The 144,179-nt window shown below is 30.2% G+C and overlaps 5 protein-coding genes across 6 annotated transcripts in view; 2 read left to right on the top strand and 3 right to left on the bottom strand.

Annotated features, from left to right (window-relative positions):
• Afg3l2 (AFG3 like matrix AAA peptidase subunit 2) overlaps window positions 1-57,353 on the bottom strand; it is a 58,803-nt gene extending 1,450 nt beyond the window's left edge. Inside the window, exons 1-14 of the mRNA XM_075372524.1 lie at window positions 57,128-57,353; window positions 55,544-55,842; window positions 53,212-53,376; window positions 43,582-43,675; window positions 41,428-41,593; window positions 32,329-32,464; window positions 28,415-28,533; window positions 21,235-21,356; window positions 18,102-18,255; window positions 17,593-17,820; window positions 15,065-15,291; window positions 10,437-10,637; window positions 4,809-5,003; window positions 1,322-1,559 (exon numbers count right to left, since the gene is read on the bottom strand). Of these exons, the coding sequence (XP_075228639.1) occupies window positions 1,344-1,559; window positions 4,809-5,003; window positions 10,437-10,637; window positions 15,065-15,291; window positions 17,593-17,820; window positions 18,102-18,255; window positions 21,235-21,356; window positions 28,415-28,533; window positions 32,329-32,464; window positions 41,428-41,593; window positions 43,582-43,675; window positions 53,212-53,376; window positions 55,544-55,842; window positions 57,128-57,214 (2,409 nt within the window). The 5' untranslated portion in view covers window positions 57,215-57,353 and the 3' untranslated portion in view covers window positions 1,322-1,343. The remainder of the gene's footprint in view (window positions 1-1,321; window positions 1,560-4,808; window positions 5,004-10,436; window positions 10,638-15,064; window positions 15,292-17,592; window positions 17,821-18,101; window positions 18,256-21,234; window positions 21,357-28,414; window positions 28,534-32,328; window positions 32,465-41,427; window positions 41,594-43,581; window positions 43,676-53,211; window positions 53,377-55,543; window positions 55,843-57,127) is intronic.
• Window positions 57,354-61,241: 3,888 nt separating this feature from the next.
• LOC142329294 (gamma-interferon-inducible lysosomal thiol reductase-like) lies at window positions 61,242-72,714 on the top strand. Its single transcript, XM_075373740.1, has 5 exons — window positions 61,242-61,807; window positions 63,223-63,384; window positions 66,092-66,265; window positions 70,024-70,170; window positions 72,404-72,714. Exons 1-5 carry the CDS (start codon window positions 61,709-61,711, stop codon window positions 72,512-72,514), a joined length of 693 nt encoding a protein of 230 aa, XP_075229855.1. The 5' UTR covers window positions 61,242-61,708; the 3' UTR covers window positions 72,515-72,714.
• Window positions 72,715-74,636: 1,922 nt separating this feature from the next.
• LOC142328719 (CXXC motif containing zinc binding protein) lies at window positions 74,637-92,461 on the bottom strand. Of its 2 annotated transcripts, none has more exons than XM_075372669.1 (5): window positions 92,293-92,461; window positions 87,363-87,446; window positions 85,005-85,143; window positions 78,624-78,733; window positions 74,637-74,882 (listed from the first exon to the last, which is right to left on the bottom strand). In XM_075372669.1, exons 1-5 carry the CDS (start codon window positions 92,296-92,298, stop codon window positions 74,736-74,738), a joined length of 486 nt encoding a protein of 161 aa, XP_075228784.1. In that variant the 5' UTR covers window positions 92,299-92,461; the 3' UTR covers window positions 74,637-74,735. The 2 variants fall into 2 exon arrangements, with proteins under 2 accessions (XP_075228784.1, XP_075228785.1); XM_075372670.1 differs by having other exon boundaries at window positions 85,035-85,143.
• A 5,465-nt stretch (window positions 92,462-97,926) lies between these two features.
• Su(P) (prostaglandin E synthase Su(P)) lies at window positions 97,927-120,291 on the bottom strand. Its single transcript, XM_075373915.1, has 6 exons — window positions 119,760-120,291; window positions 110,068-110,277; window positions 107,908-108,107; window positions 105,887-105,998; window positions 99,963-100,063; window positions 97,927-98,278 (listed from the first exon to the last, which is right to left on the bottom strand). The coding sequence occupies exons 1-6, from the start codon at window positions 120,078-120,080 to the stop codon at window positions 98,020-98,022; spliced, it is 1,203 nt and encodes a 400-aa protein (XP_075230030.1). The 5' UTR covers window positions 120,081-120,291; the 3' UTR covers window positions 97,927-98,019.
• Window positions 120,292-120,616: 325 nt separating this feature from the next.
• Window positions 120,617-141,765, top strand: UQCR-C1 (Ubiquinol-cytochrome c reductase core protein 1). The gene is made up of 8 exons (XM_075373914.1): window positions 120,617-120,771; window positions 123,965-124,186; window positions 128,624-128,795; window positions 132,783-132,939; window positions 133,897-134,078; window positions 135,006-135,289; window positions 140,005-140,208; window positions 141,146-141,765. The coding sequence occupies exons 1-8, from the start codon at window positions 120,697-120,699 to the stop codon at window positions 141,284-141,286; spliced, it is 1,437 nt and encodes a 478-aa protein (XP_075230029.1). The 5' UTR covers window positions 120,617-120,696; the 3' UTR covers window positions 141,287-141,765.
• The last annotated feature ends 2,414 nt before the right edge of the window (window positions 141,766-144,179 follow it).

The following is a 144,179-nucleotide window of genomic DNA, read 5'->3' as shown; positions in this document are numbered from 1 at the left end:
AACTAAAAAAATATATATAGTAACAAACATACCACCTAATACATAAATTACAAATGCAGTGATTGGAATTACTACAATGACAGGTACTATTCAGTACTTTTGCAAATCATCTCAGAAATAAGACATATAATGAATATTAAAAAAATAGTAATATAAAACCAGTATCCATAAGTCGAATAAATAGAACCAATATCTCAATACAGTTGAACAATATGAATTTTAGGAAAAAGTAAATTAGATAAAAAACAGTACATTAAACAAATACAACAGAGATCAAATTAGATTGCTTGATTACATGCTTAAGGAAATTTCCTATTTTTTTTAGTAAAGACACCATTAACACAAACTACTACTGGAAATTCCACTTGAAGAGTGCTAATAATTACTTTTGAAATTAATTTTGAAGTTAATTATGTGTAATAGGTACTCCTTCAATCCCGCCAGCTTTTTAATTCTGAGATGATGAAGAAAATAAACACATTGTTATAAAAACGTATGATGTATTGACAATGATTAATGACAAATATCTATTTAACTGCACTGAGTGGAGCCAGCAACCAGGATCATGGTTGTTAATATGCGACTGACCACTCACTCGTCTGAACGCCTCCCACCACCAATATACCACTAATACGACAGTGACGCTATCTCCAACAATTATTTTAAAAAAGCAATCAAATCTTTGTAGGGTCAATTTAGAACTAATCAAAGATCTTGCTTCCATTCAAACCACTCTCTCCATACTGCAGCTGCATTCAACAAAATTCTCTGCTGGTTAAACCCTTACTAAATTGAAAATATTATAATAATGGTTACATTTCTTCCTTGATGAAATTGGACAAACTGACTGATAGCAACTGACACTGAATTGAGCATGTCTGATAGCAGTTCATCATTAGAACATTTTCAGGAGTAGTTTTAATTGTTTTTATCTTTTATGTCTGTTATCTATTTTGATGAAAGAGAGAAATTTCTAAAGTTTACCAGTAACAAAAAATTGCCTTTTTTTTCTTTTTTTTTAAATGTTAGCAATTTGTTTTGAATGTTTGTGAACAAAAAGTATAAAGTACTTACTTTAAGTATTTGTTTTTGTTAAAGTATTTTATGTAATATTTTGTCCATAACTGGTAGTAATGGCTTGTACTATGTTTTGCAGTGATTGTTTATACTATAATCATTTAGGCAAGAGTGTATGCATCAATCTGTCCCATATGTGTATGAATTGCTTATAAATCTTTGGTGGTATCATCTATAAAACATGAAATTTCATTACTCAGTTCTATCCACCAGAAATTGTTTATTAATTAAGATTAAAACTTACCTGCAATTTTAATTCATTTATTTCAATTATTCTTCTTTTGAGCAGACTGTTCATCTTGTGAAGTTCGATCTTTGTTCCATTCTTTAAGGCCTTCTGGCAATTCAGTATCTTCTTCAAATGAACCAGTTCCTTCAACAAATTCTTCATAAGTTGATTTTTCAGGGAATGGTCGAGGCCCAAGTAACTCAATCATATCATCACGACTCAATATTTCTTTTTTCAATAACCGTTCAGCTACCTAGTTACCACAGAAGAGTTTGTTAATTTGATTTATGAAACAGTTAAATAAACAAAATTATCACCTTCAATTAACATGTGAATTACCCTTCCCGAAAATATTTCTGAAAATAGATAATTATTTTAGATAACTCCTTATAATAGCTAACTCCTTCAGTGGAGTTAACACTAATAATGCTGTTAATAGCATCCCTAAATAATTAGGAAATCTCTATAGTGTAGAGTGTAATATTTAATTTGCATTGTATTTGGTTAGTATATATAGTGTTTACACTAAAGTTAGCGCACCTATAAATTTATATTGCTCAAGTTTATTGAAGTTATGTTTTTATGCGCTATATATAAAATCTGAATGTTGTGATTAATAATGGTTGATTCTGTAGTTTTTAATACTTGCATAAGTGTTCTTTGTATCTGGGGAGTGTACATTTATCTGATGTAGTAATTAGTATGGTAACTGCAGTTTGATTTGTTACACTCATGGTTCAGTTCATGTGACAATGGCATTCTGGAAGTAACACAAAAACCTTCTTTCCTAAAAATGTAAAAAATTTTGAATGATTGTTGTTTAATGTTTTTTGTCCCTGTTTATGAGTTTTTAAGGTAACAATTGCTCATAAATTTGGGTGAGTAGCCATACATACGTGCATGCGTGCGTGTGTATGTGTTTGTGTGTGTGTAAGCCTGATTAGGGCTGGTCTAAGTGATATATCAGGCAATGTACATGTTTTTAAGTAGGTGCATGTTCGTGCTGTGTGGAATGAAAAACTGTGTTGTGGATAAGTGTGTTAATCAGTCTTTTAAGTTTTAAATTGAGCATGTCTCTATTTTCAGATATTTATATTAACTTACCTAAGTGTTGCTACATTATGTGTATTAGTTTATTTTTGTTGAGTTTACCGACTATTTTTATTTCATTTGGTTTATGAAATTTAGTAGCGAGTGGTGTGATGAAAGTTAATTTGGTAATTTTATATGGGATCATTGCTACTGGAATTGATTTTCAATGTCAAGGATTAAAAATATGTATGTAACTATTATTAGAATATTCTAGACTCTTGTTCAACAGGCTGACTTCTTGGGTTGTAAATGCTATCTTAATTAAATAATTGTAATTTGACTAATTACACAGATTATATTGCAGGTTATATTTTAGCCAGGAGGCTACAAATGCCTCATTAGGTCTGTTTGAATGTAGTATTTATTGCTGTGAACATTTGAACAATATGAAATTTACCATCACACTACATTTAACATAATACTCTAAATGAACAAACTAGAACATTTATCAAATATAATATTAATTACATATACAACCATCTTAAAACAGGTGCCACTAAAAAAATTTACCAATATTTCATGAAGGAGATGCATAAATAGTTTCAAAAAATTCTGGAAGAATAAATTCCAAGTAATTTGCAACCAGTTGTAAATCATTTTTCATAGCAAAAAAAAATGTTTTAAGATCAAAAGACAATCCTTTTTTATAAAACTCTAATATAATAAATATATTTTTGGTTTAATAAATTGATGACAGAAAATTTTAACAAAAGAATCCAGTAGGTAACAAAAGAAACATTATGTTTAAAGCATATATTGTCACTAAACTATTCCTAACAAATAAGAAACAAAAAATATATAGGCCTCACAAAATGACAAATGGAATATAAAAACAGAATCATTAAACTTTTCAAATTCTTGGCTACATATTTATTTGTTCTTGAATTCCCAAGCATTTTAACATGTTTACTAATACACAGTTATTTGAGGGACAGCTGACATGTAAATGCACACTGGAATGTTTTTTTTGTCTTCAGTCATTTGACTGGTTTGATGCAGTTCTCAAAGATTCACTATCTAGTGCATTGTAACAGAACAAAATGTTGAAAAAATTGATAGGTGCTCCCATCTTGTAGCTTCATCCTCCTACTACTAACATTCCAAAAATCACTGACCCATGCCCTCTCACTTTGTCACTGTTATAAAGCTGAATAAGCCTGCTATGCCAACACTTCTAAACAATCTACTGTGATTGAACTTTTAACAATGGAATAAGTGAATATAAGCAATATTCATTGTTGTCTAAAAGTTGTTTATGGTGATAAAACTGTTAATTGAAGTACTATAAGTAAACCCAACAGGTTGGTCTAGTGGTGAACTCGTCATCACAAATCAGCTGAATTTGAAGTAGAGAGTTCTAAGATTCAAATCCTAGTAAGGGCAGTTACTTTTATATGAATTTGAATACTAGATCATGGATACCGGTGTTCTTTGGTGGTTGGTGGTTGGTGGTTGGTGGTTGGTTAAACACACATCTCAGGAATGTTCACCTAAGACTGAACAAGACTACACTTCATTTACATTCATATATATCCTCATTAAACCTCTGAAGTAATACCTTATAATAGAGCTGAAGGCTAAACAGAAAAAAATAGAAGTACTATGAGTAGGTGTACAATAAGAAATTTTGTACATTAGAATTTGGTAAACGGACATTGAAGATGAACCTCATAATGGTACAATAGTTTTTTTGACTGATGAGAAGCACCAAAAAGAGCTTCTAAGCAACTTAGGAGATATACGTGTTGCATTCAACAGTCCTCAGAGCGATAATTCCATAACATTTATCTACGATAATTTCACAACACAATAATGTTCAGCCACAGCATTACATCCAACTGCTGAGGCTCTTCTGAAGTTGAAATTTGAACCTATTTCACACTCTTCATACTCACCAGATTTTGTCACCATATTCTTCATTTTTCTGCAAATAAATACGGATATTAAGGGTATTCATTTCATCACGGATGAGGTTCTGGATCAAGAAAAAATTGCCAGCATTCTTCAATGATGGAATGAGAAAACCGTTTCATCATTGGGATAAATGTGTAGCTGTAACAGGTCACTACATGAAAAAATAATAAGTTTTTATAGCATAAAATGTACTTTTATGCCAAATCTTTTACAGTTAACTATCTCTTTTCATTTCTGATTTATGACCAATTCTGGATTATGTTTCAGCCAACTTCATATATACCCCATGAATTGGTCTATGAATTGAAATATTTTGCATTTTCTTTTTCAGATATCCTGCAATACATGTATACACTAATTTTTGGGGTAAAATATCACAACAAATATATTAATACATATTTCCTGTGCAGGGTTACAAATACACATAAAAACAAGATATTCCTCTTTTTCATTATTTCATATGCTTACTAATTTAAGAAATAATCAAATTAGTTACCTTAATGACATCTTCTTTATGTTGTTGCAGTAGACTTATGGTATGCTTATGGGCACAATCAATTAAAGTTCTAACTTCAGTATCAATCATATGTGCGGTCTGTTCAGAATATGGTTTTTCCAAGACCATTTCACCTGGTTGTGGCATATCAAAACTAACATTACCTACCTTCTCATTCATACCATAATGTGCAACCTACATAACAAAAAAAACACAAAATAAACGCTTTAAAAATAAATACAGCAGTTATAAAATTATGATACACAAACGGAAATAATCTAGGCATAATTTTAATAAAAACAGAAATTTAATAAATTTTAAATAAAAATTGATAACTGAAAAAACAAATAAACTAACTGTTCGTTCCACGTCAAACCGTCTGGTCTTGCGATCTAGTGGGTGCTAGCACTCGCCGGAAAGTTAGCTCGTACTAGCATTCTACGTTAGAATCCGTTCCAGAGCGGTCTTATGCACTTTCAGTCCAGACGGACATGTTCGGATGAACGCTTAGTTTATTAGTATAAGTTATATATTATTAAGTTTAATTATATGTGTAAAGTTATGTATTAAATGTTCAATTACACGTTATCAAAATGTCAAAACGACAATTCATTAAACCAATATTCAACAAGCAACAAGGCGTTGTCTTCATTCATAACCTATGAAAATACTATAAAATCTACCACTAACAAATCAGATTTCCAGCTTTCACTGTTGAAACCTTGCTTGAATCTCTTTAAAACTGATGATACATGTAACTGAAGGATGTTACCATTTCAATGAACCACAATCGATTCAGGTTGATAATGACGCACTTATGATTCATCTGTAGTAATAATCCTGTTGGCCATGTCTTTTTCATGATAACACCTAGACAGATGTGGCAACGGCCCATTCAATTCATTCTGTTCCTCAGCCAGTTGTTAAGGCATGCATCATGAATAGAATTCTTTGAAATTCAGATGCATTACGCTGCTGATTAAACATAAGAACATCCTACAGAAATAGTGCTATGTTGTCTGTCATTATATGCCTGTCAGATCAACTACCTTCAACTATCTTGCACTGATATAGTTTGATTGATATAGCTATAATCTAAATAGGACAACCAGGTTTCAATAATTTTTAAGTAACCCTAACATTTTATTAACCTAATTAATTATAATTAATTTTGTTATACAACACTTCTCACAATAAACAAGAAATATTTACTTTAGAATATCCTTTTTGTTTTTATTATTTTATACATGCCTCTAACAGAAATACAGTTCTTAAACATTAACATCAAATTTTTTGACTGATTTGTACAATATTTATCAAGTCAAAAGGCCTGATAATCTTCTCTTCTCTCTATTAAATGTTACTAATAACTGTGTTAATAAAATTAATTAAAAATCAAGAAGACTTTTTACCTTCATTAAAAACCAAAACTGAAAATGGTTTAAAAACTAAAAAATGTCTCAATTAGTGAATTATGTTTTACAACTTTATTAGGAGTTTTAGTATTATAAAAATTTATAAATTTTTTAAGTATTTATTTATCTGACTATAATGTTAAGACTGTGACTGCTTTTAGAATAGGTAAGCGATTTAATTTATTATCCTGCGTGATAGTTTTAATTAAAATGTTCCATTATTTTTTGCCAAAAACCTATCTTGCAATAATGTTAAAATTTCATGCCTGAACTGCTATTAATTTTTACACAACAATGAATGTTTAATCCAACGGTAAAAAGCGATAACAGCTATTTTTCAATACTCCTAGAAGACGATGTTGAATTTTTTGTTTCTGAAAAGGTTTAAGAACTAATAGGAGAGAGTAACAAATCTTCTGCAACAGTACAGGTTATTTAATGTTCAATAAAAAGCTACTGAAGCAGCAGTACAGTGTGGCGTAATAGTATGGTTAGTAGATGTATGTGATGCATACATAGTAATCACAATCCTTTTCTTGTCTGTTTATTGTTATTCTATATTAACTATTATATTATATTATTAATATAAACTGTAGCAGTTAAAGATAAACTCTAATAATCATCATTGGCAAAGATGCTTGAAGCATAATAATTTTCAATGAAAATTTATTATTTGTAATAGAGGTATCACATGTATAGGTAACATTGTTGATCTTTTTGAAAAAAGGAAAACATGTATGAAAACCATTTTGGTGTGATATTATTTCATAATATACAAACTTGTAAATCTAACCTGTATGATAATCATGAGTGGGTGTTAGTGCTTAAAAACAAAAAAATATTCATAAAATTTCTTATAATGCCACATAAATGGAATGCAAATATGAAACTAATAATAATATACAAAGCTTTACAAGTTGTCCTTGTAAATGCACTTCTTATTTGTGCAATTTTATAATACAAGGCATCTTTTTAAAGTAAGGTCCACTTTAAATTTGCCACCTATACATGTGATGCAAACAGATCTCGCTAGCATAGCTCAGTTATTTCAATAGTAAGCTGTTAGCAACAACTTAATCATTTTGTTGTTTATATTCATGAATTTTTGACGGCAAATTGATTTCTGATAGAAAAAAGAATTTTGCAGCTGAAATTCACAGGCAAATGTGAACCAAATATTGTGAATGATGCTAAAGTAAGACAGTGGTGATGTTCATTTCAAGAAGGATGAACCATTCATGATGAAGAATGTAGCAGACGGCTGGCAATGATTTTTATTGAAAATGCCGACAAAAAAAATTTAGGAAAACTGGTGCTTCACCGCGTCACAATTGCCTTTGATGTTTCATGGTCTTTGATTTATGAAGTTTTGACTGAAAAATTGGATTATAAAAAATTGTGTGCCAAGTGGGTGCCATTCAAGAAAAAGTCTTGCTGCAGCACATGAACTTTTGCGGCACTAATTATGAAAATGAAGGTGATAAATCATTTGATTACATTGTTACCACAGATGAAACCTGGATTTCTTATTGTAATGTTGAAAAAGGCCGCATTTAATACAATGGCACCATTAATTCTCTCTGTTTACGCCATTGCGTAAAGTTGTTTTAGTCCAATGAATTCAAGGTTATGGTCGAGGAGTCTTGTAGTTTACAGGCTTGGTAATTTTATTTTGCATTTTTGTAAGGCTTATCTACATGTATTTTTAAATAGGTTGTTTGGGTTTGTTTTCGATATCATTTCTCTCAGGCTCCAGCTTGACTGACTGTTGCATCATCATATTGGTGTCAACTTATTTCTATCACGCATTATTTATTGCTGTTTAGTCTTAATATATATATTATTCTTAAGTGTTTTTTTTTATTCTCACAAATTTCAATATTGTCATAGTTCCTAGAAGTCTATTTCTCTTTGTCTGCCCTGATGTCATTTCTTCAACTTGCGTATTCAGAAATTATTTTATCAGTCTTACGTAATTCTTTAGTGGTCTGCTTGCTTGTAAATTATTTTTGTTTTGTCTTCGTTCCTGAATTCCACACGTTTTCTCTATTCGTTCTCATACTAACACTTAGACACTACTTTTGTTGTCAATACACACACACACTCTTCTGTCCATTGCTTTGTTCGCTTCCCCTACTTCTCACCACGCCAGCTTTGTTCATTCTAGTCCTGACTTTCACGTTGCGTGGATCCAGGTCCTCCAGCCTTGGAGGACCAGGTTTCGATGTTCTCTCATATACTGTTAATACTTTTGTCGTCTTCATACTCTTATAAACGTTGCGGTATTTCTTTGTCGAAATATTCTCTAGTTCTACTTGTCACTGTTTCGTGATTTCACCGATCTCTATGTTTTGTTTTGCCTCGTTTCTTTGTTAAGTTACTCTTCCAATTCAGTATATTACGTCTCCGTTAAATGTGTGCCAATCACTACAAACTGCCAATTCTATCGACGCCAAATCTTCTCCAGCTGCTTACTACAATTTCATCGATGCAGAATCTCTCCTAACTCGTTGCTACATATTTGAGATGCCACGTCCTGCTCAACCTCTAAACCACGTTTCACCCCTGTATTCCTGATACACCACTGCAGACTATGTCCATGATTACTGGATGTATTCATTTACCTTCATTCACGAGTTCGTCTCTTGCTAATATTTGTATGCTACAGGCAAGTTCAATTTTCATTATTTATTACGTTAAACGGTTATTTTATCAGTAAAATTTGTGTAACATTCAGTTAATCGTACATTATGCATTTCAATTTCAAGTTTGGTTTAAAAAACCATTTATTCACTTAAGTGCAGTCACGGCAGGTGGCTTAAATAAGGTTATGTCATTGTTCAGGTGCAACATATTTTACGTGCTTAATTATTACAATTTGTTGTTATTGTAATTTACTCTATCTTTTTATCTTGTAACTTGTTAATCGCCGAGACTAATCCTTTTCTACTCATGAACTGTATTCATAATACTGCTCTTAAATTAACCTAAAGCAAATTACTCCTGATGTGCAGTTATGTTTTAGGACTTCTTGTAATTTTATATTTTCAAGAATGCTTATTTACCAAAATGAACTCTATTTATATATTATTACTTATTTTAATGTGATTATATTGTAATTAACTCTTTTTTATACTGGAATTATTGTAATTTATTTTTCTAAGTTAATGACATCTGTTCATTGCTAATTTTCATTATTACAGAATATGTGGTTAATGCAATAGTTTTCCAGTCATACTACGTTTATTGATGTTTTGTTTTTCTAAGTATATAATTGTAAATAAGGTGCTGTATGTACTCTTGTTTTCAGGCCTTCTTTAAATTGTAGATTTTCAAAATGTGTATTTGAAAATTATATATTCATGTATTTTCTCATTTATTATCATTATTCATATGTTGATTCAGCTAATATTTCTTATATAGAATTAAGTTATGTTTATTTCTTAATTTCTTTTAATTTTTTTTACGGTTATGATTTAACATAAGTTCATTTGTTTTCTTTCAAATTAAAGTCCAATTTCTTTTGGCAAATACGAGCTGTGTGTTCCTTTTATTTTTTGTTAACTTTTCCCAACACTCTCCTAGACCGAATAAATTCAAACAAGAATGTTCAGTAAAGAAGCTTATAAAATTTTAAAATAAATTTTTTTAAACACCTTTAAAATTTTTACAAAAATAATTTTGTATATCTTGAGATTTGGAAGACAAAAATAGTAACTTTCTTTAAGTATTACATTATTATGAATATTTTTAGATATTTTCTCACTTTTTTTCATCCGCATAAGAAAGTTTAACAAAGTTTTATAGTAAAAATTAATCAGTAAAAGAGTAAAATTTTATAATAGATTAATTTTGATAAACCATGATACATTATGTCTCTTTTAAATAAAATTATTCTTATCTAGTTTTAACTATGAATGTGATGGATATTTCACAAATTGACCAAGGTTTAAAGGTAAATTTAATTCTGTTATTCTCAAAGTATAATAATGAGCATTATTTGGGGATTTGGTTCTGAATGAACAAAACTTGTTACATAAGAGTGTATTTGTGAGTGTAAAATTGTGTTGTGACAATGGACATTATTTATAACCAGAAAAATTATAACAAAATGTAATTCAAAAGATGAACCCAACACAAATAGAATTTTCTCTATTAAAGCCTAATATATTTACAAAAACATTCAAAGCAACATTCTAAAAATATTACTTACCTGAGCATACGCGCTTTGTGTAATTTTCTTCAAATCATCTTGTGCGCCGGTAGATATACGATTAAAAAATATTTCTTCTGAGACACGTCCACCAAGAGTCATGCACATCCTATCAAAAAGTTGTTCTTTTGTATATAAAAACTGCTCTTTTGGTAAGTACTGAGCATAACCCAGACCCTTGCCTCTTGGTATAATAGAAACCTACAAATAAAAATGTTAGAATCATGAAAATATTAATACAGAACATGGGTTTATAGTTAAAGTAGTAAAGCAAGAGAAACACAACAAAAAATAATTCATAAACAGATACTTACAAAGTTACACCAATCACCAATCACATTAATGTAGAACAAAAAAATGACAGAAATCACAACTATTTAAATATATGAGAGGATATCTCTAAAGTAAAGAAATGTAAAAAGATTTATTCTGAAAACTTTATAAATATTTTTTTATTTCTCTTAAACTACATACCTAATACTATTTCTCTATATAATTGCCACATGAATTAATACATTTATCATAGCAATACACCAGCTTCAATATACCCTGGTCGTATTCTTCTGCCGCCAGTCCATTTAGCCACTGATTAACAGCATTTTTAAGTTTACTGTCACCTGCGAATTGCTTACCACTTAAAAATTCTTTCAATTACCCAAACAAATAGTAATCAGAAGGAGCTAAGTACGGATTATATGGTGGAGTGACTCTAAATTTCCCATACAAATGTTCTCAGTAAATCACGTATCACACCCGCAACATGTGGATATGCATTATCGTGTAGCAGGATAACCGTCAGTCAGCCTCCCACATCACTGATTTTAAATGGTGCGCTGTAACTTACATAGAGTTTTACAGTACTCTTCTGCATTTATAGTCGTTCCACATGGCATGAAATCAATAAGCAGTATGCCAAACCAATCCCAAAAAAGTGAGGCCATCAGTTTACATCCAAATGGCTAAGCCCTGACGTTTGTTGGTTTGGTTGGTGATAGAAGATAACACATTCACTTGACTGCCGTTTACTCTCTGGCATGTAATACAAAATCCATGTTTCATCACCGGTATCAATTGAATTAAGGAACTCATCACATTTTACTGTGTAGTGCATCAAAAATTCCAAAGCAGAACTCATTCAGATTTTTTTGTGACTTTCCGTTAAGATGTGCGGCACCCAACATGCACAAACCTTTCTGAAGTCTAAATGATCATGAACAATGAGACCAATAACAGCTTTTGAAATAGCAGGAAAAAGAAAAGCCAGGTCGGAAATTGTTGAGCAATGATTTTTTCTGATTTCATCATTGACGCATTTCAGTAAGTTCTCGATGATTATAGAGGGCCTCCCTGAAAGTTCTTCGTCATGCACGTTAATTCTGTTATTTCTAAACCTTTCACACCATTTTCAGATGTTTCTGTCATTCATTACATTATCACCACATATAACAACCAATGGCTTATAATTTCAGCCGGCTTAATGTTTTGAAAGTTTAAGAAACATGACTCCACATATGTCACAGTCGGCAATAACATCGATTTTCTTATTAATATTATAAAATAATAACTCACACATAATCAAAGATACTACAACGCGACAACTTACAGACAAAAATGCAGTGTGTTTATTACTAGCCATGAACAACACAGGTTCGCCAACCTTAAGGAGAAAAATTTCCCAGCGGTCTTTACTGTAGAGATATCCCTCGTAAATAAAATACTTTCATGAAAGTATTTTATAGCGGGAAGGCAAAGAGAACAAAACAAGTTTTCTGTCAAAAGTTCCCTTTTTTACAAGTTATTAATCTAAACACAACTGAAAGGGCTATGGTGTTTGTACACTCTTTTAACAAATAGTATGTTAAATGAATATATATTTAAAGTAATATTAAATCACTAACAATAAGAAAGAGAACATAAAATGCGACAAAGTGAATTTTCTAAAATAATTACCAACAAATGTGTGGAAAACTATTTACACTATATACACCATAAATTAATTTTCTCTACCCTTACAAATGCTGAAGAAACTACTTGTTTACATCGGTTGACTAATACCTTTAAGATATAAAAATTCCTAAAAAAGCTCTGTACCAAATAAATATGCTAGTATCTTTTAAGTGCCCAGACTTATTTTCAGTTAGCAGGCAAAACCTCCTCCTATTTATTAACACTTTCCAGTCAACAGCCATATGTGATACATCACAAATTTTTAGTCCATTAGTTGACAACTGGATAAGATACGGTTTTAAATATGTTTTCCCATTTGCTACTCATTTGCCAACTTCAGTATCAACCAATACAGTTCATTTTCTTTCCATTGGTGTTCCTAGTTGCTACTTCTTTTTAACTTTTACAATTTTTTTTTTATTTTCTATAATCGATGTATTGAGCAGTTCTTTGCGGGGGGAAAGCCATCGATCTCCGCAACTAATCACTAGTTTTCAAGACACCTTATTTCAGTTTGTAGCACATACTAGCACTATAAAACTATAGCACTATAAAACCCTTTTTTGTATGTATTAATTTTGTTTTTATAATTTTATTTTTATTATATAAATGTTACACTAGGTTTATAAAATAAGTTTTATGATATAATTTTTTACTAGCTAGTTCATGTAAAAATGTTCAAAATAGGGCAAACATACATTACTCAAACATAATTTTGAAATACATAAAACCTAAGGTGATTTAAATATTATTTTATTACAAACACCAAGTTATGGACTTAATTTAATTTAAAAACATTACAAATAGATTAAAAAGTAAATTTGTTATGAATTTTTTAAAAGAAGTGAAAAACAAAATTTTTCTGAAGCAAAAAACACTAACTAATGTTAATAACTTTAGTATAGTACAATACATATATTTATTTTGTTTTGTTTTATGTATTTAAGTTTTATGAAATGCAAACATTTTTTTAAAATATGTTTTTGACTGTTATGAAATTCTTTAAATAAATAAACCCATAAATTAATTTTTTCATCACGCAAGAGGTTTTTGCTCATATCCTGAATATCATGGAAGGAACTACCTTGTATATCAAGGTAATATGATTGTCATCTGAACACAAATAACTATTTTAAATAGATTTAAAAAGCAAAAACAAATACATTTTAAACCTGAAACAAACAATAAACATTAAAAAAAATACTATTAGTCCTACATTAATTAACATTATTAAAATTAATATTTTTTCTTATTTGTATAACTTTCCTGTTTGTTATTTGTTTCATTAGATTTCCAAATAAGACTATCATAAAATGAATGATGATCCTTTTCTTAATTAGTGTACATTTTTTTAAATGTACGTAAAATTAGTACATTTATTTTTTTTATTTTTCTTCATTCTAGTTCAGCTTTCAAAAATGTTGTCATTAGTGGGCATTTTTTATAACCCTACATTATTATTATAAGTAATTTTTTTTTATTCTGATCGATACGTAATAATACCTTACATAGACCATGTCAGGAATGGATATATATGCTGTTCCATGGTTAAAAAAGAAACAGAATATAAGGACCCACTATACAATAGCCTTTCTGAATTTTAAAATTTATTAAAGATCTTTTTGAAACGAATGTTCAATCATAATTTAAATAGAAATTCCTTACCTTAATTTTTGTTTATGAATAAATTAAAACCAATCTCTCTGATTGATTAAGTTTATCTATCTTTTTTTCAGATAGATGTTTATCTTACCCAACCTAAACATGAGGCGTGAATTAAATCATGATCGGTAAGCTCAGTTGAAAACTAGAATTTAAATCTTTTTAAGCATAAATTTAAATTTATGTACTGTTAAGAATACTAATTTTTATTGTTCAATTTAATATTAATTACTATCTCCAATACAACCAACTTCAATGGCATATCACCAGCTTTAAAATGAGCTTGCCATAAAAGACCCACAGGTTCAACCCAGCCAAAGTTTTCTTCAAAAGCCTCAAAAAGCATTTTGAAAGTTTCAGTAGCAGATTTCATATCATCAATGGGCTTGCATAGAATATTTTATACAGGCCCATTGTTTAAACTGATCAGCTATCACAGATGAGTAATAATACAAGATTATAAAATTTTACCTCAACTGAGTACATACACATAACACACTGCCTCTCACCAAACTGACATGCTATATTTTGGAGTTCTCAAAAGTATGGAACACCTAGTAACAATACTGTCACAGTGTACAGTCACTGCAACTACAGTCCAGAAATATTCCATTACCACCTTAAACTGACATATTAGCTTTGTACTACATTATAATAAATATCAGAGGATGCAATATCATTATATCAGCTTCACTTCTCTTAATTATCTAGTTTTCACGTAGTCCACAAATAAACTTTGACAATTTATTTATCAATATTAATAATACAACCATTTTACATTGATTCAGCTAATTAAAATTTATTTAACACAGAGTAAAAATTACGGAAAAATAGGTAACATACATATGTTCACACACAGATTTTCCTAGAGGCTTCATTAAATAAATTTGATAGTAACAAGTAACTAAGAATCATACTGAATCATACAATTTGTACATCATAAATGCTGAAAAAAATCACCATGTTTATATATAATTGTTATTACATACGTGGAAATACTTTATTTAAAAATAACTGACCTTAAGTAACGGATCTGCATGTTGCAGGAACCAGCCAGCAACAGCATGTCCAGCCTCATGATAAGCAACGGTTCTTTTCTCTTCAGGCTGTAAAACATTTGTCTTTTTCTCCATGCCAGCAACTACTCTTTCAATGGCTTGTTCAAAATGTTTCATTATGATAAATTCATTAAGGTCTCTAGCTGCTATCAAGGCTGCTTCGTTACAAACATTTGCGATATCAGCTCCTGCCCATTGAGAAATTATTATTTTTAAAAAATTATCATTAAATATAATAAACAAGAACAAAAAATCAGTAAATAAAAATGTAACTTCAGAAAAAAATTTTTAGAGGTTATTTTTTCTTAATGAGTTTGCTTAAAGTTCCCATTCCTTGCAATAATAAATGCTCAAAATCTCTTTAGCATTTTGAAAGAAACCTTTTCAATAATTACATTAAGATATTTAAGATCATTTCCACTGCAATGACTTTTAAGTTCATTTAGTGTGATGATTGCTTTTGAAAGCCTCCGTGTTAATGTAGCTTCACAATAAGTGGTCATGAAATATCGTCCAAGGAGCTTCGTAAGCCATTATTTATTAGCAGCTGATCCTAAGAAATTTGGTTTCTTGACACAGATAGGTGATCTTGCTGCAATCAGTACTGCAATTCTTCTGTTCCAGTAGACCAACAAATTACAACAGAATATTTCTGTGTATTTCATCACACACAGTCTGTTTGAAGATTATGGATCTGACCATACACTACAATATTATACATCATACACCAATTTATAATGAGTAAAGATTTTTCTTGTTTTTATTTTCTTACTTTTTCATTTTTCTAGCGTTAGGATTTTCAGCAGCTCAAATTTGGATCCAGGCTTGATCACTTGAGAACTCTGTTTAAAGTTTCTACTCAGAAATCACATACTAAAGAAAAACTAACATTGGAATCGCTTGATTATATCTGGAAGCTGTATCTCTTAATGTATTCATATGCAATAGATGTTATTTTACTTTCTTAGCAGCTCTTTGTACAAACCACTTTTCAAAAAAATCTTTGTAAACTTTTCTTTGGAGAACTAAGCAATCCTCTTTTCAGTTAATCTAAAACTTCATCTGTTAAAAGAGATGGTTTACAACTACTTCTTACTGAAAACTATTCATACTTAGAAACTGACATTTTCTGACAGAACACCCTACTATTTTATTTCAGATGATTCTTTCACTATCATAAAGGATTTTCTGACAAACTTTGTTCAAGAATGAATAACTTGTTCAGGGGAAACGACAGAGTTCTCTAGCCACATAAACAATAAAATACTTAAAATACAGTTCACTTAGACTGAGAAAAACAAGTACTACTACAACTTCATATCATAAACCAAAATTGTCATTCATTATTAAAAAAAAATAACTAGATATAAAAATTGTAAATTTTTGCTTATTTAGTTTCTGTTTGTTTAGTACTGAACAATAAAAAATCATAAAACAACAGAAAATTGTAAAAATGTTGCTACATGAATATTTAGGAATGAAAAAACTTTGTGCTTGATGCATGCTGTATTTCTCAGTTTAGAAAGTAATTTTAAAGTGAACGTGTCACTCGACTGTTTGGATCATTTTAAAAGTAACCCAAACAAATTCTTGTACTAGACTGTCACTGCTGAGATCTGGGTTCACCATTTTACCCCTACAACAAAGAGCAATAAAAATAGTAGACATGGAAGATAAAACAAAGCCTTGAAAAAGAGTAAACTCAACACCTCTGTAGAGAAATTATTATGGCTACAAAGGTACATTGATTGTATTTTATGACATACAGGGTACAAATTGCATTATTATTTGCAAAAAGAGACAAAAATCACCAGTGAATATTATACAAATTTACAGCAAACGTTGAGAATTGCAATCAAGGAAAAATGACCTCTACAGACTTGCCTTCTGAATTCCAGAAACCCAAACCTCAAAAATGGCTTTAAAAGGAAATGGAATTAATTTTATAAATGCTACTTATAAAAATAGTGTAACAGCTTTATAACATCAATTGGCAAAATGAGTTGAAATGAATTTTGAAGAAAAATAATTCAACTCACAATCTTAATTACATTTTCTTTTTCATTTACTTTATATCTGAAATGGCCCTTGTAAACACTTAAAAGATAAGCAAGTTTCATATACAACCTTTACAATAACTACTACTGACAAAAAATCAGAACAGTTCAGTCAATAAACATCACCAATACATATTTACCTGTATACATGCATAAGGATTAACCAAGAAAAAAGGAAAACTATTTTTAAGGCAGAGTAAAAGTAAATAACATGATATAGAATTGGAAAAAAAGGCCACATATAGCAACTTTTTTACTTTTTTTTTTAATGCAACAACTGTAGATAAGTGTTAAGAGAAATTCATAGCTTGACATTGTATTTAACATAGGATTTCTCTGATGAATATAGGTGAAAATAAAAATTAACAGAAGGAAAGAATCTGGAAACTGCAACAAACAAGCCATTCAGGTTCTTTAAAAAATAATAATTACCTGTAAATCCAGGAGTCAATGCAGCCATTTTTCTAGCCAGTTCAGTACGATCCAAGTTAGTTTTTAATGGCTGTAAATGCACTTTAAATATGGAAGCACGACCTTTGATATCAGGAGCTGGAACATATATCTGTCTATCAAATCTACCAGGTCGCATTAATGCTTTATCTAAAATATCAACTCGATTTGTTGCAGCAAGCACAACGACATTTGTAGTGGTATTGAAACCTGAAAAAAAGAAAAAACCAACATAAACATGCACACCAACCACATCCTACATTATCCTTATATTAAGTAATTTACACTAACACAACTGAATAAAACACAGGCACACACACACACACACACATATACACACACACACACACACACGCACACGCACACGCACACACACACACACACACACACACACACACACACACACACACACACACACACACACACACACACACACACTTTATATTACATAACTGTCTTCTTATATGTTTTTTGATAATATTAATTATTACCATCCATTTCAACAAGCAACTGATTTAAAGTGTTTTCTTGTTCAGAATGGCCTCCAAAACTACGACCACCTCTCTTTCTACCAACAGCATCAATTTCATCTATGAATAAAATGCATGGAGCATGTTTTCTAGCCATGGCAAACATATCTCTTACCTATAATACAACAAAACAAAAAATAATAATACATTATAAATGAAACAAATTATGCAAAAATAAACACATACAAGCATATATAAATAATGCAAAATATTTAAAATAATACATATTAATACAGTCAAACTAGTCTGCTTGTTAACCCTTCTACAGCATGATACATTAATAATATTTTTTTTTTTTAATTTGATGATAATTGCCAACAAAAAAAATGTTATAGTTGAGTTCCAGAATAGGAATATATAGAATTCAATCAAGCAAATTTTTAGATGTAAGAAATGAATTTACATAAACACTATCATCCAATAAATCACTTTAGTTAAGTTGTCCTTAAGAGTACGAAAACAATACAACTAAAAAGTTACTTTACAAAGGTCATCTAGTGATGATATTACAAATTAAACTCCATTGATAATTTCAATTTGGAAAAATCAAAGTAACACCTAAACAATATTAAAAATGTTTTAAATACAGAGAAAACATAGCACAATATTTTCCAAACTACTGAATACATACAGTGTGACCAAAACGCATCAAATAAATGATAGGGATAGAATGACACAAATGAATAAATAACACAAGCAATACAAACAGAAAAATAAAATCCTTACAATGAATTTACAGAATGAAAAATAAGTCAATTAGGAAACTTTATTCATTCCCTATAAGTTTCCTAATTGTATACCCTAATTGTATATCTTAATTGTATTGTTTCCATATTCTATACCAATAGAATATGGGCAGAAAAAACTTTCTTAAAATAACCATGATTCCAATCCCCAAAAGCATGGTGCAATAATTGCATTGTAATGATTGTTTTACAATCAGTTTAACTTCACATTCAGCAGAAGTTAGATAAGCTGAGTAAAAAAAGTATATATAAAGATGGTTATAGAAGAACAATATGGATTCAGGAAGGAAAGAGGGACAAGGAATTAAATCTGCTAATAACTGATAAGAAACATATAGAAAAGGTAAAAGAATAAATTTGTTTTATAAGAATAAAAAAAATAAGTTTTACAGATATGGAGAAAGCATTTACCAATAAAACAGTAAAAACTAATTAAAACTAAAAAAATTCAAAATTAGATTGAAAAATGAAAACAAGTTAAAAGTATTTTACCTGCATCAGAAAATGATTATGAACAAATCGAGTGGTTTGACTGATCTAGGGAAAAAATTGACATAGATTCTATCACTAACCTTATTCAACATGTAAAATGAAAATTATATAAAAAAAAAATATGCTGCGAAGATGAAAAGAGCAGCAGAGAAGGAAGGAAAATAAATATATAGTTTTTTCTTCAAGATTGGAAAATACTATTACAGTGTGACATGAAAATGAATGTAAAACAAAAGTAATTACGATAGGAAAACAATAATCCAGTGAATGTCTGCTCAAAAGAAGAAAGATCTGAGCAAATAAAACAGTACATACACTTAGATACCATGTTAGAAGAAAATGAAAAACAAAATACAAGAATAGCAAGTAAGTGCAAATAAATACTAAAAAGCATTTAATTGAAAGAAAGTTACTATACAGTAACTGGACAGTAACAGAGAGAGAGTTCAGGTTGAAGAAGCATACTGTGAAATGTTATCATTAGTGTGCACTGTGAAATGATGTGAAACACAGACACAAAAAAAGGGGAAAAGGAAAGGAATGGGAAATGTGAGCATAGGGGAAATTGGAAAAATTAAATGAGTAAAGTGAAAATATAGAACTAGGAGAATGAACAAGAATAGAGCCTTAATCAGAACAATTCAGAATACACGAGCTAACTGGCTGAGACATAGCATGAATATTAGTTAAAACAGTAACAGAAGGTTCATTAGAAGATGCAAAAAAGAGAATAAAAGAGTAAAAATAAGAAATTACATAAACAGAAATAGGAGCTAACAGGAACTGTTCTAGGACAAATACCATATGATGAGTACAGAGAGTAATAGTAATAACAGATAAATAGACCAAGATGAGAATGATGTTGAAAAAATATGCAGCAGGTAAAATCTGCTAGACTATACACACATATATTTCTAACCAGATATCATAGAGTAAATGGAATCTGTAGAAATTTAAATCATCTTTAACAAAAAAACTGAAATATCAACTACAAGAATCAAAAATTACTTAAATACAAAAATCTGATGGGGAAATCACATGACTTCCTTGTACACATATTAAATTCATATACACATTTTTTTTTAAATGAGAAGTACATAAAATTTTATTTCATTAATAACGTCTGATCTTTTTTTCATTTTTTTCTTTTATTGTTATTATTGAATTATTATTTATTGTAAAACTTTTTTTACAATCAGAGGTTGTTCATAATTATTAATAAATCAATATATTTAAATAAAAAAATAAAAAAAAGGAAGTCAAATTTGAACTGATGTGCCTTCCCCTTTAAGATACAAATATTTTATTAATTACACTTTTATTTGGCTATAACTGGAACTAATGAAAATAAGTACCACTTATGATATATCATACTGCAGTTAAGGAAAAGTCCAAAATCCAATTTTTTTGGATTTTGGGCTTTTTTGGACACTTGGTCCAGTCTATTACAATCAAAAGGGGAGGTGCACAACTAGATGTTACAACAATCCTAAATAGAAAATTTCAAAATCCTACAGCTAATCGTTTCTGAGTTATGCAATATACATATATATGTTCATACGTACAGACGTAACGCCGAAACTAATCAAAATGGATTCAGGAACGGTCAAAATAGATATTTCTGTTGAAATCTGAAAACCGAAATTTTTTGCGATCACAATACTTTCTTTATTTCGTACAAGGAAGTAAAAATGAAGTCCACAATCAAATTGTGCCCGAATAATATAAAAATCCTTTCCCGAAGCAGCTGTTTTCATGAAAAAAATTGATAAACAAATACAGAAAATTGAAAAATCAAAAAACCTTTGCTTATAATTCTAATAAAATAAATAAAAATTTTGATAGCATTAACTAACCCTTGAAGGTCCAACACCAACAAACATTTCCAAAAATTCAGACCCAGAGACTGTAATGAAAGGAACATTAGCTTCACCAGCTGTAGCCTTAGCTAGAAGCGTCTTACCTGTTCCAGGTGGACCTACAGAAAAGAAAGTAATGAAGATACAGATTAATAAAATTACACAACATAATACACATCCCAAAAATTATACAATGAAACAAACATCAAGAAAAAATTAACTAAATATTACCTATATTTTGTTCTAAGTGCATCCCTTTGTATAAATGCAGTATGTGACACACTGATCTCCCAGCAATGATTAAAATGTCCTTCTAATATAACTGTAAGGGTCATGATATTTCACTGGGTATCTTAACAGTTGTCTAAAATGTACTCTTTCAACAGTTACTTTAATTTTGGAAACAAAAAATAATGCAGGGAGACAAATCTAAAAAAATAGGATGCATTATCATAGAGCACAACACTTATTTACAGGCTAAAAATTCCTATACAATTATTCTCCGATGCACTGTCATAAAAAAGATGAATGTTCAGACTGAACATGGTGATTGCGCCTCATGGAAAAATTCATCAAGCAAAATTCCTTTACTGTCACTGAAACACATAAACATCTTTATCTTAGATTTTTTTAAAATTATCTTCTTGCCTTTTTCTTCTCCAGAGGCAACCATTAAAGAATTGAATGAGACAATTCGAAGATTTTGTTTCTCTTAATATTGAAAGGATGCCTCTCCACACTCCACATGATCATGCCTTTTGATGATTTTATAATTAATTCTGAAAAAACCAGAAACTGACCATCTTTTACCCAAATCTTCCACTAACATTTGCCAATCTGTGTTAAAGCCAAATTCATCGGTAATCATTCTCACAACAGTACAATGATCTTTTTGAATGTATTTCCTACTTTGGCAATGAGTTTTTCATTAAAACAAAAGTTGTACATTCAGAAATGGAATCAATTTCAATGGTTTGCAGACCACCACTTTTGAAATCGCATTAACCACTTCAATATTCATAAATAATCTCTCAAACATCCAATTTCACATACATTTTTCTCATGATGTTCAACTTTACAGCAGAAGTTGATATTTGACCTCTAAACAAACACACTTCACAGGAAAATATGCAATTATCACATGCAATTTTACTTTTGTTCTCTCTGTATAAAATACATCAAAAGATAACATTCAAGTAAGTATTTAAATTGCAACAATCTAATAACATATAACTACTCATATTCACAGATAACCAACAAAACTGAGGATCATAATAATTTTATGATTAATACTGAGATGCCTCAGAAGTTTATCATATAATATAATATCATAACAAAGAATTACTCAAAACCCAGATAACTAATAATTCTGAAAGCCTTAGTAAGTAGATATAGATGACCGCCTCTAGCACAGCAGCCAATCAGAGAGCAGCATTCTGATCATGTGACTTAAGCCGTCCACCCTCTATTTTAGAGAAAAAGTTACATATACATTGCAAAACTTACATATTTCACACTCTTTTACGGGCGCTATTACTGATTCTTTAACTAATAATTAGTAGAGGCGTCAATGGAGAATACACGATTACGTTACCAAAGTGTCTACAAATTTTACGCTTAAAAGTCAGACATCCGTTTCATAAACATTGTATATTTTTCGGTGGTTTTAGGTATGATGTTTATATCCTCTTTATCGTAATCCAGCTGTCTTATAATGAAATGCAATTCGTAACCGGTTAAATTGTGAATGAATATCGGTATCATATTTTGTGCTTGTCTGCGTAAATTGGAGCTATTGCATAACGCGGCTCGATAACGACCGGTTAAGTGACAATGATCACGAACTTTTTCGCAATCTAAACCGAATCCTGCGTTACACATTTCACATCGCTTAGCATTGTCGAATTTTCTTTGTTCACGGCGGAAAGAGGTGTCATTGCAACGTCTATAATTTCATCCGCAACTTGATTCGCGAGATAGGATACAACACTTATGAAATTTTCTGCCGCTTTTTCGCCTCTACAAAGCACAGGTTCTTGTGGGAGGACTTGTTTTATTTTATCGAAAACCGATTCGTGACAAACGAAATACAAACAGTAACTAATCGGTTCTTGCACATGGGTTGTATCTTTATATATATTTCTTGTGTGCATGTGTATGTCACTGAACTCCTCCTAAACGGCTGGACCGATTTTGATGAAATTTTTTGTGTGTGTTCAAGAGAATTCGAGAATGGTTTAGATTCACAATTTGAACAGATAGAAAATGTTTTTTTTTAAATTTATTTATCTATGTGTTGTTGTTGATCTTGAGATGGTAAGGTTCACAATTGGATCCAGTAGGCAGCACTGCGATCGCGTTTAGAATTGTGCGCGTATTGAGAAATATTATATTATATTATTATTTATTGAAATAACGATTTAAAGTGTAATTAAAAAATATACATTGTGCAAATTTGTAAGGTGCAGTATTGAAGTGAAAATGTTTTTTTAATTTATTTGTGCTGTTGATCTTGGGATGGTTAAGGTTCACAATTGGGTCCAGTAGGCAGCGCTGCGATCGCGTTTTAGAAGTTTTTTTTTTTTTTAATTTTTTGATTATCAGTCAAACCCGGTAGTTGATGCTGCGATCGGATTCTAGCAATTTTTTTTTATTTTGTTGCTTTTTCGCAAATCGGTTACTTGCGTCATAGCTAGTGTTGTTCTTACATAAAAATTCATACTTTTAATGGACTACTGTGTTTAGAGAATAGTTTGAATTAAATCCGATAGGTAGTGCTGTTGTTTTGTCATTTGGATTTATTTACATTCTGACTTTTATAAAGTGAAAGGTTAAATTTTGTTAAATTGCTAATGTTCAGTTTTTTAAGGTTTTATGAAACTTTCAATTGTGTTCATTTAATCTGTATGTATACCCAAATCTAGCAATAGCGAAGCATTGCCGAGTCTGCTAGAATTGCACGCTTATTGAGAATATTATATTATATTATATTATATTATTATTTATTGAAATAACGTTTTAAAATTTAATTAAAAAATATGCATTGTGCAAATTTGTAAGGTGCACAGTATTGAAGTGAGTATTTTACATGAATTTTAATGATGTACACACTTGCATTCAATAACAATCAACTTAACCTACAAATTTAAATTGTCAGTTCTCATTTGATTCTATGCAACTTATGAAGTATTGAACGGCTCTTTGAAAATATAAATATAAGTTTGTAAAATAAATTATAACATTTATAAAATTAAAATATAAGTTACTTGTAATAATTATAATTTAAAGTATATTTAAAAAATTGAATTTATAATGTTTTAGCTGATTATTTTAAATTATTTTTAATTACAATTATCTAAAATTTGGTAAAATAGATGTTAAAATAAAGAATGAGAAAAATGATAAACATTTCTACCAAAATTTTAACTACGTTGCTTCTTTACAGTGCTTTAATTTTTTTTATTGATTAATTAAGCTGTTACATGGTTATGAAACATCAAAATTATTAAATAAAAAAAAAATATGTAGGAGGTACCTTTTTTAGAATGATGTTAAGTGAAAATTAGCAGTAATCTGGATGAAAATTTACTAATTACACTAATTATTAATTTTACGACGTTTTGATTTTTTAATTCAATTTTCATCAGGCATCTCAATATTTAGTGAAATAAATATTACCCATACTGCACATAATTAATCAATAAACCCATTACAATAATACAACAATCACAAACTGATATCGTACTACTAGTCATTTTAATGAAATTTGTAACACATTCCTGCTAATTTTAACTTAAATAAGTTACTTATATTTATGTGTTGTGCATTTATTACAGAATAATGGCGCGTCAGGACAACGTCTGTCGGGTCTGCTAGTAACTATATGATTTTGTATTCAAAATCGGCATATGCTACAACAGGCATTGGAAACTGATTTTTGTACCTTTTAAATTTCATTACATTTTCACCTGGTTTTGGTGTTTTTATATGTGCCGATTCATTGTGAATACACAGTTTTAAATGGGCTTTCATTCTATCTTCGCTATTTCTATTTTTATAATAGAATGTAAAACAACGTTTGCATGCATCTATTGCGTGATTGTTTTTCGTTAATTGAGACCTAACCAGTCGTGAAAAATCTTTTATGTAGCAATAGTGTGAAACATCATTTTTCTTTAAATACAATAAATCAAAATGGTTTGGTTTTTCAATTGCACAAACTTTTAAATCTAAACTAAATTAGATAATTTAGTTTACCATACGCATGTTTACCATACATCACTCTATATAATAAATGAATAAAGTACTGCATAATATTGTATTTATATTATTAAATATGCTACTGCGCACGTGCGAACAAAACTAATTTACATTAAGGTCAATGCTATTGTTAATATCTATCTTTCACTGAATAAAAAAGACAGCTATTATTATAATGTAAGAAAAATTCCCTGACGTCATCGACAGGCTATAATAAATACATTACAAACGCAATATAGGGGTTCCAAGAATCAGACCATTGTAAAAGATTAAGGAATCCCGTTAAAGAATCATTAATGAGAAAATGGTATTTGCAAAAGAGTGCGAAATATGGGATTTTTGCCTGTAAAAGGCAGCATATATGTAACTTTTTCTCTAAAATAGAGTGTGCACGGCTTAAGTAAGTTGATTAATGATGATATCGATTGAAGTTGCAAACTCTACCATCGCATAGGAGTCTGCTCTTTCCGGATTGGTAGGCCTGAAAAATGAAAATATAAAATTTTTTTTTTCAGGCACGAGGGAATGTGCCGAACCTTTTGACGATTGCCTGCGGTCAACAGCTGCTGCAGGGACGCTCTTTATCTGCCTACCAGAGCCCTATACTGTAGGATGGGGAAAAAGCCAATCTGTATACGCAGCGGTACAAACCAAGCCGCATATCGTATGCTCGCTAAATCGCTTTAATATTGTATTAGTTACTCAATTGCAAGTGGTATAAAATGTTCATATACGAGATGGTAACGTAATCATGTATTCTCTATTGACGCCTCTACTAATTATTAGTTAAAGAATCATTAATAACGTCCGTAAAAGAGTGAAATATTTTTTTAATTTTGCAGTATATATGTAACTTTTTCTCTAAAATAGAATGTGTACAACTTAAGTCACGTGATCAAAATGCTGCTCTCTGATTGGCTACTGTGCTAGAACAAACAATCTATATCTACTTTAGTACTAGGTTGGCCCTTTTTTCAAAAGGGTCAACCCAAAAGGGAATGCTAAATTCTATAGCATTTTTTTACAGAATATAATATTTTGTACAAGAAAAATATTTTTAAACTTTAAATACTAAAATAATATTGCATTTATGAGCAAAAAATCTAAGTATATATTATTAGCTACACATAATATATCTTTTTATCTTGGTCTTCTTTCTACAAATTCTGCATGTGTGATTGTAAATACATTACGTCTACCTAGTGTAATATTCGCCACAATCAGTGTTAACTTCAAACAATTCCAGATTGTTTGTTCAACAATCAACAACCCAGTAATGTCATACGATATTGATTCTGAAACTCTCAAAATCATTTGACATATGGACAAATCATTTCTTTCCTAAAAAAGTATTATTATGAGTAATATGGAAGTATTAGTGGGGTCAATCCATTTGAAGTGACCCAAGGTTGGTTGTTTGACAAATTCAAAAAAAGCTGAAACTTACCCAGTCATTTCCTACATGTCTCAGGACCTTAAAACTACTTTTTTTTTATTTTTTATTTAAGCAGTTTACCTGTGGCAGCCACTTTTGTTATGATGCGCACACTTATTTTTGTGATTGTAAGGGTTTACAGAAAAAATCATAACTAAAAAACTATTGGTCTCGGAAGGATGAAACAAAAAGTAATTTAATCATATTTTCTCAAGGTAAAAGATTGGTCCAGTGGTTTATTTACCTATCTCTCTTTTTTCTATGAGAAAATTACCAATTAAGTTTAACATGAAAAACTGTGAATATACACTTTTGATAATTTTTTTCAAGAGGAAGGGATGGCATACATAGTTTAAATTATTTTTTTATATGTAGGTATATGTTAGTAGTTTTACCATAAATAATATTATTGGTTATATACTTACCACTAAATTTTTATGAATTTCTGAAAACTAATATTAATTAAAACTAATTTTTTTTTTTAAATTCAAATTTTGGGTTCAAATAACGCTGATGAGGCTGATGTTAAAAATCTCAAATTTACACAACTTACAACAAGTAGGAAGTTGTTTCCTAAACTTACAACTTTGTAGGAAACAAGTGAGTAAGTTTCAATTTTTTTTTTGAATTGGTCAGGCAACCAGCCTATGTTTTTTTTTTTGGGAAACTTTAAATGGAATGACTCACAGTGAGTGTTTCATAGGATTTTTACTGTTAAAGATTTTAAGTATAATTTAGCATTTGCTGTAATACAATACATTCCAAGGTTTTATCTTGATGTTTGCCAGTAAAAAAAGTCCCTAAGTTGCAAAAGAAGTGCTGTGATCATATTAATTTAACATTTCTACTTGTGAGACAGTAAACATCTTCTATTAATAAGCATCCCATTTGCATAAAATTTGTTCTAAATGTCAAATATCAGAGAAAAAACAACAGTCTACTCGAATATTTAGGTTGCAATACAACTTTATGGTAGAAATATTAAGCAAACTGAATTTCAGCTGATCTAAGGAATAACCATTAGGATTTAAATATAAAAAAGGAAGTAAAATTGTTAATACAGTACAAGTAATGTTGGTGAAAGTCAATGTAAGGAAGTGAAAAATGGATAATCTGTACCAATTAATCATCAATGGATTCAGGCAGCAGGTAAGATTCATTCATAATGTCAGTTTTGATACACCAGAGAATTAGATAATGGCATTCAGTAAGATCTGAGAATGGAAGCCATAATAAATGAAAACCATGACTATCTTGTAATACATAAAGCTTAAGATCACACTGGCAGGACGGTATTAAGATGCATTCAAGCAATTGTACAATACACGATCCTGAAATACTGGTAGAAAAAGATTGGTCTGAAAATTTCTAAAACAGATCAACGGCCTAGGTTCATGAAATGGTAACGATGATGAATAAGATAATTATAAAAAGATATAATAAATGTAGTAGATAAAACAGAGAATAATGCAATAAACTTACCAGTTAGCATAGCTCCTTTTGGAATTTTAGCACCCAACTCAATGTATTGCTGTGGATTCTTAAGAAAATTAACAAATTCCATGATTTCAACTTTAGCTTCTTCACATCCAGCTACATCCCTTTAATCAGAAGAGAATAATTTAGTTTTACAGAGTATATAAATAAAGTGGCTAAATTTAGACATTAACAATACACAAACTTTATGCAGCAAACAAAAGTGGCTTCAATTTCAAGTCTTCAGTAGCACAGCTACAAGAATCAAAGTTAACAATCTCTTCATGTAACAATAAATTAAACAGAGGTAATAATTCAAATCAAGCAGAAGCCATGAAAACCATAATGTTACTTTACACAGAATATTAGAATGATCAATTGGCTTTTTCATCTAAACAGAAGTAATTAATTTAAATAAAAAGAAATTTCTTAAACAAGAGATAAATATTAAAAATTAAATAACACGACTGCTGAAATTAAAAAACAATGCTGATAAACATTGCTGTTTCTGTTCTGGTTTGGTTCCATTATGATTTGTATTATACTACCAAATACCCAGTTTGAATTTTGAAAATCGGACATTGTTTGCAGATATTATAAGAACACCCCATTGCACATACCAAAACAGTGTCCCAGGGACACCCTGTTTGTTACCAGTTGGTGATGATTAGTCTAGCCTCAAAAGGTGCTCAGATCATGTCACCACTCTAGCTTCACACGCAGTCCCCATGGGAAGCCCAATAATATTAAACAGAAACTTTTTAAATTTATTTAATATTATTTTACTATGTAAATTTAATTCTATTATTTTTTTAATATTATTCATTCAAATTATTTGAATCATTCAGTTCGAACCCATCTTACACAGAGGCTTACATACATAGAAGCTCACAATTCACAGTTTATTAATTCAATTAAGTTTATGCTTCAACCGGCAAATCCTCCATTACTACATATACATATATATATACACACATATGTACACATTTATACAGCCTATGACAGTCCCAGTAATGTAAGGATTCCAACGCAGGGTCAAACATCTAAATCAGTGCAGCTGTTGCTAAATTATTGAGTTGTTAGGAGGGAACATACATACACACATACACCCTAAATATATTACACTTCTTTTGGAAGTCATCTAAAAAATCAAGAAAATAAAAAAAATGATTGAATTATTTTCATTTATTTTTTTCTTAATTGGAGTAAGTCTTATTTTTTACTTCTAAGTGCATTATCTGCTTTTATTAATACATGTAATACATAACAATCTCTTTGACCCTGGTCAAAGTTACAGTGTAACAGAATATCAAATAAAGGGTGTCCCATATAAAACGCAACCCAACCTTATATTGGTAGGTATTGAAATAATAAAAAGGCTATGTAAATGTAATTTTTATTATTACCATCCATTACCTTACATTTAGAGTAAATGTTGGAAGTGGCCGCCATCTTCCTGAATACAAGCTTCAATTCTTTTTACAGCGTTTCTTGCAACTTTTTTCAAAGTTTGTGGTTGGATATTTAATACAGCTTGTTCAATATTGACTTCCAAGTGTTCGTGGTTTGTTGCTGTAGGCTTTATCTTTGAGGTAACCCCGTAGAAAAAAATCCGCCGAAGTTAAATCTGGAGATCTTGGTGGCCACAAGCCTCGACCGATAACACGATTACCAAAGAATTCCTCGATGAAATCAGAAGTTGAACCTGTGTAGTGCGATGTCGCACCGTCATGTTGTAGCCAGCAGTGTCTGTCTTCCTCTTCCAAGAGTGAAATTAACTAAAATAAAATATCCTGATATCGTTCTGCATTAATGGTGTACTCAAAAAAAAATAGGACCGATTATTTTCTTCCTTGTTATTGTACACCACACGCCCAACTTCTGCGGGTGTAATTGTTTTTCTTGATAAACGTGGGGATTTTCAGCACTCCAAATTCTACTGTTTTGGCTGTTTACGTAGCCATCCAAATGAAACCGTGCTTCATCTGTGAAAAATAACGAATCCATAACATTAATTCCCTCACGCAGAAATCTACGGAACCATTGACAATATTGTAGCTGTTTTTCTTTGTTGGGCTCAAGAAGTTGATGAACCGTTTGAATGCGATAAGGTCGTAATTGTAATCGTTTGGTCGCTCGATGAACAGTTGATTTAGACAAATTAATTTCAACAGACAAACGTCTGATCGATTTATTTGGCGAAGCGAGTAATCGGTCTTTGATTTCAGTGACTGTATCTGTATTCAACACTGACGCAGATCTTTTGTGTTCCTTGTTATTAACAGAACCAGTCTCTCTAAATTTTGCAACTAACCTTAATACTGATGTTTTGTTAGGAGCTGGTTTATCTGGGTACTTATGGCGAAACAAATCTTGCACTGCAACCACTGATTTCGTACTGAAGTACGACTCAACACGTTCATCTAGCGAAAACACCATTTTGTCTCTAGCAATACAGTGAAAGTTATGATTGCATTGTTACTATCGGTAGTGTTCTACTGCGTTGCCGCAATGTTCAAATGTTGGACGAGTCCATTTCAGTAACGAGTAGGGGTGTAAGCTTGAGTTTTGAAATTTCATGATTGAGTGATTGATGGGTTGCGTTTTATATGGGACAATGTATAATATAATATAATATGATAGCCAAATATTATTCTGCCTCTATTTTAAGGATTATAAATAATCAGTAAACGAAGCTGAAAACTAATTATTTGTATGTGCAGTTGCTAAGAGTCAAAGCAAAATTTATGACAGACGTGATTTTCCTTGTTACGTCTGTTGAGTTTTATTCAATACCCTTGATTAAAAATTACACTTTATTGTACCCAACCAGACCAAGAGAGTACATTGTTAATTTGCATAAGTTTATAAGACTAAAGGAATTTCTACTATGAGACAAAACATTCATCCACTATACTAATTTTTTTATTCCTCATACAACAGTGCTCATTATATTAGATTTGACAGTAAGATATAATATCTGAATGACTCATGTTGGTTCTAAGATTCTCTTTTATTCATCCTATGTTTCTTTTAGGTCATTACAATTTATACCACAAAAAAAAAGAAATCAAAAGAAAAAACTACATTGATCATATATTAATATACATAATATAACAATAAGATAAAAATTTCAGTAAGAAAAGTCAAGCTTTTCAAATTAAAATTAAATAATCCAAGCTTTAATCATTTTACCAAAATAATTCTATGAAAGTTATTTTTAAAATCTAACAGCTATTCACCCAAAATAAATTGTTATAAATTATTTTTGTTCAGCAAGCACAGTTTCTATTTTTATTCCAAAATAGTAAAAACTGGCAATTCACAACACAGATTTTCAGATAACCCATACTTATCTGGGATGATTGTGCAAGTTTCTTACAGTTTAATGTGAAACAGAAAAATAAAAATAACTTCCTTGTGAATAGCGTATTAGATTATAAACTTAAAATGCTAGTGGCTGCAGATTTAATTACAATTTTATGTAAAACTGAAAAAAAATAATTTCCTAATGAACAGTAGATTATAAACTTACAAAAATGATTGTGATTACAGATTTAATTATATTAAAATCCAATGTTTTTAATGCATTTTCTGAAAATGACTTATCCACTTCTCTTTAAATGTTCCATTGCTGAACTTAAATAACTGGAGCACAAACAAGAAATAAGTCTCACTTCAAATTTAAATTTTAAACAGTTCAATAAAAACATTAATAACCTTTGTTAAAATAAATATAGACAAAAGATCATTAAAATAAATTACCAATCTGGCTTGTAAAGCCAGATTGTAAAACCAGATGTAAAACAAATCTTGTTTTACATTAATCAAGTGCAGTCATATGAATTTCTTGGATTACCTGATGTACATTATAATGTTACAATAATTAAAAAAAAGATTTGATAGCCTTTTAAACATACTTAAATTTAACACCGATATCACTTGAATTGATCAATTTTGCAGTTGTTTCCATCACTCCACCAAATATTCCACCCCCTTTTCTGCCTCTTCCACCCATCATTTCAGCAGATCTTCTCATCATGTACAACAGAAAACCTGTAATCAATACATAATAAAATATATTATAATTTTTTTATAATAAAATATCTATTAATTTATCAACAACAAAAATTAATAATTCAAAATAATTAAATTAACAAGTAATAATAATTCACTTTGTTATACTATCATCAATTTTGCACATTTAAATAACATTGAAAATATTTATTATAAATAAAATTTTTCCATTTTTAAACTAACAACTACAACTTGTAAATTTTATCTCGCATAAAAACAATTTACAAAAAAACCACTTAAAATAAAGATTACATATGATATATTGTAAATAAAATAAAATTGTTTAAATAAACGTAGAGCTAGGTCCAATTCTTCCAAAACCCTTTTCTGGTGTCAGCACCTTTTTCTTTTAATAGGAATTTGCTGGTATTAGGTGAGAGTGTGCACCTCCATATGATGACCCTGAATAGGTTTGAAGTAAAAGACTAAAAAAACTGAAGTACAAGACTACTGGACTAACAATCCAGTTGTATACTGTTGGATTAATCCAACAAATATCAACAATGGAAGAAAACTTTATAAAACAAATTACCTCAGGTTGAGGATTCACCACTTTGAATAAACAAAGCACAAGAAAGCATTCAGATTCTGAGGAGCTTTCACTTAAGTGCAAAAATGAGTCTGAGCATTCTGGAAAACGTTTATTCAATAAAATTACACATAAAGGAATAAACTTCCTACCATCAATAAATATTAATTCTCTTTTACATGCAGGAAAACTAAAACATACAATAGATGCATTCAATAAACATAAAATAATAATTGCAGCTCTATAAGAAACAAAATTTACAGACAAAAGCATTTTTGAATTACAAAATCACAGAAAATACAAAGGCAAAGCAGGAAAGTCACGAAAAAGTTCCACATCTCTGAACCAGATTTGCAGTTCATAAAAATGTACTAGATTCAATAATAAATTTCAGTTCTGTCAACGCCAAATTATCAGTTCTAACATTTAAAAGCATTAATAAAATGTACTTAGTAGTTAATTCCCATGTGTCAATTAATCAGGATAGTAGAGCAAACAAAGAAAAAGTTGAATTTTGGGATGAAACAACATTTTAAGACACCTAAAAAACACGTTATAATTTTTATGGGAGATTTTAATGCACAATTGGAAAAGAGAGGAAATTCAGGGAATATAGTTGAAATTATCCAGCACGCTTAAGAACAATCAGAAATGGCAAGAAATATTACAATCATAAACGTAGCCTCTTAAGGGTTTATTCGGGGAAAAAACAGCTCTAAATATTTAGTTTTCCATAAATAATTTTTTTTTTTTTTTTAATATCTCAAGAATAAAATGAAAAACTTCAATAAAATCAGGTATGAAGTAAATCGTTTGTTTCAGAGTAAATAGAAACAAATTCTGTATTGAAATTTTGACATTGCATTTAGTTTTTAATTTTAAAATTTTGTTTAAATTTTTAGTTTCTATCACAGGAACTATAATTTTAATAAAATTATTTTATTAGCTAAAAATCATATAAATTTTATTCATAACAAACTTGACACATCTTTTGTTCAACTATTTCAAGTTAAAACTTAAAAAATGGAAACATACTTAAGAGGGCTGAATTCTATCTCTTTACACATTGAATTTTATATTAATTAGGCACTTCTGGTTTTTGAAATCAAACATTTTCATGAAAAATAAAAGCTCTTTCCTACTTGGGTTTGAAAAATCTCATATTTAATTATTTCAAGAAATTTTATTCATTATAAATACTCAAAATATAAGAAGCACAAAAAATCTGTTACACACTAATATTTTTCCTCAAGGAAATACAAATCAGATTTAATCTTGGAATTACAATTTATTAATAACTCTTACAACTTTGGTTTTTGAAAGCATCAGATTAAAAATATAAACACAGTGTAATTTGTGCCACATTTACACATGGAATAGTAGTAACAATAATTACATCTAATTATATGATAATTCTGTCTAAAAATGCTTATTTTTGAACACTCGTAATGTTTTCATAAAATTAGAATAATGGTTATTATACAGAGTGATTGTTATATATATAGTAATTTAAAACTATACGACAATCTCTTGGGAGCTGATTCTGTAGCTAAAAATAGGAAAAAGGTTCATATAAACATAGGCCTGAGAATGCTTTATTAGCAAGTTACGGCTAGCAAAAGATTTCACACAGATTTCAATTCACCCAGTTTTTAGTTCTTTTTTTATGATTTTTGACCTGAACCTCCATTGAACCTCCATTCTAACTGTGCCTCCATTACTTTTAAAATTAGTTTTAATTAGTTTAATTAATTAAAAGTTAGTTTAATTAGTTTTTAAAATTAGTTTGAAATGTAGGAAATTTAATTCTGAAAAAATTCATGTAAATTATTTTTAAAAAAATGTATAACAGGATATTGAAATTTAACTTTATTAAAAAATGAAACTACCGAATTGTGAAAAAAAAATTTAACAGCATGAAATAACTAATTTTGTCCATAGGTTGGAAATAACAGCTGATTATTTAGTTACTACTTTTTTATCAGAATGAATTAATATGTTTTCATAGGTTGACAATAATGTTTTCAGCTGATCAACAATTAACTTTTTGAAACAGTGTCTGAATAACCTTGATGGTGGTTTTTGTACTGTATTGTATAAGTAAGATTCTGTGTAAAATTCAGAAACATTTTTACAAAATTTAGTGAAATTTTCTTTAATACATAATGGGAGACAATACAAATATGAACTCATTTTAAGAGTGCACAGACATGATATTAATTTACAGTAAAGTAAACAAGCATGGTTTTCCTGCAGTTCAAGAATATCATGATACTTATTCAAATCAAAGAGCACCTGAGTGCAAAACCTTTGAAGCTGTAGAGAGATGACTTGGAGAAACTGGCAGTTTTAAACCAAAAAAGTACATATTTGTTGTCAACGAAGTACAATAAACCAAATAATAAACAAGCAATAACAAATATAGTAAAGTTATTGCTGTAATCAAGTATCACAGCATTTAAATATTTCACAATCAAGACAATAGCAGGCACTTCAAAAGGCACAGTTGCCCCTGTTCCATGTAACATGGGTACAAAACTTATTACCAAAAGATCATAATAAACAGAAGATATTCTGCCGATGTTAACTAGAACATGAGTATGAAATCACAATTCCCTTCATCGTATTCTGGTAACTGATGAAACATGCTTCACAAGAAATGGAATAGTAGATTTTCATAACGTCCGTATTTGGGCGGATGAAAACTCACATGAGATTTCAACAAGACATTTCCAGCATACAATTTCAATTAATGGTTTTTGGTGTTCTAGGTGATAATTTGATTGGTCCATTTTTCTTACCAAGGAGACTTACAGTAAAAGCGTACTTAAACTTTATGGAAACAAACCTATCCACCCTCTTGGAAGATATTTTTTATAAAAATAGGTTACAGATGTGGTTCACGCATGGCGAGGCACCTCTTCCCTTTTCTGATAATGTAAAAGATCATTTAAATAACACATACAATAGAAAATGGATTAGTCGAAACAGACCAGTGAAATGTCACCATGATCTCCTGAGATCATGATGGCATTTCGTTGAGAAAGTCTGCCATCAGACTTTTTTCTATGGTGTTGAATGAAGTCAATTGTTTAAACAAAACAGATTAACACACAAAAGAAACTAAGGAATCGCATAATAGAAGCTTCATAAACTATTAAAAATACTTGTAACATTATGAGACATGGTAGAAAAGAATACATTCGTCAAACGAAATCATGTATTGAACAAAATAGCGGCCACTTCCAGCAACTTTGAAGGAAATTAATAACACCTTCACTAATTTTTAACGTCATTTTTCCATTGTTTTAAAAGTTAAATTGCATATTATGTTAAAAGCTGTTTCCAATCTATGGACAAAATTAGTTATTTTATGCTGTTAAAATTTGTTTCACAATTCAGTCTGTTTTGTTTTTTAATAAAGTTAAATTTCAATATTCAGTATTCAATTTTTTGTTAATTAATTTACATGAATCTTTTCAGAATTAAATTTTCTACATTTCTAATTGAAAATAAATACACCTTAATTAATCGCTTAACAAAGTTTTCCTATGTTAAACCCAAAAACCTGTTATTTTTTATCCCAAATTTTTGTGTTTTACATCAGATATTTTAATATGTAACTATCTCAACTAACTGAGGTACAGTTCTGGGGACCCATTTTTTAAAATATTTTCAAGCCAAAAACCATAATAAACAACTAAATTAACTCCTTCAGAATTTCAGGATGAGTTCATTTCCCTGAAGGAACTGAAATCAAGACAAAATCTTTCACTAACCATAACTCGCTTATGAAGCATTTTCAAGTCATGTTTAGAACATTTTTTTCCAAGAATCAGCTACTGAGAGATTGCCTTATACTTTTGAATCACCTGTATAATTTTAATATTAAGAAAACTTACCCAAATGAGTTTACATATAAAAATATTTCTCATTTTCCTACCCAAAGAATAGTGATAAAATATTACATCTTTTTTTTTTTTTTTTAGGAAAAATTATTAGATTAGCCAAATAAACGTATAATGTATTTTGCAGTGCATTACATCAAAATATTTGTATGATTTTTGCTTAACACCTCAAATGTTTAATAAAAATAGATAAAGAAATGAGAGTACAGCCCTAATGCTCACTGCAAATAGGCAGTCTCAAAAATAAATTATTAATTCAAGAGGAACTAAATCCAGCACTCCAAATGAGATGTAGGAAAGAGACTGTTCTGATCTGAAAAATTAATTATTTCAAAAACTGTGAGCATGTTATGAGATTAGTTTATCATAAGAGGACTTACAAAATAAGATCTTATTTTATTACCATCATCAGGTTATAAACCTCAAAATGAAAAAACTGTTTCCGAAGTCAGCCTTTTTTTCTTTTATATATATATATAAATAGTTGAGAAACTGCATCCCAAAAAATACAACTGCAGCCGCAAAGATTAATTAATTTTAAGACAATGTTTAATATTAAGAAAAAACATCACAAAGAAAACATCCATTAATTTCACAAAAAAGAATTTCAACACAGTAGCACCCAAGTACAGAAAGAAAAAACAACAGTAATGGGGCCCCACTCAGTGAACCCAGCATAAAGGGAGCCTATCTAAACAAAATAAAAATGAGAGAGAAATCTATCACTCTCATAACACACCTATGAAAAGAGCAGATTGAGTTAAAAAGTAAAATTAAAGGAAGAATTTTATAACAAACAAGCAATTATATACAGCCAAGTACAAGAAATCAAGGCATAAGTATAAAATAAAGGTCTCCCTCCTACGTTACAGAAAAACTAAGATTTAAGTTTTAAAGTACATTGTATCTGAAATAAATCTAAGAAATTTAAACAGATTCTTTAATTATTTAAAGGATTCAAATAATTCATTACTTACAAATGATTCATCGGCTTTTAAAAATCTATATTTAAAAAAGTAGTACACTTAAAATTACGAATGATACATGAAAATAAATAGAAACTGTCCATGGTAACTGTTGTTACCATGCAACATTTATTATAGTGATGATTTGAAACAGAACCACCAGGCCATCAAAGAATTCTAAAATTACAGACAGATACAGACAGTTACACTGGTTGTTTGTACAAAGCTAAAAAGCACCAGATGCCCAAGCATTTCCTATGAAACAGTGAAGAGAGTCAAGGCGAGTTTTATTCATAGCCCAAAGAAGTCAACTTGACGTACTAGTAGTGAACCCTATATTCCACAGCCAACTGTCTGGAAAATTTTGCAAACTCCACTATGACTGAAACCATTCTGTATAAAGTTATTACCAAATTTACAACCAAATGATCTCAAGAAATTATACAAATTTTGTAATGACATGTAGGAAACTATGGAGGATGACAATTTTGCTAACAATCTGGTGTTTAGTGACAAGGTGGCACTTCACTTAAATGGAAAAGTGAATCGCCATAGCATCAGGATATGGGGTACTGAACAATCTAATTCTGCAGAACATGAACATATTCCTCAAAACTTAATGTTTTGAGGAAAACATTTAAGTTTTAGCGAAATTTCTAAACAATGGTGTACGGATCATTTTTCTTCTCAAGAGAATACCGTAACGAGTATTTCTAACTTTATATAATGCAGTTGCGGTTGTTTCCTTAATTGAAAGACGACTCCAATAACTTTGTATCCCAACAAGATGGGGCACCACCTCACTGATATGCTGAAGTACAAGGCTTCCTGAACAAAGAACTCCCATACCACTGAATAGGGCATATAGGGCATATGCAGATAATGACTTGGCACTCTTAAAACGACCTCCTAGATCTCCTGATCTCATGGTTTGTGATTTTTCCTTTGGGGTATAATAAAGACTATATTTATGTACCATCACACCCAATAACTTTGGTTGAGCTACAGGAAAGTATTACAGCTGCATTTATGACCACCAATATATGGGATATGTTAATGCGTGGGCTGAACTGGAATACCACATAGATGTGTGTCATGTGACGAATGGAGGCCATATCAAACATTTATGAAATTTCTGTTTATTTCCATGTATCATTATAATTTTCTGTACTACATTTTTAAAATCTAATGAATCATTTGTAATCACTCTGTATTTCAGTCACATCATCAGTCAAAATACCATTATTTCTGTTTGCTGTTTTGAAATTTTACTGTAATCTTACATGATGTATACCGTTAAGGAAAATGTGACAAATCTTTGAACAGCAGTTATATAGAAGACAAATTGATACATTAATAAATATCATGAGATCTCCATTCATTCATCTGATGTGCCCAAGTTAACCAACTAAGTACTACTACTCCACTGTAGCTGCCCCATACAGACAATTTCCATAATAATAGATACAAAACTCTTTAACAAGTCACAATTGACAGCAGCTAGTTACTCACTTTGCCACTCTGCTTTTGATGTTCCACAAACTATGTATAATCACTCATTGTACACTTTGTAAAGGTCAACTGAGTACTTACTTCTCTTTATTGCTCACTCATTGCTGGAATTCCTACATGGTAAGAATCCCAGTTAGAGTTGCATGAATGGAATGAGTTGCATGCATGAACAGATGCATGAATGTCTTAAATTAGTGGGCAATAGTACACAGACATCAGCACACAGCCTAAAAAAATAACATTAACCCCACTGCCTCGCAGAATGTATATGAGTACGTTGGTCATTTTCCTTTCCTTATAACGGCACAACATACACCACCTATACATTCCATGCAGAAAGTTGTAATAACTGCACTCATACGCACTCTCTGGGTTTGTATTCAGATATTCCTTCACAGACGGTTGCCAGAAAGCATATACCTACACTGCCATCTATGATTTAACGCAATCTTCTCTTGAAAGATTATTTGGTATAATTATCTAATCCTAATCCTTGACGCTCACACCAGCTTTCAACGTCTGTATATTACTTTATTAATTGCATAGTTGCATAATATGTATAGTTGCTTGTATTGAAGATTTTCTCTAGTTTTATAATCTTTGAAGGTGTCTAATTATCATTTATTTCAATAAAGTAAAATTTGATAGTATTGCTACTTTAAGGGGATTTACTCAGTTCAAAATAAGAGTGTAATGCAGTGACCCTGAAAAATGGCTGGGCCTTCGCATTCTTTGATGAGCGACGAGATTATTGATATTTTAGATACGAATGGAGATAGTGTTAGTAGTATATTTAGTGACAATATTGAAACTGATTATGCTCAAGAAGAGTTTGTACAATGTGATACCAAGAATGATAACGGGGAAGAGGGAAATGGACTTGTCACAGTGTCAGCTGAAGATACTGACCTTCAGTGGGCATGGTGCGAGATAAGTGCACAGTATATAGAACAAAAAATCCATTTCACAAGACAGTATTGCCCTCAAAAACATTTTGAAAGTGCATTTTTGTTATTTTTTGATGATGAGGTAATAAATAAAATTGTAACAGAAACAAATAGATATGCAGACCAACGCACATAAAGTATCACACTCAAACCAAGGTCAAGGGCAAGGAAGTGGGAACCCGTAACAGAGGATGAAATATATGTTGTGTTAGGCCTCATTATGCTGATGGGTATATTGCAGAAACCCACAATGAAAAGTTACATTAGCAAGGATCCTTTCCTAGAAACCCCAACATTTTCACAAACAATATCTGACAAATAATATAGTGTTCTCAGGTGTACTGTATAAAACTGGATAACCTTAAATGGTTAATTACACACTGGGGCCATCTCAATATCATTGGTGAGTAACTGAAAATTTCATTACTTTATTTTGAATAACTTTTGAGATATTAATCTTTTTGTAACATGGTATAAAAATCTGTTCAGACTATAAATTTAAATACCACTTGAAGTACAGAAACTGGGGCATTTAAATACCGGCCTAAGGAGTTAAAAGTAAAAATTATAAAAAATTTAAATAATCATAAAATTTTCAGATATAACAGGGTAACATTATTTTTTGAAGAACACAGAATAATTTTTATATTTAACAGTAATTTATTAAGATTGTTTGTTTTCTACAAACAGTAATCCAGATACTGCCGGGTCTGGATGTATGTGTATGTAGGCAAATGCAATTACCACTACTGGCTTGCCACGCCTGTCATAATTGCAGATGTAGTACAATGTATGTGTAAATGTAACAGTAAAAATATAGTCTGGAACAGACTCAAGTTGACCACTCCTGAGACTCGCGATTAACTGAAACCCAGTCACTAAAGAATACTGGTATCCACAGTCTAGCTCTTTTAAAACTCTTCAAATTTCCAAAGATAATCTGTACTTCTTTATGCCTGTTCTCATGGATTCATTTCATTTAAAAATAAAATAGTTATTAAATAAAAGACAATTATTTAAAAAAAAAAAAAAAAACATTGTGTAATTATTTTCAAGTCATTTGTATTGGATTATAATTTACCAATAATAAGTATAGTAGGAAGTAATCCAGAAAGGCTAGCAGCTTCTAGTTCAGTCTTATATATTACAGGAATAAAGTTAGGTGGCTCTATATTCATATCTATCTGAACATTCTCAAGATTACGTTCAAATGAGTCTACACTTCCAATGTTGAACCACAATACACTCTAAAACAATGAATAATTAAAACACTAAAACAAAAATTAAATAAGTAAATTTAAAAAATGTAAGCATAATTTGAAAATAACAGTGTAACATAAAGCGTAACAGTTATTACAAGTAAGTAATTATAATGTAAAATAATGTTATTTAAAAATTTAGTACTTATATATACACACGTATATAAAAAGATTGAAAACTCCTTTGAGTTCAGTACCCATACACAAAGAGCTGACTCCACATATCTGAGACATTTATTTATCACTTTGTATCTTCTCTCATTTTTCAAAAAAAAATTATATTTTGCCACCTAAATACTAGTACAAAAGTTTATCAAATAAGTATGAACACAAAAATTAGAAAATTTAATCAGTTACAGAGAAACAAATAGTAGCTATATGAATATGTAAATCTACTCCACAACTGAAAGAATGTGATATGAGATTTGTCTCTTTATAACTTCCTATCACTTGTATTTATCATTCAACAATTAGGAATAACATAATCATTTCAGTAACATAATCATATCATAATTATTTCATAAATAATAACAATTATTTTTTACATATATATTTTATAAAAATAAAGCATTTAACAAGTTACACTATGCTGTAAAGCAGTTGGTTTTTATTTCATTGGTGAAATAGATTAATTTCAGAATTAGCAATGCAATAATAAAACAGCTATGTTAGATTACAGTTTTAAAAAAATAATCAAATTAAATTTTTTTTAATTTTATAATAAATTGGATTATATCATGTTTGAAAATTAATTATATTCTTGATATAACAAAATATTAGATATATTATTATTGGATGAATAATGATTTACAAGTAATACAAATACTTACAAGTAACAATTTTGTGAATTACTATATGTAATTAAAGAAAATGAAATAACTCGTTCATTTCATAATAACAATAATATACACTTACATTCATAAATTGATTAAAAATCAGTAAATTCACTGGTTGATTGTATCCAAAAACAATTTTTATTTTTAAGTTTTTAATTTTTTTTTTAGTTTTATTTTTCTTAGTAGATTTTTATTCATTACTTAAAAGAATATATACTAGAAATTAAAATTAACATCAAGCAAAAATTTATATGTCCAGCAAATAGGTATAAAAATATTAGGCTTGGTACTAGCCATGAATGCTCAGTCAGCAACACAGGCCTATGGGTTTCAGAATACTACTGAATACATGTTCTTGATAAGGAAAAATAAAAATTGAGTTACTAATTACTTCTAGTATCTATTATTTTGTAAGTGATAAAAATCACTTATTCATTTTAGAAAATGTATAATATTTCCATCATTTTAAAATTCCGACTTTTCCAGTCCAAAAAAATTAGAATTTATCTTTGAAGCTTTGCGCTATCAAAAAAGCATCATAAACATGCAATCTTATTCATGCTTTAAGCCAAATGATGAATAAATAAAAAGGTATTTAAACACTCCCCTGAAGAAAATTCCGGTTTCTATGAAAGCAAACAGTAATTCAAAAAAATCAAAATCCTGTTATAAATTTCAGAACTATTATTTATAATTCCCGAAAATGGTTTTCAAAGAGAATGTTTTTTATAGTTTCAAACAATTTAAAAATAGTTACACTGTTTATAATATGAAATATATTTGAAGTTTTGTAAAATGATGTAAAATTTTTTACATTTTGTAAAATGAAGCCAAAATGTAAATTAAAAATTAAATTTTCTACCTTAAATTTCTTTACAGTCACAAATTGCAGCAACAAAAATTAAAACATAACGTTAATATTTTTGATTCTGTGTGAAAAGTTTTATAAATAATTTTTTTTTAATTTATGGAAGGCCAAAAGCTGAACATGGACAATGGAGACAAAATACTGAAACATAAAACTAATCTGGAGATGCAGGAATGAGTAAAAGGGTAACATTATTTAAGAGTTAAACAATTATATGATATCATTATTCAAAAACTAAAATCTAAAAGTAAAAAGATAAAATGAATACTAACTGATCCATTGACTGAATTTCCTGGGAGAAGACGTACACGAACCCACTTTTTATTAACAACCTCTAACTTTTCAACAATGCCTTTTGAAAGATAGCTGTAGAAAAATGAATAACAAGTAGTTTACTATATTATTTAAGAAAGTATAAATGTAAATATTCATCATAGATGAAGACGAAGAAAACAGAAGCTGCAAGACAAATAATGATAATTATTTCAGCTAATATTATCTCACTGGTTTTCAACCAGTGAAAGTTAAATTTTCTTAAAAAAAAGATAGAGTATACCTTGAAACATCACTTTAAATATGCTAAAAAAAATTAAATTCAATGTAGAAAAAGAAATAAAATTATTGTAAAATATTCTTCTAATACAACTTTTATTTTTTATTTAAGAGACTACAAAACCCAATACAAGAAGATAATGCAATATGTTAGGGATTTGTAATGTGACAACCATTGATTAAAAAGGTCAATTACAGTGGGGAACAAAAAATACTTTTTTTTGTCTCAGGAAGAAAAAAATATGTGATTCTGATAGTATTTTTTCTTTGAATTCAAATATGATAACGGTTTTTCCCCATCATGCGAGGTTTCCGAGAGACAGGCACTTATAACTTGAAACGTTTTAATACTTCCTGTATTCTTATCTAAACAATATTCAAATATCTGACTTGCCTAGAAAGAAAGGAATGATGATTTTCTGCTACATTTCGCTGTGGAGCATCCCTCTTGATGGTCCAACAATAATTGGCCAGCCTATTAGGATTCCATTTGCCTTGATATCTCTTTTGCATAGCCGAAATCTGATGAAAGTGTTCCCCATGCTCATCGCGCCAAGATTTTCCAGGAAGAAATCTAGGTGTAGGTGCAGGAAATGTACTTTTAAGGACATATTACAACCCAAATTTTTATAAGATGTTATAAGATCGTTGACAATATCGTGGTAATTTTCCGCCTTTCGATTTCCCAGAAAACTCTGAGTAACATTTCTGAATGCTTGCCAAGCTGCTTTCTCCAGTGGATTCAATAGTTCTTCAACTTTTCATCATGCATTAGTGATTGTGTTAGAGGACCCACAAATATTACTTCTTTAATGAATCTGTTTCAAGTACGTGAAACCACAAGTATTGTCCGTGGCCTTGATGAAAATTTTCATTAATCCTAGTTTGGTATGTGGCAGAGGTAGATACACATTTTTAGGATTACACAATGGCTCATGTTTCACATTTTTCCGTTCAGGAATGGGTGATTCGCATTTAGGCCACTCTTTTCTAATGAAATGTTTTCTCTGTCCCTACTACCCCATTCACACAAAAAATAACAGTACTTTGTATAACCCACAATAAGTGCAATTACCTTCAAATCTCCACAAATATTCCATTCATGCACTGCATATTGAAGCTTTTCCAATATAAATTTAAAGTTTTCATATGCTTCTTTCATACTAGCAGAGTGAGCCACAGGTACTGATGGGCCATTATGCAGCACAGCTTTTAAACTAACTTTAGAGGAATCACTGAACAAGTGCCATTCTCTTGGGTTATGCTCATTACAAAGTGTCTCCATAAGAGAAGAAATGTCATTACAAAACATTAAGCCATTTTCTTCAGAAAAATGGACTATTACGATAATTACATATCTTTGTATTCTTTTGAAGAAGATTCCATCCTTTTAGCCAGGAAGCAAGCATTTAAGACTGTCTTTGGGATACTTAAAATCTCGTATGAGATCGTTAAGATTTTCTAGTCAGTAAATGAGGCTCAGATGAACTGCTTTGTTCAAAAGTTGTATCACTAGAATCTGTTTCTTTTTCTTCCTTACTTCCATCAGACTCTGAGCTCTCTTCATCTAATGTCACATGTTCTGGAGGCTTTGGTATGGGCAATTCTTTGCAGTGTAGAACTGATCTCATTGTAGATTGCAAGTTAGGGTACATCACTGTATGTTTTGATTTTGATGTAATCCCTTTAATGTTTGTTAAGCAGAAATAACAGTCACAAGAGTGATTTTGGGTTCCCTCCAAATCATAAGGACAGCAAATGGCATATGGCGTGTGCCATTTTTCCATGCAGTGAGGAGCCTAGAACATGATAAACAACTGATATGTTGGACCCTGGCCCTTGTTTGGTCCCAGACTTTACACCCAAAATAAAATTTAAAACACTTTTTTACTAATGGAATAAGATTTCACCTTTGGGATTTGAGCGTCACTTCACCACATATATAACAAAAATTGTTAGGATGATTTAAACAAACTTTAGACATTTTCTAACTAATGACTAATTAAAAGAAATAAAGTTGTAAATATGTAATAAATAATAATTCAGACACACAAAGCACTCATAATGACGTGTTTACTGGTTCACTATCTCATAACTGGCATCATTCTGATGAATGTGTGCTACACTAGATCACATTTGTACATGTCTGAACCTGCACAACAGTAGCAACATTACCCTTTGAGTTAACTCATTTGGTTCCATCATATTTACAATGCTCTAGAACATCTATTGGTACTCGTCAGACAAAATTATGCAGACCAGTGATACTTTTCTAAATACAAGGTTAAGTCAAAAACTATCTACACTTTCCGTTCTACAATTTATTTACAAAAAGGTAGGAATCCAACATGTACATCATTTTTCTACATTATCAATACCTTGTCAATGTTCTTGGTCCAAAGGACCACAAGCTTGCATATTTTTTCCAAAAAGGTTTTTGGTTGGTCACGAAGCCACTTTTGCAGAGATTTCCTGTGTATCTAAGTCTGGAAAATCAACAACCTCACAAAGCATCCTTATGCAACCCAAACAGATTAAAGTCAGAGGGAGCCAGATCTGGACTGTAGGAATTCCAGTACCACCTCAAAATTCAACTTGTTAATGGTTTGAACGGTGTGGCGCACCACGAGCCATGCGCAGACATTGTCTTGAAACAAAACTTGTTTTGGCAATAGACTTTAAAGCCGATCTTGTCGAGGATGATTTGATGAACAGAACCATGGCTGATGTTCAAAGAAGATGCTACCTCAATGATGGTAACTCACCTATTTTCACCAGAACAATTTCTTGAGCTTGCTGTATCTTATCGTCCTTGGTGGAGGTTAATGTGTGTCCTATACCCTCTTTATGCATCATACTTATCCGGCCACACTTTTTAACTTCTTGATCCACAAAATACACTTTTACATGATAAATCACTAACTCCATATTGTAATAAAAGTCTACTATGACTTTCAGCCATTTCCACACCCTCCGACCAGAGAAATTGGATCAAAGCAAGCTGTTCCTCCTGGTTGTAGACTGCTAGCAGAGCGAACATGTCTACACTGTAATAACCAGGAGGCAAATTATGCAGTCAGGATCAAATTTTGCACGTGTGACTGCAGTAGTACCATCTCTAAGCACGCGTGCACAGAATACAGTGTGACAAACTTGAAGGTGTGTTATGGCAAAGTGTAGATAATTTTTGACTTGCCCTCTTACACCATGATAGCAACAATTTTGTCACAACAGCAACTGTTTCACAAAACATTTGAAATTAAATATGTGAAGTTCAAAAAACAATTCAATATTGAAATGGAAAAAATATAAAATCAAACAGAAATTTTGGGGCATTATTTAAATAACTGAATTTCTACATATACCCTACAGGTGATCACAAGCAAATCAGAGAAGTTTATGATAGTGGAAAGTGAATGATATAAAATTGAATATGGTGAAGTATAAAGTTTACAAATAAATAAATAGATTACATTTGTCCTCTACATTAAGTATTGACATGAGAAAGGTTAGTAGCACACAGTTTGATTGGCTAGTGTATTTTTTCTAATGAATGCAAATCAAAACCGATGGAAGGAAATTAATTAATTATTTATAACAAAAGTAGTAGCAGTACTTTGTTGTCTATCATCAAAAAATTAAAAATGAGCAAAGACAAGTAACCAAATTTAATTTTAAATTAGGAAAAAGCTCTTCAGAGATGTTCAATAATTTTAAAAAGGTTTATGGTAATGAATGTTTGTTATAGCTGAGTATTTAAACGGTTTTCTCATTTTCAGAAAGCAAGCACTAACTGTTTGATGATTCTCAACCTGGTCATCTGATGGACATCTTAACACAAAAATTAGAAAAAGTAAGAAAAATTGTTCATTTGCATCAATAAACTTAAAAAGGTTTACTAGATAAACAATTGTTAATAAGAACTCTGTGTGCGAGTTTCAAAAAAACAATGCCAAGAAAAGAATTATTTCTGTTTTGTGTCACATTCATTGAGTTTTGCAACTAGGAAAGGTGTTGGAACAAGGTAAAGAGCTGAGATTGGTGCATGCTGACAATGATTCAACATTTTTGAGTACAACTGCTATTGGTAATGAAAGCTGTATGTTTCTATGCAATCCACAGAAAAACCTATACAGCTCAGCATTAAACATCCTCTCCTTGCCCTTGTGAAAAATCATAAGTGAAAATCATGCTGATTATCTTCCTTGATATCAGAGGAATTAATTAACAAGAATTTATTTCTCAAAGAACTATAGTCATAAAAAAGTTCTTAAAAGAATTTAAACAGAGGATGTGTTATCAAACCAGTTAAGTGAGACACAACTATTTGAACCCAAAAACTTCTTGCTGTTGTGTGACAATGAACCCACCCATTTTGCTACAAACATCTGGGATTTTCTGACCCAAAAGGGTATATAGTCATCAAGTACCCACCTCATTCTTCAGATTTGGCTTTTCCAGATTACTTTACTGAAATCAGAAGACCCCAAAAAAGGAACTTGATACAGAACAACAAAGACAATAAAGACCAAATACTGAAAGCAGAACTAGAAAAGGAGTTTACAAAAGATATAAATGTTGTAGATCAGAGAGGATTACTTTGAAAATACATAACCTTGTTTGGTCATACTTTTTTTTTAATTTTTATTATTATTATTTAGTCTGTTACTTACTGATATTCTGTATAAGCAGAATTAGATAATTACATTTGATATTTAATAAAAGAAGATTATATGTTCATAATGATGACCATCTAGGTACATCTCCTATGATAAATTGGAACAAAAAACTGATTACAAAATTCACAAGATTTGTTAAATTTACGTTCTTTTACATCAAATTTTTACAACTTAAGTAGCTTTGTGCCCCCAGTGAACCTCTTGAAAATTTCCATAACACAAGAGAAGTATTGTATAACAGAAGAGGGTAAAAATTTTTAATCAAAGTGTCACATAAAGGAGTAGACATGTATTCGTTACTCAACTTTGAAAAAACATTCAGTTTAAAAAAATAATTAGACAAACAAAAAACTTTTACTAATTTCCTGATATACTATGCAGAAGTTATCGATGATGAAAGTATAAGAAAACAGATGTGCACTATTCTAAGTACAACATGACATAGTTTCTACATCTTAACAATGTAGAAGATGTCTATCATTGATATAAAAGATATTTTATTTCTTTTAATTTTCTATACTTGTTTTTTAATTGCTTTACCATCTGACTACTCCAGTACAATAAAAATAATAGCTATTTCTTACTGCAATTAGTAAATTGCTCTACCAAAAATCTGTTTGGTTGAGCAAGTTGTGATATTATTGTGTAGCCAAAAACGGACTACCCTACCCAAATACATAACACTCCTATATAGTAAAAAATTGTTTTACTAATTTATATTTGATCACAAATTTTTATCTGATCAGACATACATATCCTAATTCTTTATGCAAATGTAACAACATTTAAGTAAAGAATATAACAATTTTTTGAGGTAAATAATGCTATGCCTGATCAGGACTCAAACCTGGGACCTTTGCACGATTATTACTATAATAATAAAACAACCATGCTAAGCGACAGATACAGCTTTATAAACATACCAGATAAAATTAAAAAAATATAATTTAGCAGATCACTAAATAATTAATGGGTCTGTAAAGCTGTAACTATATATTAAGTTTACAACAAATCAATTTTAAATTTACAGCATCAAGTTAGTCAACATCAACAAGCACTATTTATTTAAAAAGAAAAAACTGATGAGCAAATTGCACTTAAAAGGAATGATATTGAAGTTCATTCTGCTATCTTCTTAGCATTTCTCTGCTAAATTCTGTAGCAGTTGAACATCATTTCTTTTTTAATATGACGGTTTGGTAACTTTTTTAACATAAGAAATTGAAAAATTTGCAGGTGTATACTATTTTACATCTTGAAATGAGGACATCTGCAGATGAAGCAGACAGACATGATCTACCAAATAAATAATTTTCACTTGTAAAACATATTTGCTACAGTTTTTGACTAATAAATTTTTAAATTAAAGAAATGTCATTACTTTCAACAACAACTGAAAGATGTGTTACTTATTATAAAGATAATTTTACTTTTCTATAAATAAATCTAATTTTTTATATTGGACCCTGATACAACTTTCAAAATAAAACTTACTCAAAGATAACAAAATTGCTTTAAATTTTAAAAACATTATTATAAAAATAAATAAATTTTCCATGTGTATCAAACTACACATAAATTCATAGCACCACAACTAAGCAAAGAAAAGTCAAAATTGTTGGGTATAAGGAATGAATGTGAAAACAACACTATACTATATATTAATACTGTATACTGTTGCAGTATTAATATATACTGTAATTATACTCTAATTAATGTAATTTGGATATAGGGAAGGAACAAAAACATTCAAAATTATTAATTGTGCTCCTAACTGTTAATATTATGCAGAGGTTATCTACATTTTCCGTTTTCACTGACCACAACATTTTCAATTTATCTTCACAAATAATACTGACAATCTTCACTAAAAACAATAAATATACACAACATGCAAAACTATATCTGAAACATACTAAAATTAAAAATTAACTAAAATAAAATAAATAAAGAACAACCACAACTGAGAAGATAAACATAAGTACAAAACGTCCAATTTTTAGTGATTTTCAAAGATACACACAAAAAAGTTTTTCTTTAAACAAAATTATCAACACGTATTCTAAATGGGAAATTATACTGTGTAATATTATTATAAAACAAGCACTGGTGGTAAACATAAACATTAAGGGCAAAAATTGCAATTGAATCTAGCTCCGGTACTATAATTTCAATAACTATCTATTACTTACAGCCAATTACTAAAATCACAGATATGACATTTGCCACTATTAAATTTAAAAAAAAATTATACCAGCTAAAAGAATTTTTCTCAATTAAATATACCTAAAGTAAATTATCTTTTTGAAAGAAGCATTTAGCATTTCTTCTTCTTCTTCTTCTTCCCTTTATCCAACACAAAGCTGGGTGGGGCCAATCAGAAACAACCTCCATTTTTCTCTATTCTTCCATATTTTCTCTCGCAACACCATCTTCTATTCCCTTCCCTATATCTTCCTTCACCTTATCCACCCATCTTTTTCATGGTCTTCCTCTCTGTCACTTCTCATGCTACAGTTCCACACACTCTCTCTTTGCCACCGTCTAATTTTCCATTCTAATTACATGTCCAATCCATTTCAATCTATTCCTTTCGATCCTTTCAAGACATTTTACTCATCCCAACAATTGACCTTACTACTTCATTCCTGTCTATCCTTCCTTACTTACAGATAAAAAATTTCATCTCTGCAGCTTCGATTCTTGATTCCTCCCTACTTTTCAACACCCATGTGTTTGCTCTATATGTTAGGATCGGTTCATAATATGTTTTGAACATAATTTCTTTACATTTCTTGGGGACATCTCTATCCCATATCAAACTTTTTACTGCTAGAAAAAACCTACTTCATGTCTTATTCTCCTACTCACTTCCACCTCCAATCTTCTGTTCTTCTCCATCTCACTCCCCAAATACACAAAACTCTTCAATACTTCAAGATTTTCTTCATCCACTTTAATAACACCTCTTCCAACTCTCTCCCTTCAACTCATAACCATAGTCTTACTTTTTTCCTATTTAACCTCATTCCCCTCTTTTCAATTTCCGTGTTCCACACATTTATTTGTTCTTGGATCTCCTGTTCCATTTCTCCCAACACTACAACATCATCTGCAAATAAACATGCTTTCTCCTTCTGTCCCCTTTCTCTCAGCACTTTCTTTACCTTCTTGTGAATCTCATCCATGACTATTATAAACAGAAGCATTGACAGTACACTCCCTTGTCTTAGCCCAGTTTTAATATTAAACCACTAAGATGTTCCCACTTTGGTTCTCATTCTTCCCCAACAATCCCCATACATAGCCAACACCATCTCTATTAGCCCTTTATTTTGAAGTGATTTCCTGACTACTGATCTCAGGCACTGTCATAGACCTTTTCAATATCTATGTCATGACCAAATCCTTCTCATATTCCGAACACTTCCATCCTTTGCCTCATTGCAAACATCAAATCCGTGGTTGAACAGTCTTTCTGAAACTATTCTGTTCCTCTTCTAATATAATTTCAAACTTCCCTGTTACTCTTTTTTAAGAAATTCTTATGAATATTTTGGCAGAATGCGGGATATCAGTGTCACTTCTCTATAATTTCTGCATACCTTCTTATCCCTTTCTTGTACAGTGGTACAATTTCTTCTTTACACCAATCATTCTGCACTCTTCTTTCATTCTGTACTGCTCTAAACACTCTGTACAGCCAATCAATTGTTAGGACACCACCCTCTATCATCTCTACTGCCACCTCATCATAGCCAGCAACTTTCCCCAATTTCATACCCATTACAACTCTCTCAAGTACAGAGGGTATAACAATTGAGAGAGGAAGTACAACACAATTGTTTTACTTCCTTGTTAGTATAACAATTTATACTTCCTTCCTTCAACCCCATCCCCTTCTGATCCATCTTCTCCATTGTGTTCACCATTAGGCTACCCCCAATCAATAATCAACAATTCATAAAATACTCTCTCCATCTATCACTAATATCCTCCTCCACTTTCCTGACCATGTTGTTTATCAACATTGCAAAATATCATTTTCATTTTACCTTTTCTTCTCCAGGCCAACAATTTTTTCTTTCTACTACAAATAACCGCTTCCAATTCATTTACAAACTCTCTCCAACATCTCAATCTTTACTACCTTCTTTTCTTGCAATTCCTCTTTGCTTCTTGATACCTTTGTTTCTTCAGGAAAGGTGGAATAAGTTCTGCAGCACATTTTACAATGGTAGCTATAAACTATTTCCATTCCTTCACCACTTCTCCTACCTCACTCCTTGGAATGTTTTATGTTTTTCTTAAGGTTATCCATTTCTTTCACATCCCTCAGATCCATAATTTTAATCTTTTGACTCTACATTCCATCACCTCACAAACCCTCTTATCCTCACTTTTACTTCACTAATCTGAAGTCAACACCAAATGCTTATCCCAGGGCAGACTCTACATCCATTAATCCCCTCCTTGATTCTTTCTCTATCAGGAAATAGTCAATTAAAGTTAGTCATTTAGCATTTACTGGTTTAAAACTATCATAATCAGTCAGAAAAACAACCATACAAGCATCACTTATCAATGAGCAACAGTATCTTTAAAAAAAAACTCATAAATGAATCAATTCAAAAGTAATAAAAAAAAAAAAGAAAAGGTAAAGCTACTTACTTATTCACAAATTCTTTCCAAGCAATTTCTTTATAACCCATTTCAAAAAATGCAAGAGTAGCAACTACAGCTACTGCTCCTAGCAAACCAAATATTAACCATTTTTCTTTTTCGCCATCACTACTTGAAAGTGGCTTAGCACCTCCTCCACTCCCTCTTGAACCACTAAAACAATAAAAGACAAATACTAATTATGAAATCCTCACAGAAACATTAATGATTTTGTCTGCAGAAACATGTACAACAAATACAATATTTCAATATTAATCACATAAAAAAAAATCAATTATATTCACTAGAAAATAACTACATAAGTTAGTGCGAAACTAAAAATCAGGGAAATTTCCACTCTTATAAAAAAAAAAGATGGCATAACAAATAAAAATTAGAATAAAGCCGTAACCAAATAAATATAACTTAATAACTGACATTAGAGAACAATCACTCCTGAAAACACAAACTATTATTCAAGTATAACAAGCATTCCATGCTAGGCTTAATAAGAAAATTTAGATATGAAGAGGAGGTTGGGATCACTCCATTAAGGAAGTTGATTACTACATAAGTTGTTTTATTACATATTATACATTTTATTTCTTATCATGAAATAAAAATAGGGTAGTTGTAATTAGGTATTGCCTGTAGTTACTAGAGAGAGAATAAACAAATAAGCAGCTTAGTGTCTTCAAATAAACTATATATACTCAGTCAAATATGCTATTACATATCACCATTCCAAAACCCCCAAGTAATTAACCCCTAACCAATTTAAGAAATATACTAAATACTGTGGTTTATCTTTATAAAACTACTAAACCTAATATTTAAATGTGATTATGAATACATGCAGTTCTATTAATTTAAAGAAAAGGTTATGAGTTGCTGTAAATATCTGTATATATACACATGTATGTATGCAACATATAGATACCAACCATCTGAAATAAAAATAAAAAATAACAGTATACAGACAGTAACAGTGGATTCAAATTCAATATAACATCAAAGAACATAACTCATTATCAACCATAAACATTGTGACAAATTAACACAAGTAATTCTGAACAATTGCTTGATCACCTTCAATCTTGTTTGTACTTTAATATACCATAATCGATATGCTCTTAGGATCAGGAAAACAGAAGCTCTACATGTAGAAAAGAAGGTTGAAGTTCTGTAGAGAGTTAGAGATAAGGTTTTTTTTACCTCCGTACCATGTTTGATATTGTTTCTAAGGATGAGATAAAATGGCAATTTTGTAGCATGTGAAAATACATGCCATGCCTGACCGAGACTCGAACCCAGAACCTTCTGAAGAAAGGTGCTACCACTTGCACCATGGAGGCCGGCTAGGGTTAAGGTTAGAATTAACCTAAGATTAGTTTTGAGGAGAGGAATAAACTATAAAAACTATTCTTAACAGTCATCAAGTTGGATTGCAGTCGGCCATTGAAAACAACAGACAACACTCTTCTTAAAGTGATTCATCATAAACATGACTAATAGCACAGAACATGTGGTGTAGTCTCTCTCTGTAGTGACTATATTTCCATTAAAACATAGATTTTGCCAAGTGTCCTACAAGATGGTGTTATGTATTGTAATACCTTGGTAATTTATCTCCTCTCAACAAAAGTTTAACCTTAACCCTAAACTCTTTCCACAGAATGGATTAGCATCTAAACAGGTCTCAATAACTCACAAAACTGATAGCTAATTGTCTTGAGTACAGATAACGTAGCTTGTACAGACTTTGACCTTGCACAAGCCACCTGCTGTCCAAACCTGCTTTGGGTCACCCACAGTCAAAACCTGCTTTCCAATATTTAGATCTTGTGTTTTCCTGATCCTAAGCATACCTACTATGAAATATTAAAGTATGAACATAATTGAAGCTGATTAAGTAATTGCTCTGAATTACCTTAACACATTTAATAATAGAACACAATATGACTTAGATTTGGGAGATACAAGGTAGGTTTAACCCATTAACTCAGTAGGTAAGGTTTAACTCTCAGCCATTGATTTAGCTTTCTGTTCAAACCCACAGGAAGAGACAACTATACCCAGATAGTCTCAAAAGCAAACTTCCCATGACAACTGACCTCAATGATAAGAAGTTGCTACTCAAAAGTAACAGCAATTACCAGATGTAGTTAGAACAGCAGTTAATACAACTCCCATAGCTACTATCCGTGGAAGATTGGATGAAGTGTAACGAAAGAGGGAGTGTAAAGAAAAGAGGGTGATCATCCCCAAAGAGGGACTCCATCTGACTTACAAAAGTTTACTATCTTACTCAAGATGTAAATGTACATGACAAATGACTTACCCTGAGCTCCCAAACATGCCAAATGACCAGTTGTCTTGTTTCTGCGATTGACGTGAAGGCGATGGTGAAGACGAAGAGCCTTTTGAAGGTTGTGATGGAGGAGGAGAAGACGGAGGAGGAGCATCTTTTGAAGATTCACTGGTTGATTTCGTTTTCTTCCCAAAATCTTTACTTCCTGGTTTAAAATACTTCTCAAAACCTTTTGGTGGTTTTTCACAAAAATGTCGCCATTGTTGAAATACTAATTCTAATGTTGGTGCTCCAGGAGTATGCTGAAATACTGATAAATTTCTTTTTAACTGAAAAGTAAGAAAAAGATTAATTAAACAAACTTAAAATTAAAAATAATTTTGAGTTCTTTCAATTTATTTCAATTAACACGAGATACCCACTCAGATACTGAAATACGAATATTTACACTCAACCCTTCGAAGATGATGTAATGCCAGAAAAAATGTTTTTCCCAGTAGCCACCTGGTTTTAATTTACCAACCATTAAAAATTATCATCAAGTAATCTTTTATAAAATGAAAAATATATTTCATTTTTTAGAGCACTATATTTAATTACCTATTAGTGACTGTAATTTTCTATAGCTTGAAGCTGATAAAACAGCCACCACCTTAAGAAGATAGTAGATATTTCCAATTCTCATAATCCATAATCCTATGTAGAGTTAATAAATCATTCCACACATTTCTTTTTTTCAGAGAACAAAACTTAATTCTATAATAATATTCTTAACCGTATTCTCCCTACTGTAACATAATTTATTGAAAAATCAGGGGCTGGCTACATTAACAAAGAATTTGACCTCTACAATAATTTTTTAAAAGTGAAGTAACCGCTATAATCAAAGTTACAAAATTATTAGAAAACAATAACACTCCTTCTCACAGGAACAACAAAAATTCATTAACAAAAAATCTGAAGAAAAAGTAATACCAAAGCTCCTTTTATTATAACATTTTTTTTTTTTTTTCAATAAATTCAAGTGGAATGACACTGTTTGCAACTAACTAAAACAAATTTAATGTTAATACTAAAAAGATTCATTTACTATCAAAAGGATATCTGAAAGTAGGGAAAAGAAAAACTCCTAACCTAACTTCCTTTTGATACAGTATCTCCAAAAATAATAACTTGCACACCAAGCGATTCCCTTCACATAGAATCATTTTTTCCTACCAATCATTTAACGGGTGCATATATTACAGAAGTATAATAGTAAGAGGTACTGAAGGGTCATGATCTTTTACTTTAAAGCTACAATAGTCAATGAAATAAATATTCCAGAGAAAATCAAAATTTAGTCCAAATTCAAAGTTACACTAAAATGCAAATAAGTGAAAAATAACAGTAATGAATATAAAAAATTCTAAACTTCTTAACAATAGAAAACCGTAACATGTTGCAACTTAGAAAAAAGTAACGCAAGTTCTCATTTAAATTAATAAAATAAAAACACAATTTCAATACGAATAGGGCTCAACAATTTTTTTTTAAGCAATTAATAATAAAAAAGCAAATATTAACAAAAACAGCAAGTTTGAAAATGAAATAACATAACCTGCAAGGACGTACCAAAAAAGTGTCTATGGAACCGCTTTTCAAGCCATTAACTAATTGCCTTTCTATACGCTTAGCAGCGATTATGAGTCGATGAGCCATTTTTAAAGTTCAAAATTAAATTATTTTAATTATAGATAAAATTAAGACAACATTAACATTTTCACACACACACTCCAACAATAGCAAATTTTACATAATCTCACACTTCGATTTAGCAAAAGCACCGGACAACACGAAAAAGTCACAAACGACTCGTTCTGGAACTATAACTGGTCAGTAACATACCACTTCTTGATGAAACAGATAAAACTTTACAACTTCAAACCACTTTTAAAAAAATATATTTTTTTACTGAATCCTGCTTCATATTGTTTATAAAACGTTTTATAACCCAAATACTGTCATACTCTTCACAATCAGAATTAATAATCAAATTCAACCACAGAAAATTTACATAAAGAAAAAAGAAAGGTACTTGGAAACAAAGTGTCTTATAATACATGAAATAGATTAAGTATTTTTATCAACTCTTCAAATATTGAGAATTCTGACATTCATTCAGCATATTAATTTAACTTTAATATCTTATGTAAAATTTCCTCCCAAGTCGACTCTTCATCTTCATTAGACCATTATTATTAATAATAATGTCAGGTGTTATTTTATTATTTATTCAATGACATAACTAAAATACAATGATAAAATTAGACAGTAAACAAAAAATGACTACAAATTAAATTAATAAGAAGGAGAAGCCTTGTAAATTGCAGGTCCTTTAAGGTTGAATTCACTACTATTTTTATAAGTTTAAATCATTATTAATAAGCCATATAGATTTATAAAAGGGAAATAAAAAAGACATCATGTATTAGCTTTTTCAAGGTTAAAATGCTTTCATGTCAGGTGATAGATTACATGAAAAAAGTCATATATATATTTTGAAGTAAGAAAGGCGTTTAATTAAACATTTTGTTCTATTACATGTAATCTGTTGGGAAATGAGATATGAAAAAAACCAGAGTTGGGATCATACATTAGATTTGGTGATATATTACATAATGGTATGTTGCATAGGTTTTTAGTAGGCTAATAGGTAGCAATATGAACTTGAGACAGTACAGGGATATTTGGGATTCACAGATAGAGTATATTGTTCCAACAGGATTCTATATTGTGCTCAAACAAGACTCTCAATATGATTATCATCAGTCTGTGAATTTGGTAAAGAGAAGTACATTATAAGCTGATAATACTTTTTCAATTCAAAGAGTTAACTGAAAAGCGCTTTTTAAAACAAAAGTTACAAAACAATTTTAACCTGGATCTGAGCTAGCTGTCACTCTATTATAAGTTTTTTCAGAGACCGTCACTAAGTGTGTTGAATGTTGTAGTAGTGGTGGTGGTGTTAGAATCAGTTTTGAATCGTGCTTCTTCATTTAAGATATTATTTTTAGGTTTGTGTATTATGACTTTGTAAAAGATACCTTCACCAACATTACTCTCATAAGCCACTCGAGCAGCCTCTACAAATACTGAATAAATCTCCCTGGTTAGACAAAGCTGACCAACCAACATTTGTAAATAAACTTTGAGGAATACAGTCTCTCAAAATGTAAGAATTCATACTCATGCTTACCTAACTGTTCTGCCATATTTCCAGTGAATAGGCTTAAGTCCTCTTCTTAGAACAGTATAGGACATAACAACAAAATATGGGACAGTTTTGACATTAATTAAACCCCTGCAGCTACTATACCTTCAAACATAAAACTCATTAAATACTCCAACCTCCTTTCTCCAATGAATTTATCACATAACAGTCCACATCTTTATTATTAAATCCATGGAAGAGTCTTTACACAGTACAAATACAGTCTCTAACAGAGGATACTGATAGCCAGTTAGGAGCACATTTTAAAGTCATTAGAGTGCACAACAAGAGCTCTACATGGGAAACTTAAATTTTTATTAAGGTTTCCATTCTGGGCTGAACCATATGCCTGTATTGCAAACATATTTTACACAATATTCTCAGAGATTTCTTTATCAGCTAAGAACTTATTTCAGCAATTTTTTATTGATATGGACACAATATTTCTTTGTATTAGTTGAAATTTGATTGTTTCTTAGCATAAGTTTTCTGAAGCTCTCCTGTTCTAAAAATTTATTTAATCAGATGATTTTAGCACAACGATCTAATAATAGCACAAAAACTAGGGGATATCCAAATTATTTCAACTGGGATCTTTGTTCTGATATTCAGTGTGACAATAAGCTATGATTAGGTCATCAGTTAAATAGTATCATAAATTTAATATTTTTGTCATCAGTAAATTAATCATGCCTAAAAAAAAATTCAAATAAAAACCTGACAACACAACACAGTTGTAGGACTGCCGCCACTCGGTTTTTTTTCTGATCACGGGTGCACACACAACTTATTTAAAATATTTATCATTTTATTTATAACATTTTTTGTTTATTTAATGATTCTAACTAAAACGCGCGCACATATATTATTATTAATTTTATTTAAATATCATATTAATTATTACTATTATTTAATGTGGCCGCTAGTACCGCCAAACCCGTGCGGGTGTGGCGGTACTGGCGGCCACTTTAAATCATTTTTTTCTCTGTAAATATTATTCATTTATTTAATTCTACCGTTCACCTGTGACCTACAACACAGCTGATACCGGAAGTTAAACAGAAAAAGAAAGAAAAACGACTACAGCGGTTTTACGTCAGTTCTACACTAGCGTTCCTTGTGGTGAGAGGGGGTATTAATGACACACTGTACTCACTAGTTTATGTAAACCATTTTTTGGGGGGGGGTTTGATTATTCAAAAACTTTTTAGGAAATATTTTTCTTTAATTCTTAACGAATGTGCCTAAGAAAAATAAAACCTTAATTAGGAGAAATCTCGAGTTACTGAGGGTGACCTTGCTAGCTTCATCCCCTTGACCTTTTAAGTTGAATATTCAATGGCAACAATGTCCCATATATAGAAGTAATCTGACCAAGTTTGGTCAAAATCGGTCGAGTACTTCTAGAGATATAAGGTAATTTATAGGTCAACATCCCGAACACACACACACACACACACACGCACTCGCCCGCTGGATATTGTAAATACAAATATCCAGAAAATTTTCATCTGTGTTTTGGTTTCTTCAGTTCCTTAGGTGTCAAAACATCAAGATCCGGTGAAAACCACTTTTGCCCAAATTGGACCAATTACCATACTTTACCTTCTGTAGCTGTAGCTCTGCAGTAGCAATAGACGGGAAAGTAGAAACATAATATAGTTAAAATAAAACTGCAATACTCAGTAAAATATGAAAGAAGCAACTGAAATTAAAAATTAACATATTTAAGTAAATGTAAAAGACTAATGTTAGTAAAATAAAAAAGAGATAAATGAAATTAAAAACAAAATAAAAAAATAATTAACCTGATAATTACATTGTTGAACTTTGTATGATACATAATCAAACTAAGAGAAGCATGCTTACACTTTCAGTTGTAAAAACTGCTGCCAATTAACAAAAACAATTTGGATATAGACACTATCACTCTATGCAGTACTTGTTATATCTGTTGTGGACACTTAAATTAGATTTTAAATCCCAGGACAGTGATGGGTAAACAGTAGGTGTGTATTATATTATTATATTCTGTTTGATGTTCTGAAAACCAAGTGGTTGCATTTTTCTAAAATGTCAGTAGTTTTTTTTTTTTGTAGCCAAAGATAATAATTAAGTATTATGGTTTTTTTTTTACCATTAATATGTTTGATAAAATTATAGTTACATTCTCAAAGAATGAAATAAGTATGTCTAAATGTACAGAAGTATTGCGTTTATTTTTTACTTTATCTTCTTATAAAACTGATATATTGCATGAGTTTTATGTATTAGAATGCAAAACCAAAAATGTCAATATAAATGCACATACTACCAATAGCAATACATTTTAAACATTTCAATTATTACTATTATAAAGAGATTTTACATCAGATAAATTAGCTATTAACAAGATATTAAGATAACATAAATTGTTTTTATACTAAATAATACATTTAAATTATATTATCTAAAACATTTATGTTTTGACTTTTATAAGAAGTAGAGTTTTACCTTTATTAAAACTTCATTAAACATATATATAAGTACTAAACAAGTAGTTAAAAAATTTACTATAGTTTTATATTTTATGATATTTTAAAGTGTTATAAGTGAGACTTATTATCACTACAATCAGATTGTTATGTGTGAACCAAAAAAAATAGTATAAGCTGATTAATTATTACTAAAGATTATGCCTCTATTTTGTTCACTAGATGGGAAACAACTTTTGTTATTAAATTAAGAGATTGTTTGATTGATTAGTAATTTATTGATTGATCATAATTTATTTAATGAATTATAATAATTTTTTGAACTGACATGATCACCTGATTAATTAATTAATCTGTAATTTATTTAATAATGTGTTTTGCGATAATAACATTTATTAAAAGAAAATAATAATGAAATAGTTTAAACTTATTTCATGAAAGACTTAATCTATTAAATAATATAAAAAAATGAAACTGCTTATTTTATTAATACTTCTTGTTTTCTTCATGTACAATGTGTTTGGAAATACAACGCTATTTGTAAAATATACGAATGCAACAATATCAGTAAGTTTTAAAAAAATATTTTTATTTTTCGATATATTATCACACAATAAATACCATGGTCCCAGCTGTAATAACACAACAGTTCCCATTAGATTACCAAAGTTAAGTGTGACACTTTAACATCATTATTTTAGAGGTAACATTTTTTTTAATATGCACTTAGACAAAGTAAATTGAAAAAATAGAGTAACTAGCCATTAAAATCCCCTAACCAATCTTTGAAAATTTAGAACACCTCAGAAAAAACAATATAAAAAAATCTGATGTGGAACCACATGACCTCCTTGTACGCCTATTAAATTACATTACAATTTTTGTTTTTAATGAAAACTACATAAAATTTTATTTCATTAATAACTTCTGATATTTTTTAATTTTTTTTATTGTTATTATTGAATTATTATTTATTGCAATTTTTTTTACAATCAGAGGTTAATAATAATAAATCAATATATTTAAATTAAAAAAAAAGGAAATGAAGTCAGATTTGAACTGATGTACCTTCCCCTTGTAAGACCCAAATATTTCATTAATTAAAATTTTATTTGGCTATAACTCTGGAACCAATAAAAATAAGTACCACTTATGATTCATAGTTGAAAAGCTCTCAATGAGGGCTCGTTACTGCAGTTAAGAAAAAGTCCAAAATCCAAATATTTTGGATTTTGGGCTTTTTTGGACACTTTGGTCCAGTCAACTGCAATTAAAAGGGGAGGTGTACAACTAGATGTTACAACAGTCGTAAATCCAAAATGTCAACATCCTACAGCTAATCGTTTTTGAGTTATGCAAGAAACACAGTCATAAATCCATAATTTCAACATCCTACAGCTAATCATTTTTGAGTTATGCAAGAAACATATGTACATGCAGATATCACGCTGAAATTAGACAAAATGGATTCAGAGATGGTCAAAATGGATATTTCCATTGAAATCTGAAAACCAACATTTTTCGCTACCACAATATTTCCTTTAATTCGTATAAGGAAGTAAAAAAGAACATTATTTTAATTATTTTTTTCAGAAACCATATCTAACAATCTTGTCCTTTTTTCATAGACCTTCCATATGCATTGAGATGCATCTAGAATTCTTAAATTTGTGATCTAAGAACCAGTTTATTGAAGATGACTTTTACCAATACCAACTAACCAAGGACCAATAATGCACTTTTATGTTAATGATTCCTATGCACAAAAGTAGATATATTTTATTACACACCTTACCACTGCATTGCTGGATGCCATATTCCTGGATGGAGTCAGAAATGCAAGAGCCATCTTAACAGAGATGATGGAAGGATTCCTCTAATTAATAAGAGAGAGAGAGAGGAGAGACTACACAGGTAATTTTAAAATAAATGAATTATGTGCACTGAATTGTTTTGATAACATTTTTATTAACTAATTTCAGATATCACCGATAAAATTATCAACCAACATAACAAGACCTAACATAAGTGTCTTCTATGAATCTCAGAGTCCATTTTCTATGAGATATTTTATGAGAAAGTTACTACCAATGTGGAAGTTATTAAAAGAATATATTAATTTAGATGTTATTCCAATTGCTCAGGTAAATATGCAGTGCAGCATTAACTTACGGTACATTAATTTAGTAAATCCATGAATTTTTTGAATATGTCTCTATTGTTCATTCCACAATTTTATGTTTAATTATACAAATTAATCTCCATGAATAACTCTAAGAGCTGATTAAAATTAATAGGAACTAATAAATAAAAATATTATCATTTATATAAGATTTAATGAAGCAATGAAAAATTTATCAAGAAAAGATTTACATAAAAATAGATTTCATAATATTTATTAAAAACATGTTTTTAAAAGTATACGTGTTCATACATCTGAGTCCTAGTAATAATAAATATTTCAAATTACCTATTATGTGAGTAAAATGTTATTAAATACCAATATAAATAAAGTTGTAAATAAGTATGTTAAAAAAATAATAATAAATATAATACTACATATATCTAATAAATATCAAATATAATAAAATGTATTAAAAATTTTTTCTACAAAATAAATAAAATTTTGTTTTAATAAGAACCAAAATATGTTTTTTGAAGTATTTCAGAATACAGTACTTAAAAAAAATAAAAATCTTAAATCATCTGACTTTCGGTCTATTTGGAATCATTTACTTTATTTTAAAACTTTTTTATATTAGTAAATTCTTCAATGTAATAAGGTCTTGATAATACATCAACATTTATAATAAAACAACAACAACATAAAAATAGGTTTGGAATAAAAATTTATGTGTTAACACAATTGGAAGGATTGATCAGGTGACTTGTATATTGTGGTTCTAAGAATCTTACAGTGTTGTTATTCCATATACTTTTGCAAGAGCATATATCTAACTAAATATCTGCTGAACAGATTATCATACCAGAACTTTATGAAGATCGCATAAAGAAAATTCCCAAGATCTCATAAAATAAAAAGCAGTGAAGTCATTCAACAGTTCAACATGAAAATATTTAGTCTTAAAATGGAATCGCAAAACAGACATAATAATGATAACATAAGAATTCAGTTATAAAACAAGAAGTATAAGTCAAAGGTAAAAGAGTAAAAAAACTGGCAGTGGTAAAACACTACAACAATAACATGTTGGGAATAGACAAAAGGCCAGCTTTTAGCACACTATACCTTTGAAAGGAAAATGCTTCATTAGTATGCAAAACTAGGTATTCATTTTTATTACAAATAATAATTACATTTTATTACAAATAATAAATAATCAATGAAATTACTGGATTTTGATCCTACAGTTTTACCAGTGCTTCAGGAACTATGATCTGAGACATATTTAAATTAGGAAAGAAAAATTATGTGACTGAAAAATAAAAAAAGAGTTTTGTTATTTTTATGCTAAAGCTGTCCATGCTTGCAAGGACTTTATCTGGATCCTTGTTTTAAAACACCCCACGAATATTAATACAAAAATATAAATACATCATTATTTTTTTTTGTCATTAGTTAATATTTTATCATTAAGTACAGTCATTTTGTTTTAAATTAATAAATTTAAATGTTTACAAGAAACATTCAAATTGTTAAAAAGAATACTTTAAGAAATCAGTTTCAGTAATTATTCTTATTTTAAAATCTTGAGCTGCCTATTTATATAATAAAAATATATAAAACTTGTAATTTCAGTAGCTTCATAAGTATTGTAATTTTTTTTTAATATTTATGTGAGATTTATTATTAGTTTTGAAATGGTTCGGCTGTTCAATAAAAAATAAATCTCATTTCTTTAATCCATCAGGCCTGCCTATATTCATGAGAAGTAATTATATATTTTTTTATTCTTATACATGCATTTTCACAAAAATTTGTTTTTGTCTTTTACCTTTAAGCAATCACTATAAAAAAAATAATTAACCAAAATTTATGCATTGCTTAGTTTTCAAATCATTTTGTATTTTGATAGAAGAACAATTTTAGTACAGAAGGTTTAATTCATACAGCATTAGCCTAAATTTTTTTTTTTTTAAGTAAAGGTATTTTCAAGAAATTATTGTTCTAATTTTTATAAAAGAATTTGTTTTTGTTGACTTTTATATAAAATAATTTTATTTTTTGTTTTTAGAATACTGAAAAAATTTCTAGCAAAAAATAATTTTTTGATAAAAGTAAACTATGTAAATAAATAATGAAATAATTTTAGTATTACATCAGTTTTGATTTCATCCTTTGTAAAAAAAAAAATTTCTGTAACTGTAACCATACTGATCTGCTGGCATAATGTAAAATTGTAAATATTAATAAAAATTTTATTATATATAACTTTCAAATAAAAATTCCAGAAGAAATAAAAAATAGTATTAGTTATGGAACAGTATGATTTGAAAGTAATGTCTACTGCAGTGCAGGGTACTCTGTAGGGATTAAATCACTTCCAGAGGTAGATTACACTAGTTGTCTGGTCTACTTTTCATCAGTTTTTCAACTTCCAAAATATTTCCCTAGTATAAATTATCAATTGTATATTTTAGAAGTTTTAATTGATTAAATGTTTTTTAAATGTCCATCTCAGGATTGATTCTTCAGTCCTGCAGTCAAAGTCTTAATCACGATTCAGTTTGCTCAAGATTAAGATTAGCAAAGTTGTACATTATCTGTATTTAAGTCTACAATTAATTTATTTAAAATGAATTTATTACACTGATAACATTTTTACGAAGTCTATTAATTAATAGTTAAAGAATATGTTAATTAGATATTATAAAATTTTTAATTAATAGAAAATGAACTTCACTAATGGTAGTTGGGTGTTTGACTGCTATCACGGACCAGAGGAGTGCAAATATAACAAATACCATGCTTGTGCAATACATTCTAACGCTACAAAAGAAAACAAAATTATGTTTATTGGTTGTCTCATGCAGCATAAAAATCAGTCTATTCTACTTGATGAGGTAAACATATACAGTCAGTAGTTAATGTTTATTAAATATACTATTTTATATTTTCTCTACAATAAGACTAATTCTCTTCCTAAATTTCCCTCAGTTTTGGGTCCAAACTAGACGGCAAATTCAAATTTCTCACATTTTCCCTCACCTGCCTTTAGGAAGGCAAACATTAGATCACTACAAGTATAAATATACCAAATACCCCATATTAAAATTGGATTGCTTAGTGCCATTTACGTTCTTCTCACTAATACTGGATGTTATAATCCTGCATAAAAATGCATACCATAGAATAAACCCAAAAGTCTAATAATTACAATAAATTACTTTACTATTATTATATTAACCCATCAATCAGGCTGACAGCAAGGGATCCATAATCGTAATTCTTTTCCACAGTTATTGTTACACACAATTCTTTGCTTAATCAAATATTTTTAATATTTAACCATTTATATTGTACTTAATCCAATCTAAATTGTAAATCAATTATAAAATAGGTGCCATATTAAGTAAAGATGTTGTACAGTGCATACCAGTTTGTAAGAAACAAGAACAATTTATTTATGTACTGAATTTATCTGTAACTTTCTGAATCACCAGGCCAGTTGTACATTAAACTCAAAAAACAGACTAGTTGTTTGGAGACAATATTGAAAGCTAGTAATGCTAAATTGTAACTTTCCTGGTTTAACCCTAAACTATAAAATATTTGCTCAGAATGATAAACACCCATTAACCAACCCTCAATGCAATTCCAGCATATCATGAACTGATCCAGGCACTCTGTTTGCAGATGGAGGCTGCACAATAAAACACAATAATGTTGAAATGTCTATCAGGTAAATTCAGGGTTATCCCATTCAAAATATTCATTTTTAACTTTTCATAATTTTTGAATTGCTAAAATAGATTTTAAAATAAACAAATATCTTGATTTAGATCAATATTGCAACTTCTTTAACAGTACAACGAATTTCAGGAACAAGTTTCCATCATCATGTATGACAACAGGAGTATTGTAGATTGAGCCAAAACAAGATAAAATGAAAAACAAATATTCTCATATTGTACACATTAAAAAAAATCACTTATAACATGCTTTTTCCAAGTAGTAATAGTTTGTAAACTGCTGTCAAATGTTTATATTAGTTCTACATTTGTTCCCCAATTAGAACTGCAGATAATGATATGATATAAGCAGTGACTTGAATGCTAGTTGTAACTTGAATGCAATTATTCAACTGTTTTTTCAGAATTTTAGATTCTTTATACATTTTGAATTTTTCAATAGTATTCATGCATTAAATCTACTGCAAAAGGTGTATAGAAATAAAATATTTAATAAAAGCTGGTATAATTAATATGGTTATTATTTACAGATGTAGTGCACAATTTTATTTTATAGTACTGTTTTAAAACTAAAAAAAATTATTCCCACATAAAGAACTTTTGCAATAAAGGTCAATACATGAATACTATTGAGATTTAAAACATATAAAACATAAAAAATTACAGTTATAATATTAAAAAGAACAATTACTTAATGACTTACTAATATTTCAGTCAACTAGTACTAAAGTTTCAATTACAGTATGGACAGATTCATAGACAAAAATACAAGTGATATATATGTCATAAGCGAATTGAAAATTCAGGGTTATTGTAAGAGCCTATGACATTTTCAGTGTTCCCAGAAAATTATCTAGCAATTTCTAATCAGCCTGATATGTTTCAGGCTTATTTTAATGAGTCCATACAACTTTAGGCTAATTAGAAAATGTGCAAGTGTTTGCACATTTTCCCTCCAAATCCGTGTTTATTTGGAAGTACCTGAAGAGAAATTATAATTTTTTTATAAATTTATATGGGATGATCAGAAAGTTACATTCCCTCTATGAAACAAACACATATTTATAAAACAATTTTTTTTTATTGAACAAAAAACTACACATTTTTATCTATTTTTGAACATATCACAAAGTTTTTCTAAACACTTTTCACACTTTGTGACAAGATTTTCAATTACATTCTCATAAAATTTTTTTCCAATTTTCTTCAATCATTTAAGAGAACCCACTTCCTTTAGTTCATCATCATTAGCAAAATGCTCCCCTCCCAGGTCTCACTTGAGACGACCAAACAGGTAGTCGCAGGGTGCTAGGTCAGAGCTGTAAGACGGATGAGACCACACTTCCTACTCGAATTTTTACAGTAACTCCTTTGTCACATGAGCTGAATGAGGAGTAGCATTGTCGTGAAGAAAAATGACCCCATCGTTCAATCTTCTGGGTCTTCGATCTATAATGGCTTTACACAATTTTTTTAAAGTCTCACAGTAAGATTCGGCATTGATTGTTATTCCTCTGGCATAAATTCACTATAAATAACTGGTCCGAGCTGGACCAAGCTGATCGTGAAAAATCGTAAACACATCCATAACTGATGTTAAATTCACTTGCAATCTCTCTAATTTTAATAAGCGGTTACTCAAAATCATTTCATTCATGCGTTCCATGTTATCTGTCATGTTTGCAGTTGGACACCCAGCACGCAGTTCATCATTCACATTTGTTCTTCCATTTCTGAACATTTAGCACCATTTTGTGACCATGGGGCGTGATATTGCATTCTCACTGTATACCTCAACAATTTGGCAATGAATTTCACAACAATTGTAATTTTTGCCCACAGACTACTGAATGCACTTTTATTCTGTACAAAACCTCTAGAGGACATGTGGACACGCTATATTGACAATACTACACACGTACTGAATGTCGCACAGAACTGCTGCTGGGGGAGCGTGAAGACAACAACACAACCAATGCTGTCACCACAAGACATTAATATATCCCTTTCAGTTCAAGAACATGGCAAGGGTGTAACTTATTTTTTATCCACCTCTCGTAATTATAAGCAATAATGCTTATGCTGGATCTCTATTCCTCTTTAATGAGCAAACAATTGCACATTTTCTAATTAGCCGTAAGTTGTATGGGCTCATACAATAAGCCTAGAAAATAACAGGCTGATTAGAAATTGCTAGATAATTTTCCACTTTGCCAGGCACATTGCAAAATTACAGTACTCTTAACAATGAGCCTGATTTTTCAATTCACCTAAGACATATACAATCAATCAGCAGTATACAAGCTACCATTTGATCAGTGTAAATTTTAATTTTTCTTTGTAAACATTTTTATTTTGCTCATTTATTATTATTTTTTATATCATTTTGACTTTCACCACATTCTACAATAATGGGCCAAAATCACAACTGTTGGTGGGAACTTATTCCCAAATCATAAATTGCAAAACAGGTTGAAATCAAGGTGTTAATAAAAAATTCTAAATCAAATAAAACAGAAAATACCAATGGCAATATGAAGTCCAGAATTAATAACAAAGGGATTTCTTACTGATAAAAAATGAATTATTGGTCTAGTACTTCAACACTACCTTTTCCTTTCTGAATACCCATTTTTGTTGAGTATAAACAGGTTCAAGGGTTATTAAATGGTTTTTTGAATTAATGACATGAAAAATAATCACGTAATGAGCATATATTTTGTAATAAAAATAATGAGAAGCTTGATAACAATTAATTGCACAGATTTAAGCAGAGAATAACTAAATTTCATAAAATTTAAAATACCTCATCTAATAAAATTACATACACACCATGAAATAAAAGCTTAGTGTAGTGCCAAATAATAAACAAATTATTAAACAATTTTTTTTCTTTTCTAATTTTTTAGTGTGCAAATATGAATAATATTTCCTCAGATTATATTAAAACATGTGGTGCATCTGAAATAGGAGACATGTACTTATCCAATTTTACACAGACTGCTATCAACTCCAAACCACGTGTTAAGCATGTACCAACTGTATTCATTAATAATGTAAGTAGATTCTTATCTTATCAGCTCCCCATCTATATATATTATTATTGTTCATGTCTTGTGTTTATCACAAACTATATTTTACATTTTTGTGGATATAACATTAAATTTATTAAAAATGTTTGCCTTCTCAAATTCAAATACATGTAAAATCATTCTGTGATTCGGCTGATTGTTGTTGACCACCGAGCAGGCCAGGCAGTTTGTGCTGTGGCTGAATTTGTTTCTTGTTTTTAATATGAAAATTGCTACAATAAATGTACAGCTTGATTAATGTTTTTAACTAAATTTGTTATATTGCCTGATTTATGCTCATAATCATATACAAAGTGATCAGTTTAAAAATACACCATTATTTAATCAAATTAATTTTATTCATATTTGTTATATTTAGGTTGACTTTAAACCAACTCATCTACAGTAAATGCTGAAAGTGATTACAATTTTGTTCTACACTTATCCATACGTTTAACCATTGACCTAGATAAGTTTCATAACATCCCAGGCGTAATTGTTTGTATTGTAGCAGTATTGTTCATCTTAAGCTCTTCTACGGTATGAATATTGTTCTGACAAATGTTTTCCTTTAGAAAACCTCATAGAAAGAAATCCAAACTGGAAAGGTCTGGGGATCATGGTGACCACACACCTCTAGAAATCAGCCTATCTCTAAAAAACTCATGAAGAAACTCTGTTATAGAGTGAGCAGTATGGCTGGTCGTATTATTCTATTGTAACCAACAGCACCACTCCTCTTCTAACAATCAATAAACTAAATAGCAATCTCTTGGTAGTGTTCAGAAGTTTTAGTCTGATCAAAAAATATTGGTTCAACTACTCTCTTTCTTGACACAGCACACCACACACCTAATTTTTGCACATGAAGAAGTGACATGTTACAGCACATAACTAAACTAACTAGTATAAGTGACATTATCTGCATGACATACACAATAGTTTTGGCTTTTTTTTTGTATCCATTAAGGTGAACCAAGCCTCATTGATAAACAAAAGTGTATCTAAAATTGATACGTTACCACAGATAATGTTTTTAGACCACTGACAATAATAAATCCTTTGTTGTAATCAACATAATGGAGTTGATGAACACTCGAATACGATGTGGGTAAAACTTTAAAATTTTACTGACTGCTGTGTGAGTCAAACCATAAAAAAGATTCACTTCGTGTCTTAACAAGACAAGAAGTGAAGTCTATGTGAGGATGCAACCATTTTCTCCTTAATTGTACTCATCACCTATTTTGTTAAAATTGTCCTCTTCCCGATTCATGTGTTTTATCACAAACAAAATCTGAATCATGTAACTTTTTTACCAATTTCTCAATAGCTTTTTTTGTTGGTGCCACCTTGTTGAATTCTTCAGTAAATTCATTCATGCATTGAATATAAGGTGTGACAAAATACTGTTTGACAATGACAATGAACACTTTTTCTTCTATCGACACGAAATGCATATTGACACAATACTGTTCAAACAACTAACCATGTACCGATAGATGTAACCAACTACTGAGTCAGTTACAATCCAGTTTAGAAGTTTCCCTTACATAACAACTGTAATACACTAAATTTCCCTCATTCAAATGAATTATTCCTGCTAAGACAAATTCTGATGTAACATTCACAAAGAAAGTAGCGGTGTAATTTTAAATTGATCATTCGGTATTATGTGTACTACAAGTTCTACATTATAAATGTCACAACAGAAAAGTCATCACTCACATGGTGTTATGAAAAAAATTACAAGTTGTCACAAGTGTTTGCTATTCATAATGCTGACAGCATTAATATTAACAAAAGATAATGTTATTTACTTGTAAAAAAAAGTTAACTGTTAACAACTAACCCATCGGGTTAGTCTAGTGGTAAAATCCCTGTTGCAAATTAGCTGTGTTTTACAGCTGATTTCCAAAGTTGAAGGTTCTGAGATTCAAATCCTAGTAAAGGTAAGTTATTATACAGATATGAATTCTAGACAGTGGATACCATTGTACTTTGGTGGTTGGGGTTCACTCATCTCAGGAATGGTCAACCTGAGTATTGCAAAACTACATCTCATTTACATGTCATACATATCATGCTCATCTCACTGGGCTTTATCATTCATAAGTTTAACAGAATGAAATGTACACCAGGAAGGGAAATTTTTTTTAAAATCCACAACTAATGATATAATTTAAATTATGATGACATAATTTTTTTCTTTTTTCAGAGACTCTTTAGAGGTTACGATAGATTAATGAAATTTGTTTGTAAACAACTGAACTATGAGCCAACACCTTGTATCCAATTTAAGCCTAAACAAAGAAAAATTTCAAAATAGTTAAAAGGATTTTAAAATTAAATTGCAATTTTTATTTATACTATTTGTTACAAACATCAAGGATTTGATACCAACTCGATATCATATCTAATGCCTGTGTACATAATATTCTTTTTATTTTTTTCAATCTGCCTAATGAATACTTATTCACTTTGAATTATTCTGAATTCCCACTTTTACAGCAGTTCTTAATTTTCAGTAATGAATAAAAATGAATGTTTCACTATACTTTTGTTTTTGTAATTCTAACTTTTACATTTTGAATTAAAATTTTGTAATACAAAAATAACTTTTCGTTCACTATTAGATTTATATTTTATTGAGTTAGAAAAACAAGAAGTGTACATATAGTACTTCTTGGTTTCTCTTTAAATATATATATATATATATTCAGACTGACCAATGTGTTAATAAAGTTTAATATTATATGAATATTAACTACCAAAACATAATTCAATAAGTTAAATTTACCATATTAATTTCCAATAATTAGTTTTTGTGGTGTCTCACATTTTCACATCCCTTGTTAAATCTTGTTATACAAGATTTTAGCAAATTTTCTGGAATTTGCTTTTGAATGACCACCCCTCACTCACATCTAGAAATTAGAAACAAACTTAAGAAAAAAAAAATCAATGGCACACCATATTTCAGTGATATAGTAAAGTTGATATTAGATTCTATACCTGTTTCAGTTTACATATAAGCTCATTATATTATTAAAAATTTCAAAATATAAAACAAAAATTCAAAAAAGATGATAAAAAATTAAAAGAATATATTTCATGGTAATAAATTAAAAATCTAATAACAACTGAAGATGTGAGATACTGCGAATACAAGTTACTGGAAATTAATATGGTTAAGTTACTTATCAAATTACTGTTTTGGTGGTTTATATCGTATAATATTAAATATATATGTATAACTGTTTTCACTTCACTATTTTTCAGAAGAAAAATAACTAGTATAAAAAATTATTTCTGCAGTTTTTGTAAGCATCACGTTTATTCATCTGGTCTACTGTTGACCACACTTGTTTCATCATTTAACTCTTGTTTTACCCAGCAGGATAATAAGGTAAACACATATCTGTATAAAGCAGCTACAAAACAATAAAACTACAGAAGTTCTTTACACACAAATATCACTCATTTTGCTTTGGTTATGTTAGGTAGTGAAATGGCAGTACAAGGGGGTTATTATTTTGACTTACATGATCATGATATAAATCATATTTTGGAGATGTTTAAGTTTAATGATGCAATCATAATCGAACAGATACAACATAAAATTCTTATGCAGTGAACAATTTTGTTTTGAAAATACACGCTACTTTCATTTTTCTCCATCAACTTTTTTATCAAGTATGTTTTTTTAGTTCAAAGTTTTTTTACTGAATATCTTATTAGGGAAATAACAGATTATATGTACAGAATGAATTTCAAAAAAATTAAGAAATTCTCCTCTACAAAAAAAAATTACCTGCCTAAAAGGATTTAATAATGTCACAACTGATGGAACATTTAGTATTATATTAAATATGGGCTTAAATTCTAAAACTGATTAGAAAATTTATTTTTCTGAATCTTGACTTCATAAACATCCCTAGTTAAATCTTGTTATACAAGATTTTAGCAATTTTTTTGGAATTTGCTTGTGAATGGCCACCCCTCACTCACATCTAGAAATTAGAAACAAACTTAAGGAAAAAAATCAATGGCACACCATATTTTAGTGATATAGTAAAAACACTAATTTGAAAATAAAAAATGTTAGTTTGTTTCACATAAAAAACTAGTACAGATTTTTTTCATACAAAAAGAAACCAATACAGCTTCCCTTGCATGTTGTAGGAGTTGAATGGAATACCATATACAGAATTAATAATTTTAAAATTACTCCTTCCATAAATCCTTTAAATTGGCGAACTGTTTTGAGTATTCATTAAGAAAGAAGAATAATAGGCTGCATATAACAAAATGAGGAGTTACTAATTTTACATACTAAAACTGGAAACCAATGTCAAAAAAACTTACAATTCATGAACAAAATCAAAACTGTTACTCATAAATGTGCAAATGAATAAGAATTCAGGTTTTAAATAAATAAATTATTGAAATTTAAATGAGAATAATGAGTTTAATATAAGACAAATTTTACGATGTAAAAATGAAACTCAAATATACAATATACAAAAGGCATCCATTACAGAAAAACGTTATTTAACACGTTCAAATTTAGATTTAAAATCATATATCCCAACAGTTTCCTGTGCATTAGTATCATAATCGACCCAATCATTTTCACTTAAATCAATATCTGTAAAGACAGCTTCACTGTTTTCCGATATAGCAGTCCATGAACCCTGAAATGTTAAAAAATGAAATCTTTAATTAAGTTCCTACAATTTATAATTAAAACCTAGATTTTAATTATAATGTAATTCAATAATCCTTTTATATTGATTAAATACAGAAAAATAGTAACAAACTCATTTTTACAAACACAGCTCCTTCTGTGGTTCAGCAGGAGCTGCAAAATTTTGTGAAACTGCAAAGTTTTAAAAACATTTTTTTCCTTAACAGTTGTTCATACAGGAAAATCATAGCGATACAGAAATAAAGACCAGCATTTTACTTACCAACAAAATTATTACAGTAATTTCCATACAACTTTGAAGCAGCCTTAAAATTATGTTACTGTAACTGCTTTAAATAGATCACATATGTATAAAATCATTGGTATGCAATAACAGTGTCTTAAGGTAATACTAATTTTGCATAGAATAGTTAATATATTTGTTTATACTCAAAGTGCCTTGTTTATATTAACAGAAAAACACATGATGTATTACTAATCATGTTATTAAAGAATAGCTTCAATCACAATGTAGATTCTAAGATTTTAAATAAAAAGTATTCTACTTTTTTTTAAATTTATCTTAAAACTGAGTGAATAGTAATTATATGATTACAATTCTAGATGAAATAAGATATTTCACTTCACTTACTACATTTGAATAGAACAAACGAGTCAATTTTGTAAAAAATTGAAAACATTTAAAACTAGAAAGATCTTATGTAATAGCATATTAGCTACAATAAAAAAAACACACAATTATTCAACTACAGTGTAATAATTTTTTTTTCTGTGAAAGAATAAAAAAAATTGTTTGATTTCTAATAGGATTATTTAAAAATTTCTAAAAGGATTACCTAAAAATGGTTAAATGGGACTCACAAATAAAGTAATAATTTTTTTATATACTATATGCTGATCATAGGATACAGATAAATAGTATAAGACTTTGCATGAGAATTCAAATGTTGTATCATCAATATTGAAATTATATTTAATTATTAGGAATATAATTAGATCTCCTGTAGTGCCCAGTAAAACTGATTTTAATTACTGGTATGGATAAAAATACTTGCTTTTTTTAATTATTCTGAATATCCATTTTGACTTCTTAGGTCTTTAAACCAACTCTTTATGCATTCTTCAAAATTTAGAAATTCAGCCCTTCTTGATCTTTACTTTTATCAATCTCCACTACCATTTCTTCCAAAAATGTTTTCCTCACTCAAACCATTGAAAACCTTTTTCTTTGTTAAAACAAGAATCCTGGCTGAGCTGTCAGCAACCTTTCACCTTTCCAGATCTTCTCCCATAGATATTATCTAATCAGTTTATCTATCATAAACTTCTAAACAAAATCACAACCACTTCAACAATTCACCTCCCATTATTACAATAATGGTGCATTTTTACCTTTCCATCTCTCATCATGTTTGTCTACCTGATAGTTACCTTACTTTACAGTACTGTATAGATTCTTACAATTAACTACAATCATACCTGTTCTACAACCAGTTCTTCTGATTCTTCAAACATATTCAATCATCAGAATACTTGATAGTCTGAGCTCTTTCTCCAGCTGCTGTAATAATTACTCTTGATTTCCCAAGGCCTTCTCCACCAATTTTACACAGCAATTATATTATAAATAGGTTGTTTGAAAAATTCTTGCCAGACAAAGATTTTTCAGAATTTTTTTAATTTTTTCACAAAATCAACTTGCAATTCAATATAAAGATGGAGACAAATGACTTTCCACTAAGATGGAAAGACAAAATAACTTTCCATCTTTTAATACCCTTAATCCAACTTTACAAAATAAGTTGCTGTTCAGTTTTTGCCTCATTATTTGAAGTGAATTTTTGTTCAGCAAGCTATTTCTTCAGGCGTGGGAAGTGGAAATAATCACTGAATTCAAAATCCAATGCATATGGAAGTACTTTAAAGCATATGAGGTATGATCAAAAAATACATGGAATTTTTTTTTCTCAAAAAATCTTTATTTATTGATAAATATTGATTTGTCACCTTCAAAGTACTCCCCTTCAGATATAATACATTTGTGCCAGCGCATTTTCCAATCTTCAAAGCACTTCTGGAATACAATTTTCAGTGTGGAATTTATAGCTCCTTCAACAATTCTGTCTTTATCTCTTCAATGTTGGCAAAACATCATCCTTTCATGGTTCTTTTTAGCTTGGTTAATAAAGTTACAGGGAGACATGTCTGGCGAATATGGAGTCTGAGGCATCATAACAGTGCTATTTTTGGCCAAAAATTCACGAACAAGCAGTGAAGTGTGAGCAGGTGCATATTGTGTTGTAATTGCCATGAACTGTTCTGCCACAAACCCAGGCATTTTCTTCAAATTGCTTCATGCAAACAGCGTAGAACTTCCATGTAGTACTCCATATTAACCATACGACCTGGTGGCAAGAACTCATGTTACAATAAGCTGTTGTGATCAGAACCTTCACATTCTATTGAACTTGACTAGCTTTTTCCAGTCTTGGCTTTTCAAGAAGCTTCCATTGGGCCTTAGTTTTGATGTCACACCCGTGTTTCATCACCAGTTATGACTCGTTTGAGCAGTTCTGGATCATCCTTCACTTCATTCAGCAACTCCTATATTCATTTGGCACTGCTTTTGGTTGAAATTCCAACAATTTTGGAAAAACTTTACTCCCACACATTTCACATCCAAAATATCTCAAAAATTGCTTGGCATGAGCCAAACGAAATGCCAACTTCACCAGCAGCCTTTCTGATAGTGATTGTCCATATATTTTGTCCATAATTATTTTCTTCACTTTTTCAAGACTGTCATCGGTTGTTGATGTGCTGGGATGAGAGCGCTTGTCATCTTCAAAATGTTTGTACTTCTTGTAAACACTTGTTTTATTCATAGAAGAAAAGAAGCCACAAGAAACATTCAACATTTCCAATGCACTGCTACACTTTATTCCATTCTTAACACAAAATTTAATGCAAATTCTTTGTTCCATTTTTTAGTTAGTTAAGTTAAAAATCGCCGACCTACAAAAACATGTGTAGCCTTTTTGAAAGCGAATAAACTAAGCATCGAATATGGCTACCAATGTAGATATATATATATATATGTATGGGACAAGTGTACCAACGCCAAAAAAAAGACTTGTGACAATTGGACTTACACAATATGGAAAATTTAAAAATTTTGTTTTTTTTATCAAATCTTTCAGGTCATAAAGTTTGCTGCAACAACCCAATGTGTGTATGTGTGCATGTATATGTGTGTGTATGTATGTGTGTGTATGTGTATGTGTGTGCGCAGGCATATTATCATGGTAAAAGAACACTTTTTTGACCAGATGTAGATATTAAGTATGAACAATATCCTTCATTTGGCCCAGTAATTAACCATAATCATCCCCAGTGATGGTCCTACCTTTTTTCAGGTAGTCTACACTCACCACACCACGAAAATTAAAAAAAAAACAGTGATGTGACCTTCCCTGCAGATGAAATCATTTCTGCTTTCTTTGGCACAATTTCATCTGCCCTACCCAATATTTGGTGTACTGTATGGTCTGTGACATTTAATAGTGAGTCCATGTTTCACCTACTGTTATAAAACAGTGAAGAAACTCAGTGGAATCACATTTAAATAAGACCAAACACCCTTTAGATGTGTTCTTTGGACAAAAGTATAATAACAGATTAAAATTTCTAAACAATAATTAATTAAGCATTAACCTGTCATGCATACCTTTGGTTGAAAAGAAACAGGTTCTAATCCTCTGCAATCAAATCTTACAAGTGGTAAAAATCTATCTCCTTCAATTAACTCAATTTTTTTTAAACTATCTTCAATGATATCTGAAAATATACAATCTATTATATTTAACCCAAATCCTTGACAAATATTCAATAAATAATACTATAAAATATTAATTTAAAATAAGCTAATTTCAAAAACATTTATAGATAATAAAATCATGATAAATCTCATTAATATGAGCTATTAACTCTGAAAAAAGTAAGTTTTTAAATTCTAATAACCGTTTTGCATTTTATTTTATTTATATAAAAAAATTAGATAAAAGGAATTTTATTCTAAATAATTATAGTTCCTTGAATGTAAATATTATGTGAAACATTGACTAGAACAGTACATACAGTTTGAATTTTTTTTAATTTTTTTTTCTTCCTTGATGTAAAGTACACATTTTACAAAAAACAGTCCTTATTGTTTTAATCTGTTTACATCAATGTATTGCCTATTACTACCAGATTACAAGAAAACAAACAAAAAAAAAAAAATTGGCCAATATTTCACTAATATTAATTTTTTAGGGAAAATCAGATTAAAAATATTGAATATTATTCATAGCGACAGTCTTACCTGTAGTTATTTGGTATATATGACATCAGCTTGAAAGTTTCAAAAATACCAAGGTTACATACATTTAGGTTAATATAAATACATAATAAAACAAATTTACTGGCAGACATCTCTTACACATTCATCTATCTAACAGCCAATGTAACTTGCCAAACAGAAATTAAGTATTCTTTAAAAACCTAAAAACCCAGAAAACAGGGATGATGTGATCTCCACCAAAAATTAATATGATTATTTTCCACAATTAAATGTAAACAAAAAGCAATCATTTGAATAAAATTATCAAATATGCATTTTTATTATTACAATACAATTTGATATATACAATACTGTACAATTTTAACATCAGAACTTTAATATGTATATTACTGTTACGTTTTCATCTCCTCTTGCCGTTACTGAAACCTAGCGGTGGCTAGGGTGCCCACAGGAAACTATGGTCGTCAGAGCATGACGCCACTCTACGTCACTAGCTGCTCCCTCGAGCACAGTACGTAGTGTCTTAAACCAGTCTACACTTATACCTGACTCAAGGCGGTCGTGTCCGGAAGGACTCTCACAATTCTTGTTTGGATGAACAATACTTTAAGTTTACTTAGCTTATGTTTGCTATCTTTAAAATTAAATTATAAGTTACAAGTTATATGTTACAAAATTATTTTAAACCGCAAGATGGCGTACAATTAAACAATCCTTCAGTAATCAACAAGGTGTTGTCTTCATTCATCACCTATGAACACATACAATCCACCCTCACTAAAATCTTTCGCAACGCTGTTGACAAACGGTGTCCCATTGACGTCGCAACACATTTTTTCGTCCTCCATCACCGAACAGTTACGCCGTTGGATTCAACGTACGTTTTTTGGTCATTCGTCTCCAGATTCAAGAACCAGATGGTCAAGTACCTACCGGATCGACTACTGCATCTGTCAACCTACATTTCATCATCAAGTCGCCGTATTAACGACACGGACTTAACCACTCTACAGCATTCATCCAGGGTCTTCGATAAAGTCAAACCAAGTCAACAACATTGTATTTATAACAAGTGTATCAAAAATTAGGGGTGTATGTTAGAAGTGCAATTAAAAAATTAAAATTAGTGAAACATTCAAATGTTCGTGAATATTTCAATAGTTAAATATTTCAACGTTTTATAACACTGTTAAAATTGTATCTTTGAAGCTAGCCAGGTATAAGGAACCAACCCTCGATACCAGTTTGTACAAGCTGTACAAAACATGCACTCACACATCTCAGGCAATCTTTCTATTGTTCGCTGACCTGCAACCAGCAGATGTTATCAATATCATATCATATTTACAACCAATCAATCCAGTTCATTCAATTTTATGCATAAACTTTAACAATATTATTGTATATGACATTTATCTTGTGTATGATATCAATAAAAGTGGAATTCAAGGATTTAATCAAAAAAGAGGCATTATGAAGAATAATATAGCCAAATTAAAAGCACCCATTGAAAACTTTGATCTTAATTCAGGCGATTACAATCTATTTACCATTAAGTTTGATAACTGTTAGAATACGAAAAACTATTTTTCAATGTTCAATCTGAAATCGAATTGCACCAAGATGCGATTGATAAGGCTCTTGAAGTCAGAGATACTTATGAAAGTCTTTTTGATAAACTTAAGTTAAAACATAAAAAACTAGAAAATCGTTTCAAAATTTCAGAGGTAACTGATGCAACTAAAGTTATTAACAAACCTAATCCAATTACTTTAAAATCTATACAAACTGAGCCCTTTCACAGTGATGTTAAGGGGCATAAAATCTTTGATATTTAATAGTTTAGTTCATAACCGAAAAGAATTTTCTAATGTTGAAAAATTTTATTACCTTACAAATTTCTTAAGAGGCTCTTGACATAATAAAAAATTTATCAGTAACGTCTGAAAATGATGAAACTGCAATAGAATTATTTAAAGCTTGTTATGATAACAAAAGGCTAATAGCAGCAAAACATGCTTTCAAAATTATTAATTTAAAACCATTAAAACAGGAAAATTCTGAAAATTTATCTAAGTTCATTGACCAAGTTAACTCAAATATTAATGCATTGAAAAATCTAAATATTGACTATCTATAATTTATTGTAATACAATTAATTCCATAAAACTTAAATTGAAATACTTTAAGAAACTGGAAACAGTCATTAGAAGGTAATGAATTACCTAAGTTAGAACAACTTATGTCTTTCTTAGAATTAAACGTAAATTACTTGAATCCACAGACACGATTCAAAGTAATGAAAAGCCATCTAATATAAGATTCAGCTGCAAAAAATATGATTATTCAAAACCTAGTTCTAGTAAAAATGTATTTCATGTAAATAATTCTAATAATTTTATGTGTACATTATGTAAAACTAGCAACCATCCACTGTATCAATGTGATAAGTTTTTAAGTTATAATGTTAATGAAAGAAAACACTTTGTATTTCAAGAAAAATTAAGCCTTAATTGTTTAAGTAAACAACATATTGTCAAAGATTGTACAAGCAATCATAAATGTAAAAAATGCTCACTGAAGCATCATATCCTAATTCACTTAGATAAGGCGCTGCAAGATGCAGCAAATAAATCTTCTAAGCAGAATCAAGCTCCTTCAGCTAATAATTCATATTGTACTTTAAAATCAGAACCTAACAAGTCTGTTTTACTTGCAAAAGCAATAGTATACGTTAAGAATAAAAAAGGTAATTTCATCTAAGTTAGTCTTAACTTAGACACTTAGTGACTCCACTTCAATGATTTCATTTTGTACTGAAAGGTTTGCCACCAAACTTGGGCTTGAAACCAAGCCTGTTGTCATGCTGATCACAGGTATAGTAATGTCATTACTAAATCTAAGCTAAGTGTTAATTTAAATATTAATTCTAGATATAAAGATTTTTATTTTAATTTGAATTGTCATGTAATGCCATCCATCCATTACACGTCTGTTATCCAATCACTTTGTAAACGTAACTGACTGGGAAATTCCTTCTCACCTTTTTCTAGCCGATCCTCATTTTAATATTCCTGAACAAATCGACATTCTCCTAGGAGCTCAATATTATCTTTCTCTACTTAAGCCTGTTCAATTAACTCATAATTCCAATCATACCATACTTCAAGAAACTCGTCTTGGTTTCATAGTTTCTGGTCAAATCCCTACTAAACTTAGTAAGCGGAAAAACAATTCAAATTCAATATCACTTCCTGTTAATAATGAACAGCTTTCCTCTTAATTAGAATCATTTTGGAGATCTGATGAGATAGAAAATTATTCACCAACCACCAAAGAGGAATCTTTCTGTAAAAAACATTTCGTTGAAAACACCTTTCATGATCAACAAGGCAGATTTGTTGTGTCTCTTCCTCGTAAGGAAAATTGTACTTTAGGAGATTCTTATGCAAATGTCAAACATCGTTTCAATTTATTACAACATAGATTTAAGAAAAATCCTAAACTCAAGGAAGACTACTTCCATTTCATGAAGGAATATCAAGAATTGGATCACATGCAACCTGTAGATTCATTCCAGTCCAAGGTTCCATCTGAAACCTTTTATTTGCATGCAGTATTTCGTGAATCTTCCACCACTACCAAAACAAGAGTAGTATTTGATGATAGTGCGAAAACTTCAAATGGCCAATCACTCAATTCAATTCTTGCTACAGATCCAGTAGTACAACAAGATTTATTTTCAATTATAATTCGTTTTAGAAATCACAGCTACATGCTAGCAGGAGAGATTCCTAAAATGTAGATAAATTCACATTAATCCTAGAGATTTTTCATTACAAAGAATTCTCTGGTATGATGATACCAACTAACTCATCAATCATTCCATATAACTTACAGACAGTTACTTATGGTTTAGCACCTTCAAGTTTTCTAGCAACAAGATGTTTGATTGAAATTTCCAATCAAAATGAAGCCTCTTTTCCTCAAGCTTGCCAAGTAATTAATCATGATTTTTATGTCGATGATCTGCTCACTGGCTGTGACAACATCGATCAGTTGAAACAATTATACAATGATGTTTTGTTATTCCTTAGCAAATGTGGACTTTCCGTACATAAATGCCATTCCAATGTTCCAGATATGTTTGACAATTCTGATTCTTTCATCAAATTAGATAAGGATGAAAATATCAAGACACTTGGATTATTTGGGAATCCTCAAGGCGATGATTTCATTTATCAATTCAAACCAAGGGATAAGAATACTTCTTACAGCAAGTGTTCCGTTTTGTCAATGATTTCTTCATTGTTTGATCCTTTAGGACTACTTGCTGCTATAATCATTACGTTTAAAGTGCTCATACAAGAGTTATGGTGCGCCAACCTTCACTGGGATGAAGTTCTTCCCACTCCGTTAGCAGAAAAATGGCATTTTCTGTACTCTCCACTCAAATCTTCAAGTAATTTTAAGATTCCTAGATTAGTTAAAATTAGTTTTAGTAAGAGTTATCAATTATATGGTTTTTGTGGTGCAAGTAGTAACGCATATGGTGCGCGTCTTTTCAACAGATCTGTTGATAGCAATGAACACATTAAAACCCACTTATTGTGTTCAAAATCTAGAGTTGCTCCAGTCAAGCAAATTTCTATTCCAAGGTTGGAAATGAATGCGACTCTTCTATTATCTCGTCTATTCAACAAAGTTAAGTGTATTTTAGGTATAAGGTTTCATTCAATCCACCTTTGGTTGGATTCTCAAGTTTTACTTTACTGGTTGTCATCGCTTCCTAATCAATGGAAAGTATTCATCGCAAATAGTTTGCGAAATTCAAACGCTAATTAAGGAATGCTTATAGAAGCACATTCCTTCAAGGGATAACCCGGCAGACATCCTGTCACGTGGTTGCATGCCGGATGCATTAACCTCGTCACAACTCTGGTGGAATGGTCTGTCTTTTCTGAAGGAAGAGAACATCTGGCCATCCAATCAATCTGTTATTTCTATGATTCTGCCAGATTCACTAAAGGAAGAGAAGACTAGCAACTCTGTTGATACAAACAGAGGTTACAACTTATGCAGAGCAACATGATAAAGGAAATTCCCTTAAATCTTATATTGAATGATTCAACAGAATCTAATCTGAACAGAATCTAAACTTAAGAAAATTTCCTTTATAAAATTTGTTTTGTGACAAAGCTACTTTTTATCTGAGTGATTAAAATTGATTATCAAATCTTAGGAATAGACAACCCAAATGAGACATGGAACATATAAAGAGACATGCTTTAGAAATATAAAAGGTGATCCTTAAACAGTTTTAGAGGCACACACAGTTACTACCCCACTAAATTCCAGTAAAGAAGCCGATGCACTGATGATTATAGGCTTCTAGAAAGACACAACAGATAAAAGCAGTAAATTAGATTAACTACCAGACAACGAAAACAGTTTCAGCAAGTAAGAAGGAATAAAAAATAAGGTTATGGGTGAGATGAGGAAGGCATAGCCAAGAGAAAGGGAACCTGTCTATGGTCAAAGTTGATCAAAGTAATAAAACTAAATACTACTTCTAAATAAATATTTATACAAATGCTTTATATTCCACTTCCTTTCTATCATCTTCCAAATTTACACCACATGTAACAATTTTTGCAAACCAGCTATGTACAATTCCAGGTCCAATTTCCTTTTGGATGGCATAATGAATATAATTTGTCATTTTTTATCCTAAAAATAAACATTATAATAAATTTATTACCCTACCAACTGAATTTTCTCTTGAGCATAATTTACATTTATAAAGGAAATTAGCAGAACCTCTTCCCCCTTTTAGAGGACAGTGATCATTGGCTGTGAACGTATGCCAGTTTGGTGATTCTTCTCCACATCCAGAACATTTTACCTGTAAGATTGTCAACAAACAATATCAAAGAAAAATTCAGACAAAATTAGATATATATTTTACTTAAAAGCAAGTAAATGCCTCCCTCTGAAGAACTGTGACCTTTCTTGCTTTAAAAATGATAGAAAAGAAAGGTTAATTTCTTGCCAATTTAGAAGTCTACACTAATAACTACTAAAGCAGCTTTTAATTGAAGTGTTTTTATTACCTAAAAAATTTCATTCCCTCAATAGTAAGGAGTTTGGTTATAACGAGGCAGAAGTCAATAAATATTTACAAAGTTACTGTATCTATAAGTCAATAAATAGGTACAAACTTATATTCAACTAGCCCATAGGCTGAAAAATGTTTCAAATAAAAGTTATTTCCACTTGATAACTCTATCTGGTAAACAATATATTTTTTACATAATTAAAATAGTAAGACAAAGAGGAGTGGAGCATACAAAACTAACAATAAAATGTAGGATTAAAATGTATAATTAGGTGGCAGATTGAGTCTAAAAACTAGCACACTTGAAAGGAAAGAAGAAGTGCATCAAAGTGGTAAAACAGTTAATGAATTAGTAGTTGAAAGTATAAAAGTTGGAAAAATTCATAAACCAAATTTTTAGGGGCGAGTAATTTCAATATTTCTGCATATGGAGCAAAAACTGTAAGATATTTAAAGAAACAATTATAATTATAACTCATCAATCCCTATTTCAATTTTTTTTCAGATTTGCTGCAATCAATCCCTTTAAAAACAACCTAAATGTATGAATTTAAGTTATAATAGTTCTGATACAAATAAATATGTAACACCAACACTTTCATTTTTAATCACAAAATTTTAATCAATATTTTAGTATTTTTGTAGTCAAAGGATTAAAAAATAGAAAAAAACACAATTAACTGGTGGAATAGGAGATTCAGTTTCTGAATGGTTGAAATAACATCTTTAAATTTTATAAAATTAAATAGCTAAGATTATAACAGCACTAGTTATAAAACAAAACGACAAGAAAAAAGATAACTGCAGTTACTACATTTACAAAGTTAACTTTTAACAGAAATGGAAATAAAGGTAAGAATGTTAAAAAAAAACAAAATTCCTGAACAACCCACCAAACATTTTAAGTTGAAAAGGAGGATTACTCTATGAAAAGAAAGGTAGTACACATTTTCCATTAATATTTTGAAAACAATTAGAAGCTGTCAACTTTTTAAATATTAAACTAAATAAAATTTAGTCACATAATGTTTTCAAGACTCACATTATAACATTTTCAGTCAGCCACCTTCACAGGCTGGTGCTGCTGTTATTATTGTAGCATCAGCTGGTGATTCTTTTCACTTAGAATGTGTTTGAAAAGTTGAATTAGAATAATATTTGTGGCCAATTGGGATGCAACTTCAAATATTCAATGAGCACTTGAAGCTGTATTTATTAGCATGAAAATCAATTGCCAACCATATCAGATATGCAAAATCCACCAACATTAACATCAACTGCAATATTCTACACAACCAAAAAAGGGGCAAGCCACATCTTAACAGTCAAAGACTTTGATTTATTAAAACATACCGTGATTTACAAAATAATAAGACACAATTTATATCAATACACTTTTCACAATGTTTTGAATAACTGTGCCAAATTAAAAAAAGCAATTATCAGCAATATCAGCTGACATCAGGGTGAGAATGGTAGCACCAGCCACTGAATGCTGCAAAAATGACTGAAATAATATTAGTTTTGAAAACACTATATTTATTAAAATTAGAGTTAATTTTTTAAAAATTTCTAATTTTTGAATAAAATTCAACTGGTAGGTAGAGAAATTAAATTCATCTGTCCTTGGATTCAATCCCCAGCCCAGATTTGGAATTTTTCATCACAAAAATAAAACAAACAAAACATGCTGTTTGATTTTCATCAAGTACAGGATTCATCAATTATTTTTTCATAATTTATTGTTCACCTTCTCATTGCTTAGACACATGCAAAGGCTTATGTAGGCAAATATCCTTAAAAAAAAATTATGGCATGAATTTTTGAGAATCAAAAGTAATTCTCAAAAATAACTATATTTGATACAAAAAAAAAAAAAATAACTTTCTCACTATACCTCTTTTTTCCTTCAAGCATCGCCAAAAATCTTGAAAGGGCTGGGGCTGCCTTGCAAAGGACAAGCTATATTATAAGTTGGTAAAAATAAAACAATTATTTAAATTTACCTTTAAACACCATTCATATTCACTTGCATCGACATATAATAATTTTATACCTTCAAAGTTGCAATTCACGTTCAAACTGAACACCTGCAATGAAAACATAATATTCAGCCAAAGATATATAACATAATTTTTACCTAATTACTTTTCAATCATAACCTGAACACATGTCTACATTTCAAATAACTGTCAACAATAACTTAAGTTGAAACTACAGGATTACAGAAAATATACTGATGTATCTACTTTATCATTCTTTTATTCTTTATCTTCCCTCTTCTTTTTTACCTTTTTTTGCTTTTTGACTTTATATTCACACATGAAAAACCTTGGCTCCTTTAATCTATATAACACTGTACATATTGGTTTTTATTTATTTATTTATTTATTTTTATTTTTTTTTTAAAAAAGGAAAAGAAAAAATCACTTAAAGACTGCTGGTTATAATTCTACTTTGTTAAATTTAAAATGTAATGATACAAAATCCGATTTCTTTTTTGAATAAGATTGCTATGAAGTAAAATTAAGTGCAAGGAGGGCAGATTATAGGAATATGGAAATTAACTAGATTTTGATTCTATGAAATTCAATAACCCATGTAAAATATTCATTTTTAAGTATGTAGAATCTACTTAACAAATTACTGTAATTAAGAGGAAGTAAATAAATTCAATTGATTATTACCAATAAAACTTATCAGTAAAATTCAGTTCTACACGCTCAATTAGATGATAAAATAATATAAAAAAGGAATAAGAAATGCAAATTTAAAAGCAATTACTTGAAGAACATGACAGTAATATTGCCAAGGTTTTTTATGCAATCAAATTAAATTTCAAGATATAAAAGATATGCATATCTTTCAAACTAAACGAACTTAAAAGTTAAATATATTCCTAATTAAATACAGAATTTAAAAAAGAGGTTTTATTTTTGAAAAATATTCAAACTATTTGAAAAAAAAAAACTTTTACTAATCAGCTTAACAATTCTGACAATACCACCAAATCCTCTCCAATCATAATTAATATTATAAGGAAAAACAAATAAATGTTCATAATAACAGTAACAGTAATATTGAAAAGTGTTGCCAATGGCTTTTAATGTAGTGAGTAAAAAGGCTGTAAAGTAATTTCATATATTATCAAAATTAACCTTAAACAAGAAATTTATAAACTAGCAGATGAAAAATAGTATATAAAAAATGTATCAATTATAACATTAATAACTGATAAACTTCTCAATGCACTTTGGCGATTAGAAAATTATTACATATTTGAAGAAACATATCTTGATTGCCTTAAAAGACCACGGTAAAGCCCGCATAAAAATCAGGTAACATAGCATGTAAATAAATATCTAATTGACTTATTTTCTTCAGGAAGACATTTGAAAGTTTAATTATCTATTTAGAATTAATATTAATTTAAAAAATAATATTTAATAGCATTGCATCAACACAATATTTATAAAAAACTTAACACAATAATGAACTTACTGTACAAATGTATTTTATTCGATTACAGGGAATCATGTGGGAATATTTTTTAGAAAAATAACAACATTCATCATATGTAGTTTTTTTTTTAATAATAATAATAATCTGTTTCATTAAATTCTCATCAGGGGTCAATCCATTTGAAGTGACCCAAGGGTGGTTGCTTGAGCAATTAAAAAAAAAATTTAACTTACCCACTTGTTTCCTACATGTCCTAGGAACTTAAAACTATTTTTTGTTTTTTTAATTTTTTATTTAAGCAGTTTAATTTGTGGTGGCCATTTTTGTTACGATGAGCACACCTACTTTTGTGACTGTAAGGTTTTATGGAAAAAATCATAACTAAAAAACTATTGGTCCTGGAAGAATGACACAAAAGGAATTTAATCATATTTTCTCAAGGTAAAGGATTGGTTTTATCACCAACCCCATCAGAATTATTTGAAGCCAAAATTTGAATTTTTTAAAAAACATTATTTTCAAAAATTCATAAAAATTTAGGAGTATTATATCACCATTAATATTATTTATGGTAAAACTACTAACATATACCTACATATAAAAAAATAATTAAAACTGTGTATGCCATCCCTGCCTCTTGAAAAATTTACCAAAATGAAATTTCACAGTTTCATGTTCAACTTTATTGGTAATTTTCTCATAGAAAGAAGAGAGATAGGTAAATAAACCACTGGTCCAATCTTTTATCTTGAAAAAATATAATTAAATGGCTTATTTTCATCCTTCCGGGTTTTTTAGTTATAATTTTTACCATTATAAAAAATGGCCATTATATGCTAAGTGGCATTATATATTTATGAAATTGTATAATGTTAGGGTTCTTTGAACTTTTTATTTTATAATCAAATTAAGTGTTGCTTTCTATGTGTTAAGCCATGTCACTTGCTGGCCTTCGTGGTGCGAGTGGTAGCAATCAAGCCTTTCATCCAAAGGTCCCAGGTTCGAATCCTGGTTGGGCATGACATTTTCACATGCTACAAAAATTGTCATTCACCTCATCCTCTTAAGTAATGTCTAATGATGGTCTTGGAAGTTAAAAAAAAAGAAAAAAGCCATGTCAGTTAGCCCAGTGGGCTGGTCTTGTGGTGAACTCAACATTGCAAATCAGTTGACTTCAAAGTCAAGAGTTCTAAGGTTCAAATCCTAGAAAAGGCAGTTATACTTTTATTAGGATTTGAATACTAGATCATGGATACCAGTGTTCTTTGGTGGTTGGGTTTCAATTAACCACACATCTAGGGAATAGTCGACCTGAGATTGTATAAGACTACACTTCATTTACATTCATACATATCATCCTCTGAAGTAATACCTTACAGTGGTTCCAGATGCTAAACAGAAAATAAAGAAAAGCCATGTCACTCTTTAAATGTAAGTGTTGCCATATTTAAAAAAATATTTATCTTTATTAGCATGATCTGTATTTGTAAAAACCACATAATAGATTCAAAAATCAATTTAAATAATTAAAAATTGCTGTTTGAAATTTCAATAAATGTTCCATGTATTTGGGTAACTTTTTTTGGTACTTACGTATTAACGCCACTGCAGCTACAGGTTTAGGTTATGTTGACTTCGTTTACTGACAAATCGTACGAATATCAAAATAACCTAACCAAATATAACCTACGCTCACTTCGCTCGCTAACCTCTTATAATTATCATTAAATATGCATAATATATACAACTTATTAATAATATAACCTTAATGTTATAGCACCGAAATCCAATTCGCTCGCTAACCTCTTATAATTATCATTAAATATGCATAATATATACAACTTATTAATAATATAACCTTAATGTTATAGCACCGAAATCCAATTAATGTTAATCCACCGAAATCCGATTGACTACTTTGTTTTTAAATAAAGCTGTAGCTGCGGTGGCGTTAATACGTAAGTACCGAGGTTAGCGAGCGAAGCGAGCATAGGGTATATTTAGTTAGGTTATTTTGATATACGTACGATTTGTCAGTAGACGAAGTCAACATAACCTAAAGCTGTAGCTGCGGTGGCGTTAATACGTAAGTACCCCTTTTTTTGGTCCCTATAAAATTTATCACAACTGAATTAGTTTTTTTTGATACTGATAGACTTCTTTACATCATTTTTAAATCAATACTGGCTGACCATTAGGTAATTTATTTATACTAACTTTCACATAGTTACAGAACTAATAACTTAATAACAGAACTGATAACCTTGATATTTTGTTTTGTTCAATACTGACTGAATATCATATATAATAAATTCATGAAATTGATCTCTACGGAAAAAGTAGTATAATTATTACTGACAAAAAAATTTACAAAACTATTAAAAATTTTAATTAATTTGAATCTACATTTACAATTTACAGTAGTATTAATTCTACTTATTTATTTTGATCAAAAGGACAGTTGCATGTGTATCTAAAGAATCCCTTATTACCTGATTCTGCTTTCCGCAAAAGAAAGATTGTTTTCACCCACAAATAACAAAACGAAAAAAAATAATTCTGAAAATGATATAATAGACTACAAACCAGTTTCCATGTTTAAATTTTGAGATCAGTGAGGTAATTAATTTACTAAGCTATAGATTCAAACACAAAATAAGAAACAATAGAGTCATAATCATAAAATAAGGTAAAAAAAGTACCATACATTCATTCTAATAAAAAAGATGATATGGTGAGCATTTTTTTAAAATGAATACAATAGCCTACTATCCTATTCCTACATCACTGAAAATGAGGACTCATCATTGTTGATAGCCAATTGGATCATAAGTTCAAAAGGTCTGAGCATCATGTGAATGAGCTACAATCACACTTTCATTAACTCCATACTTCAACAATAACCAATCCTAACCATCCTAAAAATTCACATCCTGCAACATCCCCCATCCATTCAAATGGAGACAAAAAATAAATAACACTATTATCTACAGTACAAAAATACATGAGTAAAATAAATCTAAGGAGGGAATGAAACCCTAAAAATAAAATGGGTTATGAACTGATTTCAAAGTACAAAATCTGTAAAGATATCCACAATAAAAAGCTCATGCAAACAGGTCTTCCATATCAGTGATGAATTTGCTATAAATAGTAATAGTACCACACAAACAATTACCACTGATTTAACTATTTTGATAATTTAAAAATAGAGTTTAAACACATGTTACTGCTAACTACTCCACGAAATAATTTAGAAAGATTATTAAAAAACACCGCAAAATATTGACATAAAATAGCATCATGTTAACGCACCTATACATGCATTACAGAATTCAATTACTATTAATACTTTATTACCTAATTCACAGCATACTGAATGAAATACAGTAAAATAATATAAAATACAAAATATCTATGGTACGAATATTTTCTAATTAATACACACACAAATTTTGGTAATTAATCACCTACCACCATTTCAGAAACAGGTAAACTATGTTCGAAAGTAACAGAGTATTAATCTAGATGATAAATCAAAAAAATTTATACGTTTTCACCATTTGTTAAATAATGAACAACTTCATCCAAACATAACCAATAAAATATCCAACTACATTGCAAACCGTGCAGTAAATGTTTACTTACTCTACTAAAGACTCTGTCAAATGAACTTCAGGGATATCTGTTCGTTTCGAACTGATCCGTGAAAAAATAGTTGATCAATTAAACAATCGCCACTTATCAATTTTTTTAAAAATACATTTCATTTGTAATATTTGTCCGGTAATTCATAAATAAGCAAGAACTACATATATAGTACTACTGCTACAGAACGTTATTACTGCTATGTATATTGTGTTCAGCGTAAGAGCTGTCCCAGCTGTTATTTGTAGTAATGAGATTTTACTGCTGCATGTGCAGTCATGTTAGTGCATTAATGTACCGGATGGCTCAATTCGTTGGCCTCACCAGTTTTTATAATATTTTATCGTTTATCATGTTTTTTTCACGATAATATAACTTTATTAAAAAGCTGTCATATAATTAATTCGTAAATAACTGGATTCAGTAGGCGCCAGAGGAAAACATCAGATAATAAATTAATCATTCTAACATTATTTACTTATTTGAACGTGTAACTTTCGAAAAAGTAGTCCAGGCGGCCTGAACTTACACTACAAAATCGATTGGGAGAGCCTTTCCCAATACATTGGTAGTCTCGTAGGAGGTTGTATTAAAAACACCAGTTCATACAATTAAGGCCTGCGCTGGGCACTCCTTAAATTGTGAAAAAGTGCTCTATTCATATCCAATCTATGCGCCCAAACGGGCGCCGCGTAAGAGGTCATGCTTTCGAAGACACCTCAATACACCATGTACATTTAACGGCCAGACAACCCATAGTCCTTCCGAGCAATCTTCCTAAGTTTGTGCTTCACTGAGACAGCGTCCACCGCTACTTGCCTAATGTTGCTAAACAGCAACTTCTCATAGACAAAACACCTACGTACTTAAGAACTCTAATTCAACAGATTACACAGCCTTTAAATTTAATATGGGGGTTACGGCTGTACGATGATTTGTCTGCACCCTTGAGAAGCATGAACTTCGTCTTGGGCACACAATCTTTAAATTTTGCCATGTCCAGCCCTCTGGGGTTGACAAAGCCGCCTGCGCCCGGTCTTCTACCTGTGATCGTGAATTACGACGAACTAAAAGGAGACAGTCATCGGCTAAAGCCTGGGCCGTGACCCCTTCTAGATATGCCAATCCCAGAAATCCGTCAAATACCAGGTTCCACAGCAGGGGGCCGAGAACGGAACCCTGCGGGGGCTTCCCCTCGTGAAAGACTTTTCGACAGCTAGGTGCGTATCTGTAAACTGAGCCGTACGATTAGACAAATAGTCTCGCACTACGGCCTGCAGGACTACGAAAAAATTGCGGCGTTCCAACTCATAGAGGAGAGAACTACAACACAAGGAAGGAAATACAGTCTCTATGTTTATGAAAATTGTCGAAACATATTTACAGTCGGCGCTTTCCATCTCGGCAAGAGCATTTAAGATGCAATCCTCGGTGCCAACCCCTTTCATAAAGGCATATTGACTTCGACTTAGAAAACAGTTCATATAGATGCTTTCCCAGAGCAGTTCCACAACCAGCCTTTTAAGCAATTTGCCAATTCCCGGCAAGAGGTTGATGGGCCGATAACTGCCTTACACTCAGATCCTTTCCTAATTTTAGGAGCACCCTCACTAAAGCCACCTTCCAGCAAGTCAGAAAGCAACCCCAGCTAAGGCACCCCGAGTACTGTCTGCTAAGCGGCTCTCTTACAACAGGGAAAAGATGGTAAAAAGTATCCGGATAAGTTGGTCAATACTCAGTGCCATTCGAGAAACCACTGTCTATATCTACGGGATCCACAGCCCGTATGCCAGAATAGGCATAACTCTCGCCCTAACGCCGACTTCTGCTTCACCCTCTGGAAACAGAGTATCCAGGAACGCCTGGTATACCGACACAGATGTTAACGTCTGGTCGAGACCACCAAACACTGGACAGCACGTGCAATGGCTTTAGCCGGTAACATTACTTTGCGAGCTGCCAGGAGTTGCGCTGCAACTCGCACATGGAATCTTTCCAAAACTTGAGTTTGGCTTCTTTGATGGCATGAAAGTATTCGCTACGGACGCGCCGGTAGATAAGCAGACCCTCAGCGCGCACGTCATTCACGATAATCCCCGTCAGGGGGCGATCCTGGTACTTTCTACGCGTGGATCTCACTCTTTCGCGCAGCACACTCAGGTAGAGAACAAACACTTTTCCCCGAGCCGCCACCTGCGATTAACAGACAACCCTTCGGAAGCAGAGGTCATGACGGCTCCAGACTCTCTTTGATCAGCAAACTGGTCACTACCCAAGGGTCCGTCGATTGGCCATGGCCGCCGTAGAACTCTATCGCAGCCAGTCTTGATGGCCCGGCTGAATTGTTCAGCCATCAATTCCACCTCCACCCTGTATTCCATGCGCCATTCCAACCCATGTAAAACAGCTGCACACTCATGCCGCAGTCTGTTTTCATCTAGGTTCCTTAGGTTGTAGCAACCTGAATCTGGAGCTCTTAGACCGCCTCCGTAAACCATCTCATAGGTTATAAGCCTATGATCGCCCGTCACCAAGGTGACGTCGATGTAACTTTCCCACAGTTCACAAGAGAAAGTAGGTGGTTGTTCTGCCTTGTTAACCAAGTAGAGGTTCCTGGCTTCTACAAACTGTGCGAGACCAGCACCTCTGTGGTCAGTGCGTGGTGAACCCCAGGCGGAAGACTTGGCGTCACTAATGCATTTAATGTATGCTTTGTTTAGTTTTTAAAGATTATAGAGAACTGTAGAACTGCTTGAGAAAAGGCATCTGTGCACTTTAAGTGGTTCCGCAGTGGCTTACGTATTAGCCTGAACTAAACTGCAAACCTTTGGGTTATTGCTAATATCACCCAATATAACAATTATATTACCATTTTTATAACCATTAATTTTATAAATATAATTTAACCAAACTTAACCCTCGCTCGCTAACCTTGACTAAGTAATAAAAGTAATGTTTTAAGTAATTAAATAATAAATTCAGTAATTATTGCAATTATTTAAATAATCAAAACATTACTGTTAATTAGTCAAGGTTAGCAAGCGGAGCAAGAGTAGGTTAACTTTTGGGTTATTGTTTAAATAATCAAGCTTTTTATTACTGTTTTGACTAATTGTTAATTAGTCGAAGTTAGCGAGCAAATTTTTTTTCAAACTGCGGTACCACCTAAAGTGCACAAGTGCCCGAGGAAAAATCATTCCTAAATTAAAACAGCTTAAGCCATCATGACTGCCCTGATGGAAAGATATGAGTGGTTAGCTGCTAAGCCGGCTGAGACTCAGGAAGTTGTGGTGAGGGAGACTCTTTCTGTTTCGGTCCCGGCTCAACAGACGATTACGATTCCTAAGCGTAAACGATACGCAGGTATTTTAAAAGAAAGTAGAGAGGCAAGTCTGTCTCGAAAACAACCGGAGGTAGTCATCACAAATTTAAGGGAAGGGGCAACCACTAAATCCAGCAAGGAGATGAAGGACAAATTTCAGGTGGTCCTTAAACAAAAGAGGTCAAGCTTGAAGATTCATAATATTCAAAAAAACAAAAAAGGGGTAATCGTCATTGCTGATGAAGAAACCATTAAGGTTAATTCTGACTCTCTAAAGGTTGTAAGTCCAATATGAAAGTCGACCCTAAAAACAAGAGCGCCCAAGAATCATAGTTTATGATACAAATCGGTGACTATCTGAGGATGAGTTGAGAACTCTCATTAGAGAGCAGAATACTCAGATGAACTTCTTATAAGTCTGAATGTCGGTTATTGTTTAAATCGGGTTGGCGCGAGGCAAAGCAGTACCACGGTATCTTCGAGGTAAGTAATACTTTATTTAACAGCTTCACAAGGAGGAAAGGTTGTTTATGTCTATAAACAACCTTCTCTTCTAGTCGAGTTATTATATGTCCAGCGTTATTTTAAGTGCTGTAGGGCTAAGTTCTGTAATCATCTTGCAGTAAGTACTCATTGTGGTGACAATGAGTATGTCAGAGGATCCGATTTGCATTAATTGCAAGCGCCCTCGGCAAAGATCATAAGCACCCTTGTCAATAGGAAAATATGTGGACAATATCTGAGAGCTGTTGAAATGTATTACAACTCAATATTTAAAGGTTAGATTTGGTTAGTTAAATGCACAGGGTGCCTACATTGTTCAAATTGAGCTTGGTGAGATAGCGCTACGTCAAGGGTTGGATGTTGTTCTGTCATAGCATCCATACATAGTATCTTGTGAACTGCCAGGTTTTTCTCGTTGGAAGAGGTTTTATTTTGGTTAAGATAGTATGCCCGCTGTTTTGTGAAAAAGAGAGGTTTTGATTGCATCTTCATTCAACAGCTCTCAAATAACCATCATGTTATGGTCCATATGGATGTTGTGAACTTGCATCTGTATGTTGCAAGTTCATATTTTCAGAATAGAGATCCTGCTGATCGCTATCTTGAGGTCTAGGATAATATCCTTGGTACTACTCCAATCCTTATTGGTGCAGATATGAATGCTAAGTCACTTTTGTGGCATAGCGGTTTCACCGATATGGCCGTGAATTAGTAGAGGGCTTCTTAGCCCAGCATGGTCGTCAGATATAAGTGCCTGGAGAGTTGCTCACTTATGCAGCTAGTGTAGATGGCCGACGGTTGTTTGGAGGAACGAACATCGATGTTACCATTGGTAGTATATCCCTGCCAATGTTTTTAACTAGAAGGTACTTTATGATTTCTCTAGCGATCATCGATTGATTATGAGTTTATTATTATACTGAAAATTTTGATTAATATTAAAATATTTGACGTAGAAAAATAAGAAAAAAATCATTTTTTGAATGGGAATTTTGAATCACTTGTGGGGAACATTACCACCTAAGTGTGTCTTCTGCTTGATGCACTAGCATATTTTTTATATAGTTTGCTTCATGGTCAAAATTACCAGACTGAAAATATAAGACTATAGAAAAATATAACTGGCTAACTGTCTAAAAAATATAAATGGTGACAGAAGGGACAAGGACTTGAGAATGTTCTAATGAATCCAGAAGATTATGATGTATTGCAGTAGTTAATCGTTTAAGCCAGAGAACTTAATTGTCACATTACATAAAGCAGTATTACATAAGTAGAAGAGTCAAATGTATGCAGGAAAATTCTGATTTTATAACTAAAGCATCTGCTACTTTATATAGTAATGATATAAGTCATTGAGTTCAAGCTGTTTTTTTATCCAGTCTCTGTTTAGTATAACATAAAATTCTCATCTGAAGAAAACGCATATCCAAAATTAAATTAAAATATTTGTTTAGTTTTACAGAAGGAATCTATAAAAAAGTGGTGTATATAGTATGTTTGCTTTATTTAAAAAATGATAGGAATTTTTATAATCTATGAACATATTTTCTCAATTACTTTTCAGAATTTACTAATCAGAATTTTTCCAAATACAAATCATTAAACAATTTGTAATTAAATACACAAATACATACTTTAATAAATGTTTTATTGAAGACAATATTTTTTTTATAAGAAAACAACAGATAAATACTAACAATTAATCAACTAAAACTATACGTAGTTTAATTTAATGACAAACTACCATGATGTTCTTTACATAATTTTTTCATACTGAAATACCATGTACCAATCTTTGTATTATCTAACAAATCTTGAAACGCTCTACATCCTTCTATGCTGTTCAATACCCCATACACAGCAAGATCAGCCAGATTAGGTGATGACCCTCCATGATAGGGAGTTCCTTTTCTTTTTAATTCTTTCAACCATTGAAAACAATTGTCATAAAGGGATTGTCGAACATCATCTTTCAATGAGTGCCTGAAAAATGAACATCCAAACTAAATTTTAAGATGTAAAATTACATTTTCATGAATAAGTTTATTATTTATTTTTCACTTTAATTTATGCCAGAAAAAATTTCCTGTCTAAATTACATCTTTAACTAACTATCATCATATATTATCTCCATTTTTTTTTTGTTTATTCTCCAACTCTGCTAAAATGTTACTACTGTCCAAACTCCACAAATTTTTAAACCCTATCCTTTATTTTATTTAGGAGAATAATGTTGTAGTAAGTTCCAACAATTTAGTTTAACACTTATTTCATATAACCTATAAATGCACTTTCCATAGTTTTTAGTAGATTTTATCTTTACTTATTTTGTTACATGTGTTCTATACATTACATTATAACTCATTTTATGAAACAGACTGAAAAAATTTTTATCAGTATTATAGACTGTTCTTTTCTGCATTATAATAGAAAATTGTAATTTATTTGAAAGACACCTACAAAGTAACACACAGGTAAAAAAGTACACTTATTTTCCCAGTAAATTAGTTTCCTAAGGGTGTTTAAAAAGTGAGGTTTACTGGTATTAAAGAGTTATATCATTTAAGTATGTTTAAACAATTTTTCCATCTATATCCTAACACTGTTTCATATATTTAATGGGTTTTAAAGGAAACGAAAATTTTCTTTTAAAATGAATGCCTGAAAAAGTAATAAAAACCTCTTATGTGTCTTTCTACCTGTCTTTTCTTAAAGTTCTGTGAAGAAACTATATTTTTCCTAAGACAGTTTAGATTCTCATCCCTTTTAATTGTGTTTTTTTTCTTCAATACAACTTTTCATGTTCTTAAGTGAAATTATGAAGCATATACACATATAACAATGCTATTAAAAAACAAGGTTCTCTCAAAAATATTTCCTACCTTTGTTGAGATTTTTCTGTTTCCATTACTGAAACCAATTAGCATAAAAAATTTAAATATCCAAATACTCATAATAACCTTAATTTTTAATCCTTATAAATCACAATAAAATTATGGAATGTTGAAATTGCACTATCAGGCAATTAGCAAACAACATACTGCATTATTTTGAGCATAATTCTCTGCAATTTTTAAATAGATTGCAATTAATGCCAAATAGATAGCAATCCACTATAATAATGCAGAAAAAAATATGTTTTAATACAATTAGATGCATTTAAAAATTCTACTTTTTCCACGGTATGTAATAAATATTCTACATCAAGTTTTTCATCACTGAAATGATCAATGTGGGAGAACTGAACAAGATCAACTAATTTTACAAAAGTTTATTATGAGGAACAATAACCTTGAAAAGAAACAAAAAAATTGGAGAATAGGGATTTTTTAAATCTTTTAATATTTGAAAATAGCTACACATAACACTTGAAGATACAATAAAACTGGAATACAAATAAGAAATCTGATAAAATGTTAAGCTTCAGAAAGTATTTATACAGACTATTTTTTTTTTTATTGACATTGCCACATTTGACCAATTTTGTATAAAACTGCTTACAGTCAGTCCAGTTGTATGAAAGAATCAAGGTTAAAATATATAACTTTACAGATCTAAACATAATAAATTAATACTCAAACAGATAATAATTAATACTTTTAATTTAATGATTAAATTAAATATATGATTAATTGATTTAAATTGTAGAATATATTTTAAAAATGACCTTTGTTTTAAACGTTTTCCAATGATCCACATAACATATGCACCAACATAAACAATAAGACTTACTTCCCAAGCGGGAAATAATCTTTCCCATTCTCCAACCTGAGATAAAAATAAAAATGTAAATAAAGTAATTATAATATACATTTATTTATTTTATAAATTTATTATAAATATTACTTATATAATATATATATATATATATATATATATATATATATATATATTTTATATTATAAATTTTTTTCCCAATAATAACACAAATGAATTATCAACTTTTCAGAAAAATTTCTCAATGCAACAATCACCATCAACATAAACCTCTAATTTCCACTTGCACATCCTACATTCAATCTCTGCTCCCTTCTCCATTACTGCTTCTCACAACTCTTGTTGATAGTCACTGAAATAACCCTGTAGAGATCACCCTATGAAAAACATCTATAATAGATAAAGAAATCGCAGCTGGTTAATGTAAAGAAAAACAATTTTTCTGTCATGTGTTTCATCATTTTATATTAATAAATAATTTTATAATTAAAAAATATATCACTATTTGATTTCTGCAGCATTAAATCAAACTACACGTGAAAAACCAATACTTTAAAGCTGATATATATAACAACAGTAAAGTAATAAGTTATTAGAATTATTATTGATCTACTTAGTTTAAAACTGTATATTATAATGAAATAATATTTCATTCAAATTTAAGATTTAAAATACACCCAACTCCCAATTAACTGCAATAACCAGGAAGAGGTTCAAGGATAATCCAAAACCATAGCAAAATTGCAATGATCCCAAAATAATATTTATAAAGTAATATGTGTTTTAACACATATTACTTTATAAATATTATATTATACACTACACTATTACATACCTGGTTAAAAATAATATCCATAAGTTTATTCAAGTTTACGTTACATATTAACGTAACATAATTATCACTAATACTGTACGTAGATTGTACATACAATAGTATTAACAAACATTTATTAAAATTACAGTAGCTGAGAAAAAAATATACAAAACTTTAAAAAAAATTGTGCATTTTAGTCTTTCAGATATTTTCTTTAAAATAGGATGCAATAAATTGTTTTAGTGACTGAAAACATCATCTTTTATTTGAACTTCGCAGTTTGCCTAGCATAATATTATACAATGAACTACATTACAGCATTATATTCAAAACAAACACAAATTCAAGTACCGAATGAATGAAGGAGTAAAACCTATCAAAGAAAGAAAAAACTAAATCTTTAGCTTCTTTAAGAAATTATTTTTTGAGAGGTATTATGACTTAAGTCAAACCGCAGTTAAACTGCTCGTGGATAATCAGGAGTTGACTGTATTTCCAATGTTTTTTTTCCATTATACTAACAATGGTAAAATTTTACTTCCATAAGAATTTAATGTAAAAAAGATACAAGTTCCTTCTCATACCTATATAAGTATATGGACTTAATTCAAAATGTAAAATATAGGTTGTCAGATGGTAGTGTTCTTGATCCTTTGATTTTCTTAATGTTTATTATAAATGATTTACTTTAGCATCATTCATAATATTTGGCCCATAAATGTCACAAATTTGCCTGTGAATCTCAGCTGTGGAATTGTTTTTTCTATCAAAGATTAATGAATATAAACAACAAATGACTGAACACTATTGTTATTAACAGCTGACTACTGATTGAAATAAATGAGCTACACAAGCACTATCAGTTTGCAAAGCATATACAGGCAAAAAATTCAAAACGGACCTTACTTTAAAAAGATACCTCGTATTCTATAGCTGCACAAATAAGGAAACACATTTATAAGGACAACTTGTAAAGCTTTATATAATGTTAGTTCCACATTTTTAAGATTGTCATAAAGCACTGTAAGACAACTGATGAAAAATCTTGTTCTATACCTGCATTTGCTCTATAATCATATTTATAGGTTAAATTTACAAGTTTATATTATGAAATAATATTACACCAGAATTGTTTTCATATATTTTCCTTTTTTCAAAACAAAAGACAATGTTACTTGTGCATGGGATATCTCTGCTAGTAAATAATAAAACATTTTCATTAAAAATTATCATTGAAGCATCCTTTCCAATGATCATTACTATTGAAGAGTTTATGTAGAATAAAAAACACACTGGAAAAGTATTGTGATTATTATGTATGAAACATCTACTTTTATAAGCCATAAATTATTCCAGACCTCACTGCAGCTTCAGCAGCTTTTTACTAAACATTAAATAACCTGTACTACTGCAGATTTGTTACTCTCCCTTGTCAGTTCATATTTATCTTTTCAGAAATGAAAAATTCAACAGAGACATCTAGAAGTGTTGAAAAATAACTTCTTTAGCTCACAATCATGTAAGAAATTCAAGGTTACATTCAATTGGTGATACAATGTGTACATATTTTTTTGGAATTTTCAAAAGTTCTAACAGCTCATTCTCAGAAGTGAAGTGATAATACAATGATGAACATAATGTAAAGTTCTACTGTTTTCGTTATACAGAGAAGAAAATCATAAAAACAGAAATGGATTTTGGTGTAGGTTTTAAGGTAAAGATATCCCGAAGCAGAGAATCTTAGAAATGACCCACCGGGTTGGTCTAGTGGTTAACGCGTCTTCCCAAATCAGCTCATTTGGAAGTGGAGAGTTACAGCATTCAAGTCCTAGTAAAGCCAGTTATTTTTACATGGATTTGAATACTAGATCGTGGATACCGGTGTTCTTTGGTGGTTGGGTTTCAATTAACCACACATCTCAAGAATGGTCGAACTGAGAATGTACAAGACTACACTTCATTTACACTCATACATATCATCCTCTGAAGAATTATCTAAACGGTAGTTACTGGAGGCTAAACAGGAAAGAAAGAATGAAGAAGAGAATCTTAGAAAATGGTAATGGATGAAGGAAGTAAATATTTTCAAGTTTTTCACAAAGCCTAGAATTATGTGGAATTAAAACTTGAATTTACAAAATTCAATTAATTATGCATTTAATATATTTAATTTTTTTTAATACTTTACATTATTTTAAGAAATGTTAATTTTATAATTGATTAAATTTAATGCATTCCTATGCTTACAGAGATTTATGAAGGCATTTCAACCAATTTCTACAGAAATGTCATTATTAGCAATATCATAATCACATTCTGCAGCTTGCAAAATAACTGAAAAATAGTTTATCATGTAAGGAGGTAATTTATTATGTGATCAAAATTTACTTCAGAGGGCATTATATTGAATTGAATGCAACCATTAATATTTCTGATACTGCATAATGGAGCTGCTTTTGGACTAAATCACACTGTTCAAGCATACAACCATGCTTTTTAAAACCAAAATTTGTCGAATTGTAGACTGTAGACTTTGTAATTGTAGAATTTATTTGCAAAATTAGTGATCATTTGATCTGAATTGAATGAACACATTCTGACAGGAAAATGATTGAATGTAAGTTTAAGCTTGAAGTTCTACATGAAGTTTCTTTTATATTTCAATATAAGACTTTTTTCTACATATAACCTCTATGCCTAAAAATATTTATGTTGAACTAATGTTTTTTGCAAACAATTTATATACTATATGAGGTCTCTAAATAAAGTAATGAGACTGGTTCAGAAAAACATTTTATTTACAATCCAATTATACATGGACTCTATCACCTTCAAAATAGTTCCCTTGGGAAGCCATGCAATGCTTCAAACAACACAGTTTTCCCACTCTTCAAGGCAGTGTTGGAACTCTGAAACCAAAATATCTTTCAGATGGTCAGTTTTCTACTGTTCCAAAATGGTGTCTTTTGAGGACATTTATAGAGTGTGGAAGAGGAAAAAGTTGCAGGGGCTCAAGTCAAATGAATAAGGTGGTTAAGGAAATACAGGAATGTTTTTCTTTGCCAAATTGAGAATGCAGTGTGACAAGGTACATTGTCATGATGCAGCATCCAGTTGTCTTTGATGGCTGGTATCACACGGGCAACTCTTTTCTGCAGTCTTTCAAGAATTTCTCTGTAAACATGTTGATTTACAGTCTGTCCTGTAGACAAAAAGTCCTTATGAACAATGCCATTACTATCAAAGAATCAAATTAGCATGGTTTTGATTTTTGATTTGCTCATTTTTGCTTTTTTGGGACGTGGTGAGTTTAAAGTGTACCACTCTTTGCTCTGGTGTTTTGTTTCTGGGTCATACTCAAATATCAAAGATTCATCACCAGTAATAACATTTTTTAGAAAATCAGGATCAGTTTCATTTCGCCCTAGATCACGGCACACTTTCACCCTGTTGTTTTTCTGTTCAACAGCGAGGTTTTTTAGAACCAATTTTGCACAAACTTTTTTTCATGTCAAATTCTTTTGTCAAAATTTGATGGACTGTGTTGTGGTTCAAACTGAATTGTTCTGCCACGATTCTGACAGTTAAATCACCAGTCATACTATATATAGTCTTTGATTCGCTCAACAATGTTGTCACTTTTTGACGTTAACAGTCTTCTAGAGTGTGGATTGTCCGCAACTGATTCTCGGTCATCTGAAAATGCTTTAAACCATCTAAAAACTTGGGCTCATGACAAAGTTCATCTCTGTATGCCCTTTTCAATTTTCAAAAAGTTGCAATAGCATTCTCACAGAGTTTATTGCACAAGAGTTTATTCTCACAAAACTTGATTGCACAACATTGCTAATAATTAGTATCCACTCATTTTTGTAACGCACAACAAAAACTTGCTTCACGAAAAGTTTGTTTACATCTCACATAGCAACAACAGGCTAAAAATAGTAATACCTTAATATTAATCAGCTGTTCATGTAACTATATGTTTAGTAGTAACTTGTGTTGCTAAGTGTTGCCACGTGGTTGCCAAAAAAATTTTGTCTCATTACTTTATTTACAAACCTCGTATTTCAACAAAAGATATGTGATGAACAAAATATATCAACTTATTTTTAAAGAGTATTCTTAATAGTGTTTAGTATCTTGTGAATTCATCCTGTAGAATTCATTGTAGGATAAAAACAAAAAAAATGAGATCTGTCTAAATTAAAATGGGATCCCTGTAGAAAAAATGGAATGAAACAAGTAACCCACATCATTACTCAATTTATTTTCAATCGAAAACACACAGGACTCTGACTATACTTAACCGATTCACAAGCAGAGATTTCAGAGTAAGATACTCTTATTTGGAAATAATTGGTTTGTTTGAACATGTAAATTTTATGTATTTTATGTATCTTCAGAATTTTTGTATATATTTTTAATTTTCATTTAGGAATGTAACTTATAAATGATAGAAAAAATTAAATTCAAACATCTACTCCAAGCTACACTGATTTTTTCACCTCTAACTTCAGATTTGCATTTTGAGGCTCATAAAATCCAAACTACTGCACCAGTTTCATTGATATTTAGATATGCATATCCAATTTGATATAAATTGGTTGATTTGTTCTTGAGTGATCAGTACCAGCTGATCTCAGCGAAGCCTACTTCTTGAAGTCTAAATATTTTTTATAGTAGTTACTGTGGGACTTTAATGCACTCTATTAAAAAAACGAAGAATGTTAATCAAAAGAATACTCTGCACATAAGATTAATTTTTATTCAAAATTCTAAAAATCATTTATAAATACAATATTTTTATTTAATAAAATGAATTTGAAGGTACAGGTGTTGAAAACCCCTATTTAAAGATTATAGAGGTAGCATTGCCACCTCTCTGTCAAGTTATCATACTTGCCAGAGAGGGCGCTAGCATCATCCCTTGATCAGTTCATCAGCCTATGGGCAAGTGATCATAAATGACCTCAGTTCAGGGAATTTACTTCAGTTGGAAAATATCGGAAACCTTTTGATAAATAAAACAAAATTTAACAATCTTAAAGATAATTTACCTTAGAAAACCACCTGAATGATTCGAGTGCTTCTTCTCTAGTCCTATATACATTAGGAGATAAAGAATGTACCAATACCTCATCAGCCCACTTTCTCCATTTTTGTACATTCCTTAAATAAAAAAAAGCAAGTAATATTAATAATATAATAACAAAATAACTATCAACAATAAAGATTGTAACACTTACTGCTTTTAGTAATTTCAGATTCATAAATATTGAACTGTAACCAATAAATCTATACAATAACTTTAATAAAAAAAATTAATTAAAAAAATGAATATCAAATTTTGCAATCAGAAGCTTCCTTTCTCGGACTAAAATCTAAAAATAGTGTAGAAATTACATAAATCTGCCTTTAAGGACAGATGGGAAAAAAGTGACATTTGCAACTACCACAGATCAGTGAAGAGAGTACATGAATAAACACTAAAATATATGAAAGGTTCACTTAGATGATGCGTTCACTCCTCACCAATCTTGACTGTAACATGTCACTGGTGCTCCCGACTATGGGAAGATTCATTTAAAAACAACATACAAACATTAAATTTATAGGCTTCATGTAGAAGGAATAATAAATAAATGCAGCATACTGAAATCTTAAATGTGTTTATTTTTTATTTATAGAAAAATTATCTCTTCACTTTTTACAAGAGGTGTTCAAGCAAGATCCTTATTTTTAAATATTAATGCAACTATTAAACCGCCATCTCTCTCTTTTTCTGTTTAGCCTCCAAACCACCATAAGATATTACACTTTAGAGGATGATATATATGAATGTAAGTAAAATGTAGTCATGTACACTCACAAGTCGACCATTCCAGAGATATGCGATTGAAACCCAACCACCAAAGAGCACTGGTATCGATGATCTAATATTCAAATCCATATAAAAGTAACTGCCTTTACTAGGATTTGAACCTTAGAACTCTTGAAGCTTTATACATCTAAAATAATCAAAGTTATCTTGATAGATTTTCATTTTCATAGGGTTTTTTTTTAACAACCGTTCGTTTAGCTCTTAACAAAAAAATATTTTTACTTAAATGATATGATCCATCTAATTATAACTGGAAGGAGTAAGGGGTGGGATGGAGGGGGAGAGAAAGAGAGACTGATGAAGTGTTTCATATTGGAGCTGGCTGTTCATAATCAAAAAGGCTGCCAAAACTTTAAGGTGTAGCCTAATAGGAATGGTATGTAAAATATAAATATTAGTACTGGAAAGGTCAATGTGAAAAAATATTCTTAATGTTTAAGCTAAATAAAACCATTTTGCCTACATTTCAAATAAAAGAAAAGACTGAAGAAGAACTTTTGTTGATGAATCTCAAGTGAATTAGATAATTTTTAAAAATTATTACAGCTTTATTATAGCGATAGCTTTTTTTGTGATAGTAGAAGAGATGCTGAATATATTTCCATATTGATTGATCAGTCGGACTAATACAATAACACAGGCTGAAGAATGAAAGTAGAAAATCATTTTTTAAATTCTCACCTTCAGGTTTCTTAGAATACTTTGGGCCATTTCTGATGAACAGGATGAACAATTTAACAAACACTATTTTAACAACCAACACCATCATTAATGACACTAGAACCATGCTTTGGTGGGCAATTTTTGTGTTTAGGGAGAGAGAAAAGAAATACTACAGAAGAAAAGCTATGTCAATCCATTTTGTCAAAGCAAACAGTTAAACACTGTAAATATTAACTTTATTCATTTTTATATATTACTATTTATTTATTATTTAAATGATTTTGCTTTGTTGGGTTTTATTTTGTTTTGGTAAGTGGATTTTACGATGTCACTTTTAAGTAAAAGAACTCTAAAATGTTTTAATTTTAAATAAAACCTTTTTACCATTTGTTTTTTTTTTAATCTAAGAATCAGATGATTTAAAAAACTCTAATTTCCTCTGAATTCAACAATCCAAATTAAGGAAGTATACATATTTGCAAAGCAAATGATAAGTATATCACTGAGTGTACAAAATGTAATTTTTCAACTTACTTGATTTCACTGAAGTCTGTATTTTCTGAAATATTCTGATACATTAAAAAATATCTATTCATTATTTCTTTTTTACGTCTATCATCTGCATCATGGTATTCAATGGTAGGATAAAATTTGACTAACTCTTTAATACCGGTTGACTTGTCGTGAAAATAAGATCCTAATAGTGATATTATCATTGAACTGTCATTTAGTTGCTGTTAACATAAAATAATAATAAACATAAAATAGTTAAAATCTTAATTAAAATAGTCCTTGCACAAAAAAACACGGTTTAAGTTTAGATAGTGAGACCCTTCCATCTGAGTTTGGTTAAATGATTACAATAGTTCGGACTAGATACTTCCCTCTCACCACAATATTTTGTAGGGAAGAGTAAAGTATTTTGCTTACAGCATTTTACTATCTGAAGAATAAGCAAATTTCTGCAACACACACACAAAGTTCACTTAGAAGACAGATGCATGAGAAATCTCATGCATCTGTCTTAAGTTTAATAAGTTTGAATTCAGTATTTTTCAATTCATTTTTGACAAAATGTAGAAAATGTTGGTTAAAATCATGGCTTAGTCTTTCAATAAATTATAACACCCTAAATGACAGGAAAGTAGTCCCAACCTTGATTTTATAGTTACCTTCCATAAAACAAAATAACAGAATTTCTTTCTGGGCATGGTGTCTTCAGCGAAAGACTGCAGAGATTCTGCCTGACTGATTCCAGTATGTGTCCACAACATGGATGCCTTCCACGTGGTGTATGAATGCACTAAATAAGAATTAATGTGCACGGAGACTATTTGTCGGCTCAACATCATTGGGTCGACATTGCTGTATGGATGATTGTGGAATTTTTTTTTTGTTTATTTGGCAAAGGAGAGGATTGCAGAGGGGATCTAGGGTTTGGTTTTTCCTGGGTTTGCACTGTTCCTGTTTTGTCTTAGTATTTCCCTGTTTTATGTTTTTGTTCTAAGTTTTGTTTTTGTTTTATTTTGGTATAGTTTATTGTTGCATGTTGAAGTCACCTTATATACTCTCAGGTAGTATATAAGGTCAGCTCAAAAGGTCAGTTCCTTCAGGTATTGTCAGATCAGTCTTGTTCAAATGTGTTTTGTTGAGTTTTTTAGGTAGTCGTACACAGATGAGAATGTCACATGTGGCAATCGCATCAGTGGCATCCTGACTGAGGCAAGATCAAGGCTGAGAGAAGCCTTTTGCCAGGGTTTTGAGGGTAAAGCTCGTCAGGGCTAGGAATGGAGGGGGTGGTGTGGCGACTGTAGCCGCCACATGGTGGGTGTTTTCCTCTATAGAGTCAGGATACCTAGAATTTCCCTTAAATATATCTACCTTTTTTTTTTTTTTTTTAGTACAATGAATATTACATTTACAAGGCCAATTTCTGAGCTTCCTTTTTAACCTATTGCTCCAGGATGTGGAAACTGATTCATATTAATTTTAATGATTGGTTTAAATTTTATATAAGTAAATGAGCATTTTCCAATTCATTAAAAAGTAAATCTGTATTGTTTTTTTGGAATATATTTTATTTAAAATTGATTATAAAACAATATTAATATATTTATATGAGGTAATTGAAAAAAGGCTACCTTCAGAGAACTGAAAAACACTAAATACAACCTCTAAACACTGACTAGGAAATTATTTAAAAAATGTTTCTACTTTTCATTTGTTACATCTTTTTGTAAGTGCTGTTGATGGTATAACCAACTGATAGTAATATTAATATAGGAACTTAAGCAGTTTTTAAAAAATGTTTTTCATGTATAGGTTAACAATTATGATTTTAAATCACAAAGTCACAACAGGAAAATGCTTAGAACATATTTCAAGCTCTTAGAATTAAATTTATCACAAAAAATTAACATTGTGAAGAAGATATTAAGATTGTGGATTAATATGAGCATAATAATTAATACTTATACAGAAGGTGATACTTTCACTAATGACAATGACTGAACTGAATGAAGCAATAATTATTACTGAAGTACTCACAAGGAATAATAAAAAAAATTAGTAAAATCATGTTAAGTTAAACTATGATGATAGGATGAAAAATAATTATTTAATAATATACAAAACTAGAAAAATGAACTAAACATAGAAATTAAAGAATTCACTAATAAAAAGATAATAGTTTACCTGATATCCTCCATCGACTCTTACTAAAAGTATTGGAACCTTTTTATAATCTGACCACTTAATTTGTTGCCTTAAAACAGGATTTACTTCTACCACATCATATGATAATCCATAATAATCTAATACAGCTCGTACTTTACAACAAAATGGGCAAGTTGGATATTGAAATAAAATCAATTTTAAACCAGTAGAATCGACAGGCGATACAACCTGAAACAAACAATACAACCAAATAAATTTGTTACTGCATGAAATCCTTTGTCAGATGGAATAAAACAATATTTTTGATCTTGAAACCTTAAGATAATTCATTTAAAAAAAAAAATAACAGACACTGAAAATGCAGGAAAATCCATCATATTCCTCATGTGATAGAGGGTAAAGTTAATAAAAGGTAGAATCTACTTAGTAGTAGTAAACTGGTACCTAGATTTACAATCATTAATTTTGATGTGCATAAATAGATCCTAAGTCTTGGTAGTTGTATCCTACCTCATCCGGAAAATTTAGTAGACTACTATGCTAATTACATCTTAAAGCTTAGACACACCTTTGCTTTTGCTTCAACTACCTTTCTATGCATGTTTCATCTACCGGTTTCTTCATGTAGTCAGTCATCCCTCTACCAAGTCGGTAGTTCTGCCGCCAGTCTATTTGTGTTTGTCAAGGAAACTACTGTCATTTAAACCTATCAGTTTAATCATGTCATCCAGTACAGGAGAAGAATATGAGACGAAAATGGTGAACAAACAACTGTCAGTAAATTTTCCATCAGAACACATTGTTGTTTTTGAAAAATCTGGAGTCCTAAGGGTGTGGAAGAAAAAAGTGCATGGAACAGTATAACAGAGAAATGCTGTCATGCAACCGGAAAATAAGTCAGTGTTGCTCAAATGAATAAACTATAGGCTAACATGAAGAGCCAGTTAAATACAGTATCTTAAAGGAAACCAGAAGGAATAAACCAATTAAATTAAAGAATGGGAAAAAGATCTATTGGTGTTCAATTGCCAAGAAGAAAATTCCATATTAAATATAGTGCCTGTAAGAGTTTTCGTAGGTGCAAAGAGGTTTTACAAAAGAACCTAAAGAGTGTTTGTAATAATGAATAAAGTGACAGAATTTATCAGCAGATATGACCTTATCAAGACGTAGTGTACTACCTTCAACCTCATATGCTAGACCTGGCATAAAAAAGCTGATAAATTAAATTGCCAAGCCAAAGATTTGTTACTGCCTCAGTTGCAAAAGCTGGCATTATCAAATGGGTCACTATAGTGCTTAGCAATGTTATGCAGCACGGCACATGTAACTACTACTTTGGGGATATTTTCCAGGTTAACTTGGACGTAATTACAAACGATCAGAAACTTTTGCGTTAACTGATCTCTCTTTCTATCTCTCTGGTATGGATCAACTGAAGCAACATTGTATGGCATTTCTTGGTGGCTTAAACACAGTGATAAGCCATGGAGATATTCCATAGCCAGAATGACCAAGTAAATAAACATTTCCATCATACTGAGAAATCATGTTCCTAATAGTACTAAGTCTCCATATTCTAGTATCATGCATACTACCAGGCCAATACACAGTTACACTTGTAAATTTTTCATCAGCATAAAATGTAGCTTATACATTGATACCGGCATACCCTTTCTGGTTTACATACTCATCACCATGGACATGGTTTTTTTATTTCTATTTGTGTGCAGTCCAATGCACCTACTACAGTTGGCAGATGAAATTGTATCTACCAGTCTTACTTAACGTTATTAATTTCCTGCAGTGTAGATAGGAAAGTTGTCAAATTGCAAGGTTTGTCAAGAACCCTACCCGTAACAAAATTGAAAGTTTTACAAACTTGTCCAATCGACTTCGAAATACTCTGCTACTCCACTTTGGAAGGCTGGATCACCCATGCAATGTAAAAGTATTTCCATCAGTTTTCTGGGAATCAGGACTCCTCCATGTGTTTCTTCAATTACTGGAAAAAAGTTTACTCTCAAAAACTCTATTTCCACTATCAAACCGTAACAGTTCTTTACATTAATTTATATCTTTTCAAACACTGTATGTTTTCTTTTGTCTGACCGGTATTAACATTGCAAAGATGATGAGTGAGAACTGAAATAACAAGCACTAAAACATTAGTGTGCCCCCCACCACAGTCTTAAATATATAGATACATCTAGACCAAAAAAGTAGAATCTACTCTTTGTTCACACCAAAATTTAAGACGTATCTAGGCTGTCCGGAAAATCAAAGATGTGTCTAGTATAGTTCCTACAATTTTTATTCACATAAAACCGAGATAAAACTCAAAAACATTAAGGTTTAGCAATAACCACTTTTTATTATAGGAAGGTAGGAGACACAACAGTTATGCCAACAAAACGAACTGCAAACGACATGTAAAAACTTTTGTGAAGTTCAAAAATAACTCTACATCAATTTATATGCTCACCTATTTGATAGAAGACGAAGCAATGGTAAAGATATTTTATAAATGTAAATGAAAAAATAGAATATCTTAGTCATATATAAAAATTAATAGTAATTTATTTCAATAAGGACATCAGGATAAAAAATTGCGGTCATGAGAAGGGAAGTTAATAGGATTTATTTTAGAAAATCTAAAAGCATTAACATATTAATGCTTTTATAACTTTGCACAATGAAATCTCCATACCAATATAAGAAATGAGTTAAAATCAAAATTTCATTTTAATCACAAATCACTGAAAATGGCTAAAATTAGGAGGCCTTCAATTAATAAGTTGTGAAAAGAAAAGTTGTTTCTAGAGGTCAATAAAAATGATAAAGCACTTTTTACATACCAAACTAAACATATAAGCAGGTTGTCAAGAATGAAGTGCCAATGAAAAAAAATGCCAGATTTCAGCTAATAAAATTCTTTGGCATCAATTAATATGGTCACTACTTACTGATAAATACCAACAGCATTCAGTTTAGCATTTAGTTTACTAAATTAGCTCTAATCTCTTATATTTTATCCTTACTTCAGTTTCTAAAATTCTAACCCCAAGATTTTTCCAGATAGTATACAACCATTGTGCAGTCTTACCTAGAATTCAAATACTAGTTAAGGGCAGAATTTATATTTTATTTTAATCGTAGTTAACCGTAATTGTCAACTGATGGATATACTTGTTTACAGTAACACAATGAGGGTAATTTTTAAGCAAAATATTGATGAAATTTTAGATTACATAGTACTTACGTAATCTTTGTTAACTAATTTCCTCCAATACTACTTAAAATATGTGAGGGGCTCATTACAATGAATGCCATATACATAAAAAAAAAAAAAATTTAATTTTTTTAACTTATTTATATGTATCAGTAGTTTTAAAACTGAATTATTTATTGTGAATAATAAAAGAGTCATGGCTAATATTGTTGTCCCACATTAGGAAAGTAGACAATTATTTTAAACCTCAGATAATTTAAAACTTACATTAAGATATCTTATTACCTTGAATACTGCTTGACTGCATTTATCCATCAGTACATATCTGTTTTAATAGTTTATATATTATTGAGTTTTAAATAAATAAACAAAAAGAATAGAAATATAGCCAATTGTCTCTGTATATGTAAACACACAACCATAAACCATAAACACACAACCTGACTTGTCCATAAATCTCTCACAAAAATCACAACTTCAAAAATACCAAGTATCTCATGCCAGGTTTACAATGGAAAGGGAAGAATGAAGAGTTTTCCAATTGCCTCCTTCACTGAGCCTAAATACTTTTGAATAATAGCATGCCAAGCCCACTGAAATTCGAGAAGTACTCTGCCCTACAAGTGAAACCTTCATTCTGCTCTCTGCAGGAATTGGTTACATAATGAGAATCATCAAAAATATCAAACTCTGGTTAATGCTTCTTGTATGTAATGTGCGTTACATTGGTCACAGCCATTAGGTTAGAAAGACTGGGACAGATATAATAAAGGAAATAAATATACTCCTTTTTGCTATGAAACATTTATAAATATACTGCTTCAACTAAGCAGGCTTGAGTCAACTGCCTACTATTATCTACCTTGAAAAAGAGAGAAATTTAACATATTTCAAATTACATTTTTAAAAAATGGAAATTTTAACTATTTTGTACTATATACCAGTAAATAATTTTAATTTGGTTTTAATTCATAATCAAAGATAAAAATAAAGAATTTTTTTATGCAGTGTGAGCTAGAAATAGAATCAAAGAGGTAACACCTTAAAATCAATTACTGACTAGCTGGAATTATTTACCTTATATTACTAGAAGAAAAGAATTCTTTAAAATCAAACTGATTTCCTGTGCTTTGTCACTTGTCTTTCTAATAAACATTCTATCAAAAATCTCAAAAATATATTTGTAATTATTTAAAAAGATTATGCACATTCAAAAGTCGATAATTTTTGCATATGTTGTTGTTTTCATCATGATTGTAAATACATAAAAAAAGGTATTGCTTTACAGCAGTTTTTGAATTATAAACTTTTTAAAATGAAAAAATCAAAAAATGACAAAGTCCCATACCGGTGAGGACATCATTTTACAATATCAGCAAGCATAACCTAGCACTCGCTTAACTTGTCCTATCAACCTTAAGTCGATAACTTTATATTAACCAATTGTCTATTAAACTGTCTTGTTAATTTCATCCGAAAATAATGTATATCATACAAGTACAATACTGAATTATAAAACGTTTGGTGAGGGTACTGCGTAACTTACAAGGGATGTAAAACTAGCAAAAGGCGTTGTATTGATGCTTTTTCATGCTTCAAACTAAATTACTTCCATTAGAAGAGTACACAAATATTTATATATATATATATATATATATATAAATTTAAATAATAATATTTGTGTCATACTTTACTTTTAAAATAAAAAATACTGATTATTAATGTTATTACTACCAAAAGATGATAAAATTAAAAAAACTAAAGTAGAGCAAACTTTTTTTCATATTTACTGATGATTAACACGACGAGCCTAACAACACATGATATGACGACTATTATGAAAAATACACTCCCACAGTTAAAAATTGTTCTCTGTTGCACATGACATCACTCACTGACAACTGCTACTCTGCACAATCAGTTACTATGTAATTTACCTGCAGTTTATAAGCTAGTAGTTTCAGCATGAATGGCCACCGTGATCCATGTTCTTCTGAACATGATTTGCTGGGTTTTTTATTCTCATTTTAGCAAGTGTATTATTTGTACGTATGCAAAATCTGAGAATGTGTGTATCTAAAAACTGCAAGTAAACTGTATGTGTGTACCTGTTTTAAGTTTAAATGCAGGTGGATAACTTTACTAATTCAAAATGGTAATGTTTTTGAGTGCAAAAACAATAAAAATCTCAAAAATAATATTTATAAGCTTGAGAAGGTTACATTTCACTCATTCCCAAAAGATAGTAAACAAAGAAAAAAATCTGGGTAAACAAATGCAGCAGACAAGACAATTTTAATGTTATCAAAGCGACAATTAGAGCATAAAATTCAGACCTATTACTATGAGCGAGACTTACAAAGTGAACTTTAAAACTATGAACTGCATAGACAAACATTACAAAGGGATGCTTTTCCTACTGAGCACTTACCTAAAACAGGAACTAACAATAGAGTAACTGGTTAAAGTAACATATGTAGTGAAATTAGAGAAATAAAGAAACAAGTAAATGAGGTGCTATCAAATAAAAAAAAAAAAACGTTGCTTCATCATTAAAAAAATTACAAATTCATTAGTGAACACTGAAGAGGAAAATCTCAGCATGATGGGTTCTCAGCGAGCTGAAAACATTTACAGGAGGAAATGCCAAAATTAAAATCAGAAATTTATTCACTGAAGCAGCAAGGAAAATAGGTAAAAAAATATTTACTCTGGGTAAATTCAAAAAATGAAAAAGAGCATTAAATCTGATCAAGCTAAATGTATAAAGTGGTCTTTTAGACATTGTAAGGCATTATCTTTACACTCAGCTGGGCCACATGCTTAAAGATACCGCTTGAAACAGAAACATCCACTACCAGCAGTTTTGACTTCAAAAAAAAAAAAAAGGTGAACAAAGTTACAATCACTCTAGGTGTGCTAAGTGTCTTTATGAATATGATGAAAAAAATTATACACTTCTACAACCCATTAAATATGTTCTAGCGATTGATTTTCACAGTTTATTCAAAAATTGGAAGCAGCCTGTTTTTTATGATTATGGCTGCAAACTTATAAAACACATAATTTTTAACATAACTCAAGAGAATTTTGGATTCAACATCATGGCCATGACTTCTGACTTAGGTGGAAACCAAAGTTTGTAGAATGAACTGGGGTATAATGTGAGGAATACTTATATTTTTAGATCCTGTTACTGACAAGAAAATTTATGTATTTGGTGATGCTCCACATCTCATTAAACTCTTAAAAAACTTTTTAGATTCTGGGCTGTCAGTCAATTGAAAAATTTTAACAAAGATTACTCTCATTGATCTAATAGAGAAAACTGGGTCTTCAGCTATAAATATACTGGTATACAAAGGCAAAAAGTGAAATTAAAATTAGCTACCCAGCTGTACTCTCACACAAATCCGTGCCTTACATAGAGTAGGGTCCTTAGATCTTCTGCAAATTGAGAACTGGGAAGAGCTGTTTTCTTTCATTAAGTTTGTGAATGACTGATATGACGTTCTCAATTCTAAACTACCAAGAATTGATTCCAAGAAAAGAATGGCTGAGTATGAATTGGAATTAGAAATTCAATATAAAATTCTTCTTGATATGGAGTCAACAATGATAACAATGAGAGTTGGACAAAAAACGAAGAATCTCTTACCTTACCTTTTCGAAAAGGTATACTTATGAGTGAGTATCAATTCACTTAGAAGGCTGTTTGAAGTTATGCAAGCTGAATTTAAAATTAGCTACATAATTATGAACAGGCTAAATCAGAACATCCCAGAGGATTTTTTAGCATCATGAGATACAGCGGAGGACTACATGATCATCCTTCACTGCTACAATTTAAATACAGATTAGAAAATTACATTATTGGAAGAATTGATAGTTATATCTTCAGCAGCAAACATATTGGATAAAATAGACTGTGATGAGATCACAGTTACAGAAAATACTTCCCATTCTATTACATCCCTGCACCATAAGAATGACAACTCAAATGAATAAACAACAATCCCCACATATATATTTTCTGATTTAATTGACGACCTCTTTAGGATTAATGATGAGTATAAGGATATCGCCAAAATCACATGCAATGGGTTAGAAAGTGTTGGTGAATTTATTGTGAACAAATTTAAAAATAAACATCCAAAATTGAGTACAGTTACTTCTAATTTGGGGAAAGATACCTAAGCAATTCTCAGAGGGGTGGTTATACAAACAATCTACACATTTTTTACAAAATCTTTCAAGATTATGTTACATTTTTCAAAGAACAGACTTTGTACATAGAGAAAATTTTATCAAATCTCTACTTGAATTGAAAGACAATGCCCAAGATGATTTAAAAAAACTTTACTTTAGAACTGTTATGTTTTTTTCCATTAAGAAACAAAACATAATAGCAACATACCAGACAGTAAATCATGAAAAAGAAAATGTCAGAAGACTTGTTTCAAAAGACTGCTATTTACCCAACAAATATCTAACGTTATAGGCATTTACTCTTAATGGAGTTTGCTCTTAACTTAATTTTGCATTTATATCTTTTTTAAATTTCAATTATGTTATTGAACTCTTGAAGAAAGAAATTGTGATTAGTGATAATGATAAAATAATCGTAGCAAATTGTGAAAAAATATTATTTAGAATATAGCAGACAAGTATAGGCCCCTACTCATAACTAGGACATGTGATGTCCACTTTGTTTTCCCATGGATATTTTCAACAATAGTCATTCACCATTTTTTTTAAGTTTTAACTTCGTATAATGCAAATATGTAATAATAATCACGTAGGATAACAATAACATGTTTCTCCAGTTTTTTTGGGGCACTTTCCTCTTAAAAAGGGTCGATCTTGCAAATTATAATTGTAATACACATTATAATCATTGGAAAATATAGGCAGAGTCAATCTTCAGCTGGCAACGAGTTGTTAGGGAATGACAAGTGTGGGAGTTAGACTTATCTGGAAGTGTCATGCTAACATATTCCAAAATGACTGACTTTTAAATGGGCACCATCTTTCTAAATAATTATGAACATAATTAAATTTTGAAAGCATGGTCTTACTATTATGTATTGAATATGTGTGTATACTATTGTTACAGGGGAGCAACCATGGGCTTTGCTATATAGCATAACCATTCACTGAAAACTAAAATTTTAACAATGTAATGATATGAATAAAAGATGTGGCAATAAGTTAATGTGTAAATGTAAAATAAAAATTTATAATTTTTTAAATTAATTATCATTAGCATCGACTATCAACACAAAATTTATTGAGTATGGAAAAAGTTAAATTGCTTCTTGCAATTAAGTTTTGAAATGGATTTCTGTTTTTGTTTCAAAAGTTGTTGCAATACTATTGGTTAAATCAACAAGAGACAAAAATAGTGATGAGAAAAATAAAATTGGAGAAGTCAACGTATAACAAAATGTGAAATAGGCAAAGTAAATTCATCCATTTCTTTAATGGTATTATTACTAAGATCTACTAATACTTCATTTTTAAAATACAATAATGTACAAAGTGTCAGCTTTTATGAAAGTTTGCAAACTAAAAAAAAAAATCAATATTAGATACAAGATGATTAAAATTAATTTTTCTTTATCCAATATAATTATTAAATGTTCTTGCATAGTCAAAAAATAAGATTTAAAATCCTACTGAAATTTTTGATATTACAAGACAGCATATAACCATGATTACAAATGGAAATAACAGCTTACAAGTCATTCTTGAACATTGCATAATTATTCACAAGTATAACAAGTTTTCAAAATACTGGAAATATTCAACCCATGATATACCTTCATTCTATTGACCACCACATGCACTGGCTTCATCAACTCATCATGCTCAAAAAAATCAACTCTGATTTGATCTCTCTTGCAACAAAGGTACTTAAGGGTCACAGTAAAATTAAATACTGGGGCAGATCCTGTAACATATCATTCATACTACTATATAAATATTGCAAAAGAATAATTTGAAGAATTGAACATTACTAACATACAGATCAGTTCTCTGTTGACAGAATAATTTAACATCTCAAATTGTCACACAGTTTGGTAGGAATGGAAATGATGTAATGCACAGCAGTAGCTATATTATAAGTTAAAAGTTACGGTTTTTGTAGTTATTGTATATACATAAAAAACCACCGACGTATTAAACTTCTAATTCAGATTAGCCTAGACCACAAAATATTCAAACATTTTCTGTATAGTACAAGACATTTTCTTTAATAACTACAAGGTACATAATGATCATTATCAATTCTTAATAATTTTCAGATATACGAAGTATAATTGTCATCACTAAACTAATCAAACGTAAACGATTAAAGTAAATAACTATCAGAAATTTAATATTAATAGCTAATCTATACATCCCAACAATATATCTCTACCACATAACCTCAAATTTATCAGTAATAAACGAACGATTAAAGTGAAATAAATACCTTTCTTGATATTGTTACATTAGGTAGTTCATGTACAAGTTTACTAATTGTTTCTTTACTTTCAGATGGAATAGGTCGAATATCTAATAGTCTATAATATGAATAAGTAGAACCTGCAATTATACCAGCTCCTGCACTCAATAAACCTATTAATAAATATCGAGATTTTGGTTTAGTCGCCTGATAACTTTGAGAAGAATAAAAGACAGGCCCTTTTATCCTACTTAAATTACAAAATCTCAATTCATGAACATCACTTAGTAAATTACTATACAATCTAGTTCTCGCGCAACGGTAAACATATGACCACATGGCGGCCATAATTGAATAACAATAAAAAAAACATCCTACTACCAACGGCGTCTCAACTTCACGGTTTTTTTTTAAAAGCAAAATATATACAGATATCTTTCCAATTTAGATGTAGCCAGTCCTAGTAATTTCAGTCTATTAAATTCTATTTACGAATATTATGTGACAAACCAGGCATCCAAATCCAGCAACGTAAACTGCGTAATTTCTATTCGGGATTGAATGAAGTAATCATTGTAGTTTTAAAGGAAGCAAATTTTTATTGTTACCAGTTGAACTGTTAATTACAATTATAGTTTGTTGTTAGGTAATTATCGTGAGGTTATAATTGTTACAAAGAATAAATTTTAAAGGAAACTAGTTAAATAATACCTTTTTTACAGTTTGATAATTTTTAAATTAAATGTAGTTTAACTTTTGTAGTGTTTATATTCTGCCAAAGTAAATATTTATACTTTCTACATGGAACAGAAAAATTCTTAAGTACTGTAAAAAAAAAACTATTTCTAATTTTTGGCAATAAAACAGTTGTTAATATTTTCCATTGCAAACCTGTTAGTAAATTTGGGTTCGAGGCTTTTCGCCGTTCTTGGTTGACCTCGTCGACTAATTTTCGTCATTAACAATGGCTACTCGTTTGCTGCAATTTTCTTCAACTCTACGAAATCTACCCTCTCACAATGCGCTCTCTAAGCTAAAAGTAAGTGATTTTGGATTTTTAGGATAACTTTTTTTTGCTAAATAATGTCCGAAACCTATGTGTTAGAAATACATTGAATCTTTTTTTTTCTTTTTTTTTTTTAAATCGGCAGAAAATAACTAACGATTGCAGTATTAATATTTTCGATTGTGTATAATATTATTTTTAACTTCATAAGTTTAAGTTAAGCAGTAGAGGTTGAAATTCAGAAAACTGTGCTTGTGGTCTTATTTGCCTAACCTATAAATACATTATGTTTAACGTAATTTATATTTTTTGCTATAAATTGTGCAAGAACCTCCATGGATAAACTTTTTTTATATTGATATAGGTAAGTAAAAGGTTTTATTACACAATTCACATTGTATAAAAATACTAAGAGCCCTTGTGTGTGTGTGTGTGTATGTATGTCAACTGATTTAGTTCTCTGAAAAAGACTGCAGAGTTGATTTAATATTACTGAAGAGAGGTGCTCAAATAACAGATTAACCAATAAGTTACTTTCGTTTACATTAACTTAATGAATGCTACAGTTAACAATAATTTTCACTTCGTTCAAAAATTCATGTTGATTAGTAGTGAAAGAGCAGCTTGAAATTTCTCTTAATTCAATATTGTTAAACCTCTGGCAGATTAATCAGTGGCATAATGGTTGGTTTCAGCCATTTTTCACTGCTTTCCAGAAAATACAAACTACATTCTTATTTATATTTTCCTTGTAACTGTGCTGTTAGTTGAAATAATATATACTGGATACATTGCCATTCTTTCTTGTAAAACTGTATAGTTTTATATAAGAATGCATATTTCTCTTCAATAATATTTGTTTTCAATATTAACTCTCATTTGTTGTTAAATGTTTGCTTAAGAAATTACATTTATATAGAAGAGTAACTTTTTTTTATTAATAAAAAGCTAACAGTTTTGAACAAAACAAGTTTAGAGGAAATTATTAGGAAGGTTGTATTAGGGATAAAAGAATAAAGAAAGTTTAAAATATTTTGAAAGGAAGAAATCGATTTGTACAAAAACTTGTAATTTTCAGTTCCCAAAATGCATATACTGGAAGGATAATGAACAATTGCAGTATACATTCTTGTATTCCTTGTAGTAAAAATGTTGTTGAAAATGACTGTCTGAAAGCTTAAATATTTGGCTGTAATATATTTTTGTGTTTTTTTCAGCAACAGTTCGTGTCAAGATGAGATGGAGTTAAAATTCATTCTAAATTTTTAAACCAAAATTCACTTTATAGGATTTTTTTAAGTTGGAAATTTTTTTCAATTTTCAAGATTGTAGTTTTGTTAATTTTTAAAATGAGCCGATATAGAGTTTAACATATATTCAAAACAGTCTCTTTATTAATTTTAATAAATGGTTATTTATATTTATTTATTTTATAAATATATAACCAAACTTAACCTACGCTTGCTTCACTCGCTAACCTTGACTAATTATCAGGAGTGTTTTGATTATTTAAATAATAAATAATTGTAATAATTACTGAATTAATTAAATAAATACTCAAAAAATTACGGTGTAAATTAGTCAAGGTTAGTGAGCGTAGGTTAAGTTTGGTTAAATTATATTTATAAAATAATATAAATAACCATTTATTAAAATTAATAAAGAGACTGTTCATTTTCCACCAAAGTCTGATTGACTACTTTGTTTTTAAATAAAGCTGTAGCTGCGGTGGCGTTAATTAATATGCAAGTACCTTTAAATCTTTAGTAGACCTTCTGACTTTTGTTTTGTTTTTTTTATTACAAAATTTTAAATATTTATTTTGAATAGAATGTCTTGAGTGTTACTACATTATTTATTTGACAACAAGGTATTATTACCCGTAGTCCTCTGTGGTAACAGACATCAAAAATATTCTTGTCACAATAGTTTGCAAATTAATCTAGATACATATTTTCATATTTTTTGTTGTGTGTGTCTTGACTATATAATAATGGACATACTCCAAAAAAGGATTCAAAAACTGTTTCTTTTTCTCAGCATACCAATATGACACAATGGCAAATAGCTTCTGAGTGTAGTGTTGGTGGCATAGGGACAGTGATTGTTATTTTACAACAATTTAAAGAAACTAGTTCCATTTCACCTCAAAGGAAAAGCAAATATGGCCGTAAAAGAAAAAGTACTAAAACACAGGATGGATTATTAGTGAGATAAAGTAAACTTAAATCTAGTATTAGCAGCCAGTGGAACAGATTTACATATGATGTCTATTAAGACCCAGATTCTTGCAGCTGGATAAAAAGCTCGTTGGCCAGCTAAAAAAGCAGCTTTTAATACCAGCATTGTGCTAAAACTGTTCTTGTGAGCCAAAGCACATGCTAACTGGACCAAAGAAAAATTGAGGAATGTTATGTTTTTTGATGTCATATTTTTATGTTCAGTGGCAAACATCCCCAGAAAAAAGTGTTCTAGGGTTGTTTCATGTTTGAAGACCTGTGTTCATTACATCCAGCAGATGGTATAAAAAAAAAAAATGAAAGGTAAAAAAAAACAAGTGATAGGTAGATCTATCAAGATTCTGAATGAAAGTGTTGACATAACTTCAAAATAAATTCCCACAAGACAGGAGAGTGTTCCAACAAGATTTGTACATACCATTCTGCCAAAAAAGGTGAAAAGTTTCTCAAAAACAACTTTAACCCAATTGAAAATCTTTGGGCAATCGTCAAAACTACTCTAAAATAAATCATACCACAAAAATTGACTTGTTAAAGCATTTATGTCTATATGGTTTCATGATGAAGAAATCAAAATATGTGTAGTACATTTGTTGAATTAATGTCAAATCGTGTACACAAAGTACACATAGGAGGACATAATTAGTAGATATTAACAAATTGGTCAGGTATGATTTTTTTCTAAATAAAGTTACTTTTTATTAAATAACATCTGTGTTAGGATTAATTTGCACGATACTGTATACGTGCAAAATCTGCACTCTGTAAATGTTAAACGATCTGATTTCAGTATGTTTAAGCAAGGGGACTCTCTATATGTTGCTGCAAAAAGAAGGTAATTTCTAATATATCTTAGGATTCAGTTTTCATAATATAGTTAAGTTTTAGAGATAAATAAATAATTACTGAAATAAGCAATGTATTCTTGTTATATCTATAAATTTATATTTTTTTTTAGATATAGCAATATAATTTGTCTATTTTAGGTTCCAAAAAAATGGCAATCATCTGCATGCCTGTTGAAAGAGGAAGCACTAGTTAATTGCCCACCTACTAAAGTTACCACACTTGACAGTGGTCTGCGAGTAGCCACTGAAGATTCAGGAGCACCAACTGCTACAATTGGGCTGTGGATTGATGCCGGTTCACGGTTTGAAACTGAAAGAAATAATGGCGTTGCACATTTTCTTGAACATATGGCTTTCAAGGTAAGTTAGGAAATGTTTTTTATTACTGGTATATTTAAGTTACTTCAAATCCTTCAAATTTTTACTTTTCGTTATTTTATTTCATCTTGCAACCCAATTACACTTGAGGTTTAAAATTTTTTAAATATTCATTTCTTGATACCATGCTGTTTTCTGGCATCCATTTTGCTTGGTGGCTTGTCTAATTGCCATTACATATTGTTCTCTACTAGTTGATAGTGAACATAAATGATTCAGTATGGTTAGTATTTTGTCTGATATGCTAACAGGTGTCTTGTTACCATATTAAAAATAATTACTACTTTTCTACTTGCAAAACAGGATTTAAAACTTGTAACAGTATGTAGGTTGTAAGCTTGATTTACTGTTTCATTTCTCACTTTTTAATCATTTAGGTAATTTAAAGTAAGAGAAATTTATAACAAAATTGTACTTGAATAAAAATTAATTTATAATAAAATAATGTACTACAAAAGGTAACTTACAGTGGCAGATTCCGTAATCAAAATGCTACTGAGATAAAGTTTTTTTGTATTTGTAAAAACATTTATTAAGAAGAATGTAAGTTTTATTTTATTAAAAGAACTTAATTGTAATTTTAAAATTTGAGATAATGCATCACTAGTTGCTAAAAGCATTAGAGTAGATAATATTTATAGAATAATAATGGAATTTAAAGAAAAAGGAAAAATTAGAATCCTACTCCATGAAAAAGAATTATTGAAAATTTAACATTGTCCATAAAGTGGGCAACTACAAAATTTCTTCACATTATAATTTATAAAGAGATTCCCATTGTCACTAAAATTTTGCAGTGTAAACAATAAAAAAGACTTTGCAAGTGTTTGTGTGCTGCTCTTCAAGCTATTAATTAGTTTAGAATCTAACTGCAAGCAAAAATAACAATTTTAGGAAGTATTGTGATCGCGAAAAATTTCGGTTTTCTGTTTCACTAGAAATATCCATTTTGACTAGTTTCAGCATGACAGTCTGTATGTATATATACGTATCTCATGTAACTCAAAAGCAATTAGCCGCAGGATGTTGAAATTTTAGATATGGACTGTTGTAACATCTAGTTGTGCACCTCCCCTTTTGATTGCAGTCAGCTGAACCAAAAGTCTCCAAAAAAGCCCAAAATCCAAAACAAAATTTGGATTTTTTACTTTTTCGTAACTGCAGTAATAAGCCTTCATTGAGAGCTTTTCAACAATATATCATTAGTGGTACTTATTTTGATTGGTTTCAGAGTTATAGCCAGATAAAATTTTAATTAATGAAATATTAGGATCTTATAAGGGAAGGCACATTGGTTCGAATCAAACTTCTCCTTTTTTTTACTTTAAATATATTGATTTATTAATAATTATTAACCTGTGATAGAAAAAAAAAGTACAATAAATAATTCAATAACAATGAAAAAAATCAGAAGTTGTTAGTGAAATAGAATCTTATGTTCTTTTAAAAATGTGTATGTGTAATTTAATAGGCATTATTTATATATTATTATGTATTAGATTTGGTGAAACATCTGATTATTTAATATTAATTGAAAATTATAATTTAGAATCATGTTATCTTTGGATTTTCTAGTTTTATTTAATTATTGTGGAATTTCTGTTTAATTTTATGTACATTAAATTTAACTACAGAGTGACAAAAATAAATTGTGACCTTCACAAGAACAACACACACTGAGGCATACATGCCCAATCTTAATAAATTGCAAAAAATTCTTATTTTTTAGTTCATTGCTCTTCTGATATTGTCAGACAATATTCTCCCTAAGTCAGAGTTTATCATCATTTCGTTTGTTTTTTGTTGCCAGTCATTTAATCGCTCTTTAGTTTGATATAATTCTTCTGATCTTAATTTATGTACACGTTCTGTAGTTTCCAAATTTTGTCTCTTTATAATCATCCTCTCTAAATCTTTATTCCTTCCTTGGTCTTAATGTTTTCTTCCTCTTTATATTTATCATCTACTCTTAATCTTTTTATTCTTTCTTTGTTTGCAACATTTCCTTCCTGCATATTTTTATTTTGGTTTGCAAAACCAAAATTTCTTTTCCTTTTTGTTCTTTCTTTGGTTTTAACATTTTCTTCATCTTTGTATTTCATCTCTTAATTTTTTATTCTTCCCTTGTTTTTTATATTTTCTTCTCCATATTCATCTTCTTGTCGTTTTTTTTGAGATATATTTCTTCATGTTATCTTTCTTATCCTGTATGTTTGTTTCTTTTTCATTTTTTATTATTCATCAAATAATCCAATAATAAAAACTGAATATTATACATCGTAAGGTTGAAATTTGTAACCAGTGTACAGGAGTTCACTAAATGGAATAGTTTAATTATTATTAACTTATTTATACGATACACCAGAAATCTGAAACTTTTGTTAATCAACAACTCACAGAAAAAAAAATACTGATCTAGTAATATGAGTAATAAAGGGAGACTTATCTATCCTAATATTTCATGTAAGATTGTTGAATTAATAATTGTATAAATATTTGATGTTAATAATACATAATATTTCAGGAATTTTGTAACTGTCCACTTTATTGAAGAATTGAAGGATCGTATCCACTTTCAAATCGAATAAGGTTTAAATGAAGTGCAGCAAAAAATTTGTATAAGTAATTTTTAAGTGTACAAGGAAGTAATGTGGTGTCCACTTCAGATTTTTTAATTCAAACATGACAAATCTTTGAGTTATCACAACAAAATAGAATTGAAAAAATTAGACAATTCTGAAGCAAAAAATAAAATGTGGGGTGGTTGCATCATTCCAGATTTTTTAATATTTTTAACTCAAATCTGCATACAAAATAGTTCAAATCGATTAGTACAAGATTTTTGTTTTTTCAAATTTTCCATCTATAAGGTTTTCAAAATCATTTTTTATCATTTTGAAAATCTAATTGAACTATTTAACTTATAAAAATATTTTGATCCAAAAGTATTTGAATGTGCTTGACAAACTATTAGACTAGACTTTATAATGATTTCTAGCCTTATAAAAAAATTTTAGATTTTTTTTTGTGAGTAGAAATGATATTTTCCGCAGTTAACAAGCATTACCAGAAGAAAAATGTTATTCCATCCCCTTCCAGAGTTATTTGAACTAAAAATTTACAATTTTTTTGAACTGCCATACCTCAAGGGAGCAGATAGAATACAAAATTAACAATGATGAACTTCACTTGCAAAGTTAATAGGCCTTTAAATTTAAATATTGTTGTTAAAACTCCTTGGTAAGATACAGCACCTTCAATATGTGTAAAAATTACAGATATATTTTGTACTGAAGAAGTAATCTATTATATAATATAATTTTTAAATAATATGAAGTCATTATTAGCACATGCATTTATCCTCTAAAAGGGAATGAAAAGATAACATTTCTTTATGGCAAGCATGACTTGAAAAATTTTTGTTTCGAATATAAATAAATTTAGTTTTACCTTGAAACAAGCAAATACTTATGTTTAAAATATTTGTGTGAAGTTGTGTATTGAATTGAAACATTGGCCATAGGTAGGCCAAGGTTTTAATATATGGAGTTAAAGAATTACAGCAATTGATGAAGCTTAAAAATGAAGAGATTTTAAGATGAATTAGAAAAGAAATAATGACCAGAGGTAAATTTTTATGATAGGAAGAGATGTGTTTATATTAAAAACCATGGTTAGTAAATTTAATAACTTATAGATATGTCTAAGAGGTGAAGGCAAAGATTAGAATTTTTTATATATAAAAATATAAATTTTCATTTGCCCTTCTCAAAAGAATGGTATCACTATCTTAACGTATGCATTACTCATAATGTATCACTATCTTACTTTAGCATTACTCATAATATTCAGCCTGTGAATTTCAGCAACAGATTGTTTATTGCCATTAAAAATCTGATTACTCCTTGTACTTCACACTTGATGCGATCAGAAATTGTAGCACTCATAAATGGATGAATGTAAACTACAAAATGACTAAACTCTTGTTGCTAACAGCTGACTGTTGATTAATATAACTGAGCTTTACGAGCGTCAACTCTTCACATCATGTATTTAGGCAAAAAATTAAAATCAGACCTTACTTTAAACATATGTCTTGTATATATAGAGAATAAATCTAACTTTATAACCTGTCATGAAAAAATACAGATTTCACTTGCTAACAGCTGATTGTTGATTAACATAACTGAGCTTTACGAGCATCAACTCTTCACATCATGTATTTAGGCAAAAAATTAAAATCAGACCTTACTTTAAACATATGTCTTGTATATATAGATAATAAATTTAACTTTATAACCTGTCATGAAAAAATACAGATTTCACTTTTATGCGATTTAATTAGATATAGGATGGTTCCTATCGCCTTTAAATTAGTTTTTCAATAAAGTAAGTTAATCTTTCAGTTATTTATTTCAGGGTACCTCAAAGCGGACCCAGACCGACTTGGAGTTGGAAGTGGAGAATATGGGAGCACATTTGAATGCATATACTTCTAGGGAGCAAACTGTTTTTTATGCTAAATGTCTTAAAAATGATGTACCTAAAGCGCTGGAAATTTTAGCTGACATCATACAAAATTCCAAGTTAGGTTTGTATTTAACATGTTAGGACCTGCTGTTACCTGTAACGTTCTTTATTGTATGTAAGTAGTAACAAATGTAAGAGTCCTTTATTCATCTTAAATAGAACTATCTTTATTACACTAAAAATAAGATCTTTGATTTGCCTAATGCATTTCTGTAGTTGTTCAGTAAAATTTTCACACATGAATTTCTATAATATTTCTTTTCTATTCAAAGTATGTTTTAAACTATTCAGTTTCTAACTATATAGGATTTCCAAAAAAATAGTGCTATATTTTTGTACCCAAGTTAACTTTTTATTATGTATAATTAGGAAGTTTTTTGAATAAAAACTTACTTGTTTGTTAGATGTATTAATAAGTTTCTATGTGGGCACTAGTTTTACCTGAACAGACATCAAAATTGCATGTTTCAATCCATTTTACTGGGTGATTTCTGTTGTGATTGTAACAACCGTTTCCAGTATTCCTTGTGCAGTTGGTTTAAATCTTAACTTTCTCAGAATAAACATTGTTTTTTTTTTAATATGGCTTCAGAACAAATCCAATTATTAGTTTTAAAAAACAATCGGGAAACTTTTCATATACCACATTTTCAACCTATAATCTAAATTGTGGTTGCGCTCTATCCTGTTGGTACACTCTTAGTCAACAATTTTTTCTTTCCAAAAAAGCATATAATTGAAATATATGTAAACATTTAATAGCTGTGACTGTTTTCTTATTAAAAAAATTGCTTTTCTGTAACTTGTCCACATCAAAATTTATGTTTGAAACAAATTAAAGGATCTCATTTTATAATTCTTTGCTCAGATGTGATAATTGTGCAGTTGCATGGAGCAGTTATTGACATAAATATTATCTGTATAAATTAAACCCACTTAAAACTTCTATCCTCTATATGACAATGATCTGGTTTGATTTAATGTTTATAGTAGAAATTTGTACACATAATCATAAGCTATTCCTTTAACATAAAGTACAGTGGATTGAGAGCTTCAAAAACTATTGCAGTTGAATAAAATCTTTAGATTTCAATTTACATTGAACAGTAATAACAGACTTAAATTCTGCAAATGTAGCATACTTCTAGCCAAAATTTATATCTGTATTATTCAGTTTTACTAAAACTTGCAAATAACAGACTTACTGTAACCAAAAGATTACATTCCTAAATGCATTGATTGGAAGTTTATAAAGTGTTGAATTTTCCAATTCTTTTTTGAAAGTCTGTATTCGTAATCATCTTTTGAGAGGATTATAAATGCACAGAGGTTTTTTTTTCTGTATTTGGGATAAGTTGTGCATAACTGAATATATGTCTGAACATTCTCATTTTTATTGGAATAAAGAATAATTTTGATAAATTTACACCCATTAAAAATTTCACATTAATTAATTAAAATGAAACTTCTAGTTTACTTTTTCTTTTCTTTTTTTATATGATTTATGCCCTCATTGGAGCAATTATAGTCAATGTTGGGAACATTTCTAAGAATTCTCTTCTTTGCCCAATACTCTCATTCTTTTACACCTCTGGAATCTTTCTTTGTTTGTGATATTGTAATTTCTTTATTTCAGTGTTAATTTTGTTCTTGTTTTTAAGGATAATATTTTCTTCCCTGTTCAACATCTGTTCTCTGTAATTTTAAGGTTTCTTCTATTTATTTACCCAGTTGTTTTTATCTTTTTTTGTTTATAGGTTAGTAGTTTCTTGGTTATCTTTGGGAGCCTTGCTAGATGGCTATTCTTTTCCTCTTGATGCTCAGTAAGGGTTTGTTCTCTTGATGTACGAGGGTGGCTCAGTAGGTACCTATGTTAATGGAAATGCAAGTTTTCAGAAAATGGTTTTTTTTTAGTTTTCAACATATCTCATTTTATGAGGATCCTTTCCCAATATCCCGCCGTTTTTTGAACCTTCTAAAAAATACGATTTGTCAAACTCTTCAAAATAGGCTTCTGTCTCAATGATGACCTCTTAGTTTGAGCCAAATTTTTTTACGGTGAGCCACGTTTTCAGAACGGAAGAAGGGAACAGAAAGAAGTTGCAGGGAGCCAGGTCAGGTGAGTACGGTGGATGCAGCAGCAATTCATGTAATCTAGCCGCGATGATTCTGGATGAGCGAGCTGATGCATTTTGCTAGCGCAAGTGCTAATGAAACAGCACTTTTTTCTTTGCCAAGTGGGGCCGTGTCTATTTCAATTTCTTGTTGAATCAATCCAATAATTCTCTGTAGTATTGCCCTGTGATTGTGCTTCCTTTTTCAGAAAGTCTGAGGATTATTCTCTTCATGTCTCAAAAAATCTTAGCCATGATCTTTGCAGCAAACAGGACCACCTTGGCCTTTGAAGCAGATTTTCCTCGGAAAACCCATTTTTTGATTGTTGTTTGGTCTCTGGCATATAGTAATGGAACCATGTTTCATCATTGGTGATGACTCTATGAAAAAACTGTGGATATTGCTTAAAGAGGTCCAAACACTGCTTCAAAGTTGACAGCCATATTCACTTGCTGTCTGAAGTGAGCAATCGCAGCACTCATAAGGTCAACAGCTTTCTCATTCTTAACTTATTTAAAATGTTTATTGCCGTACTGTGTGACACACCTACAGCCTCTGCTACTTCACGTACTTTTGTTTGGTGATCAGCAAGAATCATGTCATGGACCTTTTCAATGATTTCCTCAGTAACCATATCTGCTGGAAGACCTGGGCGCTCTTCATCAAAAACAGATGTACAGCCACGTTTAAATCTGTTAAATCAATATCTCGCAGTTATCATAGATGGCAAAGAAAACAACTCTATAGACAGAATCCAACTTTGCTTTTATTTCGTCCAAAAATAAAAAGCGAATTATGGATTGATATTGTTCTTTTTCCCTTGTATCAAAAAACACCAAATATGTTTAATACAACAGCTGTCAAATAAATACTAACGTATGAATCAATCTGAAATTTTATATATCATTTGATAGATGGTAGTTGTATACTGTAGTAATGTCAACTTTCCTCAGCAGTGCCACCTGTCTTCATACACTGGTACTTATTGATCCACCCTCATATGATTTCATTAGGGAGAAGTTGATATTTTCCATCCACTATGTGATTTTTGTTGATAATTGTTCTTGGAATTTTTTTTACACTTTATGAAATTCTTTGTTCTGTTTTTGCTTCTAAGATTGAATAGTGTTCACACGCACAGGTTATTTCTGGTCGTGTTACTGTGTTGTAGTGTGTAATATTTGTCTTTATTGAGAGAGACTTCTTTTTTATATGGGCCATGTTTTTCATTTTTATGCCAGCCTGAGTTTAATTATCTTTTTGATTGTTGGTTTTTATTTTGGAGTTTTAAGTGTTGCTTTAATCAGATTTGCTAATTTTATGCGGAGTTCAAATTCTTTATGGGTGGTTAGTAAAGATTCTTTATGGATACAGTCATACACACTTTTTGAATGATGTTATTAAATTTCTTCTTTTTTGTTGTAGTCTGTTATCCATTTTAAATTTGATTTGTTCTGAACAGCTTCTTTCGATCTGAAACCCTCCTTGGATTCTTCTTGAAAGAATTTTAGAAAATATCTTATTATATTATATCCTTAGAAGTAAGTTTAACTAATGATTTTAATGAAATTATGTTTTGAATTTTTTAATAATTTTTAATTAAATTTTAAAAACGTAAAAGTGCAATACATTTTAGTCATCCCCAAATTTTTAAAAGACCTACCAGCTCTTTTAAATAAAAAATTTATCAATGAATCACAAATATTTATAGAACAGAAACAAAGAGCTCTAAATATTGCATTTTTACATTTAGAAAAGAAGTAAATTGCATGTGTAGTATACATAATCCTTACATAAATTCATCATTTTATGATTGGAATAATTAAGTAGAAGAAAAATTGGAACAAAAATGTAAAGTAAAAATTGTGCATTTATGTAAAACTATGTAATCATGTTTATACTTTTTTAATAAACATTGTTTTTTTTTTTTCAGGTGAATCCGAGATAGAACGTGAACGTGGTGTTATACTTAGAGAGATGCAAGAAGTTGAAACAAATTTACAAGAGGTTGTATTTGATCATCTGCATTCTGTTGCATTCCAGGGCACACCTTTAGGCAGAACCATTCTGGGTCCTACTATTAACATCAAGTAACTGTTTTGATTTTTACTTATAGTTTCATTCAATCCAAAATGTATTTCGATATTAATGTTTTCAATTTATAGTTTTTTTTTCTAGGTTCTAAATTAAATATCTGTTTGTAATTAGATACATGTACTTTATATTTAAAAATTATTTATAAACTTGACCATTTGTGTAATAGTTCAAAATGTTAAACTAACTCGGTAATAAGATTTATGAATCCCCCAACTGGACACATGTTAAAAATGTAATAGCTTAAATTAGTAGGCTATGTACACATAATGTTTTAAACATATTAACATTACTTGCGGAAAGAAATGCGACTTCTAAATTGTCATTTGTATAAACAGTCCTATGATTTTAAGTACATTCTAGTTGCAAGTATCTAATACAGCTTATGATATATTTTATATTAAGCTTTGTTACTTTCTTTTATTATTACTAATAAATATAGCAAATTTTTATTACTATTTGTGTTAAGTGTAGATATTATTTAATGTTGCATTGGTTTATGTATGGATTTTTCTGTTATCATTAGAATTATACTAGTTCTTTTACCATTAAAATAAATTTTACAGTTAAAATTAAGATAGATATCATCATCTTTTGTTATATATTAATAATATATATTTTGCAAATGCCTTATTATATATTTTGCAATGGTTAAGACTGTAAACAAGGACAAATCAATAAATATAAGAAAACTATGTACTCTTAGTGAAGGTAGAAATATCATAAGCAGTATTATTAAATACATTGATGAAGAAAAAAAAGCAGGTATATTCAACCTATTTCATTTACTAGTTATTAGTTCACATTTTTCTAACATGTGAAATTAAGTCGCGCTATTGATAGTGTTTATCACAGTGCTGTGCCAGTCAAGTTCAGATGTTAATTTGGTTGTGCATTACAAAAAAAATTGTTTTCAGTGCCATAAATAATAAATCTTGTGAGTTTTATTGCAGATCAATTTCCCGTGCAGACTTAGTAGAATACATCACCAGTTATTACACTCCTGGACGAATTGTTTTGGCTGGTGCTGGTGGAGTAGATCATGAAGAGCTTGTCAAATTAGCAGATAAACTTTTTGGATCTTCAAAACCTAAATTTGATGTAAACATACCACAGGCTTCTTGCAGATTTACTGGTATGTATTTTTTTTTACATTTTGCATGATTTGAATAGCTGAACTAGAAATTGTTTTCTTTTTCTTTTTTGTATTAAACTGTATATATTATATGGTTATCCTCCCAGCCAGTAATAGGTAAGCATTTGTGATTCAGTATTTTATTAATCTTCAGAGATTTTGGTAGTATTCTCCTATATACAACATAATTTAATATTACAAAATCTGGTACCTGAGAAAATAATAATGATCATTGTCATGAACTTACTGAAATAAATATACTGACAACCTCTTTTGTTGAATTGATTGCTATAAACCAGATTGAGAGCTATCTTTCCATATTACCGAACACATTTTCTTATTTTCATTACTTTTTAAAAAAAGAAATACTTCAGTTGCCAAAACCTATTTTTTAACCTAATTATTTACAATGTAGAAAATGTTTATGTGCATGCTTTCAGCATTTATAAATCTGCTACTGCTGTTTGCTATCAGAAACAAATAATTACTACCAGATTCTTGTGTATTTAAACAATTTCTTCCTTACTACAAAAACGTTTTTGAAGTTGCATAAAATTTCATTATTTTACATTAAAAATATCTCATCAAAAAGATTTTGAAAACATATTTTTTAATATACTGAATTAAGGATTTAGCCTTAAATTTGTAGCAAACTTTATTATGGATGCTTTTGTGACTGACAATCTAACTTGTTACTTAATATTATTCATTAAATTCAGTTATCACATTCAACATATGAGAATTTGGAAGGTTTGAAATGTTATTAAAATTTAATGAATTTTCAACACTTATTTGTAAATAATGATAAAACTTGAATTTTTTTCATTTCAGGCATTCAGAGGTTCATGCATGTGTGGACGTAGTTATTAATTAGTACTTTGTTTTTTTTTAATCTGAGGTTCAAATAATATACTTTGTCATTTACAGGATCTGAGGTTCGTGTTAGAGATGACTTGATGCCACTTGCACATATTGCAATAGCTATTGAGGGATGTGGATGGGAGAGTGCTGATAATATTCCTTTAATGATTGCTAATACATTGATTGGTGCGTGGGAGAGATCTCAAGGTGGTGGTGTCAATAACGCATCAAGACTAGCTCGTGCAGCTGCAACTGATGGCCTTGCACACTCATTCCAATCTTTTAACACTTGCTACAAAGATACTGGTTTATGGGGCACTTATTTTGTTTGTGATAGATTGACTATTGATGTATGTATTATTTCTTTTTTTTTATTATTATTATTTATTTATTTTATAACTAAAGTATATCTTAAAAATTTTATATCCAGGTTTTTGTGTGTGTGTGATTTTGACAATCAGTGTGATACATAGGCAAAATATTTTTATTTATATAATTTTGTTGCTCTGTAGTATTTAATCTGTTACAGTTTTACATTATTACATTATTACAGTTTTTTTTTTATATTATGGCTGCCTGATGTTCACAAATCAGATAATTCAGCAAATGAATTTTTATTATTCAGTTTTAATGAATCAACAGATTTGGCAAACCTTTCTCAGTTCTTATATTTTTGTGAGATATGAATGTGATAGGGACAGATCAATCAAAGAAAATATATTATTTTGTAAATCAATACCTGGTCATGCAACAGGACAATGTCTTTATGATTTTTTTTATGAAGTTACTAGAAACTATAACATAAATTGAGATAAAATGTATTGCAGTATGGAGTGATGGTGCAAAGACAACAGGAAAGAACTGTGTGGATGTCTGAGAAAATTAAAAAGTTCTCATAAACTAGGGTGGAATGGATGAACTACTTTCTTCACAGACATGTTCTTGCCGTAAAAAAATATGCTGGAGAATCTCAAACAAATTCTTTGTAAACCTGTAAAAATGCTTAATTTTATTAAACGAAAAAAATTACAGAATAGGCTGTTTGCTAAACTATGCCATGAAATGGTCAAAAAGAAAAGAGTGTCTCTTCTTTTCCATACTGAAGTCAGATAGTTATCGCAGAGGAAAGTGTTAACCCGGTTATTTGAATTGCAAGATGAATTAATATTTTTCCAGGATAAATGCCATTCTTAATGTTTTTACAGATTGAATATATGTTGCTGTTGGCTTACTTAGATAATGTATTTTTTGCATTTAAACAACTTGAATAAGAATTTACATGGACATGAGAAAAACATTTTATTGGTGAAAAAAGTTCATGCTTTCATTAAGAACCTTGATATCTGGATTTTTCACCCTCAAAGCAAATATTTTTATATGTTTCCACTCACTTTTGATTATGTTGAGAAAAGTTTGGATGAAGAAGATACTATTATTCACCACAGTTTAGATAGCATGAAAATGCATTAGCATGATCAAAAAATTCAGTTAGCAGAATATTTCAGAAAAGATAAAAATGATTTGTCAAAGAGATTGTTACTGAATCCATTTAGTGAAAGCATTGTTGCTACTGTTAAGTTACCGGTTAAGATGCACAGCCAGCTCAAGCTAAAATCTGAATACATTTTCAGATTTTCCCTTTTTATCAAAGTGCATATGGAAATTTAATCATCCTTTTGGCACTACATTTTACTTCTTTGAAAGGGTTTTTCATCCACTGTTGCGCTAACTAAATATTGGAATCCTTTTTTAACATTTGAAAACAATTTGATTTCGTATGTTTCTAACACAGATCCATATATGGAGGAACTTTTAAATGAAAAACAAACACAACCACCTCATTAATTTTTTTTCTTTACATGTTTACTTATATATTTGTAAAATGATTTTTTTTCTCATAAAATTATTTCATTATTGTTTATGTGTAAAGTTGTTGACTAATGTTGTGACTCTCCCCTTTCGTATCACCAGGACCCCCCTCCCCATGTTGAGAAACTCATCTGGAGGATGTAATTTTACATAATATTGCTCTATTTACAAGTTATTTACCTTTTTTCATGTTTTAGGTTCAAAAATCTAAAAGCTATTTACCTTATTACTTAGATTTAGGTGTATATAAAGAAAACCCCATTATTGGTTGAATGGTGAATTCTAAAGTCATATTTCTCAGCATCATTTTTTACGTTCTGTTAGAGATAACTTCTCAATGCCCTTGAATAACATTTAGGAAAAGCCCTGAGTTTTCTTTTAGTTTAGCAATTGAATCAGTCTGAAAAGAAAGGAACTTGAAAATAGAAAGGATGAAAAAACATTCCACTTTCATAAAATTTTAAGATAAAAATACCAAAAATTGGTAGTGTTCTTTATATGTTCTATTAACATTAAAGGCAACACTTTCCTTTACTTTTGATTTGAATTCAATAAATTTTTTTTTTAATTTTGACTTCGTTCCTTTCTCCTCAGTATGGTAATTAAAAATAAAACAGTTTGGTATTATGCATATAAATAAAGTTTATTTCTCATTTAAATTAATTGAATATTACTAAAAAGTTACACTAGTATACAAGAATGGAATGATAATTAAGATTAAGAAAATTGTTTTACTAACGTATTATTTAGATTTCCAGTTCGATATTTCTTCAAAAAATTTAACAGCCTTTTTCTTATGTTGCACATACGCGCTATTAACCTACTATCTTGAAGCTTCTTCCCATTAGTTGCAACAAGATTGTACTGATAAGCAGGATTTGCTGGCACAGAGAAGTTTGAAAGTGTAGTCTTTCCAACAATGAATGTATATTTCATAAGACTCAATATAAGTATGCCCAACAATGACTCCTTTGTTTTCAGAAGAGAATTCAAAATGTTTGAAACAAGTAGGCATCAAACATTGCTTCTGTGGCCATGGCGTATCAATTGAACTGGTTTCTAAAGAATGGAAAAATCGTAAAACCACCAACTGTCAGTCTAGAATATCTGAAGTTCCCACAACTTTAACTTCATTTTTCTTTGCATTGCATATAATCTTAAAATAATATTTTGGAAAAAATTTGATCAGATCTTTAAATTTTCTTTTTAAAAATACCAAAATCCCTGTCACAGGGGGAGATATGAATGACCAAAATCAGGAAATTTGTATCTATTTTGTGAAATCTCTGATGCTGCCAGACCAGCACAAAATCTAAGTAATGTAAGATTCATGTCAGCAAACAGGCACAACTCAGTAATGTCTGTTGGCAAAAAATTATCATATAAAAAAGAGGTTACCTCATTAGCACTCTTATTTGCTTGATCTTCTTGATAAGGTATATCACACAACGGTCAGTCTTAACATCAAAATACAAAATATATTTATCCACAACTAATGCATATAGAAAATTTCTTGCAGGAAGAGGCAAATTCTGCATATAGTCAAAACACAATATTCCAACAGCATCATTTGTGGACAATTTCTGTTTTGCTTCAGTTATCGAGTTGTAAAACTTATTTGATTTTCTTGTGAATCATAAGTTCAGCTTCAACTGTTCTTTTAACATTTTCAGATAGTGAACTTTTTATTTTAGAATTTAATGCCTCACATTTGCTACATACACCAACCTGTGGTCAGCCGAATCGAAAATTAAAGTTTTCAGTGAAGTATTTCCTATAAAAGTCATATTTGATGTTTAAGTTAGAAAATTTTTTTATGCATTTGTAATATACATAGAAATATAAATCTAGATATGCTGTTTCTTTGCCATTGTAATGTGAGATTTTTTTTGTAGGAAAATACATATATATATATATATATATATATATAATCACAAATAATTTTCAAAATTCTTTCAGAAATTTTATTTTCAGACAGATTCTTTCCTCTTATATCTATGGGAGTTTTACAGCTAACACTAGTTAAGTAAGTCTGTAAACACGTTTCTTTGATATAGCATGCAAACTGATAAATGCCTTCTGGCAATCTATTTTCCATTATTATAAACCACAAAATATTTAAAAGAAGCAGTTTTTTCTTACCATCTTCTCCTTTTCTGGGTCGTCTTGTAACTTCCACAGCTTCTATCAGTCTGTAAATATAGATTATGTGAATCTTTGCTACTTAGATTTAAAAATTCAGTTAAAATAAAATTTTGTGAATTAACTTTTAAGAAACATTTATTATGACAATTACATATTTTCCAGTAACTTTAGCACTAACCTCTTTACCAGTATAACAACTTTTGTACTGTAAACCATGTAAAATTGTTCCTTTACATCCTTACATTTTGAAGTTTTCTGCCTTTTTTTAACTCTTCCCATTTTTGTCATTTGTAAAGTAAGAAATAAAAATAGTACACTTCTGAAGAATAGTAACAAAATTTAACAAGATTAATGAACTGAATAAAAATACTGTGATAAATATTGGGAGAAAACATTCACTATAACCTTTAAGTAAGAAATGTTTTACCATTAAAGTAAGAGATATTTTTATTGCCTTTTATTAAGATGTACTATTTTGCATTATAGGAGTCCGAACTTCTTTGTAGAGATTTAAAAAATAAAAATCTATGCATTATAAGCTATTCTAAATTGCACTTTATATCTAATTGATCTTTCTTGTTTAATAATAATACTGCTTTTTTAACGTTAAAACCCCAGTTGTGTATGCAGACAAAGAAGAGTAACTGATCCTTTTTAAATTATTTTACAGATAGTCTTATAAATTGATATAGTCATTTTTACTGCAGTAAAAACGATTAGGCTTTATCTTAATTGCTATTATACTTCGTAGATAATTTACATTTAAAATGACTGAGTAATATTTTAAAATATCATGGACAAAAAATATTGTAGCAGGTATGTTATAAGAATAGGTTGTAATAGAGTCATCAAACACTCGTTAATGAGATTAGTTACCACAGTGGTCTTGTCAGTTGACTGCCACATAAAACTAGTATTTGGCCAACACTTAGATGAATTATTCCAGTATTATAGACAACATATTTTTTTCAATTTACAGATACATTATTTATTGTATGTTTGGTCAATAAACTTTTATTATTGAAAGTTTTATTTCTACTTTGTTATTTAGGATATGTTATTCAATATTCAAGAAGAATGGATGCGATTGTGTACACAAGTAACCAGTAGTGAAGTTGAAAGAGCTAAGAATCTTTTAAAGACTAACATGTTACTGCAATTGGATGGTACAACACCAGTCTGTGAAGATATTGGTAGACAAATATTGTGCTACGGTCGAAGAATTCCTCTAAATGAACTGGAAGCAAGGATTGATGTAAGCATTATATATTATTTAATCATGTATTCAACTAATAATTCTCAATGTAATACAAAGTTGTCACCTGAGATGATTGATTGTAATTTTGTTGGAATAAGAGTTTTCATTTTAATAGTTTGTTGATTAACTTATAATGAATTTTGCCAAATTCAAAATTTGATTACGTATGAGGGACGATCAGAAAGTAAGTTACACCCCCTTTATGAAACACATTTATAAGAGAATTTTTGTTTTTATTGAACAAAAAAACTTTCACACATGACAAATGAGTGGGTTCTTTATTATGACTCTTACTTGCACGATTACCATAGGTCTTATTCTTATGGTGCGTACTCATGATGCACATCCACAAGCTATTGAAAAAACCACCATAAGTGGTTTTTTCAATAGCTTGAAAAAACCACTTATGGTGCTTATGGCACCATAAGAATAAGACCATAGGTCTTATTCTTATGGTGCGTACTCATGATGCACATCCACAAGCTATTGAAAAAACAATTGGCATCACTTTCACATTGCTTTTTTTGCTTTCTTCAGTCTTGGGAGTAGATGGTAATGTAATGTCCTTTTAAGAGACTTAGGTTTTAGTTTCTGGGATGTCACCACATTTGGTATCCTGCAATTTTCTGTTTTTTCTACAGTTAAAGAGTGACACTAATAAGTATTCATTTCACCCCAAATGATGAACTGAAGGGCACTGTGAGATCAGAGAAGACCACCAGTGTTCTTCATTGATTGAATGGGAAAAATGCTTAATGGTGACGATGTAGTAAAAATAAGTGCAAGTTTTTGTAGCAAATAAAACTTTTATGCCATATTAGTTTTATCTTTTATTTCATTTCAGGTTATAAGCGACTGTTACATTTTAGCCACCTTTCAAACTGTTATCTAATATATTCTTGACTTGTTATTTTTAATTTTATTTATTTTTCAGTCTGTAACACCAGAGCAAGTCCGTGATGTTTGCACTAAATATATTTATGATCAGTGCCCTGCTGTTGCTGCTGTAGGACCTGTGGAACAGCTGCCTGACTATAACAGAATTAGATCATCTATGTACTGGCTTAGAGTCTAATTTATTATTTAATGATTATAAAGAACTAAAAGGTGTATAAAATAATCTGTTAGTAATGTTATTATGTGTATATAAAATTACATCATTAAATTATTAAGATCACTTTAAATATTTAAGACAGAAAACACAGCCTCTTCATTTCTTATATTTAAATTTGTAATTCTTAATGAAAATGTTTCTTATTAAAAAATGTTTCCGTGATATAATTAATGTTTCTTCATATTAACTTATTTTAATGAATGTAGTGTTACACATTAAGAAAGTTATTATAATAGATGTAATATTTGTATTTTTATTTCAAAACCCCTGTTTCTAATGTTGTTTATAAATTTATCTTTCAAAAATATATTGCTTTGTCATTTTTTCTTACATTTTTGTTTTTGTTTTTCTTTCTTTTTTATTATTGTTTTAAAATTGCAAATAACAGAGAATGGAGCTTTGTAAATATGTAAAATGTAGAAATAAAAATGCTGCTTATATGTGCAGCCTATTAAAATTTCTGTTTATCCTTCTATTTCCTTGTTTTTCCAAACAATTAAAAAGAGCATATTTTTTATCACGTAAAACCTGTTTTTTTTATCAGCCAAAACAAAATATTTGTTATTATATAACAGTATTCAAAAAAGTTGTTTTATTAATTCATTGGTTCAGTTAATAAAAGAAATAAAACTTTGTTTAAAATTTAAGAGTTGCAATACATAATTGTTTCTTTTTTTCTATAACAATTACCAGATAATTATTAAATATACTTATCAAAGTACAGCTTAATTATTTTATAGCGAGTCATGCATACTTCATAATATATATTTTTACTCTTTCACACAAAAACCAATCGAGCTAAGATTTTGTATGAATATAGTTTTTATACCTGGAAAAGAACCGTGCTTTTGCTGTTATGAAATGTTAAAAATGTGGCCATTTTTAATGGCTTTTACAGTTGCTTGTCAATATTCAACTTGTCAGATTAAATTCTTAGATCACTTGCTATTTGAAATGAAATTTTCTACAAAAGAGCTTTTTCTATATCTCTTTCAACTAAGAAAAGTAGCTCTAATGATGCAATGGTGTCAGCACTGATATGCCTTGACTGGCTGCTTACAGTTAAATTATTTACTTAGTTAAAGCAAAGAACCGTGCAAGTACCCGTATGAAGGATGGGTAACCAGCTGTAACTATTTTTAAGATGGCACCAACTATTGTGAAACTTGCATACTGCAATACAATATAAAAATCCCAAGCGTGTGGCTAATTAATGAACAGAGAGTGGGTCCAGGGGCACAGACTGTTGCAGGTCAGGCACATCACTGCCTTCGTGTAGCCCTTGGCTTGGTGTTAGTCTCCACCGCATTTGAAGCAAAGGCCTCTCTACAGTCCAGACCGGTGCATCAGCCAGTGATGTGGCCTGTATTCCAACATTTTACATTTTTTCCTCTGCCTTCTACCCAGGAGTGCCATCAAACTTCATTCGGTCTTGCTTCAAGAGTTTCAAAGCCCCTCCTGGCGGCAAGAGTATTGTCACTCTCTGGGTCTCCCCAAATGAAGGTTGTTAGGACACTACATGCACAGGAATCTCCTCATTTAAGAACTGCTGCACAGCTACTTCCACCTACCTCAACAGTCGTCGCGTCAACGTCTTAAGTCCTTTATCATGCAGATTCCCAGTCGACCACCGTACAGGCGTTTCCTGACCGTGGCATCTCCAAGGCGTCTCATCACATTGCCTCTTAGGTTGTCCCTGTCAGAGACCCTGATTTCTAGGCTCCATTCAACCTTTCCTCGCTGACAAGATGTCATTTGCTAGGTCAGTCCACAGGCTCATCTTTACATCCTGCAGAAATTTAGCATAGGTGGCGCCTTCTCTACTGATCACCATTAGCAAAGAGGGTGGTGGATCTTGGGATAGGTGTTTCCTTCTCTCATTGGCCCGCCAGGAATAAGTTGTGACTTCCTACTGGACTCGCATTCCAACGACTCCAGTATTCTATAATTTTGCCTCCTGTGTTACCGAATTCCCCTGCTGGGACACAAAACTACAAATTGTCTCCCTCTCAGGTTGGTAATCTTCCGAGCAACCGTTGTAATTGTCTCACAATTAGTTCTACGTCATTATCTAGCAGTGCTATGAAGATCGCACTGCAGTCAACATCCTCCTCTTGCTGGTGGGGGTGTGCCTGTGCCTGCTCCTTTATCACTTCTGTCTGGTTCTGGGGAGGATGTTACCAATCATTTGTTCAATGACGCTTGTATGCCCACAGCTGTCTTCTCTGTTGTGTGGTTATCACCCTATTATACGCTATTCATATGGTCTTGTTCTTCTGTTTTCTCAGGTAGGATGGGGAAAATCAATAGTTCTATAGTTTAATAGTTCTCATTCTTGCTCACCACCCCTGCCTGCAGTGCATCGCTTACTGGGGCTAGGGCTTAATACAACCAGAGGCCACCGTTTGCGACTCGCTTTGCAGATCCATCCACTCCTTAGCATGGTCGGTCACACCTTAAGTTTCAGCCATGAATCAACAGGTGTGGTAAGAAGATGTGTTGAAATTCATAGTAGTCTTGATGGAAGTAGTGTTGTACATCACCGGTAAAGCATGTGGGATATGTAAAATGCAGTACCAAGTGTATGGTGTGATGAGTGTTGTGACCTCATTTGTGACCTCACACTTCACTTATACTCATATCATCCTCATTCATTCTCTAAAATAATACCTGACTGTAATTCCCAGAGGCTAAACAGTAAAAAGGGCTAGTCTATTATTTAATTAAAAATTTTAAAACAGCATGAAATAAATAAGTGTATTTTAATCCATATTAATAACTTAAAACATAAATATAAATAATACGTGCCTGACAAAGAAGATAAGTCTCTAGCAATTTACACATTTAGACCAAC

The sequence above is a fragment of the Lycorma delicatula genome, chromosome 8 (genome assembly GCF_047948215.1).
Source record: "Lycorma delicatula isolate Av1 chromosome 8, ASM4794821v1, whole genome shotgun sequence".
Classification (NCBI taxonomy): domain Eukaryota; kingdom Metazoa; phylum Arthropoda; class Insecta; order Hemiptera; family Fulgoridae; genus Lycorma; species Lycorma delicatula.
Note: the sequence above shows the minus strand (reverse complement) of the source record. Positions and strands in the feature narration are given on the sequence as shown.

Coding starts and splice junctions, on each gene's coding strand:
- LOC142329294 (XM_075373740.1), top strand. CDS start 61,709: ATGAAACTGCTTATTTTATTAATACTTCTTGTTTTCTTCATGTACAAT. Junction 63,385..66,091: donor ATGTTATTCCAATTGCTCAG/GTAAATATGCAG, acceptor TTTAATTAATAG/AAAATGAACTTCACTAATGG. Junction 70,171..72,403: donor CAACTGTATTCATTAATAAT/GTAAGTAGATTC, acceptor TTCTTTTTTCAG/AGACTCTTTAGAGGTTACGA.
- LOC142328719 (XM_075372669.1), bottom strand. Junction 78,734..85,004: donor CTCAAGAGAAAATTCAGTTG/GTAGGGTAATAA, acceptor GTATATTTTCAG/ATATCATTGAAGATAGTTTA. Junction 74,883..78,623: donor CTGTTTCTTTTCAACCAAAG/GTATGCATGACA, acceptor TTAACATTTCAG/GGTTCATGGACTGCTATATC.
- UQCR-C1 (XM_075373914.1), top strand. CDS start 120,697: ATGGCTACTCGTTTGCTGCAATTTTCTTCAACTCTACGAAATCTACCC. Junction 132,940..133,896: donor GGTCCTACTATTAACATCAA/GTAACTGTTTTG, acceptor GTTTTATTGCAG/ATCAATTTCCCGTGCAGACT. Junction 135,290..140,004: donor GTGATAGATTGACTATTGAT/GTATGTATTATT, acceptor TTTGTTATTTAG/GATATGTTATTCAATATTCA.